Source organism: Strongyloides ratti, scaffold srae_chrx_scaffold0000002, assembly GCF_001040885.1.
Source record: "Strongyloides ratti genome assembly S_ratti_ED321, scaffold srae_chrx_scaffold0000002".
NCBI lineage: Eukaryota > Metazoa > Nematoda > Chromadorea > Rhabditida > Strongyloididae > Strongyloides > Strongyloides ratti.
Window position 1 is genome coordinate 2,950,605 of NW_020171510.1, and position 111,932 is coordinate 3,062,536.

The 111,932-nt window shown below is 19.1% G+C and overlaps 21 protein-coding genes across 21 annotated transcripts; 12 read left to right on the forward strand and 9 right to left on the reverse strand.

Moving 5' to 3' along the window:
* Window positions 1-11,234: 11,234 nt before the first annotated feature.
* Window positions 11,235-12,687, forward strand: SRAE_X000163100 (Lysophospholipid acyltransferase 5; the record flags this gene model as incomplete). The annotated part of the gene is made up of 3 exons (XM_024651152.1): window positions 11,235-11,422; window positions 11,486-11,528; window positions 11,569-12,687. 3 exons carry the CDS (start codon window positions 11,235-11,237, stop codon window positions 12,685-12,687), a joined length of 1,350 nt encoding a protein of 449 aa, XP_024499099.1.
* A 318-nt stretch (window positions 12,688-13,005) lies between these two features.
* SRAE_X000163200 (Trissin receptor) lies at window positions 13,006-14,641 on the reverse strand (the record flags this gene model as incomplete). The annotated part of the gene is made up of 6 exons (XM_024651163.1): window positions 13,006-13,141; window positions 13,199-13,356; window positions 13,404-13,481; window positions 13,530-13,911; window positions 14,030-14,456; window positions 14,512-14,641. The coding sequence occupies 6 exons, from the start codon at window positions 14,639-14,641 to the stop codon at window positions 13,006-13,008; spliced, it is 1,311 nt and encodes a 436-aa protein (XP_024499100.1).
* Window positions 14,642-18,486: 3,845 nt separating this feature from the next.
* On the forward strand, window positions 18,487-20,113 carry SRAE_X000163300 (Major facilitator superfamily and Major facilitator superfamily domain, general substrate transporter and Major facilitator superfamily domain-containing protein; the record flags this gene model as incomplete). Its single annotated transcript, XM_024651174.1, has 3 exons — window positions 18,487-19,687; window positions 19,730-19,950; window positions 19,997-20,113. The coding sequence occupies 3 exons, from the start codon at window positions 18,487-18,489 to the stop codon at window positions 20,111-20,113; spliced, it is 1,539 nt and encodes a 512-aa protein (XP_024499101.1).
* Window positions 20,114-23,076: 2,963 nt separating this feature from the next.
* SRAE_X000163400 (Protein phosphatase 2C (PP2C)-like domain-containing protein) lies at window positions 23,077-35,722 on the forward strand (the record flags this gene model as incomplete). Its single annotated transcript, XM_024651185.1, has 7 exons — window positions 23,077-23,190; window positions 23,240-24,668; window positions 24,857-24,989; window positions 28,147-28,166; window positions 31,206-31,354; window positions 35,640-35,677; window positions 35,719-35,722. The coding sequence occupies 7 exons, from the start codon at window positions 23,077-23,079 to the stop codon at window positions 35,720-35,722; spliced, it is 1,887 nt and encodes a 628-aa protein (XP_024499102.1).
* A 1,087-nt stretch (window positions 35,723-36,809) lies between these two features.
* SRAE_X000163500 (Hypothetical protein) lies at window positions 36,810-37,094 on the forward strand (the record flags this gene model as incomplete). The annotated part of the gene is made up of 1 exon (XM_024651196.1): window positions 36,810-37,094. The coding sequence occupies one exon, from the start codon at window positions 36,810-36,812 to the stop codon at window positions 37,092-37,094; it is 285 nt and encodes a 94-aa protein (XP_024499103.1).
* Window positions 37,095-37,537: 443 nt separating this feature from the next.
* SRAE_X000163600 (AMP-dependent synthetase/ligase domain-containing protein) lies at window positions 37,538-42,813 on the forward strand (the record flags this gene model as incomplete). Its single annotated transcript, XM_024651207.1, has 5 exons — window positions 37,538-37,547; window positions 39,874-39,889; window positions 40,520-40,718; window positions 40,760-41,620; window positions 41,662-42,813. 5 exons carry the CDS (start codon window positions 37,538-37,540, stop codon window positions 42,811-42,813), a joined length of 2,238 nt encoding a protein of 745 aa, XP_024499104.1.
* A 4,481-nt stretch (window positions 42,814-47,294) lies between these two features.
* On the forward strand, window positions 47,295-48,198 carry SRAE_X000163700 (Hypothetical protein; the record flags this gene model as incomplete). The annotated part of the gene is made up of 2 exons (XM_024651218.1): window positions 47,295-47,315; window positions 47,449-48,198. The coding sequence occupies 2 exons, from the start codon at window positions 47,295-47,297 to the stop codon at window positions 48,196-48,198; spliced, it is 771 nt and encodes a 256-aa protein (XP_024499105.1).
* A 1,182-nt stretch (window positions 48,199-49,380) lies between these two features.
* On the forward strand, window positions 49,381-50,847 carry SRAE_X000163800 (Hypothetical protein; the record flags this gene model as incomplete). The annotated part of the gene is made up of 1 exon (XM_024651229.1): window positions 49,381-50,847. One exon carries the CDS (start codon window positions 49,381-49,383, stop codon window positions 50,845-50,847), a length of 1,467 nt encoding a protein of 488 aa, XP_024499106.1.
* Window positions 50,848-58,096: 7,249 nt separating this feature from the next.
* Window positions 58,097-58,891, forward strand: SRAE_X000163900 (Transposase, ISXO2-like domain-containing protein; the record flags this gene model as incomplete). Its single annotated transcript, XM_024651240.1, has 1 exon — window positions 58,097-58,891. One exon carries the CDS (start codon window positions 58,097-58,099, stop codon window positions 58,889-58,891), a length of 795 nt encoding a protein of 264 aa, XP_024499107.1.
* Window positions 58,892-60,074: 1,183 nt separating this feature from the next.
* Window positions 60,075-60,397, forward strand: SRAE_X000164000 (Hypothetical protein; the record flags this gene model as incomplete). Its single annotated transcript, XM_024651252.1, has 3 exons — window positions 60,075-60,151; window positions 60,199-60,313; window positions 60,350-60,397. The coding sequence occupies 3 exons, from the start codon at window positions 60,075-60,077 to the stop codon at window positions 60,395-60,397; spliced, it is 240 nt and encodes a 79-aa protein (XP_024499108.1).
* A 693-nt stretch (window positions 60,398-61,090) lies between these two features.
* SRAE_X000164100 (Actin, alpha cardiac muscle 1) lies at window positions 61,091-70,844 on the forward strand (the record flags this gene model as incomplete). The annotated part of the gene is made up of 7 exons (XM_024651263.1): window positions 61,091-61,108; window positions 61,146-64,930; window positions 65,157-65,386; window positions 65,435-65,579; window positions 68,652-69,174; window positions 69,235-70,535; window positions 70,604-70,844. The coding sequence occupies 7 exons, from the start codon at window positions 61,091-61,093 to the stop codon at window positions 70,842-70,844; spliced, it is 6,243 nt and encodes a 2,080-aa protein (XP_024499109.1).
* A 2,474-nt stretch (window positions 70,845-73,318) lies between these two features.
* Window positions 73,319-74,745, forward strand: SRAE_X000164200 (Hypothetical protein; the record flags this gene model as incomplete). Its single annotated transcript, XM_024651274.1, has 4 exons — window positions 73,319-73,543; window positions 73,595-74,124; window positions 74,167-74,335; window positions 74,407-74,745. The coding sequence occupies 4 exons, from the start codon at window positions 73,319-73,321 to the stop codon at window positions 74,743-74,745; spliced, it is 1,263 nt and encodes a 420-aa protein (XP_024499110.1).
* A 504-nt stretch (window positions 74,746-75,249) lies between these two features.
* Window positions 75,250-76,167, reverse strand: SRAE_X000164300 (PMP-22/EMP/MP20/Claudin superfamily-containing protein; the record flags this gene model as incomplete). The annotated part of the gene is made up of 4 exons (XM_024651285.1): window positions 75,250-75,515; window positions 75,586-75,723; window positions 75,779-76,001; window positions 76,048-76,167. The coding sequence occupies 4 exons, from the start codon at window positions 76,165-76,167 to the stop codon at window positions 75,250-75,252; spliced, it is 747 nt and encodes a 248-aa protein (XP_024499111.1).
* A 3,733-nt stretch (window positions 76,168-79,900) lies between these two features.
* On the reverse strand, window positions 79,901-81,370 carry SRAE_X000164400 (Glycoside hydrolase, catalytic domain and Glycoside hydrolase family 20, catalytic core domain and Glycoside hydrolase, superfamily domain and Beta-hexosaminidase family-containing protein; the record flags this gene model as incomplete). The annotated part of the gene is made up of 2 exons (XM_024651296.1): window positions 79,901-81,192; window positions 81,247-81,370. 2 exons carry the CDS (start codon window positions 81,368-81,370, stop codon window positions 79,901-79,903), a joined length of 1,416 nt encoding a protein of 471 aa, XP_024499112.1.
* Window positions 81,371-84,318: 2,948 nt separating this feature from the next.
* SRAE_X000164500 (Hypothetical protein) lies at window positions 84,319-85,063 on the forward strand (the record flags this gene model as incomplete). The annotated part of the gene is made up of 3 exons (XM_024651307.1): window positions 84,319-84,364; window positions 84,426-84,699; window positions 84,745-85,063. The coding sequence occupies 3 exons, from the start codon at window positions 84,319-84,321 to the stop codon at window positions 85,061-85,063; spliced, it is 639 nt and encodes a 212-aa protein (XP_024499113.1).
* Window positions 85,064-85,372: 309 nt separating this feature from the next.
* On the reverse strand, window positions 85,373-86,527 carry SRAE_X000164600 (G protein-coupled receptor, rhodopsin-like family and GPCR, rhodopsin-like, 7TM domain-containing protein; the record flags this gene model as incomplete). Its single annotated transcript, XM_024651318.1, has 4 exons — window positions 85,373-85,764; window positions 85,812-86,127; window positions 86,181-86,407; window positions 86,446-86,527. 4 exons carry the CDS (start codon window positions 86,525-86,527, stop codon window positions 85,373-85,375), a joined length of 1,017 nt encoding a protein of 338 aa, XP_024499114.1.
* A 2,737-nt stretch (window positions 86,528-89,264) lies between these two features.
* On the reverse strand, window positions 89,265-91,578 carry SRAE_X000164700 (No mechanoreceptor potential A; the record flags this gene model as incomplete). Its single annotated transcript, XM_024651329.1, has 2 exons — window positions 89,265-89,421; window positions 89,483-91,578. The coding sequence occupies 2 exons, from the start codon at window positions 91,576-91,578 to the stop codon at window positions 89,265-89,267; spliced, it is 2,253 nt and encodes a 750-aa protein (XP_024499115.1).
* Window positions 91,579-94,003: 2,425 nt separating this feature from the next.
* Window positions 94,004-95,207, reverse strand: SRAE_X000164800 (Guanine nucleotide-binding protein G(i) subunit alpha-1; the record flags this gene model as incomplete). Its single annotated transcript, XM_024651340.1, has 4 exons — window positions 94,004-94,197; window positions 94,240-94,393; window positions 94,442-95,092; window positions 95,145-95,207. The coding sequence occupies 4 exons, from the start codon at window positions 95,205-95,207 to the stop codon at window positions 94,004-94,006; spliced, it is 1,062 nt and encodes a 353-aa protein (XP_024499116.1).
* Window positions 95,208-99,375: 4,168 nt separating this feature from the next.
* On the reverse strand, window positions 99,376-100,941 carry SRAE_X000164900 (Protein-cysteine N-palmitoyltransferase Rasp; the record flags this gene model as incomplete). The annotated part of the gene is made up of 1 exon (XM_024651351.1): window positions 99,376-100,941. The coding sequence occupies one exon, from the start codon at window positions 100,939-100,941 to the stop codon at window positions 99,376-99,378; it is 1,566 nt and encodes a 521-aa protein (XP_024499117.1).
* Window positions 100,942-101,765: 824 nt separating this feature from the next.
* Window positions 101,766-102,221, reverse strand: SRAE_X000165000 (Protein of unknown function DUF2365 family-containing protein; the record flags this gene model as incomplete). The annotated part of the gene is made up of 3 exons (XM_024651363.1): window positions 101,766-101,882; window positions 101,943-102,052; window positions 102,095-102,221. The coding sequence occupies 3 exons, from the start codon at window positions 102,219-102,221 to the stop codon at window positions 101,766-101,768; spliced, it is 354 nt and encodes a 117-aa protein (XP_024499118.1).
* A 326-nt stretch (window positions 102,222-102,547) lies between these two features.
* Window positions 102,548-108,820, reverse strand: SRAE_X000165100 (GH04176p; the record flags this gene model as incomplete). Its single annotated transcript, XM_024651374.1, has 7 exons — window positions 102,548-102,856; window positions 102,950-103,270; window positions 103,327-103,674; window positions 103,725-103,862; window positions 107,886-108,257; window positions 108,404-108,691; window positions 108,746-108,820. The coding sequence occupies 7 exons, from the start codon at window positions 108,818-108,820 to the stop codon at window positions 102,548-102,550; spliced, it is 1,851 nt and encodes a 616-aa protein (XP_024499119.1).
* Between the last annotated feature and the right edge of the window lie 3,112 nt (window positions 108,821-111,932).

The window sequence follows — 111,932 nt, forward strand, 5'->3', positions numbered from 1 at the left end:
GATTACATATATAATAAGAATAACAAAAAAAATTTTTTTTTAATAATAATGTGACAATAAGATAAAAAGTTATTAAAAAGAAAAATATTAATATGACAATAATCTGAAAAAGATTATAAAATAAATATAAGGTAATTAGTACATAATAATATATGGTTTGCGGTAGATAATAAAACAAAATAACAAAATAAGCAAAAGGGTAAATCAAAACATTTTAATTGTGACATTGTATGATAAAAATCTTTTTAATATAATAAAGATACTCTTCCGAATAGGTTAAAAAGAAACTAAGTTCATAAAGATATTAAAATTATATAATATGTATTTTTATATATAATTATAGTAGATAGACTAATTAGTATAATGATAAATGATTAAGGAAAGATAATCTAAATGTTCTAGAAGTGAGAAAAATATGATGAAATATAATGATGGCATAATGAAACATGTCATAATAATAATAATTTAGGTAGTATAGTTAAGATTAATAGTAGTAACAAGATTTATATTGTAAATCACCTTGATCTGGTATAAAATAGTTTATCAAGAAATATACTATATATATTAACATTAAAAAAAATTTATAAAGAAAATAATAACAATTATATGATAGTATAAATTAATTCATTCCAATCATTTATTATATAAATTGACGCTTCGTTAAAAGATCATATGAACTCTTTTATACATTATTTCTTATGTGGATAATCTTTTATAACAATTCTTTTATATAATATACTTTTTTAACATTATGATACATTCAATTATATATTAATATAATTAATATATCTAAAAATAAATAAAATTAAAATCAAAGAAAGAAAAAAAAAAACTTCTTTTTTATTAATATTAATTTAATATTAATATATATTTATAATAAAAAAAAAAGGATAAATGAATAAGTTATGATGAAAATGTAATGGTATGACCTTTATAAAACAATAAAATGACACATAAAAGCATAATAAGAAGAGGGAAAAGAAGAATAGATACATAGAAAACAGATGATTAGATAGTTATAAAATTAATCTTATTATAAAGCTATAAAAATATGTTTTACTACCTCAATATATGGATAAATTGAATAAGTTGATAAAATCATTAAACATGTTTTACAACATCATTATTTTTAAATAATACATAATAAAAAAAAATATCTTGAATATATATATAAAGCCTGTTTATATGGTATGTAATAAATTGTTATTTTTGTTTATAATTATAAATATATGATATAAGGAAAAATTTTTGTAATTTTTAAGAATTTAATTTATTTATAATTGATTTCACACTAGAAAAAATTATAAGTATTATATTATTTGTATTCACTATTTTGTCACTTTCATTTTATCATCATTATATTTACACTTGTAAGGAAAAGCTGTTCATTAAGTGGTAAGGAATTAAAAATAAGTTTAATTTCTTCTTCTAAAAGGTTTTAATAATAGTAAAAGACAAAATTGTTATGAAAAGTACTCTTAACATTCAATCTTTGAATGGCAAAAGATATAATCAACCATATTATAATATATTGTACAGTTTTGCGTGTTTCATTAATACATAAAAATATTTACTTAATGAGGATGAGGTATAAAATAGATAATGGAAAAAAAAAGATAAGTATAGTATGAATGAATAAAGAGGGGATCTACTTGATATTTGACAATTAATATGATATAAAATTATTTAAACAACTAAAAACGTGGGAAAAATATATGATAAATGATATTTTAATTTATATATATATATATAAATCTAAATTATTCATTGATATTAAAAACAAACTATTCCTTTTTTTTTTTTTAATAAACAATATGTTTAATTTAAGGAAACATAATTTTATATCTAAACAAAGAGTTATTATTATTATAAAGTAATAAAAATGAAATGAATGTGATTTAACTTTTATAAAGTAGAAAAAGTATAAAATTAAGTTATTCATTCAGGTGGAAGAATGGCATATTTTTTGAATGACACCATGTGTGTATTTAAAATTTAAACATAAAATTATAATAGTATGTTATGAGTTCAATATGATGACAATCCAAATCTAGCTGCGGTCTGCACTTACATTGTCTTCTAATTAAAGTGCAAACAATAGAAAACATGACAAGATTATAGAAACTAATGAAGAATAAAATAGATAAAAGAGTCAAATATAAAGCCAATTTTATTATTTTAGTTTTAAATTTCATAAAAACTTTTTATCATTATTATATGACCTTGTATTAATTAACAATTTGCTTATTAAAATTTCTTTATAACCTATATATTAGATCATTATTATTAATAAAAATATATATATTTATTTAAAAATAATAAAATATAAATATTCTTCAATATATTATTACAATATATAATAGTAAAAAAAAATTCAAAAAATAAAATAAAATAATTTTAATATCAATTGCTTTAAACTATAAAATTTTTATTTTAAATACTTTAAAATATTTTATTTTGAGATGTTAATTTATTTACTTAAACAAATTATTTATATGTGAAAAAGAAAAAAATTTTTATGCACATTAAATTTTATTTACAAGTTATTTAATAAAAATTAAAACAAGAAATAAATTTGATAAGATCAAACAATTAACACTTAAAAGTGCACAAAAATGATATATCTAATCATTATTTGTCAAAATAGTATCAGGTTAATGATTGAAAATATATAAAATAGTTATTTATTATATTTATATAAATCTTGTTACTGTTAAATAATTATTACTTTAAGATGCCGATCAAAATATAAAATGGTACAAGTAAATTAAAAAATATTTTATTAAAAATTTTATACCTAATAAAATAAAGTTCAAAAGGTTATATAATGATAAAAAACATAATAAATTATTATATTTTTAACAATAATAATTAAAAACAATGATAATTAAAAACAATTATAAATAAATACATATATTTATTTATTTCTATTAAAAGACAATCTGTTAATATTATGCAATATCTTATTATATACAATAGAAGTTAGCGGATATGATCAAAGTATAACAATTCTTACATACCGACATTAATTAGCATAGAAAATAATCTATAAAATAAATACTAATATTTATAATTAAATAAAAATTTTTATTCAATGTAAATATTACATCATTATCAAAGAAAAATAACTTCTTTAGAAATATATAAATATAATAATAATAATAAGAAAAAAAAAATGGTAAAAATAAAAACATCAAAAACAATTTCAGGTATTCCGCGAAATAAATATATATGTAACTATATTTATGATTACAATTATCTTATACAATAAAGTAGACTTTCTCAAATCGCAATAAAAATAATTTAAAAACAACTAAAATAAATATCTAAAAAGAGTATATTATAAATGTTACTCACCACTTATTAAAATATGAAAATATCAATGTTTACATACAACAAAAAGCTAATATTTCACATCAATTGTATTTTTTAAAAATAAAAAGAATACAACTGATTTTAAGTATCTCTATTCAATAAAATATATCTACTTTTGTAATTTTTTTTTTGTTTTAATAAAATAATTGATATTACAATAGGATGAAATGATCAAGTCAGGTATATAGGAGGTATATATGTTATAAAACTGTTAAAATAAATGATAATATTATAATATTAAATAGACAAAAGTATAAAAATTTTTATGATACACTATAAATAAAAAAAAAGATAGATTTTGTTTTATATTTTTTATTATAAAATTTTTATACACTTTTACTATTAACACATTTTGTATTAAAAGATTATGCACGAAATACATCAAAACTTTTTGTCAAATGTTAATATAAAAGTTTTTAAAAGACTTTTAGATTAAAAAATTTATGAAACAATTTAAATGGATTTAAAAGTTATAAAAAGAATAAAAATTTATAGATAATAATTTAAATGTAAATATTTTGTTTAAGAATTTTTTTTTATTTTTATAACAATTTAAATTTATTTTTTCTTTATTCAATTTTTTAATTAAAATCTAGATTAAAAAAATTTTTTTTAACCATAAATAAAAAAAAACTTATCTTAAATAACATATTTAATCTACTTAAAAGATTCTAGAAGACAAAGTACATTATATACTATTGTTTGACAATAAATAATATAAAAAAAAACAGTAGAAAAGATTTTTATTATTGAAAGTTAAAGATTGAAAATATCTTAAATAAATTTAGTGTCTTCTACTAGAATACAATCAAATTCTAGTAAATAGAAATATAAAAAATATATTAATTTATAATACAATACATCAAAATATTAAATTTTTTAATAAATAAGGGAATTTATTAATACTCCAAGTAGGCTTCTTTATAATTTTTAGTACATAAGTATTGTAATAAAATTAATATTACATATGAGAAATATATAATTACGAAGTAGATAGCGTGACATTATTAGAAATGATGATTACAAGTAGGAAAATTAACAATACATAACTTCCTAAATAACAAGATTTTTGGCACTTGACAATTAAACAAAAGAATAAGCATTGTTTGTTGTAAAAAAGAATTTATGTTTATCTATTACAAAAGTTAAATTTTGTATTATGTAATAGTATAAATAAAATAAAAAAAAAACAGCCCTTAAAATGATTATCCTTTTTTTTTATAAATAATACAAAAGTTTATTGATGAAAACCATAAATAGGAATCTTAAAATAAAATTTTAAAACTGTACTTTTATGCCATTTTCTTTTTAATATGAAATGGATCTAATATAATGTAAAAATTTTAAAATTACATTTACTATCCCATCATTTTCTAAAACTTTTATTTCTCCCAAAGGCATTTTAAGTGTAGCATAAAGGAAAAGCAATTGCTAAAAGTATGTTACTTTAAGAATACCGAAAGAGTAATGAGACAAAATAGATTGTAAAATAGGACAATATAAATTGGAAAAATATATTATATTAATTTTTTTTTAGGTTCCTTTTTATAATATATATTAAGTAGTCTTGCCTGTACTATAATCATTAAATATCGGCATGCATATTAAAATAATAATAATGATTGTTAAAATGGCATTTGAAGAATGAACTCATAAAAAGTAACCATCATTACATGTGTAATCAAAGATGAGAACTAACTAATATATAAAGTTTTTTTTCTTCATATTTTGACCTTCATTTGTAACTTTAGTTTCTATAAACATTAATTATTATACAGCTAACTTTTTCAAGGATAAACCTATGGTCGAATGATCAAGTGAAAAGATTTGAGGACTAATATTCATTTTAATTATAATGTAGAGTAATGTTATGATATTTTTCTACAAAATAAATTAACATTCTTAATCTATTAATGTAATGTTTATAGAAACTATTATAATCAAAAATTAAATGCATTTACATTTTAAAAGAATTTTTTTTTTCTAACTGATTAGATAGAGAATGCAAAAAATAAGTTATATATATTTATATTAAAATAAATATTTTAAAAAAAATACACTAAATATTTAAGTAAAATATTAATAATATATTATATAAGCTATTAAATAACATTTAAATTTAAATAAATTTAATAAAATAAAAAAAAACAAAGACTATTGTAATGTATAAAGAATAATGATTAATAAATATATAACAAAATGTTTAAACACTATATTTTTATTACATATAAATTGGCATAATATTTTATATAAAACATTAATATATATATATCTTATATTGCATGCTTCTGAAATACACTTTTATTATCAAAATATAATTTTTGTTAAAAGAGTTAGAATAATATATGAAGAGTTTTTAGAACTTGAATATTATTATTTATATAAAAAAAAGAGAGATTTAAAAATAAGATATAAATAAGATAACAAGAAGTAATTACCTTGCTAAAAAGATCAAATAAAAATACACTTAAAATGAATAAGAGAATAAAAGTACTTGTAACTTAATCTTTTTTATTAATAACTGTTAATAAAAATTCATCAAAACACTTTATATTTACTTAATTAAAACTGGCACTTGAAGACAGTATAAACAATTTACACCTAGTTTTTCTTCTTAAAGTCTGCTTTTTATATAAATAAATATATAAATATATTATTTGATAATTTATACATATATATATATCGGCAACATAAAACTTATCTATATAAAATATCAAAATTTTGACACTTCTGATTATAATAATTGTTTAAGAAAGATAAATTGTTCTACTGAATGACAGGTAAGATGCTTATTATAAAAAGATATTTTAAAATAAAAATTATAAAAATAAAGTAAAATTAATGATTATAATTAATTTTTTTTTTTTGTAAATTGTTTATAATATGATTTTATCATAATGATGGGAATTCTAAAAGAAAATATGTAAAATATTTATAAAAATTTGATAAATTTACTGATTAAAGAAAATTTTAAAAGGATGATAAATTGTTACCTCTTTAGGAAAGATCATTATTTTTTTTTTGATAAATATAATAATAAAATATTTTATTTTAATAGAAGTATATATTTATTAACTATTTATAAAATTTTATTATAATGAGAAAATATTTTAAAAGAAATAAAAAATTATTATTTTTATTTCTTTAAATATAATAAAAATTTTATTAAATAATATTTTTGAAAATGATTGTTAAGGTTAAGATTACTTCAAGATGGTTATGGTACCATTTTTAATATAAAAATACAGTTACATCTAAAATGTAAAGTTATTTTAAACATGAAATAATATTTTATTTTGTGAATTTTTAAATAATAGAGAAAATATATATTTTAAAGTTAAAATATATATTTATATTTTAAAACATCTTTATTTTGTTATCTATAAGTCAAATAAGGTTGAGACATTTAAATATAAAACATTTTTACAATTGAATATGTGTTAATTTACATTAAATTTATATATATATATATATATATTTCTGGCAAAATATAGTAGATTAAAATATTTATTATGAATTATAAAGTATGTTCTTTTAATAAAATATAACTTTTATAATAATAGTTTTAAAAGAATGTCAAAAAGTTTTTCAAATTTTTACTTTTAAACATTAAAAATAAATTAAATTTTAAAGAATACATTTGCTTCTTAATATTATTAAAAAATAATTTAATAATATTTTAATAAAAAATAATAATTTTAAATCTATCTATATATATATATTTTTTTTTTGTACTTTAATATTAAATATATTATAAATTTTGTTTATATAAATAGATATATATTATATACTAATCATTTAAAAAAGATGCATTGGTAATATTTATATCTAATAAAACTAGAATTTTGAATTAAAAAAAAAAATGTTTTTTTTTTAAACAATGCTAAAACGATTATATTAATTTGAAGATAAAAATTTTCTTTTTTTTTAATTTTATTGTTTTATGGATTTTATTATAAAGAAAATACTAGATTTTTTAGAAAAAGTGTCATAAAAATTGTAAAGTTGAACATGATTAAAACGGGATAATTGAGCTATGAGGCAGAAATTATAAGATAGAAATAAACAGATAAAATAACAATATTTATTTAAAATATACTATCTATTTAAAAATAATTATTTAAAATTCATGAAATGTATATATATATATTGTTCATCGAAAATTACAAGAGTTTATTTTAATTATTTATATAAGTAATTATAAACATGTTGAAAATAAATTATATCTATAATAATAATATTAACTGATCATATGGTATAAGTTTTATATTAAAAAAATATAACAGAAATAGTTATATTTATTACGATGGTTTAATTAAATAATCTTATACCTCTTTTAACTATCCTCTTTTTGTCGGTAAAATTAATATATATATATATATATCAAAAATAAAAAAAAGTATTTACAAAAGTGCCGATAGTTTTAAATTATAATAAAAAAGTTTGTTAAATACAGTTGAGATGATTTATATCACAGAGTAATATAAATGTATATAGTTTATTTTAATGTGAGACTTTCAAGAATATAACAAATATATGGCAAAAAATATGTTAATATTTTATATAAAATGTCATAAGTTTAAAGTAATTCTATTGAAAATATATAACTATTATAATGTTTTTTTTTTTTAATTTATTAATTGTGATAAAAAATATTTAAAAATTATAATAATATTTTTAAACAGATTTAAAAAAATAAACTTATTATTATTTTTTAAAAAGAAATATTAGTATATTTAATAAACAGAAGTTACTGATATTTATACAGTTTGTTAATAATAGGCAATATTAAACATTTGTATCTCCATTACAATAACGTATAAAATGTCATTGTCAGCTGTCATTCATAAGATACTATCAAAAAGAACTGATAATATGGAGATTTTCTTAAAATTGCTCATAAGCCCCCCAAAATTTGTGACTTTTTGGTTGTCTCATAGATGAAATATTATTTATATAAATTTTAGATCTTACTATAAAAGCACCATAAATTAGTAATATAATTTTAAAAAGGAATGTATTATTAACAAAATTTTGAAGTGTCAAAAATAATCAAATTAAAATTTGTTTATTCATTAACAAGTATAAATGTATCACATTAATCCTTTAATAACTTTTAATTTTAAACATTAAATAAATTTATTTGATAGGTTTTTCTAAATAAAATATTAACAAAATATAAAATTATTATTTAAAATGTTTTATAACTAATATTAAATAGGCATCACAGATGTTTATAAATTATATACAATAAAAAATCATGTTGTTGCATAATGTAAGAGAATTTACACGTAAAGTGTCATCAAGTAATTATAGTCCTATTTTTTTCTTAATAATTCAAAACAAAAGAATAATTTTATTTTAATGTTTAATAAAGCTACAACACAATTATTACCTATAATTTAAAAAGCTTAAAATAAATGTAACATACTTATTTCTCTGACATTTCATGCTTTACAGTAGTTTCTTTATTTTGATAATACAAAAGATAACCTATTAATAAGAGGATAATACTTTTTAATCCTAATATAAAAAAAAAAGAAAATAATAGACATTTAAATATATATAAATTTATATATATAATTGTAAAAATCAGTTTTTTTTTATTATAAGTATAAAATTATATGTTGACCTTAAAAATAACATTTTGATTGTAAATAATTAGAAATTTTATTTTAAAAAATTTAATATTAAAAAATTTCAACAACTTTTTAAAGTAGTATCATGTCATATAAAATTTTTCATTGTTCATCTATTTCATGATACTCATAGATAATTATTTCAAATGTGATTTGAAATAACAGGAATATAATTTGTTAATCTGTATGTTAAAATTTATTAACTAGAAATGATTAGTTAGATCATTTATTTTAGAAAGTATATTATAAATATATGAATAAGAAAAAGGTAAATTAAAACAAAGACAATTTTTTAAAATACAATTTTATGAAGGCTTTTTATTTAAATGTTAAAAAATCGTTAAGGTATTTAATTTGATTCTTTATATACATAAATCTCATTTAAAATGATAATAAAATAGTTATTATTATCACATAAAAAAATTATTAGAGTTCTATGTAAATAAATATTATATATATATATATAAATTATGCCAAGGACTAGAAGTATTATAACAATCTCTATAAAAATAATAATAATAATATAAAATAGATATTCCTAATAAATGCATGATATTTATATTATTAAAAAGCATCGTATAGCAATAATAATAACAATAATAAATAAATTATCTAAAAGATTTTTAAATTGTAAAACTAATAAAAATAATCTTTTATTATCTGTAGCTTTAACTTTTTTTCAAGATTATATATTAATAATTAACAAGTTGTTTGAATAATATCCACTAACCATAAGGCAACTAATTTGGCATCTGGTTTAATATCACTTTGATCATTAAAATTAAAAACATGACTTAACTTTATGTTAACATACTTAACTTTTGTCATTATTATTCATCATATTTTATGACATTTTACATTATATGACCTGAAGACTTTTCATATATTATATTTTTAAACAACCATAATTAAAGTATAATTTTATTTTAGTAATAATCATATCACATACTTATTTTAGTTTAACATGAAATTTATTATTTCCTAATAATTATATTGTTCTAAATGATAGTTGATATAACTTTCTATTAATGTACTATTATTACTTGTCCAATTACCAAAATTAATGAACTTCTTCAATGATAACTAATACATCAAAGTAACCGATTATTGTTAATTTAACTTTTCTAATAAGATGAATTATATTTGCAAAGTAATTGAAAAAAAAAATTTATACTTATTTTTAAAAAAAGTAAGTTGATTATTTTTATTTATTTTTAAAATTTTAAATTAAATAATAATTTTTTTTATTTTTATTCAAAATTCTTTTCTTTAATTAAAACAATTCATTAATTTGATAAATATTGGTATAATGTTTTACAATGACGTTAATAATTTGTTATAATTTTAACCCGAAAAATTGAAGGAATTTTATAACTAATAAAAAAAAAATGTAAATTGTAGTATGTAGTACATAGTATATAAAGTTATTTAAACAAAAATTGTATATTCTCATAAATTCTGACTTTGCTCAAATAGTTATTAATGTATAATAATAACATATTCACCTGACCGCACCTTTATTTATCAAAATTCTTTTCATTTATAAGAAATAGTTTTTTTTATCTATATATAAAGGTCGCCTATAATATGGTCAATGATTAGTTTGATTGCTTTTATTTAATCAAGACTTTTCCAATCATACACTTTAATGTTCCAACTCACCAATTTTAACACATATATCATATATTAATTAAATTAAATGTATATCGTTCAAAAACCAATAATTACTAATAATATCAATAGACAAGACATTAGTATTACAATCTTTTTTTTTTCATTTTTTTTATATGCTATTTTATTCTTTTAAATATATAATGTAGTTATTGAAAGTGTAACATTTATAACAATTATATTAGTGTATGTATAATCTATTACCATTTAATTCATAATGAACATTAACTTGTAATCTTTTAGTTCTACAAGACTGATTATTTGATAATAAATTTTTATTTGTACATTATTCATACGTTTTATATTTTAAAATATAAATATTAATAAAAAGAAAATTTTTTCATGTTAAATAAATATTGAAGTTATAAGCATTTTTCAAGATTATATTAAAATATATTTATCATATTTTTTATATATATCTTGTACCAAATTTTTCTGTATTATTTATTATAATGACTCTTTGTAGGAAATTTTTTTTTTTCAAATATTTTAAATATGTAATTATTTTTTTTAAACTTATAGTTTTTTTTTAATATTTCAGGTATCAAAATGGGAGCTATTAGCATGTTGGCCGAGGCAATTAATTTTAATGAAGATGGTTTAAGATTACTTTTATCAATTATGGCTGGGTACCCATTTGGTGCAATCTATAGAACATTATTTTATAACAAATCAGCTCAAATACAATATATCTATTTTATCGTAACTGGAATTATGATTTACCTCTTTAATTGCGGGTTAGCCATTTATCATACATTTATAGCTATTTTTATGGCTTATCTTTTTGTAAACTATCTTAGAACCAACAAATATTTTGTTGCAATGGTTCATACATTTTTTCTTGTAAGTAATTAAATAAATAATTATATTATTAATTATTAAGGGTTACTTATTAATTGGATATTGGTTTACTGAGTCTGATGAATATGATATCAATTGGACAACACCTTATTGTATTATGGTTCTTAGATTAATTGGCCTTTGTCTTGATGCATATGATGGAACAATTGATGAAAAAAAATTATCAGGTGATGCAATTAAAAATAATATAAAAGTTTCACCAGGATTAGTTGAAATAGCTGCTTACTCATTTTACTTACCTTTTACACTTGTTGGACCAGTAATTCCATTAAATTATTTTCGTGAATATGTTGATGGTAAACATTTAACAAAATCAGGTAATGTTAGAAGTTCATCACTTATGGTATCTGTAAGAAGATTTTTGGCAGGTGTTACTTTTGCAGTTTTTAATCAATGGGGAACATTTTGGATAACTAATGAATATTTTAATTCACAAGATTTCTTTAATTTACCATTTTTATGGAAAGTTATATGGACAACTATTTGGTATAGATCAACATTTTACAAATATGCTTGTGCTTGGTTATTAGTAGAGGGTTCTTCTATTTTATCTGGTATTGGTTATACAGGAAAAGGAAATAAAGACAATGATAAATGGGATGGATGTCGTAATATATCATTAAGAGGTTTTTTCCTTGGTTCTGACTATCAATCATGTGTTGAGTCATTTAATATTAATACAAATACATGGGCTAAAAATCATGTATTTAAACGTCTTAGATTTTTAGGTAATAAATATTTAAGTCAAGGAACAACACTTTTATATCTTGCAATATGGCATGGATATCATTCAGGATACTTTATTCTTTTTGGATATGAAATGATTTGTATGATAAGTCAGGCTCAATTATATGAAATAATACCAAGAATACCAGGATTGCGTCAATTACTTGATAAACCATACATCAAACCATTAACATGGTTGTTTGGTAAAATTCTTATCACAACAACAATGGGTTTTGCTTTCTTAACATTTGGACTTATTAAAAAAGAATTTTGGATTAGACCAATTTTATCACAATATGCATGGGGTTATATACTTTATATCGTCATTTGGCCAGTTATATATTATACTTTATGCAAATTATTCCCAAAGAAAAAATTGGATAAAAAATCAAGTGAAAGTAAAAAAGAATTGTAATATTAATTTTTTTATTTTTAAAATGGTTATCATGTTGTTATATAATTAATATTATTAACTTATAATTTAAAAAACATTTACAAATTTTTTTTTCCATATTGGTTAAACAATCTTTATATGTTATAAAATTGCAAAAAAAAAAAGTCGTTTTTGTTAAAGTTAATATATAATATTTAAATATTCCAATAGATGTAAATAAAACTGCGTTAATTAACTTTTTTATATTTTAAGCTCTTTAAGTAAAATATATTTTAATGAAAAATATGTTTTTTGAGATCATTTAATGTATGTGCCAAAATATCTCTCATTACCTTTTTTTTAAAATTTTTTTGAACATCTTATTGATGATCTTGAACGGGAAACAATTAATGATGGTGAGTTATTATCACCACCAGCAATATCTGATAAAACAGTTTTTGTTTTTGTAGTTCCATTTCGACGATATCTACGTACTCTGGAAAAAATTTTTTTATTAAATTAATATTATAATTATTAAATATATATTACGTACCTGCATTTCATTATATCATTTACAGCCTCACGAAATCGTTGGGACATAAAAGCATACAAAATTGGATTTATACCACTACTGAGAAACATACATAAATATGTAAATGGTTGTGCTATAACAGCCCATGAATTTGGACATAATTGATGATGTGACCATACCTTTAAAAATAATTGTTAAACAAAAGATATTTACATTTAATACTTACAAGAAATAAAAGACGTGCATGATGGGGAAATGTCAAAATGGCAAATGAACAAACAATAGCTAGAAGAAGTCGAACAACCTAAAATGTCAATTTTTATTAAAAAATTAATTATATTTTATTTTTTACTTTTTTACGATTTTCAACAACTTCAGCACTAACACAGTTATGATGAGCATATTCTGAATGTGAAATTGCATTACTCATTGCATCTTTTTCACTTTCTCTTGAATGTTCACTTAAAAGTTTTATAAAAGGATTTTTTCTTTTATCATTACAAGTATTATTAATTAATTTATTTTTTCGTTCTTCAATATCTTTTGTATTTGTTAATTGTATAACTTCCGTATTATTTTCTCTTTCTTTAATATATTTTCTATTAGTTAAATTTCTAAATTCACTTCTCCATAATACCATCCCTATTCTTGTGTAAATATATGCTATTGAAGCTAATGGAATGCAATACCAAACAAAGAAACTTAATGTCAACATATCACGAACTGGCCATTCTCTAAAAAAATTATATAATATGATATTTATGTAAGGTAATATTTAAAGAAAAAAAAAAAAAAACTATAAGATTAAAAAGTAATAATTATTGATAAAATATATAATGAATTTGAACTTACCCATCTAACTCACGTGTACATGCTGACATCTGACTGTATTTTTTTTCTATTGATTTAAAATAATATGGTAAATTAACGGAAACTGATAATATCCAGATAAATGTAGTCATTGTTACTCGTAATCGACGAGTTAAAAGTTTTAATGCTAATAATGGATGTAAAACAGCAATATATTTTTCTAATGATACACATACTAATATTCCAATACTTGTACATGGTACCATATGGAGAATAAAAACATACAATTTACAAAAAACTTCACCTAATGGCCAATGTGAATTTTGGCTACCAACAAGATGAAACATATTTTGACCAATACAAAATATTGCAACTAATAAATCAGCAAAAGCAAGATTAGCAAGAAAAAAATTGGTAGCTGTTCTCATTGAATGATGAACACATATAACAACAATTGTAAAAAGATTACCTTAAAAATTAATAAAATAGTAAAATAATAAAAAAATTTCAATTAGATTACTTACCAATAAGACATAATAATAATACTATAATATATATAAAAATAATTGGAATACGAATATGATCATGATCAAGTAATGATTGTTCTGCACAATCAGTTTCATCCAATGAAAAATTAACTTGAGCCAAAACCATAATTATTTTTTATTTTTATTTATACATATAAATATATACATATATATATTATAGCACTTTTGAATCCATCAAATAGTAGTAAATGACTGATAAGATACTTTTGATCAGTAAGCTTGTTTAGATAGAGGACAAAGATAGAATTTATGTATAATGAATCTATGAAAAGGAAAAATAAAATATTTCTTATCATAAGCTTATAATAACTAATAGGATAATATTGATATGTTTATATGAGTACAATTAATTCATTTTAAAGGTATTATAATAAAAATATTATAGTGTGAATTTATTTAACTTTTTGTTGAGTTAAAATTTTACGACTTTATGATTATATAATAATATAAAATTGTATATAATAAATAAAAATTTATAAGAATAATTTAATAATGATAGTTTCAGGTGACAGTTAAAGTAAAATAGTCTTAAAATTTTTTTTTTTTAAATATAATAAACTTAAAATTTTCTTTATTTTTTTTTTGTTATTCTTGTTTATTTTTTAAAATTGAAACATATAATAATTTTTGTATAACATAATTAACAATTTTAAAAATATAATTATTTTAAATTAGTTTTAGTTTAAATATAAAAATTGAAAAATCAAATACTATTATATAAACAATAAGTATATAAAAGCTTGTTTATTTTGTGATAATGATTCAAAATAATAAGAAAAGTATTAAAATAAAAATATTTGTGAGAATTATATTTATTTATTAGACTAATTGAGAAAACTTTGAATAATTATGTATGGGAGTAAGTCTTATAACATCATAATTAATAAGACGATTACAATAGTGTGCATTAAAGATTACACTTTTAAAAGATTTTAAAATTAGAAAATTTTTTTTTATCAAATAGCTTATATACAAAAATTTTGAATAAGTTTATTATTTTAATATTATATATATATATTTATGTTATAATATTATTAATAACTATTTTTAAAAAAAAAAAATATATATATATATATAATATTATAATAGATTTAAGTATTAAAGAATAATAGTAGTATTATTAATTTACCTTTGAAGTCTCTTATTTCTGTAACATTTTATTTTTAATTTTAAGGAACAAATAAAGTAAAAGATTATTGAAGAGATAATTTTCATAGGCTATTAAATCGTGTCAACATTCATCTGATGGAATATATATATATATAAATTCTATTATTATCAAAGATAAAAATAATACTTTTTAAAGAAATTTAGTTTTCATTTAATATTAAGCTTTAAAAATATTATGTGATATTAAAAAGTACAATTATATCAAGAAGTATTAGTGTAATGGCATGGACCTTTAATTTCTTTCAATTTTAAAACATTGTTGATTTTTCTTGACTTTTTGTTTGCTATTTGCGCTTACCTTTATTGGATTTAGAGAGTCTAAATTAAGATATCAAATTACACAATGTAGTAAATTAAATTGTACTAAATAATATTTTACTATTAAATTAGAATATTTGAAATGTTTAATTTTGATAACATTTCTAACAAAAAAAAAGCATATTAAAAGATTAAATAAAATTAAATTTATTATAATATTTAAAAATACTTTACTTTTAAAAGTGGAAAAGATAATAAATAAATAAAAATTCAAAATATAATTTTTATTATGAAACTAAAATGAAAAGTAAATAATAAAATTATTATAGTTTATATAATTTTTATTATTATTAAATGAGTAATAATTATTTCACACACTCCTTTTTAATAAATATCTTTTTACAAAATTTTGTAAAAAAATGCTAACATTAAAACTTTCACATTTTTTTTTCTAATTATTAGCAAGTATTTAATATATTAAATATTTTACCATATCCTATGTATAATTTTTTAAAAAAAGAAATATTTAATTTCTTTTGTATATGATCATTTATCAAATTGCTTTACCAAAATGATTTATGTAAAATAAACAATTACGTTTTAAATATGAAAACCATGTGGATAAACTATATTATATATTGAAAATTAAAATAACAAGGAGGAAATTGATAAAATACTTTGTTTATTTTATGTATATATATATAATATATTGTTTTGTTTTTTTTTTCTTCTTCTAATTAAACAAATTTTCCATTATATAAGATTTAAAAATATTATAATATGTTAATACAAATCATTTTAATTTAATATTTTAAAAGGTATAATAAATTTTCTTAAAATATGTAAGTATATTTTTATAATATAATTAAATTCTTATCAACTTGTCATAAACAGTTTCTTCAAAGATAATTTTATATTCAACTATTTATTAACTTAAAAATGAAAATTTATACATAAATTTTATTAAAATGCCAAACTTTATGAATATTGGAGATCTTTCTTATATTAATATTGTCATTGAATAAAACTATCATAAGCATTTTCTATTAAATTTTTCAATTATCTTTATAATTTTAAAAAAGAAAGAAGAATTTTTCAAATAATATATAAAAGAAATTTTTATAAATAATATTATTTATCTGTTAAACAAAAAGAATCCCTTAAAAAGTTAAAAACCTTGTTAATGTATATTGCATCATTTTAAAGATATTCCTGAGAATCTATGAATCTTCTATTACTTTTCACATATATTATCTATAGTCTTTTTAAAATAATATATTATTATGGTGAAAAAAAAAGGAATTTTTTTCATATATATTACAAATTACCAATTGCTTTTTCTATTAATTTGAGTAAGAATATTGTAGTATGTAAATAAAACTAAAAAATATAATATACATGTTAGATTTTAATTAATTAGTACATTTATAAAAGATTTTCTCTTTTTTAAATTGTTAAAAATTTATATATTTTTTGGTATAAAAATAAGAAATAAGATATTTTTAATAAAAAGGTTAATTTTTTTCTTTAACTCTTTATAAATTATTTAAAATTCTTATAAATTTCTTTATTATTAATTTTTATTTATTAATTTTTGTAGTTATAAATAACCTTTATTCAATATTTTATGCTACATTAAAAATTTTTATTTTAAATATTTTCATAGAAAACTAATAGTTCATTTGTGTAAGTGATACATTTACATAAATTTAACTATATTCAAATATTAAGAATAATATTTATTTACAATTTAAAAAATTTAATAGTTTTACAGATTTAACATTATACAAAAAAGTATGAAACACTAGATATAGCATAAAATTTTTTCTTTTTTTTTCATTTTAAAATATTTTTATATTTTTTTAAAAAAAAAATAAATTCTTTTTTAAAAGATTATTAAGAATAATCTCTTCCAAAAATATAAAAATTTTGATATTTTTTCCGCATTTATTATTTTTTTTTTTTCGTATATAGTTATAATAAAACTATCTTTATTATATAATATAGCTATAAAGTACCTTTTTTATGTTGTAATAAGGAGAGTGAAAACAATTAACTGAAGTATCCGTATATGTTTCTATGATTTTGACAATTACTTGCACTATGAGAAGTTTTAAAATTTTAAAAATTATCCCACAATATACACAAATTATTATGTATTCTTAGAAGCAGAGTGGTACTTTGGTTTTGAAAGATTTTGTAGAGCCAATATCATATAATTGCACAGATTTAGAATTTGACTAGATATTTATTCTTATATGATATTGCTTGTCATTTCCATATTTTTTAAAAACTAAAATATTTTATAGAAAAAATTAATTTTTAAAAAATTTTCCTATTTAATAATATTTTACTATTTTTATTTTTTAATGTTTTAAAGTTAAATAATTTTTTTTTATATTTATATATTTTTTTACAGTGTCTGATAGTTTAAAAATGAGTTTTAAAGAATTAATTGCAAGACATAAAGGCGACCGTAAACTGTTGCTTTTAATTGTCTATATTGCACTATTTCTTGATAATATGTTATTAACTACTGTAGTACCAATAATTCCTGAATATCTTTTGAGAATATCTCATCCTAATCAAACTGATGAAATTTTAAGTAAGAAATTACCCAGTAATCCATCAGGTATTAGAGGAAAAAGAGATGCATGGGATGATGATTCATGGGATTTACCTATGAGTCCAAATGAAAATATTGACTGGGATGAAAGTCCATTTAGTGGAATGAAACCACCAACAACGAAAATATTTTCAAAACCAAAAAATACAAGTAGTCGCAAACAATTTTATAAAGGAAAATTTAAAAATAGAATGACAAACAAAAAAAAACCCACATCCGACAAATTATCTGACAAGGAATATTATTTAAAAATTGAAAAGGAAAAAAAACTAAGACATGATACATTATCAGAAGAAAATATTCAAGTTGGATTAATGTTTGGATCAAAAGCTTTAGTACAATTAATAGCAAATCCAATGGTTGGCCCATTAACAAATAAAATTGGATATACAATACCTATGTTTCTTGGATTTGTTGTAATGTTTCTTTCAACATTAATGTTTGCTTTTGGTTCTTCATTTAGTACTCTTTGGTTTGCAAGAGCTTTACAAGGTATAGGTTCTGCATGTACTAGTACTTCAGGTATGGGAATGCTTGCTCAAGCATATACTGATGATTTAGAACGTAGTACTGCTATGGGAATTGCATTAGGTGGTCTAGCTTTAGGTGTTTTAGTTGGACCACCATATGGTGGGATACTATACCAATGGGCTGGAAAAGAATTACCATTTATTTTGTTAGCATTATTAGCATTATGTGATGGTTTATTACAATTTTGTGTATTAGAACCTAAAGTAGATAAAGGAGAACAAGAAGGAAATACAATGAAACAATTAATAAAAGATCCATATATTATTGTTGCTGCAGGTTCAATAACAATTGGTAATTTAGGAATAGCAATGTTAGAACCATCTCTTCCATTATGGATGATGGAAAGTTGGCAAGCTAGTTCATTTGAACGTGGTATTGCTTTTCTTCCAACAAGTATTTCTTACTTAATTGGTACATCAATTTTCGGACCATTAGCTCACAAAATTGGTCGATGGTTAAGTGCTTTTATAGGCCTTATCATCATTGGTTTTTGTTTAATTGCTATTCCTGGAGCAGAAAGTGTTTATGGTTTAATTGTACCTAATTTTCTTATGGGATTTTCAATAGGTATGATCGATTGTTCAATGTTTCCATTAATGGGCCATTTAGTTGATATAAGACATGTTGGTGTTTATGGATCAATTTATGCTATTGCAGACGCAGCATTTTGTTGTGCCTTTGCTCTTGGACCTTTTGTTAGTGGTCCATTGGTAAGAAATTTAGGTTTTCCTTCAATGATGTATATAATTGCTGTAATTAATTTTATTTATGCACCATTTATGTACTTACTTAAAAGTCCTCCACCTATTTCAAATCAAGGTTCATCAAATGTATGTTTTTATTTTTTTTTAAATAATATAATTATTTTATTTTAAGCCTGAACCACCATCAATTAATCCAAGAAATCTTGGTTCTGAAAATCAATATCAATATGTTGATGGTATCACTAATGAAAATGTCACTCGTATGCAAGGATATCAATATGATTATTAAATTAATGTTCAATTTATACATTTTTTTTTCTAGATTATCAAATTTTTCTACATCAATAGTATACTTTAAAAATTAAAATTAAAGCAAATTATTTCACTATTATTACAAATTTATTCATCTACTCTTACATTTTAAATTTTATTAGTTTTTTTTTTAAATTAAGAAAAATTTCAGTCAATCTTAAAAAAAACCAACAATTATAATTGAACAATTTCTAATTACTCAATCCATTTTTCTCATATATGCTTTGGAAAACAAATTTTTCCTTTATGATTACTGTATAGTTATTTAGTAATATGAAAAGAGATACAAAAGATATAAATATTCAAATTAAAATTTATGATTTAACAAAAATGTAATCTTTTTATATTAATAAAAAATTTTGCGTCTTTTATTTTCAATTATTTTTATATTTTTTAAAAAATAATTTTAATTATCAAATGCAATTGTAATCGTGGTAAATAATTAAAGTTGCAATAAACTATTTTTTATAATTATTTCTAGCTTAATTTTAATATAAAAATAAATATAGAAACAAAAATATATTAAAAGATTACATTAATATATTCAAATTTTTAAATTTATATTCACATAGAATTATAAAAAAGTTGTGTAACTTTAATCAAATTTTTTTGAATTCACAAAAGTATTAAAATAATCAAAAAAAAAAAAAAAATAAATGTAATATCATTAGCTTTTTAACATTTTAAAAAATAATAATGTTAAAAGTTATTTTTAAATTTAATTTTATATAATATTTAAAGCAAATTATTCTTCTAGTACAATATATATATATATGTCAATTACTACACAAGTTAACAATTTAATATTATAACATTCTTTGAATATTTTTTAAAAGTAATTTATATTTTTCCGTAGTATAATTAAACATTGAAAAAAAATACATACGTTAAGAAAATAATGTGATAAAAAAATAAATTTAATGTAATTCATATGTTACTAAACACTAGTTACTTGAATGGTGTTATTTATAGCATAAATTGCAAATAATTATTTTAAATAATAAAATTAATTTGATTAAAACAAATTATCCATTTAATATTTTAAAAACGATTTATACTAAATACCAAAAAAAACTTTTACTAAAATATACTTAAAGAGATGGATAAAAAATGTTGTTACAGTGAAATTTTTTTAAGAATTTATATAATTAAACGATTTAAATGTTAAAAAAATGAATTATCATATCATTTTTGTAATATTAATAATCATGAATCTTTATGAAAATGAAATATTAAAAGATAATATTTGTAAATAAATTGATACGAGACTATTAAATTTTTAAAAATTTAAATTATACATCATAGATTTGTAGAAAAATTGATATCAACTTTTAATTCTTTTGAATGGTATCAATAAAACTTTTTTAACTGATTTAATAAATAATTTTGTTATAATTTATCTTTCTATATAAAATAAATATAGTTAACATGAAATTAATGGTGATGTTTAAAGAACATTTAAGCCTTTTCAATTAATTAAACTATTTTAATAGATAAAAACAAAATATTGTGTTTAAAATTTTTAATATTTAAACAATGGTTTTCATTTTAACTTTTTGAGATATTATATTAATCACCTTTAAAATATTTAATAAAATTATTTCAATTTTTTAAAAATTATTTTATTTTTTAAAACTCTGTTATTAGTAAAAGTTAAGATATAAGATAAAACTAATATTTTAGTTATATAAACATTATATGAATAAGAAAGGAAAAATATATTATTAGATAAAGATGTATAAAATACAGTTAATGTATTGTTAATATAAAGCTAAATTTTAAATATATAAAATATATCAAAAAAATACATAACTTTAAACTATTTAAGTTTAATGTGTATAAAATATGTATAATTTAACAAACTTTTGAGACAATTGTTTAAAAAAATTCTTCTCTTTTATATTACATATTTAATTATATTATTTTTAGGTTAGTTTTATTTGCTTAATAAATATATATTATATCTTTGTTCTGTTCCCCCTAATGTCTGATTAATTTTTAGTTATATTTATAAATAACGCAAAGTTTATAAAATTTGTACTTAAATTTATGTTTTGTCACATTATTCTCTTTTATAAAGTATCTATTATTGTATATAACCTACAAATCGGAGGTCACAAAGACACAAAAATCATATATAAAAATTATGTCCAAGTAATACGCAACGTTTTTCCAAAGTTAAAGTATCTTGAGTTTTAATCTATCTAGGAAACAGTTTTTTTTACTTTTCTTATTACTCATTTTTTTTTACAGTTTTAAAAAATTTTTGATTTTTTTAATTTTTTTTAAATAGTTTAAGTTGAAAAAACTTTTTTTTTAATTTTAAAACATAAATAAAAATATTATTTGTCTTTTATTATTTGTACTTAAACTTCTTGATTATTTAATAACACTTAAATTTGTTAAATAATATATATTTAATTTTTTTAAATGTAGAAATTTTTCTAAAATCTACAGTTATTAATTTTTATTGAATTTTTTTTTTAAATATTATATTTTTTAGTAAATTTAATATTTTTATATCCTTCCCGCGTATTTTTAAATAAAATGTCATTTTATACAATGAAAATAGATATTTTCTTCTATTTTTACTATTATTTTTGACTTTTTTGTTAGACGCTTGACGCATTAATATTTAAAATGTAAATTTGTCTTCCTCTAAATTTGTATATTAACGTCAAAGTTATATTATATTAGTTTTATTCATTATTTATCATAATTTAAAAGTGTTGGTACAGAAGAATTTATCTCTATATAAGTATTGTCAACATATTTTTATTAATAATTAATTTATTGTTCATTTTATTACATGAATAGTAATTGTATACATCAATATGATTAAATTTAATTGTTATTATTTATCGTTAATATTTGTTAAATCAACATTTAAATTATCAAACTACTCATAAAAGATAATTAATATAGATATTTTATAGTGCTATGGGGAATGAAAATAATCAAGAATTATTTGTGAAAAATACATTAAATGCTACAAATCAAAATATAACTCCTAAATTGGATATGAATTTTCACGTTACAGCATGTTCTAGACAGGTAAGTTATTTTTTCATAATTATTTAAATTATATATTATTAAATTATAGGGTGGTAGAAAATATATGGAAGATAGATGTCAATTAGATATGAAAAGAAATAAAAATGGTGAATTGGAATATATTTTTGGTGGTGTATATGATGGCCATGGGGGTGATGAAGCAAGTATATATACTAGATGTCACTTACTTGAAAACATAAAATTAGGAAAATATTTTTTAAGTGACAATGAAGATGAATTTTTACAAGCTATAAAAGATGGTTTTCTAATTACCCATAATAATATGGAACAGGAGCATGTTAAATGGAAGAAAAGTCAAAAGGGTTATAATTCTACAGCAGGTACCACAGTCACGACAATGTTTATAAGAAATAAAAAAGTTTACATTGGACATGTTGGTGATTCAGCAATTTTTGTAGTAAGACGAAATCGTAACTTAGATAGCCTTTATGTTGAAATGGTAACAAAAGAGCATAAACCCAATGATAGGACAGAACTAGAAAGGATACATAATCATGGAGGAAAAGTGGCTAGAAAAAGTAATTGTCATCGTGTTGTTTGGCAACGTTCTCAGAATCCTTCTTCTACCTTGACAGAGCCTGATTTTGATGTACCTTTCTTAGCAATATCTCGTTCATTGGGAGATTTTTGGAGTTACAACCATAAAACTAATAGATATATAGTTAGTCCTGAACCAGATTGTTTTACAATAAAAATAGAAGATGACTTTGTAGGTTTTATTTTATGTAGTGATGGTGTAACAGGAGTTTTATGTGAGGAACATATAGCTAAAATAATAAATGATGTAAAACGTGGAAATCAAGAAAATTGTAATGAAAGTGGACTTGACAGAAATAATTATGCAAGACTTATTGTCAAAACCGCTTTAAATCAGCATGGTTATTTTAAATCTGATAATATCACGGCAATCGCAATAATGTGCAATAATACTGGTAAAGAAGATAATGATTTATTTAGAAAAAATGAACAATCATTGATTCCCTTTAATTTAGATAAAGAATTAACTACCTATCCTAAAGATTGTGTTATTATCACAGCAAAGTCACAGAAAAGGTTTCATACTACAGAAGTAAATATTTGTTATAAAGGATTAAAGGATTTATCATATGAAAATTTATCATCTGCTATTGGACCAGGCTTTGAAATTGAAAAAGAAACAAGCAACACAAATGTAAAGAAAAGGATTGGTGTAACTAGTGATGGAGGATATGTTTTTTATGAAAAACCTTGTTTTATAAAAATATCAAAAGATCAAAAAGAAATTTTAAATATATTAGGAAATGATTTTAAAGAAGAAGATATGAAATCTTTATCAATGAAAAAAATTGATCAAAAAATACTTTGTTTTTATCATGGTTATACTTGTAGACGTTGTACATTTATGGATTTTAGAATTAATTTAGCTAAATCAAAGTATATAGATGTTTCAAAAAATATCATCGAAAAAGAAGGCAATGGTACTTTTACTGAAAAAAAAATTATTGAAGACACAAATACTAATTCTATGTCAAGAAACATTTTTTCATTTTTTTTTAAAAAGTTTCCCATATTCAAGTTTAATAAAAAAAAAATGATAAATCCGATATAAAACATTTCAACTCCCTAACAATATTACCTTCACAAGCTAAACCATTTAAAAATTCAGGAACATTCAGTAAAAGTGCTGATAATCTTGAGAAATTACAATACGTTGATGATAATGAAATAGCATCTAAGAAGGTAATTAAAGAAGAATATGGAACTTTTACTACTAAATTAAATCGATCAAACAAAAGAAAGTTTGAACTGGTGTTTTGTAACAAAGAAAACAGTGATTCAGAATTAAATCCTCCCCCCGAAAAGAAAAATCATATTTGGAGTATTTTTAGTAATTTCGTATCTTCGTTAACTCATAAAAATACCAAATAGTATTCTCAAATACACAGGCTGGTTCACAAATGTCTTCCCATTGAATCAATATGGGATATTATATAATATAAGTTATTTAAAACATTATGCTACTATTATATTTTCGTAATCCCATCATTTTTTTTTATTATTTTTATGGTTTCAATGTTAATTTTTAATTATTTTGATTTTTGCTAATTGTATTTTTGTTGTAATTTAAGCTTATTTAAAAAATTTAATTTTTTTTTAATAATCTCAAAAGATATATTTAAAGGAATTATCTTTAATAAATACTTTTGAATTTCAACATAATTCATGTAATAAAAAAATTAGCATTTTAGGAATTAAAAATTGAATTCCCAAACTATTATTGTAATGTAAAAAAATTAGAAAAATAAGATATATGTTAAAAAAATTATTAAAATTTTTAAAAATAAATGCAAGTGCGATCAAATACCAAGAAAATATAAAAATGATCTCTATGTTGAACATAATATGGTTTCATAAAATAATCTTAACTTTGAAATCTTTTATGAAGAAAATATAACATATATATAAATGATAAAAAATATTTTAAAATAATAATAAGTACAAGCACTAAAATGATATATGATACACAGTGGTATAAATAATCTGTATGAAAATAAGAAAAAAATAAGTATAAAATTTCATACTAAAATATTAATAAGATTATTGATAAGAAAAATATTGCTACATAAAAATATATATTTATATATGATTTTTTTTTTATGTTAAAAAAATCGCTTTTTACAAAATAAAACTAAAATTAAAAAAAAACGCATTAAAAGTCCTTTATAAATAAAATTAGACAAAAACTAAATAATAAACAATTTAACAAAAAGCAATTGAAAATAATAAAAGAGAATAAACTTACAAAAATTAAATAGTAACTTTAATTATTTTTCTTTATTTACATTCTCAATGATATGTTTTATAGGAAATAGTTTCATTATCAATAATTTTTTAGATCTTAAACACCTGATTTATCTTCGTAAAAATTTGAATAATATTTATAAAATTTTAATTTAAGCATATTAAAAAAAAAATTTCTTTTTAATTCTTATGGTTTTTATAGATTTCTTCAACTATTTATATTTTTCTTCAACAAAGCTTACCTTAATTTCCAAAATTTCTCTTTTTTCTTGAATTTTGCTAATTTATTTCATTTTTCTAATTTCAAACATACATATTTATTAAACTTATCATAAGAGTTTGAAATTTTTTGTTACATATTACAACATTAAATTATCTTATTTCTTTTTCATTCTTTGTATTCTATGTTTTACATTTTTTTAATTTTAAAATTAAGAATAAAATGCAAAATCTTTTTTGTATATAAACTATATAATTGTACAATTTTAAAATAGAAATTTCTGTGTAAGAACAAATGTCATTTTTAAAATCTTTTTAATGACTAATTTTATGACATAAAAATTAATTGAATAAGATATTTTTTTCTTAACAATTAAAATGGTTAAATATTAATTTATTAATATTTATAATAATAACGAACAATAAATAAGTATCAAGTTAGACAAATAATTAAATGATCAATGATATTAAAAACAATTAATTAAGAGGATATAATTAAAAAGGATAACAACATGAATAAAATTCAAAAAATTTTTAAAAAAAAGTTGACAATTTACATTTAAACGTTTATATAACCGTTTTATTTTTTAAATTTATCAATTACAAACAAAGCTTTAAATGTTTTTTTAATAAAACTGGCTTGTTTTATTTTTAAAAGTTTGACCCTAATAGATTGCTTATATAAGATTAAACTAAAACTTAAAATAAATTAATAAAATATACGATGTTAGTTAAAATTATATTAAATAAACTTTATACAACATACGTATAAATCAAAATTTAATTTTTTCCAAATATTAATTCATAAAAAATTATAGAAAAGAACACGAATAAAGTTTTAAGTTAAAGGTAGTATACTAAATAATAATATCAAGTTTATAATAATATTTTAAACTACAAACTTATATTAATTTAAAACATTTTATATTATTTACTATTGTTTTAAGAAAATTTGTGATAAATTTTTTTGTTCTTATTAATTAAATTATATTATACTCAAACAAGCAAAAAAAGTTTATTAAAAAAAAAATAATTTTAATATTTAAAACTCATTTGTTTAAACACAAAAGAATTTACAAAAAATTTTATATTGTATTTTTAATTACTAAGTTAACAAATTGCTTTTAAATAATATTTAGATAATAATATTAAAATAGTACATTTCTAATTGTTGAAAGTAATTTGCTTACTAAATTTCTTTTAACAAGTACAAAAAAAATGAATTAAAAATTTGACAAAAAAAAAGTTAATTATAAAAATAGTATAAAGAAAATGTTTTCTCCATGGATAGTTACATTTTTATTATATTACAATAAAAAATTAGTTTAAATAGACATAATTTTTTTTCATAACCATTTATTTCAATTGAAGCAAAAAATTGAATGAAAAAATAAAATTAATATAAAGTAAAGTATTTGTACTATTTTTCTAGTACCTTTTTGATAATGTAATATTTTTACTTATATCATTAAAAAAAATAATTAACTTTGATAAAATAAGTAATATTTTTTAATATTTATATTATCATAATGTATAAAAAATTTTAATCATGATTAGTTTATCAACCACATGTGTATTTTATCCTCAAAATATTGTTATATACTAAATATAGCATTAAAAAAACCATGTAAAATTTTATAATTTAAAAAATAGTTATTTGTGATTAAACATAATTTAAAAAAAAATACAAAACATAATAAAATAAATTAAAATAGATTTTAACATGAAGTATTATTACAAGAAACTTATTACTGTTAAAAACTTTTATAAACTATACATATAAGATAAATTTTTTAATATGATATTTAATCTAAAATATTTAACATCAAAAAATAAAATAACAGTCATAATGTATGCTTTTTAAGAAACACAAAAAGCTTAAAATAATATATCTTTTTTTATTTTTTATAAATAATTATGATTTTCTATTTATAGAGAAAAATATGCTTTTATGAGTAAGTATACTTTTAATAAAACATCAAAAAGCTTTATTAGGTAATGTATTTTTAAAATTACTTAGTATTTTTATTTAAAAAGCATAAATGTTTTTTAAAAAAAAAGATATTATTTTGGGAAGTGTCATTTAATGATGTTCAAAATCTTAAATATTAATTGTTGCAATATTATTTATAGTTATATTAGAAACTGTGGTAAATTAACAAATATATATTTGAAACATTTTTTTTTATTTTTTGAGATAGTTTTAAAAAAGTCTTTTTTAGATGAGTAAATTAGATTAAAAATATTTTCTTTAATAAAATTGTGGTTAGTAAAAATTGGTATTTTTAATATAAATAATTATTTAATAAAATATTAACTTAATTTATTTGTAAGCTAATATATCGATATTTTAAATAATTGTTTTTAACAATAAAACATATTATAAAATTTTTGAAATAAATAATAAATAAAATGAATGAATTTAAATCCAAGAATGTTAATGCTCATATATAATGTTATTATTGCCATAGTTTTTTTTTTTTAATTTTTTAAAGTAATAATATTAATAAAATAGAAAAGAAAATTATTGGCATTTGAAGATATTTGATTTAAAAAAAATTCATATGCTGTAATATTTTTTAAATAGAAGTTTTATTGAAAATTAAATTTTTTATTCTTAAGTATATTAAAATTAATAAAAAAATAATAGTTAAAATAACTGTTGAAATACTTTACATTTTTATATAAAACCATATAATAAATCTTTACTGTTTATAGTTTTGTATGTATAATTTAAACCATGTTGAAACTAAATGTATCCATTTTAATTATTATAAATTTCAAAACTTTTGCTATATTTTTTTATATTACTTTATGTTAATTATTTGATAAAGAATATAATAGTAAAATAAATATGAACTTGTCATTCATAAAAGAATATATGTTATGATAACTTTATAAATTTTTTTATCTATAATATATTATCAATAGCAAAAACGCTTATAGTTTTTATCAGAAATCAACTTTTTTTATATCACCTGATTTTCCAGGTTTACGACTATAAATATTGTAAAAAAATAACTTTATTTAATTAAATATCTGATAACATTGTATAAAGCGTATTAGTATCGACAAGACATTTTTTATTGATAGGAAATGGTCTCACATTTTTACCAAAAAAATATGAATATATCACAATATTTTGATTACCAATTGAAAACTTTTTTGGTAAACTATGTTAATATTTGATTAAATGTGCCTTTATTTAAAATCTTATTTTAATGATTTTTTTTTGAGTTTAAGTGTTTCTCATTTATCTTAGTCACTTTTTTAAAAAAATAATAAACTGAACTTTGATGACATAGAATTAAATCTATAAAAAGAGCATATTCATTAAATATTATTACATATTAATTTCAATGAAAAAAGTATTTTTATGACATCAATATTTTTTTGATTGCAGACATTCATTATATAATGTTAGTTTTAAAATATTATTCCTATATAAAATAATGTTTAATTTTGATGTAAAAATATTTTAAGTTATTAAATTGAACCATTTGTTTTAATATAACACTACTAATTGTTTAATAAGTTGCCAATATTTTACTATTTATTTTATTACATTAAAATAAAATTTTAAATTTGAACAAGTCAAAAATTTTATTTAAAGACCTTGTAGAATTTATAATTTTTTTGAAATTTTTGTTTTGGTTTAGTTCTTACATTCATTAATATTGATTGTATCTATTAAAATTTTTATTTTTCTTATGTATATGATATACAACATATCACAGATCAAGGTACAATTTGTTATGAATGTACAATTGGTTATATTGGAAATATTTAACAATTTTATTGCATGAGTAATGTTGATATGAAATTTGTTAATGAATTATAAGCATATATTCATAAATTACTGTATAATATTAAAAAAGAATTATATGAAGTTAAGGAAGAATATATATGCTATTAAAAATATCAACTTATCTCATTGTGATTTAATAGTGTAAATATTGTTTGAATTTAGCAAAAAATTTAGCAAGTTCTTTTCTATCCTAAAATATTCAGATAATTTATTAAACTGTTAAATGAATAATTTTCTAATAAAAATAGATAATAATTAGTTTTAATAAATATCTTAATATTTTTTATAGCTATTAAAAATTTTATTTTATTTTTATAAATTATTTTATGTCATTATCCTAATATATTATATAAAAAAATGTATCAATTTTTATTAAATTATCTGTTGACGTGTAAAAATATCAAAAATTTTTGTTAAATATTAGACATATGCAAAAAGCTTTTTCTGAAATTTAAAAAATATGATAAATTTTCAAAAACAAATTTTTTCAAATAAACGTAAATAACTTGTTTCACAATGAAGCTAATAATACAAAATTTCTGATAAAAAAATAAGAATAACTTTGAAAAACATCATACTTTGATTTCAAAAATACATTATTTTATTGTAGTACTGTATAATTTTGCAAAATCATCTAATTAAAATTTTAAATTACAAACTTTTTTTGTGCCATGAGATTTTGACATTAACAAAGAAATTTGTAATAGTACATTAATTAATTTTTATAAAACTTGAAGCACTTGATGAAATGCAAAAATTATTAATGTGTAAATTAATATATGAGAAAAAAAAATTTATTATATACAACTTTAAAATTAAAAACTACCTATTTTCTTTACATAATATTAATAAGCAGTAGTAAATTTCCAGTATAGAATTAAAATTATCATAATTTTATTCATTTTGAAAGTAGATATTCAAAACAATGTTTGTGTATTTCAAATATTAAATTGTTCCACATGAAATGAGGTAATTTATATACGTAGCACTTTAAAGGGATGTTATTAACTAACTAGTAATGACAAAATAATGTCAAGTATCACGTTTTATTTGTCTTAATCTCATCTACAAAATAACATGATAATCATAGAAAAGCAACCACATTGTCACCCTTTTTTTTATCAATTTTTTAAAATTCTTTCTACTAATGAAATTCGCGCTATTTTTATATATAAATTCAAAATAGGAACAAGTGCTTCAAAAACAGCACGAAACATAAATAAAGCGTTTGGAGAGAATTTAGTAAGTCGTGCTACTGCAAAAAGATGGTTTAAGAAATTCAAAGAAGGAGATGAAAGCCTTAAGAATGAGGAGCGTGGGAGACCGGATTCAGTGGTTGGATAAGAATGAAGCTCCAAAACGGTTTTCAAAAACGAAGAAGTTATTAAATATAGCTTTAAACACATAATTGACTCCAGGAACCGGAGTTTTTATTTTAACAGAATAAATAAATTACCTTTGCGTTAGTAACATTGTATAGAATTTAATAGATTTTTTTTTAAATAAAAATTTTTATTTATCTTCGAGTTATGCGTATTTTTATTTTTTTAGTATAAGTAGCTCATTTTATATGGGAAAACTTGATATAATTTTTTTTAAAAGCTATTTTGCTAATATTATACTTGTATTGCTAAATAATATAAGTAAAATCAAAAAAAGTTTTCTAAATACTTTAATTAAAAATTTGATAAATTTAAAATAAATGGACTTATAGATTCTAAAAAATAATGTCATTTTTGGTTCCTTATAACTACGGTTATATTATATTATGAAGTTTTATCATTTTTTACTACTGAAACTTACACTAAGTTGTATTAGAATTTGTCCAACTTGCAATAAATTTAAATTAGTGTTAATGATTTAAAAAATTAAAATTATGTAAATATCAAACTTTAGTTTCTTTTTATGGCTTTTCATGCATTCTTTAAAAATAAAACACTATAAATAATTATGTAGAAGTAAATTAAATTGATAAAACTATTTCAACTACAGTATAAAACTTATTATATATCTCTATTTAACTAATATTGTATATTTAATAATGTATTATGAATAGACTAACTCTTTAAAATAATTTTTATTGTATTGTTATTAAAAACAATTAAAACTTTGCATTTATTTTGAAAAATTAAGAAGAAAAACATAACTAGAGTATAAGTATATCATTATTGTCTTGTATTAAATTTTGTATTCTTTAGAAAAATATTAAATATTTGTATGAAAGTGTTAATTTTTTGGAAAACTTATTGGAAAAAAATACTCCAATTAAATGTTTATATTTTTATTTTTAATTTCTATGATATAAAATTTAAAATGATAAGTATATTTTACTATAATATTAATTGATTATAATTAAATTTTTGTTAAACATTTACCATTGAATGGAAAATAATTTTTTTATAGGCACATAAAATTAATATTGAACTAAAAAATATTAAAGGTATTTAAAAAAAAAAAGATATTTTAGAGTCCTTTTTCTTTTTGTAAACAATTTATTAATTTATATTAAGAAGTATTTTGATAAAAGGTGCAAATATAAAAAATTTTATAATAAGGTAAATAATAATTTATGACTGATTAAGAATTGTAATAATGTTATGCTTTAAAAAAACGTAATATTATTATTAATTTTAAAGAAACTGTTTATGTACATTTCAAACATTTTTATTTTATCTCATTTTACATTATTGTTAACTACCACAATTTATTTATTATAATATGATAAAAAAGATATGTTATAAATTTATTCGGTTATTTTTTTATTATCTTTCTCATAACAATATTACTATCAAACATAATAACTAAATAATTTAAATTTTAAATATTATTTAACAATTCATTGTCATCAAAAAAATTCATATTATTAAGAAATATTACATATTAAAATGTTTTAATTAAAAAAAAGAAACAATTAAATTGAAAACTATTTATATTCATAAAGCAAATATTTCATTTATGCTTAATTATTAAAAAAAAAACAAGAAATAAAGTAAAATATATGATGAAAAATAAACCTTTATTATATTAATTTATGTAATTTATAAACGAACAATGTGTATAACCAGATTATACAAAATTATAAAAATTATATTTAATTTAATTAAAATTTAAAAAGCTGCTCCATAATACAAAAAATCCTAAGAAAGATTTTTTTGAAAAGACAATTTTGCTTGTTACTAGTATCTCTCAAAAAAAATATTTACAGGATTTTGCAACCGTAAAACAGTTTTGAATTTTTACACACCTTTCATAATAACAGGCTTTTGCAAAAATAACATAAATAAACTGTGACTTTTGAAAAAAAATAAGTTATGTTTATAATTTTTTTTTTATATAAATTTTAATATTTATATAAAAATAATTCAAAATTTGTAAAAATTTGATTATAAAATTCATTGTTTCGATTATATGCATATTAATATATTTAAATTTGTTTGATTCGCAAGAAATAAAAAATAATTTATAAAATAGTATATGTCTAAAAAGAATTCATCTTTGATGACATTAATTGCTAAGCATTGAAAAAATGTAATCAATTTTATTTTATCGTATTACAAAATCTAAACAATAAAATTATTGAAAATTAAAATTTTTATAATATGTTGAATAAATTATTTTAAATCATAAAATTTGTTTTATGAATATTTGACAATACTGACGATTTAGAAATAATAATCATTTTACCAATTACCATTATTACATTATGGAATTTTAATTTATAATTAATTAAATCTTATAAATTTATAATTCTATTATCAGTTATGTGAAATAACAATATGGAGTTAAAATATTGTATAGGCAAAAACAATATCTGTATGATTAAACAACTTGTACCATGATAAGAGTTAAATCATATGCATCTAAGAAAAGTTTTTTGAGTTAATATAAAAATAAAATATATTAGTTAGTAATTGTAGTAATTCTTGAATCAATTTATCAACTTATAAGATACTTTAGGATAATTATAATTAATATGATACCAGAAAGAATAAAACAAACATACAGCATATACTAATAAAAAAAACACAATTAAGTAAAAAATTAATAAAAGGAAACAATTTATTAAAAAATGGATAAATTTTTACTTAATTATACATTTAAAATTTAAAAAATTAAAATTTATACATCTTTTTAATTTTCTTAATACATTTAAAAGTTTACCATGTAAGAACAGTATATTTATTGTTTTCTGTATACCATTATATAAATACATATTCTTTTACTCTTAAATATAAAGTGTTCATACAGATAAAATATAAGTTTTATCTTGTGTCTAAGCATTTATTAGTAACCTGAATTGGAAATAGATATGATTTCATAAATTGTTTCTATTGTTTTTACACACATTTTGTTAAAAATTGATCATTTGACAAAGTTCAATTTACTAAAATTACTTGCAAACCAAATTTTATCATGAATCAAATTAAACTGAAAGGTATTTTTTTTAAAAATTTGATTTTAATAGCGCTATTTTTACTTAAAAATTCTGTTAAGAAAAAAACAAATTTCTATATAAGAATTACACTTCCACATATTCAATTATGCATATGTTTATCAATTTAAATTTTAATTGGGAAAATGTATGAAAATTACAGATTTTAAATATTAATTTAATAAATCATTTCTATATTACTTAGATATATTATTTTTTAAATCAAAATTGTTCTTAGAACTCTTTTAATAAAAAATAAGAAATTAATAACTTATCTATACTCAAAAATTAAAAGTATTATGCGAATCATTAGTTTTATAAAAAAAATAATTTGTTTTGTATTTAAATGAAGATTATGTAAATAATTAGATTATTTTTAAATTACAACTATATAACTATTTATAACACTTATACCAAAGAAAAACATTAATTTCACAATCAGTTTACATTTTTCATTCATTACAATCAACCCAACATACTTTGGAATGCCACGAAAATAATCCATTCTGTCATAAACAATTTTAAAAAACTAAAAAAAAATTATTTAAATGACTGTAATCAACATATTTATTTAATATAAGCCAATGGTCTAATCATTTTCATATTCAACAAGATAGACAGATAAATTAAAAATAAACTAACAATGTTCTTAACTTTCTTTTTCAATTAATATAATTTTTTTTATATTATTAAGATTAATTATCAAGTACAACCAAATTAAAATTTTTTTCTTTTTTGTTAACTTGCAATTGTGATATTATTTCTTTAGGTAAAGTTTCTACTATTATAAAACAGTACATTAACAAAAGTATGTATTTTAGTTGATTATCAATAGCATGATGTTAGAAAAATTACAACTTTTTAAAATGAATTAAAATATATAAAAATTAAAGAAAATCGTTATTACAACTTATTGTATTCTATAATCTCTAATAAAAACGAGTACTTAAATATATCTAATTATAATTTAATATCTTTTCAGTGATAATTACAATTAATTATATATATATATATATAAAACAAAATCACATTTTTTATCTTCTTTATATCCTACCTTTTACAAAGAAAAAAAAAAACGCGTGGAACAATGTTCAATATAAATTTTTTTTTCTTTTTTGTAATGAATTTTCAATAGTTTTTAAAGTCAATCAACTAGAATAAAAAATTTAAATATATTTTTTATGCTAGAATAAATTATTATCTAATAAAAGATGTATTAAAAACCGGTAAAATCTTTATTTATATTATTTTTTTTAATATTTTCCAGATAATATTATTCTTAGAAATATTGTAAAATGCTTTTGATTATGTTTTTGCATACAAAACTTTGTTACAAGCTTGAAGGAGTAAAAGTCTGTTAGATAAGGAATTTTATAGCTGCTTCACAATCTACTTGATTTGGATTCTATTAGATATGGAAAATCGAGATTAAACTAATGAGAAAGAAGTCTTTCATTGGTTTGAGATTTGGTATAGTTATATATTGTTTGATGTATTTAGTGCTATCAAATATAAAGAATTGAAGTAAATTAAAAAGATTGGAGTTAATGCGAAGGATGAACTCAAGAAGAATTCAGAATAAAAATAAGTATAAATGAATATTTTTACTTTATTTAAAAATCAGACTTGCTTCTGATAATATTTATTTGTGTTATGGTAATAAGACAAATTTAGAAGTTTGAATGATACTGTATTGGTTTAAATTTAATAATACTTTGTTAAATAAATCAACTTATACTTAATTAATTTTATGATAATTTAGAATAAGTATTATTGTATGTTATATTATATATAAAAAATAGCCTTGTGAATCTATATTGTTAAAGTTGAAAAATTAAAAACCTTTCTCTCAACTGTGTATAGTTACTAACAAAAAATATGGTTATTATTAAAGTAATCAAGTTATATTTAATAATAAATACCATTTTTCTGTTAAAATTTGACATTATAGTATTTAAAAATCATGGAAGATAATTTACGTTTCTATCTTGTCAATTTCTATTTTTATAATTGTATTTTTATGAAAATAAAAAGAGTTATATTTGATATTATTATACTATTTGAAAAAAGGGTACTTTTCGGTTATATCCCCCCTCCAAATAAAAATGATAGAAAGTACTTGATAATTGATAAAATTTTCTCAAATAAAATTTTAATTACATAAAGGAAATATAATTTACTAATTATAAAGTACAAATCATGAATAACCTTTTTTACATATTAACTATTAATAATGAGAATAAAAAATTAACTGATAAAAATTGGAAACATGATGGGATTTAATATTTGAGTCATTTTTTTTTCATTTATGATAAAATTTTATGATAAATTTAGATTTTTTATATTTAGATTGAAATAATGAACTTTTTAACTTTATCTACTGAAATTGTTGATGAAAAAGCTGCCGTCAAATTCTTCCAAAGTCATGGAATAATTGCTGAAGAAAAGGAATGCAGCAATGGGCATCAAATGAAAATACAGTTTGGAAAGTATTTTCGTTGGAGATGCTACATTAAAAAATGTGGAATACGAATTGGAACCTGGTTTCAAGATACCAGGCTCCCCTTCCGCACAGCAGCTCTATTTATTTATAACTGGGAGGAAGAACGGACTTCTGTGGATTTCTGCAAGAAGGAGCTTTAAATGGGCCACTGCACGACTGTGGACTGGAACAACTACCTCCAAGAGGTATGTCTGTTTATGGAAGGGAAAAACAGTGGAAGTGGACGAAACTTTGTTCGTCAGGCGGAAGAACCACTGTGGCCGCTTGCTTCAGCAACAGTGGTATTTTGGGGGAATCTGCAGAGAAACGAAGCACTGCTTTGTAGAGGCCGTTCCGGATAGAAGCTCGGCAACGCTTCTGGAAGTGCTGAAAAGAAGGGTGGCTCCAGAAACCCCTATAATTTCCGATATGTAGAAGGGGTATTTCCAAGTAGGAGATTCTAGATTTCAGCATTTGCAAGTGAACCACAAATATCATTTTGTGGATCCACTTACAAATGCTCACACCCAGAGCATCGAACGGGTCTGGAGATCGGTGAAAGAAAGAAACCGACGTCATAACAGAACCCGTCCTAGCATGCTAAATGGGTACATGTATGAATTTACATGGAGAAAAAGAAATAACGGAAAAGAATTCGATGCAATATTGAGAGATATTGCATCATTTAATTCTTTTTTTAAATGAATAAAAAATTTTTTTTTTTGTTAAATTTTTTATTTTTAATTTTAATAAATTTCTTATTTTTTTTTTCAAAAAAATTAATTTTAAGGTAAGTTTCATTCATTTTAATTTGGGGGGGGGGTATAACAGAATAGTACCCAAATTTTTTTTTTATTTAATTGGAAACATTTAGAGGTATTTATTTTTTAAAAAATTTTTTAATTTCGTTAATTTTTGAATAAATTACATGAAATTAAAAAGTGGTGGGCATAGACTTAAATAGTACCAAATAATCTATTGATATAAAAAATGTAATTGTCTAAATAATAAAATTTACAAAGAAACATTAATAAAAAATATTTTATATCCTTTATTATAATTTCGAAAACAATATCTTAATTTGTAGATTTTTTGCCAATATTTATCTATTTGAATTTTTTCTAATTTTTTTTAAAGTTATAGATGATTATGTAAGTTAGATTTTATTATTTCAATAAAATTAAAAAAACAACTTTAAGTAAGTTTTTTCTATTGGTGTAATAAAAGTCAGTTTTCTTAATTATACATAAAAGGATAACAATTTAAATTATTTTTACAATATTTGTTATAAATAATTTAATATTTTTAGGTTAATTTCTTGTTAGAAAAAAAACTGAACAAGGATGTTTAGAAATTTAGTCGTATAATTTAACGACAATTGTTTATGATATACTATTTTTTAATATGACAATATTTTATACATGTTTTATTTAAAGATCTGATTTGCTTAAAATTAAAATACTAGAAAAAGAAATTATCAGTTAAATAAAACTAATTATAAAAAATTAAAAGACAGCATTTATTATTATAATTTTTTTTATTATTCTTGTTAAATAAGTAATTTGAAGATATATCAATTTTATATGTAGAAATGAAAGCAAAATTTAAACTTTAATATTGATATTTATGAAAATATTCTTTTTTAAAATCTATTTAAAATTAGTAATTTTGAATATATCAATTTCTTTCATATTTTTTTTTTTCAATTCCATTAGAATAATAAATATTTTGATCTTATAAAAAACAATTATATAGTATTTACATTTTTTAAAGTAATATTTTAAAAATAGTTTGTGTTACATTATAATAATTAAGCTATATTTTGTTGATTATTAAATAAAAATGTGTATATATTTATATATTAATTTTTATAATAAATTGTATTTAATCAAAAAAAAAATATTAAATTATAAGAAAATATTTAACTAATTCAAAAAATTGTATTTTACTTGTTTAATATTTATGTTAATTAAAAAAATTATTAAATTTGGAAAATAAGAAATTGAAATGATAATAAATAATGAAAATAAAACACCTCCATTTTGTTGTTTTTTTTTTAAATGTTTTTGTTTAATAAAAAAATGTTTATTTTAACAATGTTTTAAATAATATAATTTCAAAAAGTAGAAAAATATATGTTAACAGAAGCATTAAAAAATAAAAAATGTTAAGAAAATAATTTTAATTTTATAAAAGGTATACAAATAGTCGTCTATTATTTATTGTTATGCTTTTATTTTTTTATATTTTTAATCTAAATATTGTTAACATTTAATGTGTATTATAATGATAAAATTTATATCTTACTTTTTATTACTGATTTTTATACTTTATTATTAAATAAAATAAATTAACATTGTTAATATTTTATATAATTTATTTTAAATCACAAGATTAACTTCATTTTAAATGATGTTTATTTAAAATTTGAATATTTAAAAAATTCTTTAAATATTTCATATAATAATGATATATGTTAAATAAAATATAATATTTTATTTAGTGTAATTTAACAACTCCAATAAAACGTTCTACTACAAAAATGATTATCAATTACTAAAATATTTCATTTAATATATTTTTTAAAAATTTTATTGTTTTTATATAAATTTGTATAAATAAATTTAAAATTACTAATAAAAAAAAATTTTATACCATCAAATAACAAAATAAAATATTAAGTCAAAATATCAATTTTAAACTATGTCTTTAATAACTTTTCTTATAAATTTAATAATTAAAAATAATTATTTTAAAAATTTATCTAATATAATGTTAATAATGCAGCTAATATTTAAATAAATTATGTATATTCTTATTATTTTTTATAATTTTTTTACTATTATCTATATCAAAAGTTTATTAAAACATAACGTTTCTAACCTCTGAATTTAATATTTGTTTTAGAAATATTGAAACAAAAGAAATTGAAAACTGAAGTATCTCATTTAGATAAGTAAGTATAACTTTGTAAAACTTATAAATGTTGTTAACATGATAATAGCAATTTTTTTTAATAACAAAAAATAACATATATATTTATTTTTTAATATTATGATGTTGAAATAATTTTAATCTTTATCATGATATATGTAACAGGTCAAATATAAACCAATAAAATAATGTATTATGTCATTTTAATTTAATATTAAAATGCTACCTTATTTACATAGAAATAAAAAGAATAGAATGATTATCAGGAGATATTTTAAAAATATGTACTGTCATTTCTTTTATTAAATTTTTTTTATGTTATGACAATAAAAATAATTAAACAAATTTATTGGGAGATATTAAAAATACATTTAAATTAATTAAAATATTTGTTTGAAATTGTATACTAGCTAAATAAATAATCAAATTATATATATATATATATGAATGATATTAATGATGACTATTGGCCTGATCTATTAGAAAAGTGACCAGAAAAGAAGAAATTTATAGTAAATATCTTAAAGATAACTAACATTCTTTTTATTTAACAACAATTAAAGAGTTGTTACCAAAGTTCACTTGTTCAAATATATAGTAATATACAATATTACTCTTAAAAATTTAGTTATATATTTTTAAAACTTTGTAGTGTTTATATTATCATTACAAATAAATTTAAAATGGTAGGTAGAATTGAAAATTCTAAGGATGATTCTAATTCATTATCCTCAACTGCTCTGAGATCTATTTCTAATAGTCTTTTTAAATTTGGAGATATCTTTACCAACCCAATTCATCGCTTTTTTGATAACCCTAAAAAAAGATTAGAAAAATCTAATTCAATCAAGGTTAGTTTTATTTTATGTTTTTATATAATTAAAATTTTTAGGGTGTTAAACTTAATAACGAAGATTGTCATTCTTTTTTTCGTAATGTAAAATCTATTAATAAGTTATCAAGCTTATTATTTCCTAATTCATTAACATTAGATAAAGTATGGGATCGTTGTGTTCAATTATACTCTAATAATCCTTGTATGGGAACAAGAGAAATCATTAAAATTTTTGATGAAAAACAACCTGATGGTAAAATTTTTCATAAATGTAAATTTGGTCAATATAAATGGTTAACATATAAAGAAGTTAATGATCAAATATCCAATTTATCACGTGCTATTTGTCATTTAAATTTACCAAAAGGTAGTTTCATTGTTATATTTGCTGAGACAAGAGCTGAATGGCAAATTACTGCTCAAGCATGTATTAAATCTGGTTTTCCAATTGTTACTGTTTATGCAACTTTAGGAAAAGAAGCTGTAAAAAGTGCTATCAAAGAGTGTGGAGCTGTTGTCCTTTTTACAACATCATCACATTTTGAAATAATAAATGATATTTCAGATAGTATAGAAAGTGTTAAATATATGATTTATTTTGAAGATAGATATTTTCCAACATCAAAAGACCTTAATAAACAATGTCTTCTTGATAAATTAAAAAATAAATTTACTATTTGTGAATTTTTTGATTCGTTTATTTATTCACAAAAAGATTCTACTCAACCTATAATATCAAATTGTAAGGAAGATGATGTATGCTTAATAATGTATACCAGTGGTTCTGTTGGAATTCCTAAAGGTGTTATGTTAACTCATAAAAATGTCATTGCAGCTGTTGTTGGATTATCAAACGTTATAAAAGCATCAGATAAAGATATTTATGCCGCTTATCTTCCACTTGCTCACATTCTTGAGGTATATTATAATAATATTTTTAATAATGTAATTATATTTAGATATGTGCTGAATATATTGCATTTTCATACGGAGCAAAAATTGGTTATTCAACATCACAAACATTATTTGATACAGCAATTAGAATACATCCTGGAACTAAAGGAGATACTGCAATTCTTAAGCCAACAATTATTGCTGCAGTTCCAGCCATTATGGACAGAATTTATAAAGCTGTACTTAATAAAATATCAAATTCAAATAAAATTTCAAAAGAATTATTTAACATTTGTTATGAAAGAAGATTAAAAAGACTTGAAAAAGGATATAAAAGTATTTTAATTGATAAATTTGTTTTTAGAAAAATTAAAATGTTACTAGGTGGAAATGTAAGACTTCTTATTTCTGGTGGTGCTCCACTAAATCCTGCTAGTCAAAGATTTATGAATATTTGTTTTGGATGTCCTGTTACTCAAGGATATGGATTAACTGAAACATGTGGTGCTGCAACTATTACAGAACCATCAGATATATCAACTGGTTATGTTGGAGCACCATTAATTTGCAATGAGGTATACTTAAAAGAATGTCCAGAGATTGGATATAAACCTTCTAATACACCACCTCAAGGTGAAATTTTAATTCATGGTGATAATGTCTGTAAAGGATATTTCAATAATCCTGAAAAAAATAAAGAAGATTTTGTTATTATTGATGGTAAAAGATATTTTTGCACAGGAGATATTGGAGAAGTCAGAAATGATGGATCTATTAAAATTATTGATAGAAAAAAAGATTTGGTTAAAACATCACGTGGGGAATATGTATCATTGGGAAAGGTAGAGTCAAATCTTATAACTAATTATCTCGTTGACAACATTTGTGTTGTAGTTAATCCACAAAAGTCACATACCGTTGCATTAATTGTTCCAAATCAAAACAATTTAACTAAATTTGCAGAAAAAATGGGTATTGTTGACAAAAGTTGGGAAGATATTTGCAATGATAGTCGCATAAAAGATAGTTTTGTTAGCGAGATTAAGAAATTTAGTAAACCAAATCTTGAAAGATTTGAAATTCCAACAAAAGTGTTTCTTTGTCATGAACCATGGACACCAGTTAATGGAATGTTAACAGAAGCTTTAAAGCTTAAAAGAAATATTATTCAAGAAAAATACAGGAAAGAAATTAATGAAATGTATCAATTAAAATAGTTTTTCAGTCATATTTTATTAATGACTTTTTTATCTTATACATTTAAACAAAATTATATTCTAAATATTATTTAGTTTTTTAATATATCTATTAATCATTTTATTTATCAAAGATTTTTTTTAAATCTTTTACAAAAATATTTAGTAAATCTAGTATCTATCACTAATAAAAGCTATCTATTTTTGAAATTTTCAAATTTTAAATATTCTTATCATTGATGAATTTTGAATTGATATCACAACATACATTTATTTTGCTATAAATATTAAAATTGTTCAAATATATTTGTAATTTTTTATGTCCTTTTTTTATTATACATGATAAATTCAAACTGTACCAAGAAATAATTATAAATTATAAAATCATAAAAATATAGTTATATGAATAGAAATTGACAACATAGAAACATAAATTATCTTCCATGATTTTTAAATACTCCAATATCAATTTTAACAGAAAAATGGTATTTATTATTAAATATAACTTTATTACTTTAATAATAACCATATTTTTTGTTTGTAGCTATGCACAGTTGAGAGAAAGGTTTTTAATTTTTCAACTTTAACAATATAGATTCACAAGGCTATTTTTTATATATAATATAACATACAATAATACTTATTCTAAATTATCATAAAATTAATTAAGTATAAGTTGATTTATTTAACAAAGTATTATTAAATTTAAACCAATACAGTATCATTCAAACTTCTAAATTTGTCTTATTACCATAACACAAATAAATATTATCAGAAGCAAGTCTGATTTTTAAATAAAGTAAAAATATTCATTTATACTTATTTTTATTCTGAATTCTTCTTGAGTTCATCCTTCGCATTAACTCCAATCTTTTTAATTTACTTCAATTCTTTATATTTGATAGCACTAAATACATCAAACAATATATAACTATACCAAATCTCAAACCAATGAAAGACTTCTTTCTCATTAGTTTAATCTCGATTTTCCATATCTAATAGAATCCAAATCAAGTAGATTGTGAAGCAGCTATAAAATTCCTTATCTAACAGACTTTTACTCCTTCAAGCTTGTAACAAAGTTTTGTATGCAGTAACATAACCAAAAGCTTTTTATAATATTTATAAGGAAAATATTTTAAAAAAACATTATAAATAATGATTTTATTTGTTTTTAAAACTTCTTTTATTAGATAATAATTTAATCTAACATAAAAAATAATTTTAATCTTTTTAATCCAGTTGATTGACTTTAATAACTATTAAAAATTTTATCACAAAAAAGTAAAAAGTTCTTAAATTGAACACCATTCCACACATTTTCTTTTATTCTTTGTAAAATGTAGATAGAAAAGAATGGGAGAATATGGTACTTTGTTATATATATATATTTTAATTAATTATAATTGGATATTTTAAGTATTGGTTTTTATTAAAGGTAATAGAATGTAATAAGTTGTAATAACAATTTGTTTAAATTTTTTATAATTATTTTTACTAAAGATATAAGAAAAATATAAATTAATTGATTTTATAATTGGCAATCAATTGGGTTACTTACTTACGTTAAAAAATGATTTTATATCGATATTATTTTTATTCAAATGCACAATGGTCAGTATTTAAATTAAAAATATGAAGAAAAACAAAATTTAATATTGTAATATTAATATTCATATTTTGATTTAATAAAGGTATATAAAAAGGCAAAAAATTTGTAATAATATTACAATATAAAATTTGTCAATATATACAGTCGGGATCGGCTGTTGGTACACCTGTATCAGCATGTGCTTAACAAATGGAACACTTTAGTTTTGTAAGTTATTTTTATCCTTTTGTTCATTTTTTTTTAGTTTTCTTTACTAAAGTGCAACGCTTTTGTTGGATTCAATGACTAAATTTTTTTTAACTTTGCAATACATAAATATTGCATGATAATGGAATAATTTTACTCTTTGGATAGAGTTTTTCAAAAAATTTTGAAATTTAACTTATATATATTATTTTTATAATATAATAATGTATTATTATTCGATATAATAGAAAATTATTCAAAAAATATCAAATCTATTTGTACTATATTAGTTTTGGTCATATTTTAAAATGAGGAAATTAAACTTATCAATTTTTAAGAATTATACAAAAAATTAAATTGTTATATTTTTTTTCTTTCAATACATTTTTTTTAATAATAAAATATATAAAAAATGTTAATTTTTTCTTAATTTTGTATTACAACATTAAACGTGTTATTATATTAGATATATCATATCATACACACGTCAATAAAAATTAAACATGGTACAATTAACTAATATTTTAATTTTTTAATTTTCACTCTAAGAACAAATTTCTCTAATTCTATATTTAATTATTCAAAAAAATTTTTTTAAAAGGCAATATCTATTTATGCTTATAATTTATTAGTAATATTCAAAAATCTATTTTCCTTTTAAAATTTACAATTAGAATACATCAATAAAACAATTGAAATAATTTTTTTATCTATAATAATGTTTTAAAATTTATTTTTTTAAAATAAATTATACAATTTAAACAGTGATAAAATCAAATTTCTAATAAATTTTTTTGAAATTTTTTCCATTACGAAAAACTAATAATCTACTGTTAATGCAAAAATTTCTAATAAATAGTATAAAAAAATGTATGAATAATATTTGTAAAATGTTTTCATAATTGTAGTTTAATATTTAAATTTTAAACTGTTGTATTCATTACATTAATAAAAATAATTTTCCATGATAACTTTTATTTAAGATATTCTTTTTTTCTAGAAAAAAATTTTCTTAGAAAATATTTTGATGAAATATTTAGAAAATATAATGATAAATTTAATATCCACTTTTTAACAATTTATTGATTTTTTATACCTTACATATTAAGTAGAATGAACAAGAATATTAATAATTTTTTTTATGATAATATAACATTTTATCTGTATATTGTTAGAAACATAGATTAAAGCATGTACAAATTAAGACATTTTTTGATTTATAATTTTGCACAATTTTTATGAAATATTGAACACAATACACAATTTAACGCATCAACATGATTTCTAAAAATGCTTTATTATCAAAAAACATTAAAGGCTCATTTAAATAAATAAAATTTACTTTTAAGAAGTTTTTTTAATCAATAAATTATAACGTTTAAAATACTTATGCTTAGAGTAAAAATTAAAAAATTAGAATATTAGTTGATTGTTTTAAGATAAATTAATAGTGACGTGTAAATGATATAATATATCCAATATAATAACATGTTTAATGTGATAATACAAAATTAATTTTCATTAAACTTTTCTTTGTATTTATTATAAAAATTAACAAAAAGGCAATATATTTTATATATTTTAATATTAAAAGGAATTTATTGAAAGAAATAAAATTATTGCATTATCTTTTTTATTGCATATTTATGCTTATAAAAATTGATAAGTTTTATTTTTTTATAAATTTAAAAAAGATGTTTTAATAAAACTATGATTCATTTGTTGCTGTATTTTATTTTATTTTAAGATAATGATTGGTATTAACTACCACAATTTTTTGTTTTGAATACATTTTTTGTTATAAAAAATTGTTTATAATTATGTTATAATCAAAAATTATTTAATATAATAAAAATATTAGAAAATTAATTTTTGTCATATATGAAAAAGGTAAAAAAATTTATATTATATATATTTATAATACATGCTTTAAATTTAATACAAAAATAAATAATATAACATAAAATTTCAACGTAATGTATCTAATGCTTTTTTAAATGTATAAAAACATTTACTTAATGTTACTTTTTTTCTTCCTGATATAAACATAAAGTTTTTAATGGGAAGTATATTTTAGAATACAGTTTAGTGGTATAAAATCTTTGTTATTTTATGTTACAATAAATTATTTTTAAAAATAAAAAATCTTTTTTTTTAAATTATGTTGTCTGTTAAATCATTAACTTCTATGATTATATATATATTTTTTTAATTAATAGTTAAAAAATAATTTACTTCAATATCTACTAATGTTACAATTCTTATCAGAACTCGATTACCACTTGTATTCACTTTATAACCTAATAGACATATGAAATAACTTGGATGACATTTTTCACAGTCTACCTGGTAATTAAGCATGTTTAAGAGTCTAATAAAATATTTCTCAATATTAGATGGAATATATTTTATACTTTGGATAAACGTTGTTAATTCTTTTTATTAGATTTTTACCTGAGTATCATTATAATTATCATAGTACAATTTACCTAGCCCATTTTTATGTTTAATTTATTGCATTTCACAATTTTTTTTTAACTAATAATTTTTAGAAAAATATTTTTAAATATCTGAAATAAAAAAATACATTAAATATGAGAACAATTAAGATATTTTTCAAGATTGACATTAAGTAATTTCGTGTTTTGTCATTTTTACACAATTATGAACAATTTATTTTTAGGGTATTAGTATTATTATTAAAATGGGTAGAAATATAAAAAAGGTAAGAGTTGTAAAACAATATTTTTTTTAATTTGTGACACTATAAAAAAATTTTAAAAAGAAAGTTTATAAATTTTTAACAAATAAATACTGGAATTTTTTTGCACATGTATTCAATCTTTTATTTTTTTTAGAAAAAAATGGGTATAACAAACAACAATGAAACGAACGAAAAATTAGATTGTAAAACTGCAATCAACAAAAAAATAAATGATCTTCTTAATTTTTTTGCTGATAACAATAATGAGGATATTAAGGAGGAATATATACCTTTTGATAATAGAATTTTAGACGACTTAAAACTTTCAGTTTCTAATAAAGCTAGAAATCAAAAATTTTCAGGTAATAAAAAGAGTATGTTAAGAAAGGAAAGTATAAAGGAAGAAAGCATTAATATTGGATATGAACTTAAATGTGCTATGATAAACGAAATATCATTTCACACAAGAAATATTAAAAAATTGGCAATGGATTATCGTTTGAACATACAAAAGTTAAGTGATGACAACTATAAAAAATTGTTTAAATTTTCTAACAAATGTAAAATTTGTAATGTTTCTTACGATGAAGGAGATGAAATGATAAAACATGTCATTTGTGATCACTTAAAAATTAGAAATTGTTCTTTATTTAAATGTTTTGCATGTGCTAAGGAAAATTATCATTTAGAATCATTTTTAGAATTTTATAAAATAAGTCAACATTATGCAAATTTTCATCAGTTTAGTGGTGAGAATTTTACAAATAATTTTGTACAAACAGAAAACAACGAAGAAATTTGTATCTATATTGATGGATCCTGTGATTACAATATATTGATTGATTACCAAGAAACATTCGATTTATGTTTTACTATTCCTGAACATATTGTTACCAATGATTAAGAATTGTTGAATTATTTATTATTGTTTTTTTCTTTTAAAAATATAATAATATTGTTTAGCTACGTTTGTATTGTTAAAAAGAGTGTTTTATTTTTCTTCTAATTTAAACTTTCTTTAGCTATAAATAGTATAATAACTTTTACTGTTGATTGATTTGTTAGATATAATTTTTAAAAAATTAAATGTATTATATTATATATCTAAATAATAGTTATTTTTATTAATTTATAATTGTATTTATCTAGATAATTCATATTTTATTTACTAATTAAAAATAAAAGGTTGAAATTGGCGAAAATATAATTTCTAACATTTGATTTTATATTCAGTTAGCAATTATAATATTATAAATTTAATTTATATAAATTTTAATATAATAAGTAAACATAAAAAAATATTTTATTTTTCTAAAAAAACCATTATAAAAATTGTTTGATATATGTTAATATCCATAGAATAAATGAATTAAAGTGAATAACATTAGAACATTTTTTTACATTTCTTATCATTTAGTTTCATTTATTAAAATTATGCTTAACAAAAGTTTGTTTCTTCTTTAAAAATATCTATTAAAATAAAAACAAATATTACATTTTTAAATATATATTATATTTCTAAAACTTATATTTGACTAAATAGTATTAACTTCAAATAACAAGGATAAATTTTATATCTAGTGTTATAATCTTTCATACAAATAATTGTTACTATAATACAAACGGCATTATAATGTTCATTTAAAGTATTAAATAGTTAATTTTAAACAATGGAAACTGATAGAAACTTTATTTCTTTTTACATTTAATAATAAATTATTGTTTAAAAAAACAAGCAATGTAATTGTATCACGAAAATATTATTTGAAACGTTTTATGAAAAGTTTTTATTACAATTTAACTACTTAAATATTATTTTATTAGAATAATATACACGATTAAAACAATTTTAAAGCAAAATTTAAAATAATTTTAAACTAGAATTAATTATAAAATTCAAATATAGAAATACGCAAATTTTCGTTAAATTTCTTTATACTTAAAATGTATTTTTGTTATATATTTACATTAATTCCATATTCCAATTATGTTTTTAAATATTATATCGTTTAAATACGTTATTTTAATTTTGCTTTACGCAATTTTTTGTTCAAGTCAAGATAGAAAACTTTTTAAAAGCATTTCTATGTCTTTAAATCCAATGAAAAAATTTCCATTGCGATATAATGTTTTATCAGGTAAATCAGACATAGTTTTGGTAAAATGCCCAAATAATAATTATAAACATAATGAAATTGGTGATATATTTCATTCAAAAAAAAATTATAATTTTATACCAAATAGTGTAGTATTTAAAACTTTAAAAACTGAATGGTATGGTGTTTCAAATTATCAATCAAATTCCAATATTACATATTTTAATTGTGGTACATTAGAGCTTAAGATTCTCCCTAATACAACTATGAATTGGAATGCAACTATAACTTGGGCAAAAGATTTTAATTCATCAACTTATGATAGATTTTTAAATGTAGCAAGAAAAATATATCATTGGCATAACGAAAATCAAATTTTTGTAAGAAATAAAAATAGACTGGTATCAAATTTTTATGGAAAATCAAAAATTGACTATTATAAAAATGATAAAATTTATGTGTTTAGAGAACCAGATTTTGATAAAGAATTTTTAATACCTGATATTATTTTTGTTCCTGTTCATATCCCTCCAAATATTGACATTATAGTTGAAGAAAATAGAATAATAAATATACAACATAATATTTTAACAAAAATTATCAAAAATAATGAAAGTGAAACATTTAATATCAAACTTTTAATTAAAGGAAAGGATTATAGCAGTTTACAATTTTATAAGCATGAGAAAGTAGAAGTTAGTATTGTTAATATACATTACAATGGAACTTATATTTATTCTCCTTATGTATTATCCTTAAACAATACTGTTACTATAGATTACTATGGAATCATTGATGTAAAATATTATTGTAACATGTGTTTAAATACTATGTTTAATGTTAGTAAACAAAACATAATCAAAACATTTTACTTTGGACCAATAGAAAAAAATCACGTTAAAGTTTTACCTGATGTCATAACTAACAGTAGAGAATATTATCATACGCAACCTAGTTGCCCTTTAAATGATTATAATTTTTCTCGTCCCTATCAGATGAAATTTAATGGATTATCTGTTCTTGTAGAAGATATTTTAAAAAATAAAACATTTACAGTTGGAAATTTTTCACTTTTTAATGATACTATTTTTTTTACAAACAAATCTTATAATGGAGTACTTGAATGTGTTTATATTACTTTAGACGGAGGAACATTTACAACAAAGGTTACATTCAGAGGAGAAATAATTTTTTTAACTGGAGAAAAAAAAATGAATTTTATTATAAGCTTGATTATAAATTTAACGTTACTTTTTATATTTATCGCTTCGGTAATAGCTGTTACTATTGGTATGATATATCTTAAAAGAAAAAAGAAGAGAATGATTAGAAAAAAACAATTAAAAAGATATGAAGAAAAAATGAGAGATGGGAAAAATGTTTATACAATGGATACTGAAAGTTCTTACGATAAGTTAAAATTATTAGATGATAAAACAATTACTTCTACAACTTAGAAGAAATCAATGTTTTTCAAATATGAATGCCATTTAAATAATTATATTATTATTTGTAATGTATACAATTTTTCATTTTTTCTTAAAATGTTATATTGATATAAAATTATAAATTTATTTTAAAAATCAACTTATAAGTTTTTAAAATAAATTAATTCTTTAATTACTTAAAAAAAGTGAAATTGTTTTAAAAATATTATAAATTCTTAAAAATCAATATATTTATTACCTAATTAGAAATCATTAGTTAATTTAAAAAAAACACTTTTTATACTATTATATCTAGAAAGTATTCATAAGAAAATATTTAGTAATTAATATTTTTATTAATAAATTTTATATCTTTTTTATGTATTTAGCTATCATTTTTTTAGTAAAATAGAATAAAAAAAATATTAATGTTACAATAATTGTTTTAAATAATATCATGTTAATTTTGATATATTAAAAAAAATAAATATTTATTTTCATAAAATGACTATAACTGTTGGTAAAAAATGATTAAACATTTTAATAATATGGTATACAAATCACTTATAACTATATTTACAGAAGGTAAAGAGAAAATTAGTATACATTTTAAAAATTATTTTATTGATACTTTCATAACAAATGAATTTTATACATATAATTTGAATACTCTTAACATAGAATAAAAAAGTTTTTAAAAATTGTTTTTTTATATTTTATGCTATTAAAAATTGAAATTATTATAAAGAGAATTGTTTTAAAAATAATTTATATTAAAAATATCTTATTTGCTGTAAAAAAATAACATTCAACATTATTAAATTGATAAGAAAACAGTATGAAAAATAATTGACAAAGAATTGAAGCATTGTCTTACTCTTTTTTTAACATTTGAATAGATTAAAAATTTAATGTAGAAAAAACTTTTGATATATACTATTAATCACTATCAAAATCAATTACTTTTTGTTCATCTTTTTTTTGTAGAATTTCATAGTTTGAAAACGAATTTAATGGTTTATCTTTTTTTTACACATCTATACAAATCAAATTATGTTCTTCCATTAAAGTCGTTGACTAACTAATGTGTTTAAAAATAAACTAGAAATTTGCTAACATTATTAAGCAATTCATTTAAACATTTTAATAGAATGTTAAATTATTATCACCAAGAGATGTGTTTACTTCATTTTTACTCTATTTTATATTAAATATCTCACATAACACTTCATGAACATTTTGATCTTCCTTTTCTTTAGTAGCTGTTTTATATTTATTGAAAAAATTTTTGTTCTAAAATATGTAAACACAATATATAAAATACAAGTATAAACTTACATTAAGTGATTGAACTTCTTTCCATGTAATTAAAATTTCTTGATAGCCTGTATTTTATTCTTCAACTAATTTTCTACTTTAAATGCAATTATTTTAAAAAAATTATCAATAATATCAACTTAATTTTTTTAGAGACATTTAACAATTCGTTAAAATCATCTGAGCTAACATTTTTTTCCATTATTTCTTTATCCAAATTGTTGACTAGTGACAAAAATTTTCAATCTTTTTAAGAGTAACTTATTCATTACCCATTCCATAAAAAATGACGGTTGTCCAATTCATATCACTGACAACCTTTGTTTAAAATAAAATTTTTTTTAATCAAGATTTGTTGCTGATATTTTTATAACCATTCTATCTAAATTGCCATCAGAGATGCTTACAATGTATATGTAATTTCTTCTCCTTTTGCTATAGCCAATTATAAAAATCATCTTTCAGTTTGATGTGAAATTAATAAAGTATTTTTTATTTGGGAATTTTTCAAAAAGAAGTCATGGCCTGAACATTTTTTTTTATATTTCTTTATGGGGTGTTATTCTAAAAAAAATTATTTTTTTAGATAAAATTTACAAGGTGTTTTAGAGATTTAAATGTACAACGTTATAATAAACAATCTATTCTAAATTACTTTGTATCAACTACTTTCTTCTCGCAATAATAACTTTAACTTCAAAATTGTCGTCAAAAAGGATATTGTTGTTATTTGAAACAATGTCATTTATTTTGCTCCTTATTGGTAATCTAAAAACCTTTAATTTAAAAAAAATTGAACGCTTAGTAAACTGTTTTTATATGATATACAAAATATTTCCGGCAAAAAAAGTTTATCTGAGATATTTGCAAGCTATTTCACTTCTATGGATCAAAATTTTTCAACGTCGGAAACAATTTAGATGTCTCCATCTAAAGTCTCCTGAGATAAAAAATTGAAAGTAAATAAAAAAAATGCAAAAATCACGTTTTACTATATTTTAATTTTTTTTAAACTGCTTTAAAATGACATAATTTTCTCTAAAACTTAATAATCTTTTAAAAAAAGGTTTTTAACTCTTTAAAGCTTCATTATATTGCTTCAATTATAAAATAATTAGTATCAATAAATAAAAGAATTTTAAGATGGTATACTATTTTGGTTTTCACAAAAAATAAAATTCTGTATGCTAACTATATCTTTTTTCTATGAAAAATAAGATAAAAAAACAAAAAATTTATATAATCATAGTTTAAAATTTTTCTTTTGCTATAAAAATTGTTGTAACCTTTTTTTTATCATGTTTCTTTATTCCAATAAATGTACACGTTTCATTAATAATTTTTATAATATTATGCAAAAAAACGAAATGACATGGTATTCATTTTTAAGAAATTAATCAAAAAATTATATTACAATTTAAATAGATAGTCACTTATTTTTTTTTAATTATTTGTTAACTTTAAGTTATAAAAAGTAATATTAATTAATAAAACACGTGTTTTGTTATATCCTTCAAATACCAATGATGTAATATATTTGAATAGCTTAAAAAATAACTTTAACAAGTAATTTTAAACTTTTTAACAAGAAAATTCTCCATTTTACTTGATTTCTTTCAAATATAATATGATTTTATTTTAAAACGTTTATTTATTCAGTGGACTGTGGAAATGATATAAAAGTTATTTTGAGATAAAAAACAAATTTTTTTGTCGGAAAAATTTGAATGGTATTTAAATGAAAAAAATTTTTAAAACACAATAAATTATGTAAAAATATGCTTTTTTATCTATTTTTAAAAGACCGTGGATAGATTTATTTGCAATATTTTCGAGGACGAAAACAACTTAAATGAACATACTCACAGTTAGTTAACAAAGAAAAAAGTGGTTTTTTTTTTAAATGTTGTAAAATTGAAACAAATATTGTTATTTAAATATAAATTTTTCAAGAATTTTTTTTTTATATAAATTATATATAAAATATTTAGCATTTTTAGAAGAATAAACACTGATAGCTCAGGTGTTAATGTGTATAGGTTATACATAAAATAAATATGTTGTTTTCTGGTTCTTTTGAGGATAGGTAAATGTAGTTCGTTAAGATAGTAAAGTAGGTTGAAATAATTAAATGTAGATATATTTTAGGATCAAATATTTTTTGTTGTAGAGAAAGAAATTGAAGATTCTAAAATTTTATTTTTGTTTTTTCCATAAGATATATCCGAATTTTTTTCGATGTTAGATTTTTTATTTAGCTCGAATACATCAGAATTTTCCAATGTTGAAAATCACTTAGAAAGCTTCATCTACAGTCAGCTAAGTAATATTTAAAAAAAGAAACTGAATAAGAATTATAAAGAGAAAAATTATTACAGTGTGAAAAAGCTATAATTACACTGTACTGATTTAATCCAGTTTTAATAAAATAATTATAAAAGAAATATAAACAAAATAAGCAAAAACTATTAATTAAAAATCTTAACAATTTTATTTAGTGGAGCTCTTTTAATAAAACGTATTATCAAAATTATTTTAATTATATATATTACATTAAACAATATTCTTAATGAAAATTTTTGTAACTCCATAGGTTTCTGAATTAATACTTAAAATTTAAAATATATGCACTTTGATTTTGTTTCAAAAAAGTGGCAAAAAAGTTAGTTATTTAGTCTATAAGTAATTTGACGATAACATTCTTTATAGTTTCATAAAAAAATCATTATAATTAATTTAATGTCACAAAAGAATTTCAATTTTCTTAAAATTTTATCCATTTTTATAAAAGTTCTTTGATATAAATTTGGTTATTAATGTAAAATAATTCAAATATTGTAAAGTTAAAGTATAAAACATATTTTAAAATTATACAAATACATTAAACGTTAATATTTATATTTTTCATTATATTTAATTTTTTTTTAATGTTTATCTTAATATTTTAATTCAAAAATATAAAGATAATAAAAAAAATATTTATTACTTCAGTTAAAATTAATCATAAAATATATTTTATTATACTTACAAACACACCCTTTAGATGTATTTTAACATTTATTTTTTAAATATATTACAATTTTTGAGTTCTCTTTTATAAAATAAACGCAAATTAAATATTGAATATTTAAAAGTGTTTTTGATTTTAAATCCAATAGATGTTACTCGAAATATTAAATGCTGCAATGAATTCAGTAAAAGGATACAATGATTGTGATACATTTATATAAGTATTACAGATAAATTATTAAATAATTGAATATAGAATCTTCTGTTTCTACATTAATTTTTAAGTTATCATAAGTGATTAAAAGAAAAAATAATACTAAATCTGTAATTTAAAAAATAGTATATTTGTAAAGAAATAATTATATTAATTTTTTAACCTAATTGAATGGTTGAGAGCAAATTCTATACGATACTTATGAAGTTTAATAGACAAATTTTTTTTTCTTATCGTGATAAATGTTTTAAAATTTTTTTGATTACCACAATATTTATAAAATAACAAAAAATTGTTTTATATTAATCTTGTTATTGTTATTGAACAAATGTTATGTACTTATATTTTTACCTTGTCTTTTGTATTTTTGATTTTGACATTTTTTTCTATTTTTTATATTTTTATTTACTTTTAATTAATAAAAGATTTTACACTTTTAAGTACCCCAGTACAACATGGATGACTACAGACAAATTAAGATGATATAAATCAATTTAAAATAATGTTATTATATTAGAAATACTTGTAACTTGATAGAAAAAAAAGACATTTGATATTAATTTGTTTATTTTTCTTTAATAAGAAACTAATATATTCATGCAAATTCGTTTAAGCTCGGATGAAATAACTTTATTAAAATTAAATATATCTTTTAATTTTATTCTTTATTTATCTAAAAATTTTTATAAGTAATTTTTACGTAAAATGTTAAAAAAGCTTAGTAAACATATGTTTTATAAATTAAAATATTATAAAAATAATTTTAAAACCTTTAATTATGTACACTTAAAGTCAAATTGTCAATAGTAAGTGAAAAATTTGACAGTGTTATCTACAGATAACACCTTCTGGTAAATATAAAAAAATAACATTATGTGTTTTTTTAAATTGTTTTATATTAATTTATTAATAATTTTTTTTAAAATAAAACTAATGTTTAAAGAATACTGGTAATTTATAAAAAAAATCACCATATATGGTTGAAAAAACTATTAAACGTTTTTCACTTTATAAAAGACAATGTCTTGGATAAAATTAACAGCGTTACCTGTAGATAACAATCTTTTAGGTTCCAAAAATTTTAGGCATTGTCATTTGCAGGTAACATTTACGTTTTGAGTGTAGTTTAGTTAACTTTGCTTAAAATCTAGGTAATTTAAGATATCGACATCATAATGATTTTTGAGAGCTAGGCTAAAAATTTCAATTAGTAAAATGTTAAAGGTAGTAATTTATGAAAATTTATTAAGGTTAAAATGTAGTATGAAAATAGTCTGTATCATTTTATTTTTTTTATTCGAGTTTTTATGACAACGAAAAAGGCACATTCGTGTTGCACTGAGTAAATATAAAGATTTTTGTAAACATTGTAATAAATTTTATTCTTTAAAATTAGATTGGAAAAAAGAAAATAGCAAAAAAAGTGTTATAATTAACTCAAAAATATCATGTTATATCAAAATATATTGATTTATGTGATAAAGTTATACATTTATAAAAAAAAACTTTTAAAAATGTTTTTTTTGTTTAAAATTTTATTATTATTCTAAAAACTTATAAAATGTAGTCTTTGTTTATTGTAACATAATATAGTGTATAAATTATCTAATATATAACAATTTTTTCTGAATGTTAATAACTTTATTATTCTTGATTTTATTTTAATAATAATTTTTTTATTATAGAATGGGTAAATTGATATTTTTAAGTAATACATTAATATGTGAAAATATTAAAATTTAAAGTATTTGTGTATTGTAAAATTTTAGTCATTTTTTTTTGCTACACATAAATCTTTAATTTTTTATAAAGGAATAAAATAATAATAATATATGTTTAATTAGTATTTAAAGCATTTGTTACAAGCACACACAAAATAATATATTAATTTTATTATCAGCAGTAATATATTAACAAATTTAATTTTAAAACCTTAATTTTTATAACTTTTTTAACGATCATGTTAATTATAAAAGCATATAAATAATTAATAGAATACATTTACAATTATTTCAAACTTTCTAGTAAATTTTTAAATGACTATAACTTTATAAAAAAAAATATTGTTACTTTTAAGTGTAATAATCAAACATTTTTTTTATCATTTTCTAAATTACAAAAATAAATGGTACAAATATATTTATAACAGCACTTTTGATAATAAGTATTTTCATAAAAAAATCTTTTTTATTTTTAAAATACAGTATTTTATTAAATAACGATATTTATAAAATGCAAAATTAAATAAAAAGTATATGTTTTAGTACTGATTTAATAACATAAAAAGATAGAAACAAAGTAATTAAATTTACTAAACAACAATTTTAAAAAATAAAATATAGTTATTGAAATTGAAAATGTTTACACATAAAAAGAACATATTAACATCTATAATGATATAATATTATGGATTTATTTTAGACGAGAAGACCCCTCAAATAACTTTTTTAAATAAAAATTTTCTTCAATTTTTTTTTGGTTTTTCTAACATAAATAAAAACATGTAGAATCAGGAAAAAAAATAGGAAAAAAGAGAAAAAAACATTTTTTTATCACATAAATAAAAATATTTTTAATCTTATTATAAAATCATCAAAAAAAAACAACCCATATTCATCAAAAAAACATTTTTTTTAAATGTAATCAAAAAAAAGGTAAAATGATTTGGGAATTGATATTTGATCATAAATTTAACTGTTAACAAATTTAACGTACTTATTTACTTCAAACGCATCTAAAATGGCTTCAATTCCACCAATGATATCTTTAATAAACATTTTCTTTGACGAGGAGACAGCTCTCAAGTTTCTCCAAAATGAGAAAATTATAAAAAAAGAAATGGAATGTCCTGCATGTGGAAGCCCAACTTCTTTTCAAAGGGCGAAACTTCTTTTTAAATCCACCCAAATAAGCTGCAGAAAAGCCGTAAATGCCAAGAATGGAACGTTTTTTGCTGACCAACGCCTTTCTTTTGGTAAGATTCTTCACATGGCTTACCTATGGTTGTTGAAGACTCCAGTACCCTTAATAATAGGTCAATGTGAAGTCAATAGTACAACTGTCTGCTCATTCTTAAGCTATTTCCGTCAACTTGTAACGGATGCTTTGGAAACCGAAGAATGTGTTGTCGGTGGAGAAGGCATTGTTGTGGAAATAGATGAAACCAAGATGGGTAAACAGAAGTACAATAGGGGGCATCCTGAAGATGGAGTCTGGGTTGTTGGCGGTGTAGAAAAGACGAAGGAAAAACGCGTTTTCTTTGTTCCTGTTGAAAAACGAGACAGTGATACGTTTCTTGACGTCATAAAGAAGCACGTTGCACCTGGGTTCATTATTCACACTGATCTTTGGGAAGGTTACAATGAAATTGAAAAAAAATTGGGATTCAAACACTATACGGTAAACCATAGTGTAAGTTTCAAGGGTCCAAAAACTGGCATTCATACGAACACCATCAAAGGGACATGGAATGGCTTAAAACTAATGATTCCGGCACAAGAAAGGACTAAAAAGGACATGAGAGTGCGTCTGTAGGAATTTGCCTGGCTCCGGGCAAACAAAAACAATTTATGGGCCGGCTTTCTCGATGCCCTACGAGAAGTCGTTTACATTAAAAAATAATCTACTAATTTATGATTAATTTTATTAATTTATTATCTTTTTTTATTTAATTTAATAAAATTAAAAAATTTCTTTTATTTTTATTTTGTCGTTTAAATAAAATAATTACAAACTATTATTTGCACCATAAATAAATAAATTGAAAAAAAAATTTTTTTTATTTGTTAAAGATCAAAATATATTAAACACATTTATTTTCTTAAATTATTAAAATATAAAATAAACTAGTATATTTTTTGTAGCAATGATTTAGTTATAATTTTAATTTATTTACCATTTATATATTATTATTAAAAATCAAAACTTTAGTCTTAATTACAATTAAATAATAAGTTGAAAAAATTATTAAATTTTAAAATCTTTATTTATAAAATTATTTTTGATTTAAACTTAAAAACATCTATGTTATCAAAAAAATGTAATATTATTAACATATGTCAAAAATAAAATAAGTTACTTATCTTAATATATCTAAAGTTGCTTATAAGACATTAGGTGTATATTACATTTGAAAAGCAAATTTATTTAGATTTTAAAATTGATTCTTTTATATTTCATTAGATGGGTCATGTTTTAAAATATTTATCAAATAAAGTAATCAAATGATATAGTTAAACTTTTAAAAAAATTATAAAAAATATAAAATTGTATAAAATTTATTATTTTGTTCCAAAACATGAATAAAAATTTTAATTAATTTAATAAATTTTTCTTCTTTCTATTATTGTTTTTATCTTTTATCAAAAAAAAAAAACAATTAATTTTTGATAAATAAAATATTTTCATTATCTTTGTAACTTATATTTCTTCCTTTTAGTACAATATCATACTTTTTTAAGTGCTAAAATATAACATCTTTTTTTTATGAATTTTGATTTTAAATACAAACAGGATATTAATTTATCACTATTTCTTTTATTTTATACTTTTTTGATATTATATACACTCTTTCATAAACCATTAAAATATTTATTAGTTTTATTATTCTGATTACTTTTAATTTTCAAATTATATATATTTTTACATTTGGTATAGTAATAATACAAATTTTTATTTCTTTCTTTATCCATATTTTAGAAATTAAAAAGAAAAAGAAATGAATGGAATATTACTTTTCTCATCTTTTGTTCTTGGAATTGGAGTTGTACTTTTGATTATTGGCTGTGATAAAACGTAAGATTTCAACAAAAAAAAAATAATACAAATATTGTATATTTAAGGAGTATAAACGAAGGAATGAACCTATCAAATGTAACTAGAACTACTGTTCAAATAATTGGAATTATTTTTACAGTCTTGGGATCAATTACCTTTTTTTATTCTGTTTATAGACAGGTAAAAAATAAATAAAAATTTATAATTTATTTTTAGTTTATTCATGAACATAAAAAGAAATATAAAGATGATGATGTTAAATAATTTGAAAATTACTCTTTTTCAAAATCAAATAAGGTAAACAGTTTTAAAATGAAAAATAAAAATGAAATTTGTAGTCATAAATTTAAATTTGTATATATTTACTTTTTTTTTTTATTATTTAATCTAAAAAAAAATACTATAATTTTATAAAGTTTTTTTTTTGTTACGCATTTATTTATATTTTATATACCTATAATTTATTGTTTGATTTTTTTAACATTAAAAGAAATTTTATTTGATAAGAAATTTTTTAAACATTAATGATTTTATAGTTAATAGCTCTACTGTATATATAAAATTAATGTTACAATAATAATTTAAATTATGATTATCAGAGTATAAAAATGTTATCATTATTAATACTAAGTATTTTATGTTTTTAAAGCATAAAGGTTGAAAAGGAATGATGATCAAAATTTCAAAGTAATAAATTGTTTAAGGAATGAAAAATAAAAAGTAACAGAGTTGATTATAAAAGCTTTACATAAATAAATTGATAAGATGTACATTTTATTAAAATTCTTATCAAAATATAAACCAATGTTTAGGTGTGTATTGCAATGTCATACTTTAATTCTTAAATATTTTAAATTTAATATTATTTAGAAAGTTTTTTTTTAATAAACATAAAAAAATAATATTTGATAAATTTTAGTTCAATTATTTTATTACAATAATAAGGATAATAAAAAAATGAATCATCATAATATGGTATGTTTTATTTGATTATTAAAAAATTTTTTTTTAGATTCCAAATTCATTTGATGAAAATGAAAAAGACGAGTTAAAAGATAATAAATTATTAAAAAATTTTTCTGTTGAAAAATCATCTTCAAATTATATTGTTACTAAAACATTAATAGAAAAAGAAATAACAGAAAAAGTTGTAGAACGTAAAAGAAATATTAGTGAAAATACTATTAATAGAAGATTTTCTTCAACTGGTTCATTTAGAAAAAAACATTATCACAAAGATAATCAAAATATTATTGATAATAATACATCAAATTTAAATCATTTACTAGAAAATACAGAAATAATTTGTACTGGATCTAAAGATCATTGTTTTTTAGTAATAGATTCAAATTATGAAGAAAATAAACTACCATTGAAACATTTTTGGATTAAAAAAATTGAAGATAAAATATATGATATAAATTCATGTAAAAAGTTTTTAAATTTAGGAAATAATATTACTTTTACTGAAACAGAAACTTTTGATTTTTATGAAGATATGACAATATATAATTCTCCATCTTATAGAACAAAAAGTATGGATCAAAATTTAGCTCATTTAATTGAAGGTAAGGTATGTAAAATTCGTGAAACAAATAACAGAAGACATACTGGAGTTATTTCATTAAATGGATTTGAATTTTTTCCACTTGATTTTGATGTTGATAATGATTTAACAGATATACAGGTTTATGCTTCTATAAGACAACATATTCTTGATGGAAAAATGAACGATGATTTGGAAAAATATTTTAAAATGATAAAATATGAAATTAATAATGAATCTAATTCATATGAAAAGAAAACTAAATATTCAAAATATTTAGAAAAATTATTTAAAACATTTTCAAAAGAAGATTATCCATTATTAAATAAAGAATTAGAAGATATTATTACTGAAAAATCAAAGAAAAATAATGATATTATAGAACAATCAGATAAAATTGTAGTATCTAGTGAACCTATAAAGTCAGATAATTATGACTATATTACTAATAATATAAATAATGATGATAAAAACAAATACAAGGAAATGATTAAAAATGATAACAATTCATTAATTGATTCATTTGTCAACATGAAACATATTAATGATACTGATATAAATAAAAATCAAATGTTTGAAATAACAAAATTAGCTCCAATTAAAGAATTTGAAAATAATTTATTAAAAAAATATGGCATTGTTGAAAAAACATTATCTTTTAGTAGCGAGACAACACAATCGACTTCTCCTGATCAAGATTATAGATATGATTTTGAAACAAAAAATAATAGTTGTTATGAAATAGAAAATGATTTATCACAAAATTCACCATTTATTTTAAATGAATCAGATCTTTCTGATATGAATAGTGATGGTGAGAAAGAAATTAAAAATTTGCATGAAACAAAAATACATAGTGAGGAAAAATTGTATGATAGATATGAAAATAATATGTCACATTATACATCAGAAGAAATTGATTACAATGTAGCAACAAAAACTGTTCACAAAACAATTTTAGAAGAAAATAATACTGATAATGGTAAATGTATAGAGGAAGAAAATTTTTCAAACAAAAATATTAATAATTATAAGAGTAAAACACATACAAATGTTTATTCTTTAGATTCACATTCCAGTTCAATTGACTATAGTGCAAATATTATTTCTAATATTGAAAAAGACAATAAATTAATGTCAAACAATAATAATTATTCAAATAACTTTTCTAATATGGACACTTTTGAAGATAATATTAATACTACTATTCTTTCTGATCCATTTATATCAAATACCTCAATGTATAATATTTCTTTAATTGAAAAAAATATAACAAATAAATCTTTAGAGAATAATTCTTTATATATATATGATGATGAAGAGAGACATAATACTAATATAGATGAAAAATTATGTTTTGATGGAGAAAAATTTTATAATGATTATAATTTTATTAATGAAAATAATGTAATTTCAAATTTTTTAACAAATAATAAAGATAAACAAATGAATGTAGAATGTACCAATTCAAAAATAAATAATTCAATTGATAATATGTCTTCAAATATAATAAATGATGCAATTAATGATTCTATAATGAAAACTACCGATGATAAATTATATTTCTATGATACTAGAAAGACCAATGAAACAGATGTTAGTAAAATTGAATGTCATACTTCTGTGTCTATTACAGAAGATGAATATTATACAACTAAAATTGAAAAAATATCTATGATTCAGGATGAAAAAAAAATTCATCAAGAAAACAATGATAAAATATCTAAAATTATTAATAAACAATTAGAGAAAGATGATATAAAATGTAATATTAAATCATCTGAAGAAAGAGACAATTTAAAGGATAATAGTGTTTATTACAATAAAAATACAATATATGACTCTGGTGATTCAAGCAACATATCTAACATTGATCATAGAATAAAAAGAAAAAGATCCATTTCTTGTAATGATTCAATATTTCATAAAAATATTAAAAATTCAGATGAATTCTTATATATTGATGATGAAAAATTTAAGATTGTTGAGAAGACAACTGTCATAAAAGAGTATTTCAAAATAAAAGATGACTCAAATTTTCAAATACCTTCAAAAAAACTTTTAAAAGACCTTGATCACAAAAAAGATTATACATCAATTGATGATAATTTAAAAGTTACCTCTTCTTCTAAACATGAAAGATCCAAATCAACAAATTGGGATTTTAGTAATTCAAAAAATTATTCAAATTCTGATAAAGACATTTCTAAAGTAAGAAGATATAGGTCATCTTCACAAAGTAATTTAATTAAAGAGAATTTCTTAACTGATTCATTATATAAAAAAAAAGGAACAATAAATACAGATTGTAAAAGTATTTACAGAAGTTCTGGAAGTTTAACAATTGTTGACAATCATATTTATAAAAAGTCATCATCAGAAAGAATAATTGAAAACAAAACTAATAAACATATTTTTGTTAAAGATAACAAAAATGAAAAAAAATTTATTTATAACAACAATGAATTGGAAAGTTTTGAAAATATTGAATTAGTATATCAAACAAATAATGATGAGTATTCTTTTAAAAATAGTATAAAAACAAAATATCCAAAAAATGTTAAGGAACACATTAAAAATTTAGAAAAATACCATGATAGTAATATATCAAATATAAATTCAGAAGAAAAAGATGAAGTTGAGGAATTAAAAAGCTTTTCACTTACTAAACAACATGAAAAAGGAAACAACAATTTATTTTTTCCTAATACTAAAATAGAAAAGGATATTTATAAAAATATTGATAAAAACATCAATGATAAATCAGATGGTGACTTTCCATATGCATTAGAAAAAGATATACCAATAAAATCTGAAGAAATAATAAAAATGAATAAATATATAAGAGGAGATAATTGTTTATCTAAAAATACAAATAATGATAAATTAAAGTTTGAAAAAGAAGATATGAATGAAACTTTAAAAAATATAAAACAATTTAATAAACCATTATTTTCAACAAGTAAGGATAACAAAATGGAAGATGAAATTATAAGTAAAGAAGTTAAAAGTGTTGAAAAAGATATTTGTGTTTTAGATAAACCATTGCCTGTACCTGTTACACTAGAAAATTGGGAATATGATAGTTGTTTTAGTGACGATCAGTCAAGTAGTATTCATAATTTGATGAAAAATCAAAATTTTGAAAATATTTCTTTATCCAATTCAATTTCTCCAATAATGTTTCATAATAATAAAACATTAGAGGACAATAAACTAGTAAGTTATGGAAATGAAGAGGATAAATTAATGTAAGTTATAATTTTACTTTTAAAATATTAAATAACCTTCATACTGGTATTATAATGTAAAAATTATCAATATTGTCGTATCAATTTTCCACAAAATATGATAAACAATGTCATATATTTTGTTAAAATTACTTTTTTTTATAAGATTTTTTTTAAATAGAAAAAAAAATATATATTTTTTTTTATTTCTATAGATAAAAAAAACTAATTTATTTTGATTGTTTAGAAAAATACCAGAAAATGATATTGATAATAAAAACAATTTATTGGAAAAGAATTTTACAAACATTAGTCAACAAAAAATGCCTATTTCAGGAGATGAAAAAGAAAAATTGATAAATACAGAAATATTTATTCTTTCTAAATCTCTTGAATTAGAAGATGAAAAATTAGTGTTAAAGAATGATAATTGTGACAAAAATTTATTACATTTCCGTAATAATATCAACAAAAGAGGTGATAATATAAATTTAATATTTAATAAAAAGAATGAATCATATTTAGATTATAATACACTTAAAAACAACCATAATACAAATATTGTTGATGGGAGTGTTAGTGATAGTATTGAAACATCCCTTGTTGATATAGTAAAGAAAGTTAAAGAGCAGAATGGAATATATAAATATAATGACACAAAGCGAAAAACGTAAGTAAAATTATTTGTCAAATTTATGTATAAATCTATAAAACTCTTAACAGTTGATCAATTACATTACAAATATTTTTAAATGTCCTATTAAAATATAATAGATAAGTGCAAGGTAAAGTATATATTGATAATTATTCTTTAAATAGAGTCAAAGAAATATAAAAATATACTTTAAAGTAATATTATAATTTTAAATTTTGTAAATTAATATTACTCCACTTACTTTACACTATAATATTTTTTTATGATGATTAATTATATAATGATATACTAAAATTTTTAAATTATTTTTTGTAAGTAAGTATTATTTATTAAAAGGTACAAATTAATAGTATATTCATTTTCATAAACTTAAATTACAATATATACTTAGTTTAACAATATTCATTTTGTTTATAATATTTATCTTTTCTTATTGTTTATGAAAGTGTATATCTTTATAATATACTATATTTCTTTGCAATTCTTCATTTTAACTACTTTATTTAATATTTATTAGCATGTGGGAACATTATAATTTCAGGAGTAGTCAAAAATTGTTTATAAGTATTTTACAATATTTCATTTATCCTATATATCACAGTTTTCGGTTATATTACATTTATATATTTAACTTTAATACATTTACATCTTCAAAAAAAAAAAAAAAAACAACCTTGAAATAAATTCTATTCTTTGACCCTGCCCAATAAATTTATTTAATTTAATGCTATATAATTTGAGTATCTTTAAATTTATTGTTATTTGTCTCTTATTGTTTTCATTAATTGTATATATATATAATTTTTCTCACTTCTAAAAATCTTTTAATAAGAAATTTTGCCTTAATAAGTTTTTTTTTTGTTATATATATTTATTAAATATAAAGTAATTTAAATAAATGTCAAAAATAATAATTATAATCATTTTAGTACAATATTAATTATAAAATTATTAAAACCTAACCTATATTCTTTAAACATAATAATAATAGGGTGTAGTAAAATTATTATTATAATGTTAAAAGTAAACAATATATAATGTTAAATATATATATATTTATGTATAAATTATATATGATGATAGATGTAATATTACCAAAATTTGTTACTTCAAATCAAACAACATTTAATTTTAAAATTTGTAAACAATTTATTTAGTATAACATGAAATGTAAAATATCAAGAATGTTTACATTTTCAATATTTTTTTATAACATAAAAGAAAAAAAAAAATTTTTTTTTTCCCATCTTTTCTTATCTTTTTTTATATTTCTTTATTATCTAAATTATTCATGTAAAACTTAACTATTATATATTTTTTTAATAAAACTTTCTATTTCAATGAATAATAAAAATAATATACAATTAGAAGTTTTTAAGTTACACTTTTAAAATTTTTTTTCTTTTTTTATTACTATTATAAAAATTTTTTTTAAAATTAGTAAACATTCAACATAGTAGTTTTAATGTTTTATTAAAAAATAAACATTACATTTGAATGTTAATTTTTATTAATAATGATTATATAGTTAAAGCTAGATTAATTTTTTTTTTTATGTTATAAATACTTATGAATAACATTATTATTTTATATTTACTTGTAAATGATACGATTTAAAGATATATTTTTTAGAATATATATTTAATTTAATCTTTTTTATATAATACTTTGATAATATATTAATAATATAAACATATTTTTTCATTTAATATAATTTAGATTTTAATAAAGATTTTATTAAAATTATTAGAATAAATATTCATTATAAAGATCAGAGTCTTTAAAATATATAATAAAAGGCTTTTAAAGCAAATATAGCGATAATTATTGACTATCATTGAAAATTCATTAAGTATACTGAAAAAGAAAAATGATGATATTAGTTCATGGTATACGGATTAGTAAAACATCTACCAACTGTATCTTCATCCACTGGACACAATCTAAAATGTTATGATATAGTATATGAAAGATAAAATTTTATATTATAAAATGTAATGCATTTAAATTTCACCATTTATAAAATCTCATTGATTAAAGATGAATTATAATTTAAATTATTATATCAATTTTTTTATATTAAAAAGTTTAATAAATTGTTATAATAATATTAATATTATATTTTACTTTTTCTTTTAATAATATTTTTTAATTTTATAACTATGTTATTTTTTAATATATATATTGTATTTAGTTATAATAATGAAATATACTTTTTTTTTAATATAATTAATAATATTTTTTTTAATAATATATCTTTAAATTTTTTATGTATTTTTTTTATTACTTTTAATTTACATTTTGTTAAATTACTTTTTCATCTTTAAGACTTTTAAATCGATGGTATTATCAATTTTGTGAGATAGAAAAGAAATATTTTATAAGCTTAGTCCTTTATACTCTTTCTCCCTATTCTTTTATGCTTTTAATATGTCATCGTTCTTATGACAACAGACTAAACTCATAAACCAGAAAAGAGTTGTCATTGAAAGCCTGAAATATATTACAGGCTCAAAGGCAATTTTCAAAGTTACTGAAAATACAGCATTATTAAAAAAAAATTTTTTTTTTAAATTTATGATTTGTTTTTATTAAAATAATTAATTTTATATTTTAATAAAAAAATCATTTAAATAAAATTACTCAATTTATTTCTTTTTATAAATATTTCTAAATAAAAATTGCATACAACAATAATTTTAACTTAAAAAATAAATTTTAAAAAATAATTTAAAAAAAAACTATATTTATTTTCTTTTTAAATTTTATGTAAAATTTTTAAAAATATACATTATTTATTATTTGTAATATTTCTGTTTTTTATTTACAAATATGTAAATTAAACGTTTAAATAACATTCTTTTATTTTAAATATCTTTCTTTATAAATAATTGTATAGTAATTTTAGATTGAAATTTATTAACCAATTTATTTTGAGTTATTATAATAATTATAGGATATATAAATGTGTCAAACTTTATTTTGAAGTACATTATTATAAATATTTCAATTTTATATTTCTCATTAAAATATTTTATAAAATATATTTACTTATATATTATTCTATAAAAGTTTTGTTAATTATAGGCACAAAGATATTGAGGAAACTAAAAATATTGAGGATTCGCCAATTCAGGAAATTAATAAATCTGTTTTCGATAATTTAAAAAAAACATTCGATATCAGTAAAAATCATAGATATTTAAATACAAGAAAATCAATTAATTCAAACGATAGTACTTCATCAGAAGATTTTAGAAATTCACCAATATTTAATAAAATACAAAAATCAGATAAAAATAGATTTAAAGAATATAATAAGGATAAATATAATAATTATAAAGTAGAAACATCTTCTAATTTATCATCTGATTTTGGCGAACCCTATTACCATAGTTCTTTCAAATTATCAACAAATCATTCAAAAATAGTATTTGATAAACCAATTCCTTTGTTTAGTCAACAACTTTATAGAGAAATGACAAGTAATACAAGAGATTCATCACCTAGTAGTATTTCATCAGAACATTGTAATGAACTTATAAATGTTGATGAAAACTCTGTTCTTCGTAATTGGAATCCAGAAAAATTAATTAATCAACTTTATAAGGTAATATTTTAGCAATATATATAAATTTTTTTTTATTAAAAAAAAATTATAAAATTTTAGATTGATTATGAACCACATAAAGAATCAAAAAGAAATCGTTTTATAAATATGGAAGGACATTTAGAAGTACCAAATACTGATACTAATATTATACCTGAACTTGAAAAAAGTTGGAAACGTCGATATTTTAAAACAAAAGAAGGTCGTTTAACATGGTATGCAACTCATTATGCTGATGAGAATCCTGAAGGAGATATTTTGTTATCTGGAACTGATATTGAATGTGACAAAAATGAAGGAATTTTTTTCATTCATGGAGGAATGGAAAATGCTAAAATAAAAGTAAGAGTTCCAAGAGAACCTGAAGGTTTATTTGAAAAATGGAGAAGAGCATTATTAAGTCATTCTTCATCAAGTATTCTTGATGCATATGTCCAACCAATTGCTAAAAAAATACCACATTCAAGTGAAAAAATTGTTATTCTTGATTTAGGATCATGTTCAATAAGAGGAGGTATTTTAACAAAAGAACCATCATTACCACAATCATTTTTCCCTGCTATTGGTGTTTATAAAAATGATGGAAGTGTTGTTGTTGGATTAGAAGCATTAAAACCAGAAAATAGACACAATGGTGTTTTACATCAACCAATTCCAAATTCAGATTTAGCTATTGAAAAATATAAAATTAATAAAACAATATTAAAAGCATGTATTAATAAAGTAATAAATGATTTGAAAATTGATCCAACAAAATATAAGGTATTACTTTCATTACCCCAAAATATTCCACCAATACTTCTTGGGGATATACTCAAATTACTTCTTGATCAAGGATATTTCAATGGAGTATCAGTAACAAGACAACCATCTTTAATTCTTTATAGTTATGATGTAACAACAGGTGTTGTTGTAGATATTGGAGAAAGACTTAATATTGTTCCAGTAATTGATGGTTATATTGTTGATAATGCAGTAATAAATTTGCCTTATGGAGCATTACAAATTGAAGATTGTCTAAGAGTTAAATTAAATGAAACAAATGAAGGTTTTTATTCTTTTCAAGGTCCAGTTGAAAGAATGATTTTAAGATACTTAATGGAACAAGCATGTTATGTTTCAAATAATTATGATAAAGAAGTTAAAAATTGTGGAGAAAATGAGAATGTTGAAGTTTCATTAGATGATTTTGAACCAACATCAAATATGAAGACAAAATTTTTAATTAATGCTTCAAGATTTATAGCAACTGAAGGTCTTTTTAAACCAAGTAGATGGGGTATTGAGGGTAAAGGATTACATCAATTAATAAATGATGCTGTACAATTATCACCAATCGACAGTCGCAGAACCTTATATAAGTAAGTTTTATAATAATTTTTTTTAGTAAAAAAAAATTTACCATTTAATTAAATTAATTATTTTTTAGAAACATATATTTGTCAGGAGGTACATCATTACTTCCAAATCTTGCTGAACGTCTTGAAAATGAAATTATGAAACTAGTTCCACCAACAATTCATATCCAAGTTCATACATCACCATGGCGTTATCATGCTGCTTATCTTGGTGCTCAAGTTCTTGCTTCAAGTTGCACTTTTGATTCAAATTGTGTGTCAAATAGTCAATTAACTGAATTTGTTAATCAACTTAAAAATTCCGCCTTTTAAATCATTTTGCTATTAAAATAACTAAAAAAAAATATATCTAATCTTTCTATTTCTAAAAGTTCACTCTAAATTTTTTTATTTTCCTTAAAAGGACGGATAGAGGCTATTGTCCCAATAGTTTATTAAGTATATGAACATTTTATGAAAGAAATTTATGCAAATACTTTGGAATTGAAATAACTTTCTTTCTCAACTTGTAACATCTTTTTCTATTTAAATTTCAATAAATATGTATGAATTCTTTTTTTTGTCAATTTTCATATAAAGAATAAATATATTTTTAATTAGAAACATAAACATTTTGAAATATTTAGTTTAAATCTTTTAAAATCATAACTTTGGGCATTATTATTTTACTATGATAACAATTTTTGCTGTTTTATTGCAAAAAAAAAAGATTCAAGTTTTATTACAAGACTTCCAAAAAAGAGGCATATTTTATTAGAAAAGCAAATGTCTTTCAAGAATTTTACATTTTTCTTTTTATATTTTGTCATTTTAAAAATTAATTTTTTTTTATAATGTTAATTAAATTAAAATTTTTTTACTAAGATAATTTATATTTTGGTATTTTTTTTTATATATAAAAATGATTAAAAAGATAAATATATTTAAAATATTAGTATTGTTTTCTTTTTTTAAACCCATAAATAATAAATTAAATTTTATATATTGTGATATATACAGAAAAAATTTATAGTACATATTTTTTACTAGCCTATTAATTTTTGCCCTAAGGATATGACAAGAAAAGTTTTTTATACTTGTTAAAATAAGATTATATATAGAGAAAAAATATATAAGACTATATTTTTAATATATCACTGTTAGAAAAAGTTTTTATTATATTGTTTAATACTATCATAAAATATTTTCAAATTATTTTTCAGCTGAACATTTATTGAACTAAAAAAAATATATATAGAATGACAGATTTTTAACTATTTTTAGAACAATTAAAAATTTAATTGTTCTATTTTAAGTAACTATATTTGATTAATTGTTATGTTAAAAGCTAAATATATTTGTAAATTGTACTTTTAGTTTATTTTTTTTTATATTGGAAGAAAATATAAATAAATTTTTGCAAAAGCAAGTTTATTATAAATTAAAACAAAAACCACAATTTATATGATATAAATTATAGATAGTCATTCAAAGATTGTATTATATACTAAAGATATTACTTTATTCACTTACATAAAAATGTTCGACAATACATTTATGGTAAAATTTGTATCATTTCTTATTTTATTCATAACTTTAACTATATACTTAACATTTAATATACTTTTTTTTAAAATACTTTATCTTTATATTAATATATATAAAACATATTATTTAAACAATTTTAATAAAAATATATGTTTGATGATTTAATTATATTATAAGTTATAGTATAATTATATACTATTAGAAATGGTATAAATTAAGTTATTTTAAAATTAGTTTAACTTTAATTTCATGTTGTTTAAATAAATATAAGCTAGAATAACAAAAGTATTATATAATTTTTATATAATAGAGTAATGTAATAATAAGTAAAATAAATTTTGATTACGATATGACAAGTTAGTTATGCCTTATTTATTGTTATGTATTGTATTTCAATAAGAAAATATTTAAAAAGCTAGTAGTAAATTTGAACTGTCAAAATTAGTTTTTAAATTACAAAATCTTTTCTTATATTTTGACAAAAGTCAATTATTCTTAGTAAACATTATCACATTTTTATTATATCTTTAAATTGTTTTTATTATCAAATGATAAAATCTTAATCAAATGCTAATCTCAACGGCATTTCATCTTTTTATAGTTATAAATTGTTATATATTTACTATCAACTAAATAATAATTGACCTTATTTTGTTTCATAATATATTTATATATATATCTTTTAACTTTTTCTTATTATATACTTAAAATACCAACATTTACCAATTATATATACATATATATAATTTGAAAGTTTAAAAAAAATATTTTTAGCTTATATATATATAAACATATAAGAAAAATATATTTTATTAATATGTTTTTATTATTATAATTAAATAATTTAATATAATAACATATATTAAAATGACCTTCTTAATAAAATAAATAGTGAAAAAAAATTGTACTGTTTTTATAAATATATTAAATTAATTTACTAAATGTTAACAAAATTTATTATTTAAATTATATTTATTATCATGAGAATAATTACTTTCTATAAATATATAACTATTTTAACATTTTTCTACTATATATATAAGTATATAATGTATTTTGACCATAACATTAAAAATTAAAATTATATTACTTCTTTTTTACAATGATTTTAATTATCTATAAAATTGTTAATTTTATATATTTTTAGAACAGTATTTTATATGTTTGATTTATTTTAGTAATATAACTAACAAAAACGCAAAAATACTTTAAAATTATTAGATGAATTTATGCTAAAATAAAATATTTTAATATATATTATGGTAAAACTAATATTTAATTTATTTATAATATATTGTTTTCTTTTGAAAACAATACAATCTAAGGATATAATTTGTGAATCATGTTTTGCTTCATGTAAATTATATAGAGATGGATCTTTTGATATTAAAAATTGTGATTGCGCAAATAAAGAAATATGTTATGGGGAGGCATGTTATGCTAAAATAGAAACATTTCCTGATGAAAAAGTTGCTACTATTCAAGTATGTTTATATATTAGCATTATTTTATTAATAATACTTTTTTTTTTATAGAAAGGATGTATTACTGAAGTACCAGGTGGATTAGAAGGATGTTATCATAATGGTCAAACTGAATCAACACATTGTTATTGTACATCAGATAAATGTAATATTGGTTCAAAATTAAATAATTTTAAAGCAAATAAACTTCCTATTGTTGAATGTTGTGATTGTTCAGAAAGTAATGGTAATAAATGTAATGAAATTAAATGTGATAAAACATGTAAAGGAAACTATTGTGTTGCTGATCTTGAAGGTAATGATCAAGGTTGTGGATATGGAATACCACGCTTAGCAATGTTTCTACGAATGATTGATTATATTAAATGGCAGGGAAGTACAATTTGTTCACGTTATCAAGCTGGTAATACTGTTATAAATGGATGTACATGTACTTCTCCAACTGGAAATTGTAATGAAATGGCAAAAATGCGAGAATATCAAAATAAAAATGTTATATTAAGAAATCTAGATAATCAACATTATTGTTATAGTTTACATCAAAAGTCAACGAAACCATTTAAAACAAATGTTTTTAAAAAGTAAGTTATAAATTTATAATGATTTTAATTTAATATATTTAGATCAGAAACATGTGAAGGGCAATATTGTTTTTTTAGTATAACAACAACTGAATTAACTATTGAAAGTGAGGAATATCATGATGCATTAACTTCATCAACAAATTTTATTGGTACAACAAGACCATACTATGAAATATTAGCTGGATGTCTTAAAGTTGATAACGATGAGGTAAGTTATTTAATATTTATACCAATAAATATTTATAATTGATTTATAAATATATTTATTTTTTGTTTAAGAAATTAAATATTGGTTGCACAAGAGAATACAATGGTTCAAAAAATAATTCAACTATCTCAAAACAATGTATTTGTGATTCACATTTATGTAATTATGAATATTTTGTTGAAATGTATTCAAATACTACAGTTACAAGTAAAATAAAAGCATTAGCAGAGTCAAGTGGAATATTTAAACAACGTCATCGTACTAATAAAAATTCACAAGTAAAAAATGATTCTATTATAATAGAAAATTCTAATGATATTGGTTTTTCTTCAACATCTTCAACATTTGGTTGTTATTATATATTTTTATTTGTCATATTTTACTTAATCATTGGTATTGAATTAATATAATTTTCAATTGATAAATAATTAAACCAAATTACTTTAGTATTATTATTTGATAAATAATTCAATTATATGGCTTATATCTTTAATTAATATGTTAATGATAAATAACATTCTTATAAAATTTTAATGGTTTATCTATTTAAAAAAAAAGCATAATTGATATATGATAAAGTTTATTAGAAATACAATCATAATATACATTACAATTTAATTTTTATATTGTTATAAATTTACTTTTTTAACAATTAAAATAAAAAAAAAAAGACAAAGTATAATGTTTAATAAATAAAGCATTACTTATATATAAGTAAAAAAGGCAACAACTTGCGTCATTAAATTTTTTGGTTATTATTAATTAATAAAAAAATACATATATAAATTGTTTTAAATAATAAAAAAAGATAAAAATTCTCTATAATTATCATTAAAAATTGATAAAAATAAACTACTAAAACTAAATAAAATAGTTACTTTATATAAAATATACATTTCTTTATTGCTTAATTTTTAACGTCCAATATGAATAGGTCGATCTTCAATTTCAAACTCAGCTGTAGCAGCACGGCTTCCTTTTTGTTTTTTTGATGAAACAATAAAAATACAAAAAGCACAAAAATATATTAATGCAACAATCCATGTTATATGAGTTGCTAAGCCTAAATTTTGTTGAGATTTATAATGCCAGTCGACAATACTATGTTTCATTGCTACTTGTAAATTCCATTCATTAACAGAATTTATTAAAATTTCACTAGTAACAACAAGACTCATTGCTGTAAAAATTATCAATTAATATAATTATTTAAAATGTAACAATAAAAAAGAATTAATAAATGAACTTGCCAATAACTAAATGAAGACACGCAACTAGCCGTTTATAAATATAACGATGGTGATAAAATGTATATATTGCTAATCCATTATTACAAAACATAAGAATCAATGAAATAAAACAAAAAACTGCCTGTGCTCTGTAATAATCTAAAAATTGAATAATATAAAACATTTTAAAAAAAAAGAGGAAAAAATAAATTACGTTGAAGGTCTGTATCATCTAAACGTAGTATTTCTTTAGGTGGATGAGGAAAATAAGAAATAAATTCAGGTACTGGTTTTACAGTAGAATTTTCCACATGAATTGTTCTCCATTCACCCCATACACCTAATGTGACATATACCATTTCATTTTTAGTATTACGAAAATATAATGTTGTCCAATTTGGTGAAAATACTGCTCCAATAAAAATAACTATTGATACCTTGAAATATAATTATAAAATATATTATTAATTTGTGATTACTTACAATAGTTGCACATGTAGCACCTGCCATTAACCTCCGTTGCCATAACATTTTATGGTATCTTTCGTAATTTAAAATTTGACTTCCTCTTAACTCAACTGTCTTCTCTAATGAATCCATCATTTTTCGTGAAGCGCAATTATATTTTTATTTTTATCTTCAAATAGGCGTGACAACTATTATATAGTGTGCCAGCTTTAATATATTTTAAATATATTATTATTAAAAGTTGTTAAAAGACACAGAAGATCTTAAAAATTTGTAGACATGTACGAGAGATATATCTAATGATATAAAGTTAAAAAATTATTACGTCATTAATTTTGGTGTTTCTCAATTGATAAGAGATCAAAATTGAATAGTTAGCATAAATGATAAAAACTATTTTTCAATATTACTTATTATATAAAATAGTGATATATAATATTATTATACATAAATATTGTAAAATAAAAGTATATAACTAATTTACAAGTAATTTTAATTCTAAAATTAAAATGATTTTTAATTATTATTACGACTTAAAATCAATTTATACATCAATATTCTGATGATATATGAATATATAATAATATAAAATAAACTCATTTTTTTTTAAATATATTTAATAATATAATAACTTTTTAAAAAAAAAATACATATCACCAATAAAAATATTTTAAACAACTTTTTATACAAAGTGTTAATGTTTTTAAAAAAAATAATTTTTTTTTCTTGTTAGTAATAATTAATTAAAACTTCTAATATTTTATAACATAATATTTCAATAATTTTAATTTTCTTTATTGGATATCTATCTTACATATCACTAAATAATTTTTAGTCTTTTTAATAGTTTTCATTTAATTTTACAAAGAAAAATAAAATCCTTAATTTTTTTATTTTTAAAATATAAAATCTTTAAATAGTATTAATTATATTACTAACTAAGATTCTATTCCAAAAATGTATTTAAATTTTAATCTAATTTTTTACTCCTGATTATCATAATAGATAATATTTTATAAGTGGTAAAATAGAAACTATTTTGTGTATTGTTAGAAATTTAATACACAAAATAAAATAAGGAGAAAAGAGAAATAATATTTACAATTTAGGTTAAAAGTAACAGTTATATTATTTTTTTAAATTATTAATAAAAATAAATAGTTTTTTTTTTTAACATTTTAATTAAATTTAATGAAACTATAAAATGTTTTTGTATTTAATAACAAAATGTCAATCATGGAAACCTTTATTAATAATTAACAACCTTTCGAGACATATTTTAATAATTTATAAATATATATTAAGAAAAAAAAGAAATAAGATTGTTACTTAATAATTTTTAATATATAGTTGTCATTTTTATTTGATCAATTATGTCTAACAAAGTATTATTGCAGGTGTTGCAACTAAAAATATAATTTATGTGATATGAAAGAGTTAAATATAATATATTGTTAAAAATTCTTTCAACATTTAAATCTGAGGTATAATATTTATTTTTTTTTATTTAGTCTAACAATAAATAATTTTAAAATGTTATCTTCCTTCTCAATATATTTTAGTATTGGTAGAAATAAAAGAAGAAAAAAAAAATATGTCAAACAGTTAGGCATATTGTAACAATATAAAAATAATTTAAACACAAAAATAATAAAAATAAAAGATAAGAATATTATCAAAAAGTTTTATTTTAATTTATAATTTTAATGGGTAATGGAAAGAAGAGATTTTAAATATATAACTTTATCAAAGTCCAGTGAAAAGGTTTATAAAGTTAAAACAATTGAAATGTCAATTGAATGTGCTTAATGAAGTATTAAGTAAACATAATTTTATATATTTGAAATTTTATCACTTTTTCAAATAATCTTATGAAACATCTTGAATTGATTATTTGTGGTAAAAACCAATATTATAATGTATATAATGTGACTAAGATGATGATAAAAAATTTTAATTAACTTAAAAAAATTTTTTTTTAAATATAAGAGTGGCAATATTGAATAATTTTTAAAAGTAAGGTAAAATATGTAGGCAATCATTATTTATTTAAAAAATTCTATATTTTATTCAAAAAATTGTATAAATAAAAAAATATTTACGTTATAAACATCAAAATACTTTTTTTTAATGTATTAACATTAACAATTAAAATCAAGTAATTATTAAAAAATTATTATTATTATTATTTACAAGCATAAATTTTTATAGAAATTTATGTTGTTATGGGAAATAATTTTTAACATCTTTTATTTAAATGATTTCTAAGAAAAGAAAAATATACATTTTAGATGTTATTATAAAAGAACTTTACACGGTTGACTATGCTCTACAAATTTATATTATTAAATTATTCATCAAAACATATTGCAATTGTTTTTTTGTTGTTTTTTTTTTTTTAAAATAAAAAAAAAATTATTTATAAAAAAAGTTTTTCAAAGAATTTTGCTTCTAGAAGTAAAAAAAAAGTTTATTCTATGATGTAATTTAGTAATATAACAAAAATTAACTAAAATTACTACTACAGAAAACAAATCATTATGTTGTTAAGTAGTTTATTTCTTTTTACTGTTTGATATTAAATAGATTTATAAATATTTACATTACTTTTTACTGGAAAAAAAAATAGTTTCATAAAAAAAAATGTCATCACTAATTAGATTGTCAACAATTATCCAAAGTAAAAATTATGAAAATTGGTTAAAAGAAGTGAGAAAAAAAATTGTCGTACTTAAAATTGGCAAAACTTGTTTATGAATCATTGTATATTCTTTAACTAATAATTTATAGCTATATAACACTATAATTTGTATGCAATGAAAAGAGATTGCAATTACTATTTGAAGATTGTCCTTTTTCTTAAATATATACATACATATATATATATAAATTATCTAAATTTTATATGGTTCAATAGTTTATGATATTTTTCCAGTTTCTTGTCACTTAAAAACTTATCTTTCTATATTTTAAAACCCAAAAATTTTTCATTTTCAACTTTTTACAAAAATATTTATTTCACTTTTTAAGTTTAAAACACATTTTGGTATATTTAATTTAAAAAAAAAAATACAATTAAAAAAAAAGAAAATTAAAATAATAAAATAGTAACACTAAAATAGTTATAAAATAAACAAAAATCAGTATTATTTTTTCTATTTTAAAAAGAAAAACAACTAAAAAAAGTAGTTTAATTGACGTAAAAGGATAAATTTATTAAAGTTTGTTTTATATACAAATTATTATGCCAATATATTTATAATAAACATTATCAATCGTATAAAATTAGAATATTAAATTTGATTTGTAATGTGAAAAAGATTTAAATATTCAAATTTTAAACCATTACTTTACATATTTTACCATTTTCTTCTTTAAATAAGTTATATCTTAGATTATGTTTAAAGTTTAAAGCTAAATGACACAACAGTGAAAGAATAATAGCAATTTTAGTTAACTTCTGTAAAGTATATTGTAAAAATAATAAAATTATAGTACTCCTTTATCTAAGATATATTTTAAAAGTTTTTAAAATATCAATAAAATTAATGAAATGTATATGAAGAATATAGTAAAATATTTAAATAATAACCAATTAATAATAATGTAATTTAAAAAAAAAATAAATTTAATTAAGAAAATATTAATGTTAAAATACAACAAATAAATTTTAATGAAAGATGAAAAAATTATAATATTTTAATATTTAAATATAAAAAAATATGTTATTAGTTTATTTAATAAGATATTTATATATATATAACATAAACATTTGTTTTTATTATTTGACGTGAAACATTAAATATACTAAGAACAATTTTAAAGAAGATAATTAAAAGTATAGATAAATATCCTAAACTATTCACTTCTAATGTATAGTGCAAAAATCAGGACCATCTGTTGGAGAAACTTGATATCCTCTAGTTAACATTCTGCATCTATGTTCACGAAAACGTCTTATCTCATTGTCTGCATTATTACTTTCATTTTGAGAACTCCATAATTTTTCTGCGACAGCTGATCCTCTTGGCCAAGATGTTGATTCAATGTTTGTCTGATCTATATATTCTCCCCACATAGCTGCAATACCCCCAAATACTTTATTTTTTTGAGCTGTAGTTCCATTAAAACCTTGTATATCAACATCATATAAAGCTGGAGAAGAATTGATATCTTTAGATTTATTTTGCCTCCAATCAGAACCATAACGAACATAATTTAAATACCATAAACCTGATACAATAACATTATAACCTTTTTTTGTTATTTCATTTAATGAATTATATAAATCATTTTTAGATGTTGCTCTCCATACATGTACTATAGAATTTTTAGGAACAGTACTATAATAAAATATTTCTTCCCAAAATATTTGAATCCAATTTTTATTTACATTTCTAATTATATCAGATAATCTTTGTATATAATAACTTTCTAATAATTTTGTATCATTTTTAAATCCCTTCTCTTTCATAAATGATTTAATTTTAGGATTATTAAGCCAACAACTATCTTCCCAAAATTGTACTTCATCACCCCCTAAATGTATCCAATTACTTACAAAAAGACTTTTTATTTCAGTAAAAAAATCTTTTAAAAATTTAAAATTACTTTCTTTTGATGGGTCTATTAAATTTGGTTGAATAGACATACTTTCATTTCCATCTTTATTATAACATTTTGTTAATAATCCATCTATACCATACCATGAACCCATATGACCAGGAGTGTCAAATTCAGGCATAACAATTATGCCATAAATTTTAGCATAATCAATAATAATTTGTATATCTTTAAATGTATAAGTATGTTTTGGTGTATATGCTCCTTTTTTAGATAATTGAGGAAATCTTTTAGAAACATATGGAAATGATTGTGTATCAACTATATGCCAATGAAGTAAGTTTAATTTATTCATATTCATAAGATCTAAATGTCTTTTAATGACAAATATTGGTAAGAAATGACGTGATGTATCAATTAAAAATCCTCTTACTTTAAATCTTGGTTTATCAATAACATGTAAAGTTCTCATCTCATAAATATTATTATTGTAATCATATGTTATAACTTGACTCAATGATTCTAATCCTCTTATTGCTCCCCAAACTTCTTTAGCTATAATTTTTGCTGTACGATTTGAATTAATTACTAATTCATCTAAATTATATTGTTTTTCTCATAAAATTGTACATAAAATTTTATATTACTTACAATTTTCATTCATTCCTATTTGTGGATATTCCCTATAATTTGGACAATTTTTAATAGATACTTCTAATAAAATTATCTTTGTTTCATTTCCTTTATTTTTAAAAGGAAAAAAATATTTTTTCATATATCTTTCAAATAAAGATGAAAATAAGTAACATTCTTTATTATTTTCAAAAATTAATTTTATTTTTCCTTTTGAAAGAATCAATTTCTCAGAATTATAAGTATATATATATGGTTTAGGCCATATTTCTCCTTTTGTTGGTTCTGGTAACCATTTATTATTATCTTTTATAGAGTAAACAAAAAATAATAATATATAAAATAAAATAAAAATATATTGATAATACATTTACAATAAAGATTGATTTTAAAAGTATTAATGAATGCCGATCATTTTAACAATTTTATCAATGTCATAGTTCATTTACCAGTTTAATATATATACATTTTTACACCTCTTTTGCCAGCATTCTCTATCTTTTGATATACAATTAATAATGAAACTATTCATTTTACTATATAATATATTTTAGAAAACAAAATGTTAAAGAAAAAACAAAAGTAAAAATTGATTCGATTTAATTTAAAGATAATATAGTTTAAAATGATTATTTAAGTATGAACAATTTGAAGAAAAGTAATTTAAGCATTATCTTAATTTAATTTAAAAACATTGCGTTTTTTTTTGTCAAAATATTTTGATATCATTGTAATTATCAACATTAATTAATGTATAATTTGAAAAATATATTTATGTTTTTCAAAATATTTTTGTCAATATCCTGGAAAAAAAAAATATTTTATTAAGATTTTATAGATAAGAAGTAACTCTTCCTGACAAACAAAAAGAACATTTTTAATTTTTTTATTTTTAGTTAATAATCTTTATTTTAATGTAAATTATTTAAATTTTTATAGGTAAATAAAAAGAAAATATATAATAAATATTATTCACTTTAAAAAAAAATCTTCTATTAAAAACATTTTGAAATATCAAAAAAAAATATAATAATCTATCATCATAAATAATTTTATTATTATTATCAATACCAATAGTATAATATGTCATTTTATTTCTCCTTCAAAAAGTGATTAATTATAAAATAAATGATAATCTAATAATTTAAGAAAAGTTAACAAAATAATTTTCAATATAAACTTATATAAAATATTCATTATTTATCAAAACATTAAATAAAAAAATAACATTTGTTATTTCAATATATAATAATTCTTTAGTCAACAATTCTTGAATTATACTATTCAACATTTTGTGTAATAATTATTTTTATTATGCCACTGTGTAATTTTTTTTTATTATCAAATTATACCTATTTCCCCTTTTTTATTTTCTTGTAATAACTTTTAACATCAATACCAAATAAAATTTTTTTTTTTTACTAATAATAAATAAATGTATAGAAATATTTATTTAATTATTAGTTTTAATGTTACTTCTAGAAAATTTATATCTCAATAATTTTATAGAAATATATTTAACATATTAAAAAAAATTAAATTATAATAAATTATATATATAAAATTTTTTTTTTAGTGACAACAAATATTTCCCCAAAGCTTTGAATGTGTTAATTTTACTATCAAGGGTGTTTTTAAAAATGTTATATTAAAGTTTTTTTTTTCTTTTTTTTATTTATGATAGTATATAGATGGTTGATGATTAAATATTAAATAATTCTTGAGTCATATTTATTTATTTTTGATACACTTATCATTTGTACAAATTATATAAAAAAAAAAGTTTGATTATAAAAAAATATGTCTTATATATATATTATACAAAAATTTAATGGATTATTTGTATAATATATATTGAAAATAATAATAAGATAAATTAAAAAAAAATAGTTCTTTAAAGTAATATTGGAATTGATTGTTAAAATAAATCTTTACTTATTACAAAAAAAAAACACTCTTAAAACATATTTAAACAAATTTATTTTAAAAAAGTAACTACATTTGTAGGTAATGCGGAATAAAGTGTTATCTTATTCTAGTTTTAATAAATAAAAGAATTATTAAGTAGAAGAATAATCAAACAAATAACGTGTTGTAAATAAAAAAAAAATTTTATCTAGTATTTTAGTTTGTTTTAATAAATAAATATATTAAGAAATGATGGTATATGCTTTTATCTCAAGATATATGCTTAGTAATATACATATTGATGTCAATCAAAACTAGTAATTTAAAAATTTTAATCACTTTCACAATTAAATAAAATTTATTTTGAATTTATAAAACAAGTTTTACTTAAATGATTCTTGTAAACAAATAATAAAAATAAGTTAAAAATGAATAAGCTTAATTTTATACAAAAATTGTGACTTTTATAAAAGTATTGTAATAAATTTTACAGAAAAAGTTAAAGAATTCTTGAATTTTGAAAGTAATATACTTTAAAGAGTATATTAAAAAAAATTTTTTTTATGATAAGAAGTTAACTTGATTTTATATATAATTTTACATATCAAAGTGAAAGTAGAGAACTTCTATGTACAAATAAATAAAAATAAAAAGTTTAAGTCAAGTATTTTAACTAATTTTATAAATATTTATTTTGACCTAGTATTATAGTAAACTTTTATATATGAATCAATCATTGTTTAAATTTTTTGGTTTTACAAAGATAAATATAACAATTATTGATATAATTTTTTTTGTATATATGCTTTATTTTAAATTAACATTTATTTTTTTAAATTAAATAATAAGCTTGTTAACATACATGAAAACTAGCATTATAATTTTTTTTACATAAAAATAAAAGTACATAGGAAAATATTATAATTATAATATTTTAAAATATTACTATATAATTTAAGATGGATAATCTATTGTTTTAGAAAACATGTTAGTAAAATATTAATATTTATGTTTCTTTAAATTCTCATAATTTATTCATTTATAAATAATTTACATCATAAACTTTTTAAATAATTATTAATTATTATATTTATTATTTTAGGATATTAAATTTATTTAATCTATCATACATTTGTACTTTAAATTTTTTTTTAATATAAAAAACTTATTCGATATAATAGTATGGCTCAGGAACCTCTATCACCATGGTCTAGATGGGATCCAGAAGGTAATAATAAAAAAAAATTATAATTTAAATTTTTTGTTTTTTTTTAAATTATTTTTTTAAGGTTATCAATTTATTCCTAGTATTACAACAACAACAATTCAATCTATATTTAATAGACAATATGATGCACCATCATCTGGTGGTGTTGCTGGATCAGTTTATACAACAGTTGTCCAACCAATTCAAGGAACATTACAAAGCCAAAGACTTAGTCCAAATCAAACAAATATTGTAAATTGTTATTATGGTTTTGATAATACTTTAGAAAGACAAGTTATATCTTGTTATAAAGATTTAGGATGTTGTAGTAAAGGATGTTGTGAAGATGCTTCATGGTAAATTTATATAAAATAAATTAAAAATTATATATTATGTTATAGGAATGTTAAATATGGTTTCAGTGTTGCTTTAATTGTAATATTTGCAGTAATTGTTTTAGCTGCATTTATCATTTGGTTTGCTATTTGGTTAATAAATCGTTCCAAAGATAAAAAAATGCGAGAAGAAGTTGAATATCATAGTGATCAAATAAATAATCCACAAAATATTAATCAAATGCATATGTCATCTCCTTATAATTCGCAAAATTTTGTATCACCTGTCCTTAATCAACCATATTATGATCAACAACCAGATATGGTTAATAATCCATCTTATCATTATGATAATATGGGTGAACACAAATATTATGAATACTAATTGATATTAATGCCATTGTAAGGATAATTAATGTGAATTGACATTATTTCACATTAATATTTTTGTTTGTAAAAAAAAAAAGTAATATTTTATATGAATAAATATTTTATAACATTTTATAAAAAAAAAATATTTTAAAATTTATTAAAATTAAACTTATTTTTAGTGGAAATTTTATATTCCCCACATTTATTAAAAGTTAACACGACAAATTGACAACTATTTTTTAGATAAAAAAAAAAATATTTACTTTTTTTTTATCTTTTTAATAACAAATTTTTTTTTCTCACAATTTCATTGTATATCATTTTACAAACTTTCAATTTTTGTTTTCCCTATTTTTTGTGATTCACATACACTTATAGTTTGTATATTATCATTTGGATTACATATTGTTGTTAATGATTGAATCCCTACAACTCCTTCCATTTTTTTATGTATTTCTTCATCGTTTCTTTTTAATTGTAAATTTTCCTTTTTTTTAAAAGTAAACTTTCTTATTGTTCCTAGTTTTGTTTGACAAGGAAGTAATAAAAGTTGATGAAATGCTCTACGGTATTTTTGACTGTATGCAATATATATTAACGGATTTAATGAACTTGACAAAAGGGATAACCATTGAAAACATGGTCTTAATATAGTTACTGCTACTTCGTAAAAAAAACCTTCCGGATTTGTTGCGATAAAATATGCATGAAGGCCTTAAGAAAGATACTTTTTTTTTTATAAGTTTTAAAAGATAACTTACTAAATAAAGGAGTCCAACAAAAAGCAAATACAATTATAACCGTTAGCATCATATGTGCTGCTCTTAATTTAGTTCTTTCATCTCTAATATGAGCGTCAACAGCTAAACTACGATGTGTTGATACTCTGTGAAAAATTAAACTATACATTATAATAATTAAAACAAATGGTACTATAAATGTCAAAAAAAGATTGAAAAATATAAATACATATGTTTCATCCATACTTGAAGAACAAAATTTTAATACATTATTTATATTTGTATCATTTAATTCATCATTTGTATACATAACATTACTAGATGGATCAAAATACATCTAAAAAAAAAAGAAAAGTTTATTTATTATTTTATATATAAAAATTTACTTACTTCTCTATAAATGAATAATTGTGGGGAAGCTAACATTCCACTGACAAGCCATATTGTGCCAATGACATAATAAGACATATCTGAATCCCATACAGTATACTTCATTGTATGACATATTGCTAAATATCTATCTGCAGTGACAGCAATCAAGGTAAAAACAGATGAACAAGACGTGATATTATTAATCCATGTTGACAATTTACATGCTACATTTCCTAAAGGCCATTCTACAAAAGAATATTAATGTATTATAATATTTTCTTACGTAAAAATAAATTGTTAATGAAAGTAGATGGTAGACAAAAAATAATAATAAGTAAATCAGCTAATGCCAATGATGATATCATATAATCAGTTGTTGTTCTCAACGATAAATTTAAAAAAATTGATAATAAAACAAACATATTTCCTAATAAACCTGCAATAAATACTGCAGCATAAAAAACTGAATATAGTATACATATTGGCAATGAATGTCGAAATATTGTATATGTAAATGTATCCATATGTTATATTTTTATTTTGTTTTATGAATAAAATTTAAAATTATTATTAATTTGATATCTGAAATTATACAATATAAAGTAACATAAAACTATAAAGTACAATAATTAAAACATAAATGAAATTTAGTAGTTTCAAAATATTTTTTTTCTTTAAACTAATTAGCATATATTAAAATGGCTTATTGAACATATCTTTAATATTAAAGTATAAGATTTCAATAAACAAGACAAAAAGGTTAAACGTAATTGATATTGCCTAGTGGGGATTTTTTTTTAATATAATTTTAATCAAAGTTAAGAGCATCATTATAGTATATTGAAAGAAATAAAATTTTTTATTTAAGAATTATCTGTTTTAACTTTTAAAATAAGTAATCAGTAATATTGATAAAAAAAATGGTTAATTTTTATCTATTCGAAAAAGGATATTAACATTGTATTAAAAACAGTTAGAAGTCTAAGTTATTGAAACATTATAAAATATATTTAGAAAATAAAAATGCCGTAAAAATAACAAAATAATTTAAACGTATATTCATATCCTCTAATCTAATAAATGTTCCCCCCAAAATTATAATAATAAAAAATAAGAGTTAAAATAAAATATATATTTGAAAAATATACGTTTCATCTGTTAACTGGCAATCCAAATAAATCCATATTTGATATGCAGCTGAGTTCTGTAATTTTATGGATAAAGTTAACGTTGTTTTCTTTATATAAAATAGTCCATAACTGTTTCTATTTTTAAAATTTATTAGGTAGTAATATAAAAATATTAATACTTTTATTAAACAATTAATATTTAAACATTTTTTTTGTTAAATTTAATTTGTAAAAAAGAATAAAAAGTATATTTTGTTACATGATTAGTTTAATTTTATTGTTAAAAAAAATTTATAAAAGCTAAAAAAAAGTTTACGGTAGTATGTTTTTTTTTAATGTAAATATAAATTGATATATATATATAATTAAAATTACAAACAATGTATAAAAACAAAACCTAATCATCATTTAAAAAAGACTATTGTTATATAAGTCGAGAAAAAAAAAATTTTTTTTTAAATGTTCATACTGGGAATAATTTATAGAGCATCATCCGATTACCATTTAGTATTATTTATCTTGATGAGCTTCAACAGTATATTAAAAGACATAAAAATTAGAAAAAAAAGGATAAATTTTAGCAAATTTGTGATTGTTACATTAGCTATAAGGATAAAATTGTTTTGTTTTATTTATTAATTTAAAAAGTCCAATTTAAAGTTTCTTTATTTAAAATTATATTTTAAAATTAGTTGGTTTGTAATAAAAGAAAAACTATAATTGATAGTAATGGAATATCCAAAAAAATGATAGAGTATATGAAGAAAATTTTTGTTGAAGAAAATTGTATCATTGATACATTAAAAAAGGGTGTTAAAATTTAAAACATTACCTAACATAACAATATATACATATATATATATATATATTTTTATGTATATATATATTTTAATATATATATATATATATATATCTTTATATAATTTATAAAAAAAAAAATTGAAAACTTTTATCTGTCCAATTTTTAAAAAGAAGGGTTGTCCACTTAAAAATGCCTTCCAAAGCTTTCAAAATAAAATTAGTAGAATGCCTTAACACATTTTTATATTATTTTGATAATTTAAAAATGAAAATATAAAGTTTAGTTATTAAAAATCTTTTCTTTTGTAAATTTCCTTTATTATATTTTTATCTTCATTAACTTTTTTAATATTTATTTTCCTAAAGTATTTTTTTCTTTTTTTTTGCATTTCTTAAAATAGTTAAATTTAAATTATATTAGATTTTTAAATAGTAGTTCTAAGATAAGATTAACTTTTATAGATGAAATAAATGACAAGGAAATTGAAAATATATTATGAAACTAATTAATAAATTTATTATTTAAGAATATGATATTGTGTACTATTGAATTGTTTAAAGATATGGAATAATTAACTTAATTAACATTTATATCAGCATGACATGATAAACAAAGATAATGATAATTTTGAGTGAGTGAATGTTTTTTCAGTAATGACAACAAAATATTACTAATTCCAATGATGCTATTTAAAATATTATAATCTAAAAATTTTTCTAGACCTAATATTTTTTATTATTTAAATTATGAAAGATAAGCATCAATTAATTGATGAGAATAAGTAAAAAATAATCTTTGAATTTAAATAATTTCCTTTCTTTAATGTTTAAATTTTTCCTATATAATTTTTTTTATGCCTTTTTAAATATTACTTGCTAGATGTTAAATAGTCTTTTTACAAATTATTTTATTATATAATAGTAAACTGAAAACTGATTAAAAACCAAAAGAATTTGTTTTATAAACGTGTACGACATCAAGATATAGGAAAAGATTGGAATTCTTGTTTTTGTGCACGGTATTGTAAAAGAAAAATTTGTGATTTGATTTTATAAACAGAGTTCTACAATAAATTATTATGTTGCAATTATTATAGTATATACTGATTATGGAATGTATATATTAAAGAATATTAAAAATTATATTTTTTTTTTCTTGAAAGATCTTCTTTTACATAGGTAATTTTGAAGATTGATTTAATGAATGACATCCCCAAATAACAATAAGAACAGAAAGAAGGAGACAAATCATAGACATTGAAACAATTCCTGATACAAACCACATTTCAGACATACAGAATAAATTGTGAGCTGAGATATTTTCATCACTAAAAATAAAAAAAATTTTTAGATATATTTTTAAAAAATAAAAGTTAAATTTTTACTTACGAATCATACTTGAAATTAGTATCATTTCTATAAAATTCTTCAACTTCTAATTCTTCTTCTCCAGCAGCAAGTACTCTAATAATGGCAGATAATGTTTCTGCAGATGTTGTTGAATTATTATAATCAATAACACTTCTTTTCTTTCTTCCATGTGAAGCAAATAATTCATTTGTTCCTGAATCAAGACAATTAGATGGTGGGCAACCCATTGGACCAGCACAAAACATAACAGAACATTCAATTTGAATATCATATGATCCATCTAAACGGAATGCTTTCATTTCAGATTTAAGACGATTTTTGTTGAAATCTTGTAAAACTGGTCCAACAAGTGCTGGATATCTTGGGCATCCATTATCAATAATTGTAAATGGTACAGCATCGCCTTCACCTCCAACTCTTGTTGCAGTACAATCTGTAAGCATCATATTATGTGGTCCTGCTTGTTCTGAAGAAACAACAAGATTAATTTGATCACCAATAGATGCTTTTGTAACAGGTTGGTCATTAGCATCTAAGAATGAAATTGTAGCAGTAACTGGTGGTGGTGTTCCAGTTTCTAAAACTTGTGTATTAGCTTCTCCAGATTCATACATTGTTGTAACAACAACAGATCCTTCTTTAACCATATTATCCATAGAAACATCACATGATACACGATAAAATCTATCCCATTCTGTGGTAACTTGATGTGGTAAAACACCATCTAATGATACAACAACGAGTGCTTCCATTTTACCATCTTTAATTGTTGTTCCACAATCAGTTGAAATTGTTGGTGGTGGGAATGTAATAGATATTTGTTTAGCATTTTCAACAACTTGTGAACATGTACTAAATTTCTCAGCAGCATATATAGCACCAGTATATGGTTCTTTAGTATTAACAATAAATCTAATACCTTCATTTGTACATAAAGCCATTCCACCGAATTGTGATTCACAATTAAATTCATAATAATCAAAGTTTGCATCATTTTTAATATTTGATTCTTGTCTACCAACAGCATAAATATAACATGTAGAATGTGTACGATCATAATTAATTGATTTACAATTCAAATTTTGGAAACAAAGTGAAATACAATCAGAAATAGTAACTTGTTGTGTTGTAGCAACTGGATTACCTTCAATTGCAGATCCAATGAATCTTTCAAATGCAGCTTGTTGGCGACAGGTAGATGAACTAAGATCAGCAGCAACACAAACAGGTTCATAATAATCTTTATTAGCAACTTCACCTTGTTGATCAGCTCTTGAATATGTATCTTCATCAGAAACAATACAATTCTTTTCAGATGGTGAATATTCAACAGATCTACAGAAAGTATTTAATGAATCTAAACATTTTTGTAAACAGAATGATTCTTGTGCTTCCATTGATTGAGTATGATCATAATAATGAATTTCAAATTGTGTTGTTTTGATAAAAATTAAATTTCCACCAGATTCACCACATCTATTTTGTCTATTTAAACAATTATTATCATAATAATCAACTGGTGCATTTGACATTCTCATATTTTGTGGTTTTGAACGACGATCTTCAGTTGAAAGTTCACACATAAAGTTTTCATAATTATAATTAACTGATCTACATACAAATTCAGTTTCTTTTAAACATGTTGAAAGACATTCTTCACGTGATGAAACTTGTGTTGATTTTTTAACAAAACCTTCTAATTGAGTATTTCTAGTTCTTTCAAATGAAAATGATCTATATGTACATGCTTCATGAGCAGATACAGCTGGAAGGCAAACTTTTTCATAATAAAAATTATTTGCTGATGGTGCTTCATTTAATTCACCAGTACCAGCAGGTGCAGCAGCATCATCAAAAAAGTAACATGTTTCACGACCATCAAAATTAAATGAAGCACATACACGTTGAGCACCAGTAGTTGGTTCAATATTATTTCTACAATATTGTGCACAAGTTAAATCATGTCCAGCTGTTGAAATAACTACAGGAGTACCATCAAGACGAGCTCTTGATATTCTAATAAAAGCTGTAGTTTCTGATCCAGAGCATTCAAAGACAGCAGAAGTTGGTATAATAAAGAATGTACAGATAGCAGCTATAGATAGCCAGTTCATTTCTATAAATAATAATAAATAATTATAATTTTATAAATGTTAAAATTTTATAATAAATGAATTATAAAAATAAGGATATTGTATTGTTATATATTAATAAATAATATATAATTTATGTAAATGTTTTTAAATAAACTAGATATAGTTAAAAATATTTATCAAGAAAGTAATAAATGAATAATAATAATCTTTTATATGAGTATAAAAATTATTAAAAGATTTTATAAATTAACGAAAGGAATAAGGTCGTTAAACGTCAATGTATCTTATGTATTAAAATAAAATAAGAAAAAATTCCTAAAATATCCGGTGATATATTTGCATTTATTCAAATAATTTTTATTAACCAATTGATAGAAAATTATTGTTAAATGATAATGTTATAAAAAGTGGTTTTGTAGGTGAGGGAAGAGGTTTTGAAAGACCTAATTATAATAAAAGTAGGGAGTATAACAAATTAGACAATAATCTTAAAAGTTAAATTTTATAATAAAATTCTATTTATATGTTGGTTATTAAAAAATGAAATTATAAGATACGGTCAGAATAATAAAATTATTATAATGAATATAATAATTAGAATTTTAAAGAATTTATAAAACAAAATAAAATTTTATATTTAAAAAAACTTTTGTTACTATATTTATGAGATTTAAAAAAAAAGTAATAAATTCTATCGTTATAAAATTTTATTTCTAGAAAAAATAAAATATTTTGATAAATTAAAAAGATCTTCAAAATATTATGTTAATATAATATAAAATTAATAAAAATTTTTTTTTTATAAATAAATTAATTGTATAATATAAATTTATAAATTTCTTTGAATGTGCTTTAAAAGCTATCACTTAACTAAAATATAATGATGGAAGTAGGTGAAATGATGTTACGAAATATTATCCTTGACCTAATTAAATTGCCACAGTTTTAAGATAATGTTAAAATAATACAGAAAAATGATACAATTAAAAATAGTCATTTTATTCTACATACCATAGACAATACAAAAATCAAAAATAAAGAAATAAAATTAAAAATTGTAAGAATCTTAATTTCATTATATATAAAGATACCTAAATTTACTGAATTATCAAATTAAAAATACTACATTATTAGTACTTCTATTTTTTTTTAATCGTCTTATATTTTTATTTACATATATATCAAATAAAAAGGTGGGCTTTACTTTTAACAAAAATTAAAAGATATATTTTATACTTATTATAATTAATTTCAAATAATAAATTTATATAAAATAAGGACAAATAATAAAATTAATTTAAACAAGAACACTTTAATATAAAAAAAAATTTTTTTTTTTGCATAAATGGATGACACAATAACATATATTTGTAAAAACATTAATAAAAGGTAAGGAGAAAGTTAATTTAAAAAAAAAAATTAATGAAAGTAAATATATTTTAAAAAAGTAAATTGTTTAATAATAAGTTCCTTAGTTTTATTAATGGATCATATCTTATTTAAAATGTTTTAATAAATACTTTATGTAGGTGTGTTAATTTAGTTTTGGCATTTTGCCTTGACTCCATATCCGACCTTCTCATAAATATCTGATCGGCACTATTTATTATACAAAATATTCATTAGACATTTTTCTTATCGTTATTTCAATCTTAGTTATCAATAACAATTTAAAACCTTTTTTGATGCAATAAAAAGTACAGTTTTACTTTTAATTGTTTTAGACATTTTTGCATAATTAAAAAGATTTAACTAAATAATATCTTTAAAGTAAAAGAGATAAATGTTAATGATGCAATTTAGGTCACTATTTTTTTTTTATTAAATTTATATATCATTAGTTAACATGTAAGAAAGTATGGTAAATTTAATCACCTATATAAAATCCAATTTATGTATTTTATGCACAATATAAAATGACCTCTTTCCTGAATCTTCGATCAAATGATGACCGTTATCTTTATAATATAAAAAAAAATCTTTTTTTTTATACAATCAAGGGAATAATAATAGAAGTTGAAATTAATTATTAATTAAGAAAAATTTTCATTGTATCAATATCAAAAAAGTTTATTTACAAGATTTTTAAAATTGAATTTTATATTTAAATCAACTACAAATTACAATTTTACATAAAAAAAATTAGTAATAAAATATTTATTTCAAAAAATAATTTTTATTTTTATAAATGTAAAAATATTCTTATTTTTTGTTTAAAAATATATTTCTATTTTTCTACCAAATTAGCCCTATCATTTTGTTTAATTTTTCTTTAAGTATATAACAAAATTTAATTACATTTTTATAGTATATAATTGTAATTAAAATAATAAATCAAATATCATAGAAAGTATTTTTTTTTTAAAATAAAATTTGAAAAATTTAATAAAACATTTTGATGTGTGTATTAACAAAAAAAAATTAAAAACCAAAGAATTACGCACTAACATAAACCACATTGACGTAAATTATCATTCATGATAATATCAGTTACGGCATCAAAAACAAAACGAACATTATTTGTGTCAGTAGCACATGTAAAATGTGTATAGGTTTCTTTGTGACTGTCTTTACGCTTAGTAATATTTTCAAATTGAAGTTGTATATATGCAGCAGCTTCTTCATAACTATTTGAACCTAAATAATTTTTTTTTATAGTTTATATTATTATATAATTACCTTTGTATTCTGGAAAACATTTAGTTAAAGGTGAACGTTTAATTTTTTCTTCAAATAAATCTTTCTTATTAAGAAATAAGATAATAGATGTATCTTGAAACCATCTATTATTTGAAATACTATCAAATAGACGCATTGACTCAGTCATACGATTCTAAATTAATTGTAAAATTTAGTAATTAATTTAATATTAAAAACATACAGAATCTTCCTCAGCTAAAACCATGTCATATTCAGATAAAGCAACAAAAAATATGATAGCTGTAACATTTTCAAAACAATGTATCCATTTTTTACGTTCAGATCTTTGTCCACCAACATCAATCATTTGAAAATGAAAATTTTTATAATCAAAAGATGTTTCAACAATTCCAGTAGTCTTAACTCTTGTACGAAGAATATCATCAATAGATGGTATATAACCGGTTGCAGAAATTCTATCTAAACTATTTAAATAATATGCTGCTGAATCATTTAGTTGATATTCTGTTGATCTTGAATAACATTCTTGTACACCAACATCTGTCCATAACTTTTCCATTGCTTCAACTAATTCATCATTAAACATTTTTGAAGTATTCTTATCTAACATACGTAAAAATAACTTTCCTGTTAAAATATTTGTTTTATTTGAAAATGATATTCCTAAAACTCCCATAGCTTTAATGATAGCTGCTAATGATTGTACAGTATTTGAAAAAATAACAGTTATATAAGCTTTACGTTCTTCTTCATTATATCCAGAATCATGAATTATTTTCATTTGTTTAAAAAATGTTGATTTACCAGATTCACCAGCTCCTAACAATAATAATTTAACTTCTTTAGCACGTTTTTGTGCATCATTTTTTAACTAAATTAATTATAAATTAAATAATATAAATATTAAATAAATAATAATTTACTTGATTATCAATTTCCTTAGAACGACTTTTAGCATCTTTTCCAAAGCTAATACAACAACCCATGATATTTATAAAAGTCAAAATCTTTGATTTCACTATAAATAATAAACTATTTAATACAAAATTTTAAATTTATATTAAAAAATTAATAATATTATCAAGTAATTTTAAACTTACATTAAAAAAAGTTTTAAAAAATTATTTTAGAATATAATTTACAAATATTCAAATAAAAAACTTTTAAATATATATATTATAAAATATATTTTTATTTCTTAATAACAATTGAAAATTAACCAAATTTTGTAATTTACTATCTTATATTAAAGAAAATTATATTATTTATAGAAAAAAGTAATATTAATAACAATTCTAGTAATATTACTATAATTTCTATTGTTTAATGTTAAATAAAAATTTATTATAATTAGATATCACTAAAATGTCTAAAAATATAAATAATGACATAATTTATTAAAAAAAAACTATTATAATAATAATGTTAAACGATAATTTTTTATTATTAATAGTAGATAAATAAAATATTTATTTATTTTTAATTATAATTCATTTAAAATATAAGTAGTAAAAAAGATATACTTTTTAATTAATTATTTATAAGATATTTGCATATATTGTATCAAAACTAGAAGTGAACTTTCTTAAATTTTTCTTAAACCTAATTTATATTAATGAAATTAATATATAATCAAAAAAAAAAATGACAAATTTAAATGTATTAATAATTTTAAGGGTATTAAAATACTGTATAAATGTTCTAAATTTTTTTTTTTTTAATATTAATGAAGCTTTATCTTACAATTTAAATGTCACAAAAAAATACAGAAAAAAGTACTTTTGGTATAAATACTTGTAGACATGCTAATAAACTAATATGAGATATAAAATATTAATAATGTTTTTTTTATGAATAAATAAGATAAATAGTTTTTTTATTGTAAAAAAATATGATATATATACAGTAGTCATAATATAATTAAATTTTTAATAATTATCATATAATATATTACTTATATTTGTTTTTTTTATACTTAATAAATATTATTAAAACATATTAATTAATATAAAGTATAAAAAAATTAAACTATCACTTTTATTAAAAATATTAAAATTAAAATATTAAATTTTTTGGCAAAACGTTTTTTGTAAAATAATAAAATATTAAATAAAAAAAATCTTATTTTATGGGAAACAGTTTGTAAAATGCCATTTTTTTAATATATAAAAGTATACAAATAACTAAAATTAATGATACCATAATTAGATATAATAATATTATTTAAAGTTTAAGAAAATATTTTTTAAACTTTAAGTACTGTAAATTAAACTGAAATTATTAAATTTTGTTGAATTGATATTAAATTTATTCTTATAATTTTTGACTGAATCTTTTAATTATATACTCATTAATATGCCATCCAACTGTGACATTTTTTAATATAAAAAAATAAATCAATGAAGCTTATAATCTTTGATTGGTATAAAAATATTGTCATTGAAAGTATAGAAAATGTTTAATTATATATATTAAGTATTACAAAAATTGTAAAAACAAAGAAGTGAAATTATAATATTCGTGAAGATCATTTAAATATATATATATTTTTTAATTATACCTGTAATAAAAATGTTATTTGATTCTATACAAATTGCCATAATGTTTAAATTACAAACCATCAAGAAAGAAAAAAAAAATTATTGCGTAATTTCGATTAATTGATATAAAGAAATTTAATGTATTAAAATTTTCAAAGTAATAGTCATGATGTCTTAATATGTAAAATATATCATTCCATTACAGTTATATCTACTTGATTAATGTATTTAGATAATTTATAACTTTTATTATTAGCTTAAAAAATAGTTAGCTTAAAAAAAAATTTATTTTCTAATGACATAGTAATTTTTAGAATGTTTTGAGTATTATTTAAAATTTCCTCAAATTATATAAGATAAACATAATGAAATGTTATATATATATAATATGCTTGTGGTTGATTTTGATAATATCTATATACAATTATGAAAGGTCAAGGTTTTACTTAACTATATAACTAAAAATTTAAAAACGATAATTTGTAAAGAATTTTATAATATAACATTTATTAATAATAAAAATAAAAAGAAATAAAAAAAAAATTTTTAAAATATTACATTTATATCATATTTGATTTAAAAAAAATAATCAAAATTTTTAACTTTTAAACAACTATAACAAAAGTAATGACTCTGATGTTATATTGTAATAATTTAAAATGTATATTTATAGAAAGAATTTATATTTATCAAATCGAGAAACTAACATTTTTCAATACTGACTATAAAGACATTAAAAATTCTTAATTTTAAAAATTGTCAATAATATTATAATGTCATTTTTTTACTATAAAATAACTTCTTAATAGTATTATTATTTAAAAAATCAAACATAAAATTTAAAAATTTTTAAACATTTTAATAAATTATTTTATCAATAAAAAAATTTTTTTTATCTTAAATTAAACTTTGAATTATTAAGAAAATTGATTTTTTTTAATCGTTATAACATTAATATATATTTGTCAAATAAAGTTTTGTCCATAATTTCTAAGAGTACTTTTTTATCATTTTGTTTTCTTTAAATTTTCTTGTGTTACAGTACAAAAAGAAAATATTGTTTTTAATTTTTATTTAAAACAATTTTAAATGTTTGGTTCAATTTCATATTAAATTTATCATAATATTATATATTTTTTAAAAGTATAAAAAAAATCTTTTCAATCTGTAAAAATCTCCCATGCAATTGTGATAATCAAAAATACATTTTAATAAAAACTTTTTTTAATAGTCAATATTAACAATAGAATGATATTATTTTTGAATGATTTTTTAAAATTACCAATAGTAAGGGAATGATTTTTAACAATTTTATTAAATTTAAAAAAAAAACATAGATAACTAAAATAATGTTAAATATTTCATAATATATTTTTATGTAATATAATTATCAAATAATAGAAACCAATTTCTAATGATATTTAATGATAAAAGAATTGACTCATTTTATTAACAATTGTTAACAAAGTTTGTTAAGACTATTGAAATATTCTTTTGTTATCATTTGTTAAAAAGTAAAAAAAAAATTATCTTTCTTCAAAAGTATGTAATTTTTTTAAAAAAAATTTTAATAAACTTTTTATATAAAAAAGAAAAAGTTTTTAAATTAATTTACTTATATTTCTAAAAATCGATGTCAAATAAATATTATTAGTTTGTACTTAAAATATCAATGTAATTTATTGCATGACTAGGACAACATCAATTGTATATTTATGTATTCTATTGAAATTGTCCAAATTATAAACAAGATTAAATAATTTTTAAAAGTATAAAAAAAAATTAATACCAAACATTTTTATATAAAAACTAGTTTAATTAATTTATGTATATTTTAATAAAAAATTATTTACAAGTTAAAAAAGTTTATGTACTAAAATTGTATTTTTCATTAAAATGTTTATAACAATAATTTGTATTAAAAAATTTTCAAACTACAGACCTGAATATATGTTTAATGCAATAAGAAACTTTATTTTAACAATACTTCTTTGAAATAGAAGCTTCCCTTTTAATCAGTAAAATTTCAAAAGCGGAAATTATTATACAATTAGTTTATTATTTATAAAAGAAAAAAAGATATATATATTTTGAAAGTATTATTATAAAACAAGATAAAAATATCACATAAAATTTGAGTAAATATACTTTTTTAAAACCATCATTAAAAAATAAATTATTTTATAATTTGGCGGGAATAATATATTTGTTAAAAAACATCTTTTTTAATTAAACTTAATTTTTCTTATTGTAAATATGAAAGATATTTGATAAATCATAATATAAAACAAATTAAAAAAATTTATTTGAAATATATCTATTAGAATTTATATGTCAAAAAAAAAATAATTATATCATAAATAAAATAGTTTTTTTTTTTAAAACATTCTTTAATAAAATAATAAAAATTACATTATTATAGAATAAATATATCAATTTTATTTGCTTATCAAGATAATATAATTATAAGCTTCTTTTTTTTCTTCAAAATGTTAATAAATTAATATTAAAGATATTTTACACAAAAAGAAATTATATATATATTATGGTTGTGTAATTATAGTGAACCATAATATAAATAATTTTTTACAGCATATATAATAAAAATAATTAATTAATCATTTAACTTTCTTTTGCGCTTAATTTTTTCTTTTTCTTCAAAATACAAACATGTATGACTATAAAAATAACCAAATGTTAAAAGATAAAGTAAACAAAATCCAGGAGATAATATACTATTTTTCCATTCTCCTGTAAAAATTTGTAAAGTTCCTTGAACAAGTATTTTATAAGCTATTTTTTCTGCATTTCCATCTTGAATTAAAAATGAAAATACTCCAAAAAGTCCTGGAATAAGTGTAAAGATACATGCTATAGCTTTTATTCTATATGCATTTTTATATCCAATATATTCAGTAATATTTTTCCATTTTTGACTTTCACCAAAAATACGTCCAATTTTTTCACCAAATAAATCAACTAATGAACATGTTACCCAAATCAAATATTTTGTTGATGTTCCATGCCAAACTAGTACAAAAACAAAAGGCATTAAAAATGCACAAATAAATTTTAAAAAATTATATTTACTATTTATTTGTAGAAATGGTATATATATTTGACGTAACATAAATTGATATAAACCTCTATCAAAACCTCTCCATAAATTAGAAAATCTTACAATTGTAAAAATACATATAGGTTTTCTTGGAGGTATCATTCCATCTAATTTGGCAAAATAAATTGGTAATCCAAATATAAATAAATATTTAAGATAAAAAAAGGCACCTTTAAATATTCCAATAACAAATAAAACATGTGCATTTAAATTAAAAAATGTCTCAGAACTTAAATATTGAATTTCATTGACACAAAATATATGAAGAAAAATTTCAGTAATTAGAAACCATAAAGTTAGACGAAAACCTCCAATAATAACATTTTTAATATACTGTTTAATAGAAATAAATTGATTTTTATTTTCTAAATTATCAAGTTGGTTATTGAAATCATCAAATAATACAATTAATATACTTGAATATGGTAAATAAAATAAATAAAGTATAATTCTTGAAAATAATTTAAATGATATTTTAATTTCTTTGTTTCTTGAAAAATATATTGAAACATTTATAATTTTAACTATTGTATATGTATAAAAGTTAAATTGTCTATAAAAATAACTTATATGAAATATATTTAAATGATTTTGTATTCTAGGATCAATAATAAAATAACAACATATAATCCATGCAAAAAATTCTATTCTAATAAAATATGATATACTTATAATAAATATTGCCAAAATTATTAATACGGTAAATATTTTTGAATTATCAATATAATAAAATATTAAAATAGCAGAAATAGGTCCAAAAAGAATATTAGCCAATTTAGGATTAAAAATTTTGTAAAAAATTTTCCATAATATATTATGAATTAAGTAAAATTTTAATGTTGGTAAAATATCATATTTAGTAGAATACCATTCTGTATCTTTATTATCATAATTCCAATCACCTATCCATTTTTTGTAAGATGATGATTCTATTGAGATATGCCCACTTTCATAAATATACCATTTAGAAGTTGTGTAAATAACATATAATCCAAAAAAAGCATGAATTACTGTTACTATAAAATAACAGTAATATTCATTATTTGATATTGGTAACAACATTAAAACAATTTAAAAAAAAATTTTTTTTTTATAATTTTAATTCTATATAAAAATTCTTCGTTATATTGGTAAAAAGAAAAAATTATTTAACATTTACGCTGTAAAAAATATATAAATAATATAATAGTTATAAAAATGTATTTATATGAAATATAAAACTTCTTTTATTTTTTAAAAATATAAAAGAAATTAATGTTTAGGGTGTTTAACTTTTTAAAAATATCAAAAATACATATGACTGTATAGTTTCATTATAATATTTATACAAAAGATTATTTTATAATATATAAAATCATTTAAAAAAAGAATTTTTTTTTTTTAAATAATAATTTTGAGGTAAATGGATAAAATAAAAAGGTATTTATATATGTACAAAGAAAATAACAGTAAGATTATTTGATTGTAATAAGTACAAACAATTCCTAATATTATTTTTCATTTTCCCATTGATAATAAATTTATGTATTATTAAAATCTTTTTATTAATATATATATTTATTGTTATTTCTCTATTCATAAAATAGTATTATTATAATAATTATATATTAAATAATGCATGAGAGTAATATGTTTGCTTTTATAAAAGTATTATTATTATTATTTGTGAAACATCAAAATGTCATAATTTTATTTTATAAGGTCATAATATGATTGAGGTATAATAATTTAAACAATTTAAGCATTTCTAGGATATTTTATGTAAATAAAATTAATAATATATATGATTATTCATTTATATTATTATGTATAAAATTTGAATAAAAAAAATATTTTATCAAAAAGATATTATTTTTTAAAGTTAAAAAAAAATATGTGTAAAATATTTAACATTTAAGTGATCTTGCAACATTATCAGTAATTTCTCTTAATTCTTTTACTTGCTTATATACTTCATCAATTTTTTTTAAATTTTTTGTTAATTCTTCACTTTTTGCCATAACCTAAAAAATGATAATTATTATATAAAAATTTAATATATATATATATGTAAATAATCATACAGAAAAGGTATGTTTTATAGCTTGTTCTGCTTGATCACATGTTTTTGAAATACAAGAATGATATAATTCCATTCCTTCTGTTGTTAAATCAATGATACCTCTCATTGTACCTAAAAAAAATATCTTTTATAAATATTTTTTTTTTTATTTACCTCTTAGACTTCTTAAACAATTATCAACTTCATCACCTAATGTTTGCCTTTCTTTTTCTATCATATCCATTGCTTTTATTTCCTTAACAACATCAGTTGATGATTCAATAGTTTCAGATGATGCCATTTTCGATAGATAAATAAAAAAAAAATTTTTATTAAAATTGGAAAAATGAGTCTCTTTAATTTAAAATATCTTTTTTAGATAACTAACTATTAGAATAAATAAAACATTGCTTATTCAATATAAAAATGGTTAACAAATATAAAAACATAAAATAATTTTTCAAATTTTATCTATATATATATTGTTTTTTTTTAATAATAAAAAAAAAAAGTTAATTTTTATATAATTAATAATAAAAAAATTAGATAATCATTATATTATACTATAATTTTTAAAACTCCAACAGCTTCCACTTATATTTGGGATCATAAGACAATTCATATAATTTATAAACTAGATATAAGCTTATATTTTTGTTCAATTGACATTGTATTTTGTTTTCTAGGATCTTTTTTACGATTAAGTGCCATCATTTTTCTTGCTTCTTTTGCACTTAAAGAGAAAATATCCATATTTGATTTTTTGTTATTTGAATAATCTGAGTATTTTATTATATCATTATTGTTAACAGAATTATTTATATGAATTGAATTAACATCAACATTTCCACCAAATGGTTTACAATTAGCTATTGGTACAGGACTTCTTGAACGTGGTTTGGGTGTAATAATTCGACATTCGGTAATTTCTGGTTCCTAAAAAAAAGATGATTTTATATTTATTATATTCTTTTTTTTTTAATAAACAATAGAAATAACAAAAAATGTCATAAAAAAAATATTAATTACCTTTTCAAGTATAACATTCATATTATTTGATTCATCATCATTCTCTTCAAAAGGATTATTAGAATGAACAACATTATCTACAAATGATTTTTTTACGGTAATTTCTTCACAATACTTGTAATTTTTTTTATTATCTTTATTTAAAAATGTTTTATTTCCAATATCATTACCGGTTAATTTATTTTGACTTTCTTTCCAATCATTTTCAGATGATGAAGTACTTTTATTTGTCCTATTAGATCCACAAGACATTGATCGTGCATTATTACTTCTAGGTATAGGAGAAAGATTGTTTATTTGAGGATCCAATCTTGAACGACTCTATATTATAATAAATAATTTATTAACTTTTTTTTTAATAAAAATAATTTACTTACATTTGGAATCTTATTAGAATTAATAATTGTTGATGGTGATAGATTTTGTTTAAAATATATACAATTATCAAAATTGTATTCAATATTATTATCTATATACCATTTATCAACATCTTCAGATGCTACTAATAAACGTGCTTCTAAAGGTGTTCTTTTAATAAGAGTAACAACTTCTTTATGTGGAGTGTTAGGATAAATAATTTGATTATTAATTCCTACAATACGTTGACCTGTCTCAAGTCCTGCATTATAAGCAATACCATTATAATCAACAACTCCTATATAATGTCCTTTACCATTTTCTAGATGAACATTAAAACCAAACTCTTCACTTGGATCATTTTTTCTCTTTAAAAATATTTATTATTAAAAAAAATATATTATTATAAAATACTTACTAAATAACAAAGACGTGGTCTTGGTGCTGTTTGAAGTGTAAGCATTGGTTGTTGAATGAGATTAGTATTGTATCCAGAATTAATTCTACTATTATCTTCTTTTATTGTTTCTTCACAAATTTTGGGTGATTTTTGACTCTAAAATAAATTTAAATCAAATCAAAATAAACTTATTAAAATAAAAAATATTGTTAATAAATTTTGCATAAAGTAAATACTTGAACATTAAAATGGTTTGACAAATATTATAAATTAGTAAAAAAAATTTTTTTTTATTAAATAAATTGTTATACTACAAAATTATATTTAATTTTTAATAATATTAAATAATAATAATTATTGCTTCCAAAAATAGGTAAAAGATATTGAATGTTTGTGTTAAACAAGTTTAGTGTTAAAAAAAATATATACAAAATGTGCTAAGTCCTTTTAAATTATTATATAACATCGGTAGTGAATTAATTTAAAAATGTCAAAAGCACAAAATTTCTATTCAAATAACATTTTACGTAAAAGTAAGGAAACAATAGTTTATTTTCTTTTCAAGCGATTAACATAAATTTTAGATAAAAAGGCATAAAATAATTTTTTATTGCTTGTAAATACTTAATTTTTATTATCTAATATTTTTTAATGTAAAAATTAAATATTTAGGTATAAACTTATATATAAAAAAAAAATTTTAATAATATATATGAAAATAAAATAAAATTGATAATAGATAATAATTTGATTTCTACAATATATTTCCTCATTCTTTTAATATTTTAATAAAATTAAAATTATTAAAACTAAATTATATCATTCTCATTGAAATTGTTTATATAATATAATATTGTATTATATATATATGTATATATGAAAAAGAAACATAATAAAGAAAACTTATTTATTATCTAATCAAAAGTTTTATAACAATTTTGGTAAACAAATAAATATGTTATAGTAATTTATTAATAAAGAATAAAATAAAATAAAATTATTTTCCATATATATGTCCAATGATGACCATATATAGATATAAAATTATGTGAAAATAATTATGCAGTTATTGAAAGATAATATATATATATATATATAGAAAAAGAGGTAATATACTTTATGATATTTGGGACATGAATATTAATTTAAAAGAAATATTATGATATTATATAAATATAACTTTTTTATCATATTTATAAAAAGTAATATTATAAAACTTAGTGATATTTTTATTTTAATATTATTTAAAATTAATAATAAAATAAAAAATTATTTTTTTTTTCAGTTATACATTTGTTAAATATAAAAAATATGATATTAATAAATATAGATGTATATATATTTATGGCAGGTGTATATAAGAATTATTTTGAAAAGATTTTTACAATCTTAATATATTTCAATAAAATATATATTTATATATATTTAATCAAACAAATTATTCCATCTTAATCTAAATAACAGTATATTGTTATATAAAATTGATAGTTAAGTAGATATTGTCCAACAATCAAATAAAAATAAAGTGTATTATTAAAAGATCAACAGCTTTTATATATTATTATACAGTCATTCTAAAAATTTATTGAACTCATTTATTAAGACGATAATATTATAGCACAATGTACTGTTATATTATATATTTCTTTATATACTTTAACAATAAAATATTCCATTTATAATGTTAAAACAATATGACGTTTATAGGTAAAAGAATTGTCTATAATGAATAAAGCATATTATTATACATATATAAATATAATTTTCTAATTGTAAATATATAATTTTTTATTAAAATAAATATACCATAAATTGCATAATTTTGTACACAATAAATATAAAATATTTAATGTTTCATTTTATATCTATATTAATAAAAAAAATTTATTTATAATAAAAAAAAGTTTTTTATTTAATGAAAACATTCAAAAAAATTTTTTTATAAAAACCTATATTATATATTCAAAAAAAAAAAAAAAAATTTAATATTAAATACAAGTATTTGTATACTTAACATAAAAATGAGTCAAAGCAATTATTCTAAAAAAAATGAATTGTTTACAATTTAAAACTTAAGAAATAATATATATGAATAATACTTTATAAAAATACTAAAAAAAATATATATAAAAAGAATATAGTACAAAAAAAAACTTTTCTTTAAAACAATATTTTATAAGGCTTAAGAAATTTCTTTTTTTTCTATATTAAATATTTATTTTTTTAATATATAAATTAGTTTAGTTAATTAAAAATTATAATACTACATAAAGATAAAAATCTAGATGTAAATTACGAGTAAAACATTTAATATTGATAATAAAAAAAAAACAGTGTAAAAATATTTTAATTAAAATATAAATTATTTTTCTAATATATAAATTGATTTATCTTAAAGATATACAGTTATACTTTTATTATATAAAATAAATTACTCATAAAACGGTTAATTGTTTTTTACTAAAAAAAAATGGTAACATATTATGTTGTTTATAAATGTTTAAAAAACATAATGTATGTTAATTTATTTCTACTAAATTTTTAACGTAAATATATGTTTAAAAAAAATTATATTATTGTAAAGTATAAATTGTTTATAAAAATTGTATATAGAAATAATATATATTACAAAGTATTCTTTAAATATCAAAAGGCATTTTAGTATTAAAAAGATATATACTAACATTAATACTTATATTATTTAAAACAATTCTCAATACTTTTTGAATTATATAAAAAAGATTTATTTCACTTAGTGTATATTTATTTTTATTAATATCAACATAATATATCTATACTATAAAAATATTTTTTTTCCCATACAAATAAAAATATATTTTACAATAATATTTTAAATTTATTCTTTAAAGTTGTATTTAAATACATTAAGTTAAATACATTTTTTTTTTAAAATAACATATATATACTAATATTTTTACAATAAAAAATATTAAAATTAATTGATATTTTTATAAAAATGTCACAATAATAAATAGTTTTAAAAAATTTTAAGAAAACATATGATAAAAAATATATATAAGAAAATATAACTAAGTAGTATATATTTTTAAAATATAAATGTCATGTTAGATATAATATTGTATAATTAAAAAAGTTTAATGTAAATAATAGTGGCACTATTAGTTTATACATAAACAGATTAAGATTAATATTTTCCTATCATACATATATATGTATATTTTAAAATACTACTTTCTTTTCTAGAATATATAATGACTTAAAAATTTAAAACATTTATATTTAATAACAGTTAAAAGTTTGGTAATTACCATTTAAGTACTACTAATAATTAAAGTACTAATTTATAATTGTAGAAAAAATAAAAAGTAAGAAATAATCAAAGTTAATGTTAGATAATTAAGGTATAATAGTAGATTTTTAAACATATAAATAGTAGATATTTTTTATAATGTTTATAAAAAAGTTTTTTTTCTTTTATTTTGATTATTTCATAATATATTACTAATATTAAAAAAATGTATTGAAATTTAATAGATATATTTTTTGTCAATTGACATTTCTACTATTGAATAACCTTATACATACTTTTTTTTTCTAGATATCATTAATACTAATTCAATTATAAAAAAAAAAGTTTTTAATGTGAATAAGATCATACAGGTAAAGCTTTAAAAGTTATTTAATGGAAACTTGTTTTAAATATACAAATAATAAAAAAAAAAAGTGGAAATCATTTTAATTCAAACAAAAAAGCTAAGTACAAAACTGTTAAATTGATATTGACAAAAATTTTAAAATAACTGTAGTCAAATTATTTTATTAACAATATCAATAGTAAGAATAATTAAATATTTTGAAATTAAGTAATTTTAAAGCATTTATCTAATAAAAAATGAAAATTATTCTTAAAAATATAGAATATATCGTGATGATTTATTATGTACATATATTATTAAAGGTCAACAAATTGAATGTTAAAAAATTTGTATGAGTCATTTTAATAAAAAAAGATGTTAAAATGTATTAAATATAAAATATTACGTTTCTAAATAAATAAATAACTTTTGATTATTATAATATTTTTTTTTAAATATCAAATATTAGTTTTAGATATATTATTAATTAATATTACATGGAGAATGTTAATATAAGCAAATACGACATGTATATCTAGAAAAATATCACAAATAAAAATACCTGACTTACTAAACTGGCATATGAACTACCTTTAAATGTAACCATATTTGATTTATTTTCTACCTGTGGTGATAGTGATAAAAATGATGATAAAGATAAACTATCAGCAGCAAAAGATTGATACTTAACATTTCTGGTAATCTTTTGTAATTGTGGGGATGAAAAATTACGTAAACGTTTTTTATTTTTCATCATTTCTTTATTTAAAGTATAAAAAAAAGTCATAGATTTATCACTATTATTATTATCTTCATCATCGTTATTTTTAAAATTTAATGAATTATTATTTATAAAAATACTATCGTTTTGTGTTAAATAAATATACGATAACCTTTTACCACGATTATTGTTTGGTCTCATAGAATCTTCCCACTAAAATTGATATATTGATAAAGAAAAAAAAAATTAATCTTAAATATTAATTAAAGAACAAATATTTTTTTTTTATAAATTAACTTTACACTATTATGTATATATATATATGTATTATTATTTTTGTTTAATTTTGATAAACATACCTCTCTACAAACTCTAATTACATTTGGTAAAGATGGTGTTATTTGAATTTTATTTTTAAAATACCATTCAGCACCTTCTTCAGATATTACTAGAAGTTCACATTGTAAAGGATTTTCTTTAATTCTTTGAATAACTTGTTTATGTGACTCTCCTTGAACTAATGCACCATTTACAGCAAAAATTCTATCACCAGAACGTAATCCAGAAATATCAGCAGGACTATCATTATCTATTGCTCCTATAAATTGTCCTCTAACTTTTTCAGCATGGAGATTAAATCCATATTCCTTAAAAAAAAAAATAAATATATATATTAATTATTATAATTATTTATTATATACCTGATTTAATGATTTTTTTATCATTACACATAATCTTGGACATGGAGCTGATGGTGGTAATTGAAATAATACCATATTTATAAATAAGGTAGACTAAAGTTAAAGTAATTTCTTTAAATATTAAAAATATCTTATGAGTAATATACTCTTTTATATAATTTATAAAACAATGACTAATCAAAAAAATGTATTAAGATATAAAATTACTATATTAGTAATAACTATATTTAGGTATAATAATAGTTCAGTGATAAAAATGTGTATATATATAAATATTTATAATACATATAGTATGATTAAAAAAAGATATAATTTTAATTAAATGTATTCATAATAAATATACTTTTTATATATAAAAAAAAATCCAAATAAAAATATTTAAAAAGTTTAACAATTTAACAGTATAGAAATATATAACTTTATAAATTTATATAATTAAAAATAGTAAAAATATAGTTCATAAACTAAATATGTATAAAAGAATATTATTTATTATTAAATTATGCGAATGCTATTATAAAATATGATTATCATGGAAATATTATTCAAACTTTAGTTATTAATGATAAACATGTTTAAGTATCAAATAGTATAATAGCTATACCATATATATGTAAAAATAAAAATTGAAAGTTATAAGAAGAAGTAACTTAATACACAACAAAAATTTTGTCATCAACACAAAGTATATTGTTATAAAATATTGAGGATTAAAAGATTTTTTTTTTCTTTTGATAAAAATCAAAATTAAATTAGTTAAAATTTATGGGAAAATAATCTTTTTATCATTTTTAAATATACCATAAGTCTATAAAGAATAATAAAAAAATTTTTTTGCGATATTATAAATGATTATTAAAAAATTGTATAATATTAATAAAAAAAAAAATCTATGGTATCTAAAAAAAAAGAATAAAATTGAATAATAAAGTTTTAGAATATTATCAGTATAGTAAACAAATCATTTAAATACTTTATGTATGATATAGTGATTAATATAACTATGAAGATTAAGAAACAAAGGAACGCATTAAAATGCTGGAACACGTTTTTGTTAGAATTAAATTAAAAGCTAATTTAATTTTACAACACTGTCCTGATAATTTTATTTAACTTTACTGTTTGTGTGGTAAAATCTTTATCACACATTTAATACCATAAAGAAATTAAAAAAATATGTATTATATAATTAATACAGTTATGTCATTCAAAACCTATCCATTTTTGTGATCATAAAAGCATTCTTTAATTGTTAAATAATGAATATATATATTGATTGTTAACATTTAAAAAAAACAAGTAATGAAATAAATACCTTTTAATGTTAATTATATAGAAAATAACTAATAATTGTAAAAAATTTTTTAAAAATGTTTTAGAAATATGTATGTTCTGCATCAAGTTGTTTAAGTTAAAAATTTTTTTTTTATTTATATACTTTTCAAATAACATAAATAAAAGGTGTAATATTAAGATATTATAATTTAAATAATATAAATAAATTTTTGCAGTTTTAAATTGAATAAAATCAAAATATTTTTTTTTCTAAATATAAAAGGTAAATATAAAGTTAAATAAATTTTTTATAAAAAAAAATAAATAATAAAATTATATAAATAGGATATTATAAGAAATATAAAGTTTTTTTTTATAAATAAATATAAATTTAATTGATTTTTTTTATTATAATAAAATATAAATATAATAATAATATAAAGAGATTTGCTTATATCATTATACAAAAATTTAATATTTATAATAAAATCTTATTAACAATTCCATAAAAAGTATTACTATATAGTGAGGAATAATAGTTCAAGTTGTGTCAAATTGTAACTATTATATTTTTGTTATTCTGTAAATTGTATCAACGTATATATTACCATTTGAATATATAGTGATGAAAGATAAAAGAGAAATTCAAATAAAAGTTTAATAAGTATTATCAAAATACTTTAAAATAAAGTCAATGATAATAAATATAATTTGATTCTTCATTTATTTTATTAATTAATATATACAAGATATTAAAATATTTAATAATTCTTATAATATATTAATATATATAAGACAAAATAAGGTAAAAAAAGAAATTATAAAAATATTTTATTGTTAAGTTAAAAAAAATCAATTTAAGATGTTTTAAATAATCTTAAAATATGTTAGTGTTAATATTAAGAAAATGTAACATTACAAAGATCAAACTTGATTTTTACGAAAAATTAACGGATTATTTAACATTTTATATTGTATATACTATCATTTGACAAATTACAATAAAAATATTAAGTGGTTTTAGAATATATTAAAAAAAGATAATATGTTAGTAAAAAGAATTTCCAATTAAAGATTTCTTTGTAAACAATAAAAAAAAAAAAGAAAAAGTAATTTACAAAATTTGTCAAAATGTTGTATATATATGTTATTTTTATGTTAATATACATAATACATATGCAACTTTATGTTTAACTATTATGTATCTTTTAAAAATTTGATTAAATTATGTTATGATACATTTAATTTTCTCATTTTGGTTTATTCTATAAACGATTGTTAATACATAAATTTAAATTAATTAAAAGAAAATAGATAATAAATAATGTGATAAATGAAAATAATTGTAAATCATATAATAATAATATAATATAATTTTATTAATCTAATAATTATTCTTAGATAAAATCTTTAAAAAATGTATCAGTAATGAGTGATTCTACTAATTAATGTTTAGGTAAATTTATTTAGAATTATTATAAAAAAAATAGTACAAAAAAAAATTTAAACATGTTGGGTTTATCAAAGATGACGAAGAAAAAAAAAAGGTGTACTTTAGGCGATTACAAAATACATATTAAAAAGTAAATATATGTTTATTAAAGATTTTTTTTTGTTTAATTTATAATAAATATTTTAATATATGTAAAAAGCGATAGAAAATTTTATCTGTTTCTACATTTTTTTATAAATATATTCAATTGAATATGAAAATATTATAAATTTTGTTAAATAATATATAATTATCATTTTTAATACTAATTATTAGTTAAAATATTATAAATGTAAATATTTTTTAAATAAAAGTTAAAAATGACTTGTTGTTAAATATACATAATAATAAAGAACTGCTTTACCAGTAATGTAAAGTTAAAAATTTAAATAAATCTTACGAAAGTATAATATTGTTTAA